At 40.4% G+C, this 144,179-nt stretch overlaps 1 long non-coding RNA gene across 1 annotated transcript; it reads right to left on the reverse strand.

Annotated features, from left to right (window-relative positions):
* Positions 1-15,228: 15,228 nt before the first annotated feature.
* On the reverse strand, positions 15,229-73,569 carry LOC116583566. Its single transcript, XR_004282784.1, has 3 exons — positions 73,492-73,569; positions 44,657-44,769; positions 15,229-15,930 (listed from the first exon to the last, which is right to left on the reverse strand). It is a non-coding gene; the product is annotated as an uncharacterized LOC116583566 (long non-coding RNA).
* Between the last annotated feature and the right edge of the window lie 70,610 nt (positions 73,570-144,179).

Below are 144,179 nucleotides of genomic sequence, written 5' to 3' on the forward strand. Positions count from 1 at the left end.
CTATATACTTGTATAACTACCACCCAAATAAAGATACAGAATAATTCCATCACCCTGGAAAATCCCTTCATGCTCCCAAACAAGCGATACCCTCTCCCAGAGGTAACCACTATTCTGATTTCCTACACCACACATTAGTTTCACCTGTTCCTGAAATCCATCCAATTAGACGGATTCTTTTTTTCTGGTCTGGCTTCTTTTGCTACGCATAATACATCTGAGAAGGCTGTAGAACACATCAACCCTTCATTCTGTTGTATTGCTAGGGATACCTGATCGCATGGGCACAGTTTGTTTACCCAAACACTTTTTGCCTACTATGAGAAAAGCTGATATAAACATTCTTATATAGGTATTTTTGAGGACAACGTACAACAAAGGAGCTATTTTGGGCACTTTTTGAATATATACCTTTTGAATATATACCTAAGGGTAGCACTGCTGGGTCTGTCTTCAGAATTTACCAAAAAAATCACACACACACCCCAATCAGAAGAGTGCAGAGAAAGTGACTATTTGCCTAATATCTGTTCTCAGCACAGTGAGGTCACAACCTTGTACTGTCTGATGGCATTATTTCAGCAATTAGGCTTAGAACACTTCAAGTGATTGCTTAGCTATAGGGAATTGGAGAAAAAGAACTCAGATTCTTTCTTGGTGAGATGAATACAGGTCCTGTGTGTCTGAATAGATTGAATTGCAAAGGATTGCTTAGCACCTTGGAAATTGGGTTAAGTTGGGACTCACTGCCTGGAAACAAGATAGTTTCCTTCACCTTGGAATCATCCATGGCTGTAGATAATCAAACTATGTTGGGGGAAGGAATCCAAGCAGGTTGGATTATGAGACCTCAGTAGAGACAAAGGGCTATGGGGCTACCAGAATTGTTCTGGTTGCTCCCCATGGAATCACATTTGAGAGTTATTCTTTGCTACCAATCCTCTGATAATGGAACTGGGTTGTAGACCAGCCTGACCACAGGAGAGGGCTGGTAGGCCTGTGAAGGGGTTATGGCGCCCCCCTGAGGGACACTGAAATGTTCCTCCTTACAGGACATAACTTCCCCCGCTGAGGTCAAGTTCATGTTGTGTTGAATAACGTCTCAGACATCACTACCTCAGTAATCCTCTTTGTAGGTTTTGAAATAAATGTAAAGTATATTGGGGATTTATTGGGAGCAATGCAATTCAGAGAAGGCTTAAGAGGAACATATATAATGTTTAAGCTCTCATGAAGGTGAGAACAAATCCTCTCTGGTTTTTCTTTCTTGTTTCTGGTAGAAGGGCGCCACGTGATTGGATGAGTTCTAATTTTTGCTTTGTTAATGAAGGTGGTAAGGTAAGATGACAACTTCATCTTCAAAATTCTGTAGGCAAAATGCCTCTACAAGATGGCTGTGAGCCTTTTGTGTCTTGCTGGCTCAGGGTGTAAAATGAGCGATTCTGAACCCACGCCAGTACCACGCTTCCAGCGAGCATTTGGAAGTGTGTGGGAGCATTTTTGATTGTCACAATGACTGGGGGGCGTGCTACTTCCATTTGCTGAAGTGGGGGAGAGAACGAAAATGTCTAGCACGAGGAAGAGTTGTCCCATCCAACATGCCACTAGGGCCCCTGCTGAGAAATACTTTTTCTTTTCCCCCTCAGGCGATCTGGAGCCGTTTATGTGCAATTTATATTCAGAAGGTTTAACAACACAAACAAAATATGTCAAGTAAGTGAAAGTTAGCAGACTTAAGGAGCTTATGGAGACAGAAGGACTGGAACTGTCTGGTTTTGGACATTCTGACTGTATGACCACTTTATCCAAAGCAGAAGAGGAGCAGTAGTGAGCAATGACCTGAAGTGGGATATGGAGGTGGAGAGATTGGTTTTCCAGTCTCCCCAACATTTTTTCTTTACTCTCCTCCAGACTTTCACTGATCCCGCCCTTCTTCTTCCATGCTTCTTGGGATAAGGGAAGCAGCTGATAAATTCATTAAGTTGTGAGAGTTTTCTCTTGCTCCTCCTAGCAGGATACCAGGAAGGGAAGAATCGCAAATGCTGGAATTTCAGATGTGGGGGAGGTAGGTAGGTGTTTTTGGCTGTGAGGTATTTCTAGAACTTCTTAAATTATTCCTGGGCAAGTAATAACTTATTTTCCTGTGAGGCTGGCTTTAGATGTGGAATCTGAAGTGTTAGAATTTGCTGTAACCATGGCAAAGAGAGTGAAGGGGGGACTGGATACCTTTGTGAGTTCACTGGCATATCACTGGGCTGAACAAGACTCTTGAAGTGTCAAGTTTAGAATGCACCATGCACGTGGTCAACTTTAACACTCTATGCAATTTTGCTCTATGCAATTTTGACGTATTATTATTATACCGAAACTTCCTAGTACTTTTCATAGCACTTATTTCAGAACCTTACACAAAATATCCATTCAATAAACATGTCCCAAATGAAACAAATGATTAGACATGAGAATTGCAGTGGGGATTATAGAATAAGATTTCAGGCTGCCATATGTATTGATGGGCTGGTGTGTTTCAAGTCAGACTGAGAAGGAAATCCTGTTGTAGTATTCTTTTTGTTTCCATTAAGCATTTCCTGAGCGGGAGTTATTTTCCTTTGTAAACAGGATTGATGAGCACTGTCCTCCAGGCTACCGAATGACATGTAATTATTCAATGGCTTTTCAATTTCTAAAGGAAGGGTTTGGGGGACCACCATGAACATCATTGTTATCCAGTGACTGACCCAACTGTTGATCATGGGAATCTAATTATAAGAGCCTCTGCGATCACCAGACCAAGACTTTAGGATCAGAATGTTAGGGATATCCTGATCATTTCCTTTCTGAGTTAGGAGAGAATCAGAAATGACAAGATCTTAAATCCCTACCTACACGTATTGAGCAAGTCTCGTGCCAGCCACCGTGCTATGCACCCAGGTCATGAGAGCGAGGAAGACACAGTCACTGCCTTCATAGTGTTCACAGTCTAGGGAAGGAGTCTGCCCAACGGTCTGAACCTTGGTTTCAGATTACAGTCACCAGAAGAGCTTTAAAAAATGCCCACGTTGCACCAAGGTCAGCAAAATCGGGATGTCTGGGAGGTAGAATTCAAACTTCAGATCTTTAAAAACTCCCAAGTTGATCCCAAAGTATAGCCAAAGCTAAGAAATACTAGAGAAGGGGGAGAGAGGCTAATCTGTAAAGAAAATTTTAGATGAAAACAGGACAGGTGTTCTGGAGAGATACAAACAGAGTGCAGCTGGAAGAACACAGAGGAGAAGAAGCTACTTCTCACACCCAAGAGTTGCTCTTCACGTCGTCAGAGCTAGAAGAGCACACACAAATGGAGAACTCTGGAGATAAGAATGAGGGCGATGGGTATTAAGGAGGGCACGTGTTGCATGGAGCATTGGGTGTTATACGCAAACAGTGAATCATAGAACACTACATCAAAAACTAATCATGTACTGTATGGTGACTAACGTAACATAATAAAAGAAAAAAAAGTATGAGGGTGGCCTCTGAAATGTTTTCTGATGGAACAAATTCTCCTCTTCAGATTAATCTGGATTAATCTCGATTACAGATTAATCTGACTCTGGGGGTTTGAAAATGAGAGTTGACCATTTGTGCAGTACACTCCCTACTCCTCCTTCTGGCCTCCTTGTCCTTTCTTTATACACATACAGAGAATGCTGAATGCTACAGACAGGTTAGCGGTTGCTAACTTAATAAAATAAAAAAGGAAAATGAAAGCTTGTTGTTTCTCTCTGCTTGTGAGAAGCAAAACAAAACAAACCCCTTATTACAGTATGTGTTGTGGTCTTGTGGCTAAGCCTACCTGAAAATAACAATATAAAGGAACCACTTAATGTATTCAGTTTCTACCTCTAAATACATTAACCGTGATCCTTGTAACACCCTCTAAGGAAGTATGATTATCCTCAGGAAACAAACTGAGGGCTGCTGGAGGGGAGAGGGGGTTAGGAGGGATGGGGTGCTGGGGGATAGACACTGGGGAGAGGATGTGCTATGGTGAGTGCTGTGAAGTGTGTAAGACTGATGATTCACAGACCTGTACCCCTGAAACAAATAATACATTATATGTTAATTAAGAAAAGAAAAAAGAAGAAAGTATGATTATCACTGGTTAACAGCTGAGGAAACCTGCTCAGAGAGCAGGACTAACTTGCCAAAGCAGTATGTCTTTTTGACGACAGAGGTGGGATCCAAATCCATATTCATCTGAGTGGAAAGTGCCTCTTTCTGTGTTGCCTTCTAGCTTGTTATACCTGCTAAATGACTTCGCTGAGGTGAGAATGTTGATGTATTTATGGGATTCATCTCAATATCAAACTGACCGGTGGAGCTGGCAACGAATTCAGTATTGTTACCACCGCGTCATCACTGGGTGTACGGATCTGGGGGATGAAGTCTTGAACGAGCCTCAGTGGAAGGGGCAGATGGCTTGCAGGGACAAGTCATTTGATAATCAATGGGCGTGAGATTATAAAAATAATGAGAACTATAAAGTATCTAACTGGATTTTTAATTAAAAAAACATAGGACAGGATTTAATTGTGCATTCCTAGAGGTCCGAGCTTCCAGAATGTGCAAAAATGTGCCTACAGAGTAAGTGTACTAACCTCCACGGAGAGACTCATTGCCACACCACTGCTATGGTGATCTGAGCTTCTGGGAGAAAAAAAAAGAATAAAAAACAACCCGAACTCTAAAAAAACCAAACTGCCACCACTACTGCCACCAGTACTAACAACAACAGAAGCCAAATGCTATGGGCTGGATGTTTATGTCCCGCCCCCGGCATTCCTACCTTGGAATCCTAACACCTAATGTCATGGTATTAGGAGATGAGACCTCTGGGAAGGCCTTGGGTCATGTCGGTGGCATCCTTACGAATGGGATTTATGCTCTTATGACAGAGACCCAGACAGCTCCCTCACCCTTTCATCCATGTGATGATACAGCAAGAGGATCCCCTTGTATGACCCAGGAAACGGGTCCTTACCAGACACAGAGTCTATTGGTGCCTTGACCTTAGACTTCCCAGCTTCCAGAGCTGTGAGAAATAAGTGTGTGCTGTTTTTAAGCCTCCCAAGCTATGGTATTCCGTTCTAGAAGTCTGAACTAACACACCTAGGTGTTACCCCATTTCCCCTTTTCTCTTGAAGAAAACTAGTGACTGGTTTTTAAGACTGCTTTATATCCTTATAGTGAAGTATTATTTACATAGGAACCTCTGTGCTATTCTTCCACAGGAACGCCCATTTCCCTCTCTGTATCTCCCACCATTCAGGCAGCAGTGAACCCTTCCTATACAGATTGACACAAGGGAGGATGGGTATAGCAGGAAAAGAGAGAGAAAGACATGCATGTCACAGATTTTGAGTTTCTAAACAGACTCCGAGAAAAGGCTTTGAGGTTCACCAGCATAGCTTTTAACAGTAGTAGAGCCAAAAGTTAGGCTGTAAACTAGTAGTTCTCAAACTCCTCCTTGTATGACCACCACCTTGGGGTGTTTTAAAACCTACCAGTGCCTGGACTTTCCCTGCGAAGACTCGGTTTTAGTTGATTTTTGGTGGCATTCATTTATTTTACATACACACACACGTATGTCTACACACAAACTTCTAATAACACTAACGTGTAAGCAGGTGGAGAACAAAAGCATTAAAATAGTCGTTCCCAAACTTTTCTGCCTGTGAAAATTACCTAGGGAGCTTTTAAAATCCCCGATGCCAAGGGCGCACTCATACCAATGAAATTACAATGTGTGGGGGTGGGAATTTGGTGCCTTCCACAGCAGATTTGGGAAGAATTCCTGTTGAGAGTTCTAGTGCATTTTACCTGGAAGTTTACACAGACTGGCAAGTGAGAAGGGAGGTGAAGAGGAGACAGAGAGGAGCTGAGCCGGTGGTGTGTCCTTAACAAGGGGCTCTGTGACATGTGTGCCCTACACCCCCCTTCCCGTCAAAGTGCAAAGTGTAATGGCCAGTGATGTGCTGCTAAATGTTGAACATGGCTCTCCAAGAAAAGAAGCCCCGATTCTTAATGTCTGCCACTTTCTGTGGTACCAATACTCCCACCAAACATGGCCAAGTTCAAGTCACCAACACACACAGCATCACTGCTGGTAGAGCTGGAAAGAGATATATACTCCTGGCTCTAGCGAGTGTATGTGAGCTGACTTCAGCATGTTAGCCAAGAGGCGAGGAGTGTGAGAAATCCTTCACATAAGTTTGGGGATCTGAGGGCAGAGAGTCGTGTGCTTTATTTCTAGACTCGAACCAGAAATGAGGAGAAAGAGCCTAAGGTTTCCCCAGAATATGTCATCTAGAGTAGAAAACAGGAGCATACCCAGGAGGGTCTAGGTAGTAAGAACAGAAGACCAGCTCCCATGTTTCCCGTCACCTCCTGGTGGCAAGAGAGAACCAGACTTTCCTATACCTCTGAGAGTCTTATGGAAGTGGCTGGACATAGGCTGGAAGAGCTCAAGGGGCCTTGAGGTTAGGATGAGAAAGTCATGGAGAGCTTTGAATGACTGATTGTTGTTGCGGACAGAGAAACGGGCTACAGAAGCAAATGCAGAGGGTGCCAACAAAGACAAAAGCCAGGAACAGTTGACAATCACTTACCTCCTCTTAACGCCACAAGGCTGCTAACCTCTAGGACCCGTAATCGAGAACTAACAGAAAGACCTGAGGTAACTGAAAAATTGGCAGCTGTTAATCACAACGGTAATTAAAGGTTATTACAGGGACTACAGCCAGGATCCCTCTCTTCCTTTTTTATTTCTTGGCACAAGACAAAAAGGAAAACCAAAACCCGATTTTAGATTCGTCTTGTTAGAGCTATTGAAATGATGCAGTAGGGTATTTTTCTTCTTTCTTGCTTCTGGAAGACATAACTGGCAGTATTTTGCAAATTTCCTCTGACAAAGAACAGCATGCCCCAAGTTCACCGCAGTAACCTTACTGAAGGTTGATGTAAGTAGGACAAGACGGAACACCTTAGAAAAGCCCACAAGCAAACATACCACTTAGAGCAGGGATGTAACGTGAGCCTCTGTCCCCTCCCCAGGATGTGCATTGCCAAACCTCTCCGCAGCCCTTGGCAGATGCCCTGGGGATGGCACTCACTGAGTGCCTGGTGGCACTGAAGCTAATGGTGGCCTCACATACTGTCAACAGTAGGAGGAATTGTATTAGGAGAGGCTAATTCTCATCCTGGCTCCCTATCAGCAATGTGAACATGAGCAAATCTGGTTTTCTAAATAAAGTTTTATAGGAACACAGGCATGCCCCATTCGTTTACTTATTATTGATAGCTGCTTTTGCATGCCACCAGCAGAGCTGAGTGGTTTTAAGAGTTGAAGTTGAAGATATTTTATCATTTGGCCCTTTACATAAAAAGTTTACTGGCCCCTGATCTCAGTTAATGGGATGACAGTCCACTCAATTATTCAGGCCCCAAACCAGAGCCATCCCTGACTCCTCTCTCCCTCTCTCTCTCTCTCTCTCTCTCTCACACTCTCTCACACACACACACACACACACACACACACACACACACACCCCACCATCCTCGCGGCTCTCTCCTAGGGAAAGATTCTGGTGTCTTCTCATCATCACCACTCGTCCAAGTCACCATCAGCTCTCATTTTCACCTTCATCCCTTGCCTGGATCAGTAGGTCAGCTTTTAGTTTTGCCTTGTTTCCAGTCTGTTCTCACCACAGCAGGTAGAGTGAACCTTTAAAAATGCCAGACTGTGTCACTGTCTTGTCTAAAGCCTAAGATGGCTGCTCACTGAATTCAGAATGAGATGGAGAGAATTCGTAGCGTGGCCTCCAAGGCCCTACATTGTTTGCCCGGTCTCCAGCCTGCCCATTAATGTGACTCATCTCCTTCCACTCTTCCCTTCTCTCTGCTCAGCCATCCAGCCTCCCTGCTGCCTACCTCTGCTAGTGCCAGTGAGTTCCTGCCTCAGAGCCTTTGCACTTGCGGCTCCCTCTAACTGGATTATATTTTCCCAGCGTATCCATGAGCTAACTCCCTCCCCACCTCCTGGGCTAGCTGAAGGCATCCTACAGATGTCTTCCTTCACTGCTAAAACAGCGCCCCATCCCTCCCTATCCCCTTCCTCTGTTTTTTCTTCAGAGCAGTTACATGGTTATTGTCTAATTCCTCATTAGAATGCAACTCTCGATACTGCACTGCAAGCACAGTGTTCAATAAATATTTGAGTGAAGGGACTCAGTTTCCTCATGTGTAAAATGAATGAGAGGGCCATCTGGCCGGAGCATCTGTTACTGAACTGGTTGCCAGGATTGTTTCCACTGATCTGACTGGCTAAGTGGGAGTCCCTTTCCTCCTTATGTCAGTCCCTCCCAAAGCCTGTGGGTGGAATGGCGTCTTCCTTTTCTTTGGTCAGGAGTATCTGAGTCCTGACGCATGCTTGCTGGAACCTCAAGCCAGCTCTCTTTCACGAGGGACCACCACAGGAATGCCCTTTCTGCCCACCTCTTGTAAATAAATACATAAATAAATAAATGCCCTTTCTGCCCACCTCACAAATAAAATACAGTCATAGACCTGACACTCGGCAGCTCTATGTAAGTGGAAAGAAATCAGAGAAAACAACGCAGGCCAGGACTCTCTTATCCCACAGGCTTCTGCCCTCACCACGACTGCTTTCATGGGCTACTTGAGATACAACGCAGGAATTGAAAACAAAATAGAGAAGTGGCAGGAACTTGAGGTTAATAAGATAGTTGTTAAAATGCTAAAAAGAAATGAATTAAAGAAAAGAAAACCCAAGTACTTCCACCTTCGTGTTCTGACTAATCTACCTCCCTCACTGGGCTTTAGCACGGCTGCCCCTCAAAGAAACCACTTGAATCATTTGAGGATTTCAGAGAATAAGTCAACTGGTTATTTTAAATAGCAACAATTCCAATGCCTAAACACCTCATAAGAGACTGAGACTCCTGAAATACTCAATTCACATTTAGGTTGCTAAGCACTCAGAGTTAACTCCCGACCTGTTTCTTTGCCATCTCTTTCCCCTGATGGACCGTGAGGGGATGTACGATGAAGGTTTTGGCTCTGAGTTTTGCGGGAGATCCAAAGAGACAATTGAGTAAAACTCCTTGACATACTTTCAAGCAAGCTTTCTGGCCTGCAGCTAGTACAGGTGGCTAATGACCATTTACCTCAGCCATTCTTCACCTGGGCAACAGTACTGTGTGTTTTGGATCATATTTTTTGGCCTTCTATCTGTCCTCATAAGGATGAAAGACTGAGTATTTTGAATATCTAATGGGATAGAGCTGACCCCAAGCTATTTTATGTTCTCCTGGGATGTGAGCTGTGTCCAGAGACAATGACAAGAAACCAGTGAGTGAGTTGTGGACTTCCAAGTGGTCCCGGCTTCTGCTGCCTTCTGGCTGGAATGATAGAAGTCCACGTGAGCAGTGACAGTGGGACATGCACCAGTGAAAATCCTGGTCAAAATATGATGCTACTTTCATCCTGAACTTTGTAGCATGGAGACTAAGTGCCTGGCTATGGAATCAGACAGAGGCATCTGTCCCGCTCTGCTACTTACTAACTTGATAAATTTATACAAGGTACATGTTGTTCCTGTGCTTCAGTTTTTGATCTGTAGAATGGGGGAGGGGATGAAGTTATCTAATTTAGAGGATTGCTTTAGGACTGGATTAAGCAATTGCTTGCAAATTCCTTGGTCCAGCGACTCACACGTAATACTCGAGAAATGTGAACTAATCATCATTATCATGTTATTCCTTTTGAATTAGGATGGGAGGGCTGCCCAGTAGAGTAGTTTCTCAGGACTGTTGTAACAAAGCTCCACAGACTTGGTATTTTAAAACAATAAAAATTTATTCTTGCATATTTCTGGAGATTAAAATTCTGAAATCAAGGTACTGGTGAGGCTCTGAAGGCTCTAAAGGAGAATCCCTCCTTATCTCTTCCTAGCTTTTGGCTTGTAGACACATCACTCCCATCTCTGCCTTCGTCTTCACGAGGCCTTCTCCCTGGGCCAGGTCTGCGTCCACAGTTCTCTGGCCTTACAGAGACACCAGTCCTAATGGGTTTGGGGTTTGCCCTATTCCAGCATGACTTCTATTTTTAACCTGATGGCATCCGCAAAGACCCTATTTCTAAATATGGTTGGATTTTGAGGTTCTGGGTGGACATGAACTTTGGAGGGACACTATCTACACCAGTATACCTGGTATGGGCAGGTACAAAGTCCTGCAAAAAATTAAGAGCTCACTCTGAACAAAGCAGAATCTTGTCAAGAAGGGATGCAGCTGGGATGGGTCCCAGGGGGCACTATCTATCTCTCTCCCCTCCAGGAGAACTGTGCATGTTTTGGTGGGGGGGGCTGTTCAACTCTGGAGTTGAAAATTGGGAACTGCCAGGAGCAGTTAGGAGAGTGATGATGGGAGATGGACTAAATAGAGGTTGCATCCTGTGGGCTCAGGGGTTAAGTCTCAATCCATTTGGGGGCACAATCAGGCACATCCCAGGGCACACAGGGAGCTAGAGGCAGAAGCAATTGACAACTTCGTTACAACATTCTTCAGTGTTTCCGTACGTAGCAAGATCCAGCCCTACAACCATGCTTCTCAAACCGCACGTACAGAGGAATCCCAAGGGGATCTCGTGGACATGCACACTGCGATTCAGTAGGTCTGGGGTGTTGATAGATTCTGTATTTCCAACACGTTCCCAGATGATGCTGACAAGAGTTGCTGGTCCATGGAGCACACTTAGTTCTAAGCTTGGCTTCTGCTGCACACCACTCAAAAGAAGCTACCAACTATGCACCTTTAAAAAAGGCCTTTGGCAAAATAACATTATCACACTTGAAGTTACAATTGTGCTTATTTAAGATAAGATCTAATATCCAGTTGGTATTCAGATTTCCCCAATTGTTTCCAAAATGCCCCTAATAAACCAGAAGGTGCTCTAGGACCATCTACTGCAGGTGGTTATTCCCCTCAAGTCCCTTTTCTTCCAAAAGAGTGTCTTTTTCATGACCCTGACTTACAGATAGGCAAATCATCCATAAAAAATTATTTCACTTTCTAGATTTGTGTGGTTGATTCCTTGTGGTGTCCCTTTGCTATATTTAGTTTGATTGCCTGTAAACTGGAAGTTGGCTCTAAAAGCTTGATGGGTACTCATTAAATATTTGCCACTAGAATTGGTCACAGATGTTGGATACATTATAATGCGTTACAACGGGTGACATGCGATATCTGCTTGTTCTACCATTAGTGATGCAAAGATTGAGCCCTGGATTAGGGTGGTAACAGCTTGACCTCTTTGCCATACACTTGAGTTTGAGTCTTTGAGACCACAGTTCTAAGACCGATTGGTTTTTCTTTGGACCCACTGTGAATGCCTCATTCTTCACCTACAATTCCCCTAGCAGTTGTATCCTTCTTTTTTCCCGTCCTTCTTCCCTTCCCTTTCTTTTATTTTCTTTCTTCACCGACTGATAATCCTGGCCTGCATCAATAATTTCTCTGGGGGTTGCAAAATGATGACTGTATAATTCTACCATTCTTTTTACAGTTACTAACTGGCATTGTTCTGGAATGAAGAGCTATTTGGTTACCTTTCCAGGATAAATATTTAACTCTTTTCCTTTAATCACCAACTTGCAAAGGAAGGGGTCACTTTAAGAGCTGCCCTGAATAGTGCCAAGTGAGTTTTCCCCGGCTTTTTTTTTAAATTTATGGATTTTCAGAGATGTAATACAGTTCAAAAACCTACATTGTTCTTTTTGATGTTCGTTTGTCACAATTTTGACCAGTAGGAGGGGCACTTTTAATCTGGCTCCTGTATCCTTTTGACATGACCCAATTAATCTTAAAAAGCTCCCTTATTTTCTAGCCCACAAGGTGTCTCTGACTGTAATTGTACCTTCTCTGCCCCAGGCCTGGAATCTGCCATTTTCCAAGGAGCCTTGGTTCCATGGAATGCAAAGTATCAGAGGAAAAAAAAAATTCAAGGTTATATATTATGATTGGGGTGACATTGTTTCTAGGGCATTTTAAATCAGAGCTAGAAAAAAATTTATATATATATATATTTGTATAAATATATATATATACTTTTCCAAATAAATGACTTCATATTGATATTGTCAATTAATTTTAACATCACTATTTTTACTTAATTTGTTTTGATTTTATAATTCTCTTTTATTCTCAAAATCTTAATTCTTAATATCATTACTTGTTTTATCTTACAATATTTAAAAATGGTTTCTAAATACGGATACCTCTATTTTGTATAACAATATTACGGATTTAAAATTTCTTTATCACTTAAGATAAAAATTTCTGCTTTAAACTGAGTTCAAGACTAAAAGCCACATCTTGGTTAGATATTATAAACTCTGAAAATGTTACTTGAAAGAATATCTTATTGAGTAAAAGAAAAAAGTTTCAATTCTTGTAATATTCCATACAATAGAACAAAATGTGGGAGGACACAGGTGAGTTATTAAGTGGACTTTTTATTTTTTTAACTAACATATAATGTATTATTTACCCCAAGGGTATGTGTCTGTGAATCATCAGGCTTACACATTTCACAGCACTCACCATAGCACATTCCCTCCCCAATGCCCATAACCCAGCCACCCTATCCCTACCCCAAGCCCCCAGCAATCCTCAGTTTGTTTCATGAGATTAAGAGTCTTTTATGGTTTTTCTCCCTCCCAATCTCATCTTTTTCATTTTTTCTTTCCCTACCCACCATGACCCCCAGCCCAGCATCTCAAATTCCTCATATCAGAGAGATCATATGATAATTGTCTTTCTCTGATTGACTTATTTTGCTCAGCATAATACACTCTGGTTCCATCCACGTTATTGCAAATGGCAAGATTTCATTTCTTTTGATAGCTGCATAGTATTCCATTAGGTATATGTATGTATGTGTACACACACACACACACACACACACACACACACACACACATCTTCTTTATCCATTCATCTGTTGATGGACATTTTGGCCTTTTCCGTAGTTTGGCTGTTGTGGACATTGCTAGTATAAACATTCAGGTGCACATGCCCCTTTGGATCCCTACATTTGTATCTTTAGGGTAAATACCCAGTAGTGTGATGGCTGGATCGTAGGGTAATTTTCAACTCTTTGAGGAACCTCCATGCTGTTTTCCAGAGTGGCTGCACCACCTTGCATTCCCACCAACAGTGTTAGGAGGGCTCCCCTTTCTCTGTATCCTCGCTAGCATCTGTCATTTCCTGACTTGTTAATTTTAGTGGTTCTGACTGGTGTGAGGTGGTATCTCACTGTGGATTTGATTTGTATTTCCCTGATGCCGAGTGATGTGGAGCACTTTTTCATGTGTCTGTTGGCCATCTGGATGTCTTCTTTGCTGAAATGCCTGTTCATGTTCTCTGCCCATTTCTTGACTGGATTATTTGTTCTTTGGGTGTTGAGTTTGAGAGGTTCTTTATAGATTTTGGATACTAGCCCTTTATCTGATATGTCATTTGCAATTATCTTCTCCCATTCTGTCAGTTGCCTTTTGGTTTTGCTGTTTCCTTTGCTGTGCAAAAGCTTTTGATCTTGATGAAGTCCTGATAGTTCATTTTTGCCCTTGCTTCCCTTGCCTTTGGCAATGTTTCTAGGAAGAAGTTGCTGTGGATGAGATAGAAGAGGTTGCTGCCTGTGTAGTCCTCAAGGATTCTGATGAATTCCTGTCTCACATTGAGGTCTTCCATCCATTTTGAGTCTATTTTTGTGTGTGGTGTAAGGAAATGGTCCAGTTTCATTCTTCTGCATGTGGCTGTCCCATTTTTCCGACACCACTTGTTGAAGAGACTGTCATTTTTCCATTGGACATTCTTTCCTGCTTTGTTGAAGATTAGTTGGCCGTAGAGTTGAGGGTCCCTTTCTGGGCTCTCCATTCTGTTCCATGGATCTATATGTCTGTTTTTGTGCCAGTATCATACTGTCTTGATGATTATGGCTTTGTAATAGAGGTTTTTTTTTCTTTAAGATTTTACTTATTTATTTGACACAGAGAGAGATCACAAGTAAGCAGAGAGGCAGGCAGAGAGAGAGAGGAAAACAGGCTCCCTGCTGAGCAGAGAGCCCAATGCGGGGCTCAATCCCAGGACCCTGAGATCATGACCTGAGCCGAAGGCAGTGGCTTAACCCACTGAGCCACGCAGGTGCCCCTGTAATAGAGTTTTTAAAGTCAAGTTCATTTGGTAAGTAATCAGTAACTATTTGAAATCCATGATCCTGTTTGCATAAAATTTGCATTTCCCATTTCAAATACATGGATGGAATTTAAGAAGATGGTTTATATAGAGTCCTGAATTTGGGCCGAATCCTCATTATTAGGATTTTTTTCTTCCTCTTTTCTGTTACCATTAAAAGTCAGGAGGAAAAGAGCAGGGAATCATGGGAGGTTGTGAAAGACTAGGGTGGGGTTTACCTCATCAAAGTATTAATGTTGTGAATGATGCCCAGCCTGCATATGCTTCAGTTATCCTTCTGTGACCTCAGAAATGAGTTCATTCTTGGGGCGCCTGGGTGGCTCAGTCATTAAGTGTGTGCCTTCAGCTCAGGTCGTGATCCCAGGATCCTGGGATGGAGCCCTGCATCTGGCTCCTTGCTCAGCAGACAGCCTGCTTCTCCTTCTCCCACACCCCCTGCTTATGTTCCCTCTCTCGCTCTGTCTCTGTCAAATAAATAAATGCAATCTTTTAAAAAAAATGAGTTCATTCTCATCTTCACCCTCCTCTCAAATGGATTTCAAGCATTTCATCAGTAGCCTTACACTGAAATATTGGCTTGCATGTGATAGACGAGAAGCAGAGAGAAATGGCCTTATGAGGAAAAAAAAAAAAATCTCCAGGAGCTCTTCTGATATTGCTGGGCTGTTAGGGATTTTTCTTCCTATCCTAGAAGGGGTCAGTAATCTAGAAATTTTTTTTTTTAAGATTTTATTTATTTGACAGACAGAGATCATGAGTAGGCAGAGAGGCAGGCAGAGAGAGAGAGAGCAGGGAACCAGGCTCCCGGCTGAGCAGAGAGCCCGATGCGGGGCTCGATCCCAGGACCCTTAGATCATGACCGGAGCTGAAAACAGAGGCTTAACCCACTGAGCCACTCAGGTGCCCCTAGAAATTGTTTTTTATTTTACTCTGTTCTGAGTCAGGGAAGACTTTCATAGTCATATCACACATGCTTCATTTGGCGATGAAGTTTGAGAAAGAAATGCCAATTGAAACATGTAATTTAACTCTGTTCCTGACACAATAACCAATGGGTGCAATTTATTCATCACACATCAGTACTCCTCACTTCTAACAACAGGAAGGTTACCGAAGACACTCATTTGGGAATTAAAGGAGTCTATACAGGCTAACAGGACAAGTGGCTTGAGGCATTTTTTTGTCAATTTATTATTGACCCGATGGTTCTTTTGAAAACCCTCCACACAGCAAGAGAAAATAGGGAGACACGAAAAAGAAATTGTTCATGGAGTCAATACAGAGGCTCTTTCACATTGGGATGTTTTTTGTGGATTTGTGGGCTTGAAGCATCCATTGCTCTGCAAAGTTCAACTCTCTTCGCCTCCTTTATGAGCATAACCTTGGGTCAGGAGCCATGTGGCTAATTGGAGAAGAAGAATTCATGTTACATATCCTGGCATAAATGTCAGAGACTGACAAGGATAAAAATACCCATTGCTTTTTTTTTTTTAAACAATGTCTTTATTACTTGTCAAAGGCATGAACTCTGTCCTCATGCTTTCTGAGTCCATAGTTTGCTGGCAGATGATGTAGTCCCCTTTCCCAGGTCCAAAGGCTCAAAAGTGACAGGCATCTGTCAAAATGTAAGGGTAGAAAAAGACTGAGTGCGACCCTGACTTCCTTCTTTCCTTGAGACAATTGTTCACTCAAGGTGGAATTCCTGATTTCCTGATCCACCCACGGTGGATTCCCGATTTCTTCAGGAAACCCATCATGCAGTGAGATTTGGACATGACCTACTGCTGAGACTCCATCCAGCACCTCGCTACGTATTGTGACCATATTTCCTCAATGAAAAATCAGCACCGGATCTGGCAAGATGATAAAAAAAAATGAAATTGGGACTACTCTAGAAATTGTCCACATATGGCTGCCATACCTTGATGTCTTCAGAAAAATCCACACTTGATTTATGTTTGATGTCATCTGGATATCGTATGATATCATATTCTTTGAATCATCCAAAAGGAAGTTGGGATTTTTATGTTTTGAGGGTTAACCACCATCATACAGAATTTGCTGTAAGTAGAATATGAACATCAGTAATGTCCATATTTAGTTTTGGTGGTTCTTTATTTTTTAAAATATATTTGTCTTGTATTTTCAGTTAAATCTTAAACTCCTTGAAGGCGGGTCATTTTGGACCTGCCATGAAATCTAGAATGGTAGATTAACTGTTTACTGATAGAATATGTATATTTTTCAGGCCCTACCCTCCATCCCCAAATCCTCAATGAGTGAAATTTCCAGCCAGATCTGTGTTTTAGGCAGTCACTGCCTCCTGATGAAACTTTGCTAGGACATATGAAAGCAGCGCACTGAGCTCATCAGAGTAAGGTGGCTATTAAGTGCAGGCTGAATTGTTACTCCTTTTACAGAAAAGAATCTCTGTGTAGAAAATTAGGCCTTTGGGGCAGGTGGTCTTTGAATAAATGTCCTTGTCATCCCCAGTGAATGTATTGCTTTCATAATAATGCGGAAATGGAAAAAATGGGTGAATGCTCTTAGTCATCCATTTAATGCTCTAGGCATTTTAGAAATGGCAACAAATTGCGTCTTGCTAGTGCACAGTTTTTCTATTAGGTGTTTGAAAATGTCAGACACGAGCTGGAAGGCAAGGTGTGGTACACCTGCCTCCTTTTATGTGTGACACCGCTCACTGCTTGCTTTCTTCACAAGAAGCTGAACAATGAACCAAGAAAGCACCATAATATACCTTTGTGCTGATGCTTTGAGCCTGGATGGGGCAGGAGATGAGAGACAGGAGTTGAATGTCTGAAAAACCCAAGTGTCTGTGATGTAAGAAAGAAGGTTCTGCATGTATAGGGAGAATTCATTTGAGCACAAATGCCAACTTAACGTTTCTATTAAACCTTCACTGAAAGAGATGTGACTTGGGCTTACTTGGCTTTCTATTCCTTGTGTCATAGAGTATGCAGGGAATTTGCTGGGGGTGGGGTGAGTACAGGTGGGGCTTGATGATCTAGATGGATCTGTTCAAATTCTGCTCTATAGAGAAAAAGTGAAAATTAATAGACTTTTCTGGCTATTACACTGAAAAGGAAAAAAAAAATCATGCTTTTTAAACATTGAGGAGGCATGCAAATACTCCTCATCTTAACCTGTCATTAGCCTTTGAAGCAAGAAGTCCTGTCCCTTCACAGAGATGGCACATTTGCTTTGCTTTGCCTCGAGCTGGGTGATGTTTCCATGGAGAACACTGATTGATCTTTGTGTGATCTTGAGAAAGCAGCGTGGGTTTTATTTGCCCCATAAAAAGTACCAAATGTGGAGAATGTACTTAGCATATGCGGATAAGCATGCCTGCCTTGCAGGGCCTTGGTTTTCCAGTCAGAGCAAACGTATCTGGTGATCGTATCCTGTGGTGATCGGCAGCTTCATTTGTGAAGTCAAGAAGCCCAACCAGACCCCAGCCACATCACACATTTGTTCGAAAAAAAAAACCTCGGATGAGTAAAAGTTATTTCAGGCAAAGGTGGTATGTAAATTAAGTAATGGAAAATTTCAAGTATTATTAGAACATTTGGAACAGGGTGTTTCAATCCTGGCACTTGTGACATTTGGGACTGGGTACTTCTTTGTTGTGGGGGGCTGTTCTGGGCGATGCAGGGTGTTTAGCAGCAACCTGGGCCTCCACACACGCTCCCCTGCCCCAGTTGTGACAATCCTGAGTTGTGACAACCAAAACTATCTCCAGTGTTCCATGGAGGGTATAACTGTCCCTGGTTGAGAACTACCGATTTAGAATTGATATGGAATAAATGTGTGCTCCCAAAGGCAATGAGTCAGCTGATAGACGTGGAGTTTAGAAGGCTTGTTAACCGATGATCACTTGTCTTTGCCAAAACCAGCTTCTTGCCAAAGCATCAGTAAATAGACGATTTTCTTTCAAGGGCTGAGAATTGACAAAATGCCGTATGGTTCGCAAGGGCTGGACGTCATTTGGTTACGCAGGTGATCAAACCCTTTAGGAGAGTGCAAACTCCCCTCTGCTCCAGGCTCCAGGCAGAAAGCTGAGTTCATCAGGGGGGAAGTACTTAGGGGAATAAAGTCTCTTTTCCATTTGTTCATCTCCCCCACCTCCCCTTTTCAGTCATTCTGTCTTCTTTTCAGCCTCTATCTCTCGAAGAACAAATATTGGGGGCTGTGCAATCAGATTTAAGAGGTTTCACCTTCCCTGCTCCACTTTTGGAATTGGTACTGTTGGGGTCTGAGTCCTAGGGACGTTCCGTGGTTTCCTACACTCCATGTTCTTTGTCCTTTACTCTTTCTTCTTTACCCGCTCCTTTCCTTCAGCACTCATTACATCCTGTGCCAATTCACCACAGGGTGCCCTAAATGCCTTCTTAATCTCCTTCCTTCCCCCTCTATAGACATCAGATCTGGGGTGGGGGAGTGGATTACCTTCCAAATTTTAGCTAAATATAACCTCGGTTTTTCATTTTGAGACTGGCATGCATGGTCTTCTTTTCTTTTCTTTTTTTTTTAAAATCGACTATAAATTTATTTGATACACTGTTCTGAGTTTTAACACAGGTATAGGTTTGTGTAACCACCACCTCAGTCAGGATATAGAACAGTTCCATCACTTAAAAAACAACCCCCCCCACCAACACAACAACAAAAACCACCTCTGAACTGTTCCTTTGCAAAACTCTGCCCTCACTCCTGAACCCTGGCAATCACAGATCTGTTATCCATCACTATACTTTTGCCTTTTCCAGAAGGTCACATAAATGGAATTATACATGATGTGACCTTTGAGAGCGACTACTTTCACTCAGGATAACGACCCTGAGATTCAGCCATGCTGTTGTTCACATTGTTAGTCATTTCTTTTTCTTGCTGGGTAGTATTCCATGGGGTAGATGAATTACAACCTGTTTATCCATTCACCTGTTGGAGGAAATTTGGGTTGAGCTCTTGGCAGTTATGAGTAGACCTGCTATAAACATTCCTATATAGGTCTTTGTGGGAATGTAAATTTTCATTTCTCTTAGAATGGCACTACTGGATCATATAGTAAATAGGTCTTTTTATTTTCTAGTGGAATTTTTACTTTAATTGGGCTCAGGAATGAATTCCACATTTAAATTGTAATAATTCTTTAAGAAAACAGATTTTTATTTAGTTGAAAGAGAGAGTGTGGGCAAGAGAAATCACAAAGGGCGAGGGAGAAGCAGACTTGCCGCTGAGCAGGGAGGCCAATGTGGGGCTAGATCCCAGGACCCTACGATCACGACCTGAGCCGAAGGCAGACGCTTAAACGACTGAGCCACCCAGGTGTCCCGCAATAATTCTTTCAGTGTGGGATTTCAGGCTGTGATTTTGAGATTTAGAGTAAGACTGTGTATGTGAATGAGTGAGTGTATATGAGTGTGTGAGTGCACATGCTGGGCATGTAAAAGGTTGGGAGCCCCAAAATCATGTTAGCTCAAATGGGTAGCCTCTTCTTGTCCACATTGTACTTGGGGGTCGACATGCCAATTTTGTTTCCAAATGCTTTAATCCTGACCTATGGTATCATACAGGAAGAGCTATTTAAATTGGATGACTGTTTGACAAACAACCGTCTGTTCCTGATGAGTGGATTTCCTTCCATCTCTAAATCCCGTGACTATGACTGCAACTCTTATGCTTGAATCATTCTCTAGCTACATCAATTTCATGGTTGTCAGCAATGCCTAATCCATCTTCCATAGTCTGGAGCTACTCAAGCGGCAGACTCCCTGGAGGTGGGAGTGCTCCTTGTGTTCACTAATGTACCTGCCATCCTTGGTGGGGGGGTACAGTTTGTATATCCTCGAGAGTTATTTAATTTTTGCTGCAAGAAATCTTTGCCGAAAGAAAAGCAATGCATCAAGCAATTCTTTATTTTTCTTTTTTTAAAAACAGCTTTCACTGCCAGCAGTTTTGTTGTAAAGCCCTAAAATTCAGATTTTTTTTAAAAAAAGTATTTATTTGATAGAGAGAGCACAAGCAGGGGGAGTGGCAGGCAGAGGGAGAGGAAGAAATAGGCTCCCTGCTGAGCAGAGAGCCAGATGTGGGACTCGATCCCAGGACTCTGGGATCATGATCTGAGCTGAAGGCAGATGCTTAACCAACTGAGCCACCCAGGTGCCCCTAAAATCCAGAATTTGCCATGAAACTATTCTTCATCTTAAATATAATCGCCACATGTGGCTTATGTTAACTGTTTGGTACTGTTTGGAATTGAATGAGAAAATAATTTGATGGGCAACAATAAGGTCTATATAGTAATTTTCTTCCTACTTTTATCACTATACTGTATCAAGCTTTTTTTTTTCTGAGCAAGAAAATTCGGCTTTAGATGTCAAAAAAATGCTTGTTGGCTATGTTTTTATATTGGAAACATCAGAACTCATTTGTCTAGGAATCAGTGACCCCTCTGAATTTTCAAAGATGGATTCACCAATTACTCTATAAGTTGGGATGTTAATTAACTACTCCAGTTACCAGAAAATGCATACTTATCCTTTCAACTCCAGATAAAATGCCACTTTCTCAATGACATTATCCCACACCACCCCATGCAAAATTGTTCTGTTAGCCACATGCCACAGTTCTATTGTCACTTTTGACATACTGGCAGATATATCTCTGCCAACAGTCTGTGAGCAACTTGAGAACAGGACCCATTTCTCATTCTTCTTTGCAATCTCAGCATTTAGCACAGTGTCTGGCACATTTGTGCTAAATAAGTATCTGTCACATTGAGTAAGATACCTGAGCCATATGATAACCATAGCTACCATTTCAGCTTTTTAAAAAAAGACTTTATTTATTTATTGGACAGACAGAGATCACAAGTAGGCAGAGAGGCAGGCAGAGAGAGAGGAGGAAGCAAGCTCCCTGCTGAGCAGAGAGCCCCATGCGGGGCTTGATCCCAGGACCCTGGGATCATGACCTGAGCTGAAGGCAGAGGCTTTAACCCACTGAGCCACCCAGGTTCCCCTCAACTTTTCTAAGATTTTATTTATTTACTTGACAGAGAGATACACACAGAGAGAGGGAACACAAGCAGGATGAGTGGGAAAGGGAGAAGCAGGCTCCCCCCAAAGCAGGGATCATTATCTGAGCTGGAGGCAGATGCTTAACTGACTGAGCCACCCAGGCACCCCTCCTTCAGGTTTTTCATGTATTTATATATGCATGTATGTATTTGTGATATATATATCACAAATGAGATATATAAGTGATATATATATCACAAATACATATATATGAATAAATACATATTCATATTCATATTCATAGGTGGTGTAACTGAACAAAAACAAAGATCTTTCCTGGAGTTGTACAGACTGGACAGGTGGATTTTTAATTTTTTATTGGGCTAATAAATCATCAGCAAGAGAAAAAGTTTTAGAATATTTTATTATAGAAGCGAAGCAGGTTTTTGATCAGTTTTTAAATACAAGGGCCCCAACTCACTGTTAACTCAATTTCAAGAGCTCTCTGACCATGCATTGAGCCAAATGTCTTCATAAAATAGCTTTTCAAATTGCAAAAATAATCTTGTTGCCATAACTTGAAACCACTCTGTAAAGTGATGGAGAAGCTCCCTACATGGGAAACACTGCGTGAAAACTACAGACCCTAGTGAGGCTAGCAATGCAAATCAAATTGCCTTCAGTTTTATTTTGCAGAACAAGTTCACAAAATTCCTAATGAGTTAAAAATGCTAAGGGCTATGTCAAATTATTTAAGCTGAAATGAGGTGGGAGCAGTAACCTTTTAGGCGGACACTGCGTGTTACTGCTTTCTATTCTAGGTGGAGATTTAGCTTTTAGCACAGTCTTCCCTGGGTGGCTTGCTACGATTCGGACATTGGTATGATAATGACCTTAGACGGTCGGTGAGGCTTCATGGGGAGCTAAGCCAGGCAGGTGGCCAAACTGTCCTGGAGAGAAGTGGTAGGCCACATGCAGAAAAGCAGCTTTTCTTATTGGAGGACGAGTCCAGGTGGCACGCCGTGACAGGCTGTTGGTACTCCGCTCGGATGCTTTTTGCCAGGCTGGGGTGGTGTACTGTGAGAAGTCGCTGCTTAATGGCTCAAAGCTGAGCTCTTCCTTGAAGAATTATCGTTGGTCAGCTGGAGCTGCTTTCCTGGGAACTGCCTGGGAGATTATGCCACTCCTCTGAGGGTTTACACAGTCTGCTTCAGGGGGAGGGTACAAAATTCTGTCCCCCGACTTGCCACAAACTGGGACAGCTATAGGAAACCATTTTCAAGTGGAGGCCAGACTTCAGCTGAAACTACACCTCTGCTTGGCTTTTTTTGTCCTTTCCTGTTTCCCTCTCCTCCTTACTCATGAGACTCCTTCTTCAGGAACTCACTTGTACAAAAATCTCCATTTCATGTTCTGTTTCTAGAGAAACCAACCTAAGCCCCACGCTTCTGACTAAATGAGCTGGCACGACAGGGTGGGAGAGCCATCATCCACGTGGATACTGAAACTTCCAAGAATTATGACAGGAGTCACGCTGGAGGGAAAGACAGTTACCTGGGTATTATAATCACTGAGGCTGAGGCCAAGAGACCTGAGGCTCAAAACAGGACTCTGTTGACTCCACATCTGCACTGAGAAGCTGAACACGGTTGGAAAGAAACCCAGTATCACCAATGATGTGCACTTTGAGTGAGTGAGCACAAAAGTTCTGTCAATTCTGCATGCAGCCTGGCCATCTCACTACATCGCCCGGCACACTCGCTATCTGAATTGACTAGCCTCATTTATGTTATTTCACCTATTGGAAAGATAACTCCTGACAGCACTGGCTTAATCCGTTAACAGTTTCTTTCTTTCTTCTGACCTGAACCCCGAATGAGTATTCCGGATCGGCAGGTGGCTCTAACTCTAGGTGATGGTTCAGGGATCACCCTCTTGTCACCTTGCCATCTTTGTCTCTTGCTTGTAAAGGCTGCAGCTTGGGGAAGGAGCAGGGAGGATCATGTGTTGGGGGATATCATTATCACATTTCACTGGGTCTATGATGACTGTACACCCGATCTTCCATGGGCCACGTGATAGTATGCAGGTCCCCCATGCTTTTCACTCAAATGTGGGGAAGAGGCTGTGTGGAACAGACAGGGATTTTCTGCCACTGACTGAACAGGGGCCTTAAAAAGGAAATTAAGTTTAACTATAGAAAATAAGTTAAATGCTTTTCAACTTGGGTTTGTGTCCTGAGATCCTACATACTTCATGTGTTTGGAATGCTATCTGGAGGAGGCGGTTTTGGAGTAGAAGTGGGTAACTGAAGTGAAAGAGCATGGAATTGAGAAACCTGATGAGAAAATTTAAAATTGCCTCCAGTGGGAGGACAGTGATACAGGTTTTGAAGATGGTGAATTGCTAACACGGCTCCACTAATCCCTGCAGCACTTCTGTTAAAAAAGGCTACAGCCCCATGGCAGGGTGCATGGCTGTGGGCAGCGCAGTGTGGGCTGGATTCTAGCCCCTACCACGCCTTTCACCACGTACCATTGTGCATGATACATCCGTGCATTGATTCGTGGCAGTCCTGATATCAGAGCAACTACATACGCTCCTTTCCTGTGGGAGACTGAATTAATGACCCTGTTGTTTATTTTCTTTAACTTCTTCCTGTACTCACACCCTTTGCCATATGACTTTTCAGTTCTTCCCACTAAAGAGGAGGACTCAATTTCTCTGATGCTTGACTTTGAGTTTGGCTATGTCATGACCTTTGGCCAACAGAATGTTAAAAAATGTGAGATGACCCAAAAGAAGAAGCACTTGCATGACTCGGCTTGCCCTCTTATACCTCTGGCAACACCTTGAGAATCATGTGCCCAGGCTAGCCCACTGGTCCCCAAAAGAGGATGAGAAACATGAGTGACTTGGCTCTGCTCCACAAGTCAAGCCCAGACTAGATCCACTGATCTTCAGTGAACCCTACAGATACATGAGTAAGCCCAGCAGAGATCACCAGAACCACTCAGCCAAAACCCTGCCTCTATCAGCTGGACTCTTGTTGACTCTTGGGCCCATAGGCTAAATAAATGCTTATTGTTGTTTACCACTGGGATTTTGTGATTGGTTGTTATACAGCATTACTGCAGCCATATTAAATGGCACATCCTCTTTCTTCCCAAGAAGCACTACGAGTATAGAGCATGCAGATTTTTGCTTCTGCCATGACTGCCCAATCCATCCCACAAAAATTTGCATTCCTTTTCAGAATCAATGCCTTCCCACCTTTTCATTAGAATCCATTAAAAACATACTTTAGAGGGGCACCTGGGTGGCTCAGTGGGTTAAAGCCTCTGCCTTCGGCTCGGGTCATGATCCCAGGATCCTGGGATCGAGCCCCACATCCGGCTCTCTGCTCAGCAGGGAGCCTGTTTTCCTTCCTCTCTCTCTGCCTGCCTCTCTGCCTACTTGTGATTTCCTTCTGTCAAAAAAATAAATTAAAAAAAAATACCTTAGAAAAGATTTAGGGATGCTTGATTTAAATGGTTCTGATGAGAAATCATCAAAGGTAGTGCTAGATCCTAGACCCAGAGGAGGAAAGCAATCAGAACTCACCATCAGAGAATTCTGATAAAAGAAGTGTGGATGGTACAGAGCAGATGGAAGAGAAAAGAGTTAACCTCTTTATTCTTGGTTAGAAAGATTTCTCAGCACAACAGCATTTCGATTCATAACTTTCCTTCTATTTATAATTCCTTTCATGTAGAATTTGGATATATAGTGTAATTTTAGCAGGCCATAATTTTCTATTTATAGATAGGAAAGATGTCATTTTTCACCTTGATAGAATATGGGAAATGAATATATCTGAAGTCCCTACACACAATGAGGAAAAATAAAGGGACTCAAAAATTCTTGACATGTGATGCATTACAGTGTTTTTATTTCCTGTCTATTCTCTTTGTTTGCCTCTCCTTGCAAATGAAACCACTGATGACACTTTTCCTGTCACTCTTCACATTAAAATATATCTCTATCATTATATCTAGTGAGTTGAATAATTTTAGCAGCTAAATAAACATTTTAGTCATCAGTAAAACTCTTCTAGCAGCAGATCAGCTAGATTGGATTATTAGGTCCAAAGACAGCACAGTGTGATAGCTGTCACCACTACGGAATATTTCAAATAATGACAATTTTTTCTTTTTCAGTCTTGAATGCTTTGGGGACCAAGTCACAAGTCCACCCACAGCTATTGTCAAGCATATTTCTTTTTTCATCAGTAATGAGAAATGATCCTTACTTTGCCTAAATTTATCATCTTGGAAAAAGATGTAGAGATTTGTGTTGCAATGAGTTCCTGGTATCTTATTCTCTTCTTCTTTTTGACATTTCCCAGTTTCTAATTTAGTCAGAACCTCTAATCTTAACATTAAATGGGAAGGTCTAGATTTTCTCAACCTAAATATGTTTACTACATTGACCATCCTTTCTTATAAGATTTGATTGCTAGGATTTTATGTTTGTTTGTTTGTTTTTAAATCCAGTTTTCCCATCTTTTTTGGTTATCAGACAGTGTAGCCCATGAGAAGAGATGGTTATAATCATAAAGGCCATTGTGCTTTTCTTGGCTAGTGGGTATTATGGATTAAATCTCCCTGAGCCTAAGGTCTGACTGTGCTCAGATGAAATCATACTTAAGCTGAATGGGCATAAACAGTTTTATTTCCTTATGTGAAGTGCTGTAATGCATAGCACCACTATTTCAGGTTGGGATTCCCAGGAAGCAGATCCTGAGATGGAGTTTAGGGGGCAAGATATTTATTAAGTAGTGTCCTTGTGATAATCTCATTATCACTCAACTTTTCTCTCTAACTCTGTTTCCTTCTCTCCCTAGGAATCACATCTCATTAGTTTGTGTAATATGTAAAATTAACTAACATACCTACAATTCCAACTGGAATAATCAGATTTGAGAACAAAAACCCAAATGATATTTTTAAAGCATACAACTTAAAAGAAGCTGAGTTGTGTGGGTGGACTGGAAGAGAGCCTGGTATCTGTAGGTATTCCAAGTGTCATGAACTTTGGTTGCCTTGTTTTACAGAGGAAACGATAGGGTCAAGAAGACTTGTAAGTGAACTTCTAATCTACCTTCACTTTGGAGGCAAACTGTGCCCTTAGCTGTATTCATGCTTGGATATAATATAAAGCAATTGTGATACAATTCTACATGTGTCAGAGCAATAATTCAAAAAACATTAAGAAACTGAAGATGACACATATGAATGGAAAGACATTCCATCCTTATGGAAATAATTAATATTGTTAAAATATCCATACTACCCAAAGCAATACACAGTTTCAATGCAATCCTTATCAAAATTCCAAAGGCATTTTCACAGAAACAGAACAAACAATCCTAAAATTTGTATAGAACCACAAAAGACTGAAGTTCTAAAGAATTCCTAAGAAAGAAGAACAAAGTTGGAAGTATCATGCTCCCTGATTTCAAACTATATTACAAACCTATTATAATCAAAACAGTATAGTATTGGCATAAAAACAGACATGTAGACCAATGAAACAGAGGACAGATCCCAGAAATGAACCCATGCATATATGGTCAATTAATTTCTGACAAAGGAGCCGTGAGTATACAATACATGGGGAGGGCAGTGTCTTCAATAAATGGTGTGGGGAAAACTGGACAGCCACATGCAGAAGAATGAAAATGGACATTGGGGGGGGTGTGTGCTTTGGTGAGTGCTGTGGGGTGTGTGGACCTGGCGATTCACGGACCTGTACCCCTGGGGATAAAAATATATGTTTATAAAAAATTAAAAATTAAAAAAAAACTCTTTAAACTAAAAAAACAAACAAACAAAAAAAACCCACTACCTTATGACCCAGCAATTCTACCTTTCAGTATCTGAAGAAAGAGAAAACACTAACTGGAACAGATATCCACGCCCCCATGTTCACTGCAGCGTTATCTATAAGAGTCAAGACATGGAAGCAACTTAAGGGCTGGAAAGACCTTGGTGGAGATGTAGGAGAGTGTTGTGTTTGGGCGTATGACTGGGGATGTGGTGTGGGGTAGGGGCAACTTTAATTTTTTAAATTAAGACAACTTTTAAGAGCAGTTTTTGGTTCACAGCCAAATTGAGGGACAAGTATCGAGATTTCCCATCCTGTCCCCACACATGCACAGCCTCCTCCATTACCAATATTCCCTATAAGAGTGGAATGTTGGTTATAACTGATGGACCTATACTGACACATTATCATCCAGAACCCAGAGTTTATAATAAGGTTCACTCTTGGTGTTGTACATATTATGGACTCAGAAAAATAAATAGTGACATGTATCCATCATTATGGTATCATAGGGAATTTTCACTGACCTATAAATCCTCTCTGCTCTGCCTAGTCACCCCTCCCCAATGCCTCCCACCCCAGCTGCAGCCCCTGGAAACCACTGACCTGTTTTATCGCCTTCAGACTTTTGCCTTTTCCATACTGTCATATAGTTGGAACCATATAGCGTGTGGCCTTATCAGATGTCTTCTTTCACTTAGTAGTGTACACTTAAGGTTCCCCCATGTCTTTTCATGGCTTGATAGCTCATTTGTTTTTAGTGCTGAATAATATTCCATTGTCTGGATAAACCACTATCTATTTATCCATTCACCTACATGTCTGTTGCATCCAAGTCCTGGCAGCTATAAATAAAGCTGCTATAAATGTACGTGGGCAGGGTTAGTTGTGGACCTCAGTTTTCAAACCCTTCTGGGTAAATACCAAGGAATGGACAATTTTAATTTTTATTTTCATTTACTTCTAAATTGTTTGAGACTTCTAGTAATGATCTACATTAATTTTATAACTGAAGTTAATGAAACACTTAGTAGTCCTATTTAATTAAATGGACTGAAAAATATACATGAACTTGTGAACCCAGCAGACCCACAGTGTGGGACAGAATGATTGCACTGGGTTTAGCATGGCAGTAATGGCTTAGGCAATTGCTCAGAAAGCACAGACTGTGCCTTACAATAGGTAATAAGGCACTCTGAGCACACTGATTTGATTTGTTAAATGTATTCTCTCAAACACACATTTAAATTAAATGATTATGAGCGGAATTGTTCTAGTACTGAGCTATTTATTATCTTACCGATCAGTTTTCACAGGAAACAAAACACCCAAGAAAGCAAACTTCCACTAAAAGAATTTCCCAAGATCATTGAGATCTTCACTTTTAATAGACAAGCAAATAGTTTTCCAAAGAAGAATCAGAAATAATGCAGAGACCAAACAGTCCCCTGGAAGTGCAGTGTGGTTCAGGTAATGATGTTTGACAGCAAAATAGGGAGGGAATGTGGCGCGGTGGCACTACCCATGGATGAGCCCACACTGCTCCGTTTTGCTGCCTTTTTTGATATTCTGAGAGAGTTGCTTTCAAACAGCACTGTTCCTCAGAGCTTTCCTTTTCACTTCATATCAATTTTGAGTCATCTTTTTTTTTTTTTCAGGTGGTAAAGCTAAATACCAGCATTGCCTTTTCTCTCTGCTTAGTGCAGGTGTATTTTTGCAGAGTTTATCCTTCTCTTCAGCAGAGTGAAGCAGGAGATGCATCAAAGGGAAAATAGCAAAGGTGCAAAGAGCAGGGGCAGAGGTGGGGTGAGGGGAACCAAGGCCCGGGCAGGAAACATGGAGGGGAAGTAAGATTACTGTGGGCTCAACTCTAGACACCAGGCATTATATTTCCTTTGCCCAGTTTAGTCTTCCCAAGACCCTGGCACCTAGGTATTATCTACATTTTACAGATGAGGGAAATGAGTTTCAGAGCACTTAAACACCTTGTCTAGGTCACACAGGAAGCATCAGGAGAATCTGCTGCAGATTCAAAATTCTAACCAAGGTGGACCTGGTCTCTAGTACACTGTCTTCCATTACGGCAGGCTGCTCTGGGGAAGAAGCTGAAGGCAGAGAGCTAGGTAAAGGAGATCTGCGGCTGGGCCTGTGCCAATGCCTCACCTAAAGGCATCTAAAGTCTGATGCTTTAAGAACACCATTGAGGTGAAACTGAACCAATCTGCAGAGCTGACCTGGCACCAAGGATGAGCATGCCACGTCTGCAAATAAAGGCAGAAGAAAACTCACACATACAGGTATATGCCACGTCCAATACTTCCTTTCTTAAATTCTTTTTTTTTTTAAAAAAGATTTTATTTATTTGACAGAGAGAGATCACAAGTAGGCAGAGAGGCAAGCAGAGAGAGAGAGAGAGAGGAGGAAGCAGGCTCCCTGCCGAGCAGAGAGCCCAATGCGGGACTCGATCCCAGAACCCTGAGATCATGACCTGAGCTGAAGGCAGAGGCTTAACCCACTGAGCCACCCAGGCGCCCCCCTTTCTTAAATTATTGATGCAACTAGATAGGGGCCGGTGGTTTAAGAAACATACGCAGGCAAATGGGAGAAGACAGCTTTCATTTCACAGAAGTTATTTAGTGCAGAATGACATGTCCGATTTTGAACACACCTTAGATGATATTGTACAGGTTAATGGAAAAGGGGTGGTGACTTCTAAGTCACTGCCAATGGCTCTCTTATTTCAAGGAACATTTGCCACAAAATTTAGATAAAAAATAATTTTGCCTATGGCATGTGCAGTGAATGTGACTTAGACCAACCATGGTTACTCATTGTGTGGTGCCTAGAGCATCCCGAGTCCACAAGCTGTCACCGGTCTGTGTTAAGTACAGGGATTGACAATAAGCACAGAGAAATGTCTGCAAAAATTTGACACTACTGTAATGTCATATGGTCAGTGGGCTTGCATTTTGTATGGTTTTACATTTTTTTCAAATAATTTATTTTCGTTGTATTTTATAAAGGTGCTGGTCTGTGGCAATAATAACTTGACAAGCAGTGATCTAGGTAACAGGTGAATTAAGAGGATATTAAGTTCATTTCTAGTGCATTTTAAACTGTAGGAACATGCTTGGCTTCTGTTTGAATTTTTTTCTTTCATTTTTCTTTTAATGGTTATTTTACTTTATTCTTTTAAGAAAAATGAGGGATCCTATACACTTTTTTGTTGATTGATTCAGTTTTCAGTGATATACAAGTACAGCCATGATGGGTAAATTGGTACTCTATGGGTGGCTCAGTGTGTTTCAGGAAAGGGAAGTAACAGCTCTGCACATATTCTAATGGACAGAGTCAGGATAGCTTTAATTTAAGAAATATAATAATACTTGCAAGGGAAACAAAATAAAAAAATAAACTATCAGGACTTCATCAAGATAAAAAGCTTCTGCACAGCAAAGGAAACAATCAACACAATGAAAAGGCAGCCCACAGAATGGGAGAAGATATTTGCAAATGACATATCTGATAAAGGGCTATATCCAAAATCTATTAAAAAAAACTTACCAAACCAACACCCAAAAACCAAATAACCCTAGTTAATAAATGGGCAGGAGACCTCAAGAGATATTTTTCCAAAGAAGACATACAGATGGAAAACAAACAAATGAAAAGAAACTCAACATCACTCACCATCAGGGAAATGCACATCAAAACTACAATGAGCTATCCCTTCACACCTGTCAGAATGGGTAAAATTAACCACACAGGAAACTACAGGCTGCAGAGAGAGGGGAACCCTCTTATACTGTTGGTGGGAATGCAAACTGCTGCAGCCACTCTGGAGAGCAACATGGAGGATCCTCAGAAAGTTAAAAATAGAGCTACCTTATGACCCAGCAATTTCACAACTCAGTATTTACCCAAAGGACACAAAAGTACAGATGACAAGGGAACACATGCACCCCGATGTTTACAGCAGCATTAATAATAGCCAAACTATGGAAAGACCCCCAAGTGTCCATCAACTGGTGAATGGATAAAGAAGTTGTGGTATGTACACACACACACACACACACACACACACACACACACACATACTGGAATACTGCTCAGGCATCAAAAAGAATGAAATCTTGCCATTCGCAACGATGTAGATGGAGCTAGAATGTATTATACTAAGTGAAATAAATCAATCAGAGAAAGACAAATACCATATGATTTCACTCATATGTGGAATTTAAGAAACAAAACAGATGAACATATGGGAAGGGAAAAAAAAGGAGAGGAAGCAAACCACAAGAGAGTTTTAACTATAGGGAACAAAGGGAACAAAGTGAGGGTAGCTTGAGGGGAGGTGGATGGGGGGATGGGCTAAATGAGTGACAGGGATTGAAGAGGGCACTTGTTGGGATGAGCCTTGGGTGTTATATGTAAATGATGAATTGCTAAATTCTACTCCTGAAACCAATATTATACTATACGTTAACTAACTCGAATTTAAATAAAAACTTGAAACAACAACAAAAAAACCTAAACAAAACACCCAACCCAGCCCAACCAAACCAACCAAAAAAAAAAGCTAAACTTTTCAACCCAGAAAATTCACAAGTTTTAAAAAGCTTTATTGTGGTGTAATGTGTATAGAATAAATTCAACTATTTTAAGGTTATAAAAAACAGAAAATAAAAATACTTTATAAAAGTAGAAAAAAAGGAAGTATAGTAATACTTGAATATTCTGACTCTTAAATATCTCTTTGTTAAATGCCTTGAATGTGTTAGTACATTTCCCTTAAATTTGTAAAATGATTTTTATTTTTATCTCAAGTCTGCCTATACATACTTCGTATTTACTTCTCTAATTTCTCATGTACCAATGAATGATCTCAGTTTCCACAAATTAGGCCCCTCTGCTGCTCAACTGTAATAGAGAATTTGATTTCAAATGTTTATTTCAACCCATAGCCAAGTGGTCCCTTATTAGGTTAAAAATCTTAGATGTTGTTCTAAAATATCTGCACCTCGAAGGGCCTAGCATCATCCATTTTTCTTTTCATAAAATTCTAGAATTCTTGGCTGCTGTGCCGTTCTGTCAGTGAGAGGGCCAATCCAGGGTGGAGGCTGAGGAAAATGGCTCACCCAAAGGCCACTGGGTCACAGCAAGCCCTGTGGTGGTTCTCCTCCAATTACGAAGATGCCTAGCAAGGCCATGGATCCTCTGCTAGTTCTACCTCTGGGCCATCTAAGGGACACGATACCCACTTCTTCTTTTAAAGGACTTTCTTTTATAAAGTTAGCAGCCTTTTGAGGAGGTCTCTCCCAAACTAGCTGAGGGGTTGAATGGGGTCTCTCTGGCTTTCTGTTTGTTATTACTGAAAGTAAGCAATCAGGTTCTCTGCATGGAGGAGTATTTCCTTTTTTTCTTTCTTTTCTTTTCTCTCTCTCTTTTTTAAAAAGATTTTATTTATTTATTTGAGAGAGGTAGAGAACATGCATGAGAAGGGGGAGGGGCAGAGGGAGAGACAGAGAATCTTAGGCAGACTCTGCACTGAGTGCAGAGTCCAACAGGGTGTTGGATCTCATGACCCTGAGGTCATGACCTGAACCAAAATCACGAGTTGGACACTTAACTGACTGAGCCACCCAGGCACCCCTGTAGGGGTATTTCTTGACCTGGAACCCATTGTAGGGCATTATCCAGAAGCCAGAGCCACCCCTTCTTAAATCCCCACTCACCTTTAATACTTGTCCCTGTCTGGTCTGAGGGGGGTGAGCCCTTCCCTTGTAAACCTATTAGTCTCTTCAGTGTTTTCTAACTAAACACCTGTGTTCCTGTCTTTTCTTTTCTTTCTTTCTTCCTAAGATTTATTTATTTATTTGACAGAGAGAGACAGTGAGAGAGGGAACACAAGCTGGGGGAGTGGGAGAGGGAGAAGCAGCCCTCCCGCTGAGCAGGGAGCCTGATGCAGGGCTGGATCCCAGGACCCTGGGATCATGATCTGACCTGAAGGCAGATGCTTAACGACTGAGCCAGCCAGGTGCCCCAACATGTATGTTTCTTAACTAAAAAAATTGATGATCAATTGACATGGAATCAACTTTTATCAGTGATAACAGCATTATTTCAAAATAGACATTTTTCTGAAAGTAGTATACGATTTATTTATTGTTTCTTATGAGTGATAACAGTCTAATTTTGCAGAGTATGTTTTCATTATAATCCTTTCTAACCAAATTTCTAGTCTCTATTAACCTTTTAATGATGCAATCATGGTAAATTTAAAGGACATGAGCAAATTAACTAATACTGTGGTACCTGTAGTGTTTTATAAATAGTTCAAACTGCTAAGAGTCCATGGACATATTTTTAAAAATTCTGGATAGGAACATATAAAACGTGATTATACAATGAACTCTCGTGACTCATCAGAATAAAGGACACAATTGTATAGAAGATGTATGTCAATCACTGGTCCCACTTTTAGTAGTCACAGCCCCCTAGTAAAACAGTTTCTGACCTTCAGCTTGTCATGTTTTATTTACAAGATCAGAGTGTGGCGTACTTAGCTAATATTGCTTCAGGGACTCTGGGATCTGAACACATGAAGCCACAGCACAAAGAATCTTTTCTTTTAACCAATGATCTCTGTACTTTCACTAAGTTTGCCTGGTGCTCAAAGCCATTGCGATTTCCATGGAATTTGTAAAACAAATCAATTCCATAATTTAAATCAGCAAAGAGGAAAAATGTGTGGTTAACATTGTGGGGATTCAAGTCAGATTAGAACATCTGTCTTTGTGAAAAAGCCCAGAGTAATGTTCCTTTCTTCTCATAATGAAAGGTCCAGCATATTAAAATCTAAATTCCTGAATTTCCTTGAACAATCCTTATATAGTGTGTAAATAATTGATTTCAAGGATTTATACAGTTAGACGATATATTTCTTGAGTTCAGCCAATATGCATCTAATAGTTCAGAGGTCTGAAAAACACTTAACATATAATGTGAAAATCATGTTTTGTTTAAGAGCAGAAAATATCAAAGCTGTCACCAAAGTATTTGTTAGCAGAAATAATTGGATATAAGGAGACTTTTTATCATGGCCTTTTCGAGGAGTTGCTTTCTGTGATCACTCTTAGAAGCTTCTACTGTGAGCATTGTTACTTTAAATGGGCTGCTTGCTATGTTTAGCTACAAGATGCCTGACAAAGAACAGTGTACACACTTCATAAACTCTTCATAAATTTATTATAAGCAATATCTACTTGCTGGTCTTTGAGCCATTACTTTCAAAATCAAGCTAAGACTCAAATGGAAGGTGAACATAGAGCCTCTGCAATTATTTTAAATGACTAATATATATCATGAGGAGCAGTTAATGAGAGTAAATGGAATAAACATTTGCTGGCAATATGATAGCTGCTTTTATCAAGGCAAGAAGTGGTTAAAATTTGAAGTTGCTTGGGATCTACTAAACCAGAGATGAGCAAGTGATGTCAAAATAAATCCACATTAAAAATTATTTTTACTATATTTTTTGTACGTATTATCTATCTTTTATACAAAATGTTATCAATGTTTTACAGTTGCTGTTAAGATGATATTCTAATAATAATAATAATAATAATAATATTCATTGACTACCCTTGTGCTGGGTACCACTGAGGATCTGATCTAATGCTTCACAAAGAGAATCTTTAACACATGACTGGGATCCCAGATTTAAGTGATCTAGGGAAGGGACTGGGTTCCTATTAAAATTAAAAATTCCATTAAGATTAATTTGGTAGTTCCAATAAATAACTTTACATATTATTGAGCTAATGTGGTCACAAATCACATATCATCTACCTCCACTGGTCTCTGCCCTTCAGGATCTTAAATATAATTGGGAAGACAAAATATACAGAACATGAAAAGTTAAATAATCATCCTAGACAGTGATCTAAGAGCCATCAAAAGGAAATACACGATTCAATATCAAATGATGCTTCCTGTTTCTGAACGGTGACATTTATTGCTGCATACAGAAGAGATCAAGCCAGGAAGCACACAGATGTTCAGAGGGGAGAGAGTGGGGAATGTGGCCTGAGGGGCATGGAGACAATGTCATGAGGGAGGCAAGGACTAGAGATGGCCCATTAGGGTGGGTGAACTTGGCAAAGATGGAAAGAAGAGCAAGTATGTCCAGCAGCTCTATGCTTTGAACCTGGGTTCTCAGTTCTATTTCTGCTTGATTTTACTCTGGTTATTGGTCTATCTATTCCTGTGGAATGGTCTGCTGACTGCTTAGCAAAATCTATATTCTTCTCTTCTTGATGGTCTAGAGTACATTTCCCACCATCCTTTGCATGTGGCTAATTTCTAGCTAACGAGAGGAAATGTATTCATAATCTGTAATTGCTTAACAAATTACCCTGAAACTTAGCAGCTATAAACAAGAGACATTTGCTATCTCGTAGTTCTTGAGGGTCAAGCAGTCAGGAGCATATTAATTAGGTGGTCTGACTCTGGCTTTCTTGCAAGGCTGCAGTGGAGTTATGGGTTGGGACTAAAGACATCTGAAGGCTTGCTCAAGGCTGGTTTCCAGTTCCAAGCTGGCTCACTCACATGGCTGTTGGTGGGAGGCCCATGGGCCTTTCCATGGGCATACACGAATGGCCTCTTAATATGGCAGCTAGCTTCCTTCAGAGTGAGTGAGTCAACAGAGTAAGACTCAGCTTTGGAAGTCACACACTGTTATTTCTGCAGTATCTTATTTGTTACATAGATCAACCCCCTTCAGTGTGGGAGGGGGCTACCCCTGATCATGACTACCAGGTAGCAGGGCTGGTCGGTGTTATCCTGGAGACTTGCTACCATGGAAACTGAGGCCTGCTACTTTCACACTGGGTACAGACAAGACTCCCAAGTGCCCCTTCAGTCTCTTTCCTCTTCTCTTCCCCTTCTGGCTGAAAGAGAATGACTTCCAGGGCAACCTGGGACTCACATGTTGAAGGCAGTAACGCCTCCATCAGCCTGGGTCTTGAATGACTGCATGGAGGACAACACCCTGTTGATCTGTTTACCTGCGGAGTACTAGTAAGTGAGCAAGAAATACAGTACCACTGTATTTGGGCCACTGTCCAGTTTCACATCTATCCGGTTTGGCAGTTAGTCCATCCTAACTAGTGAATTCCCATGGAGTGCATCTTTACAGTGTCGTCTACTGAAGCAAGGTCAAGCATCACAGCGTGGTGAGCCAGTGAGTCACTGTCTGTATTCTACCCATTTGTACTGTGGCACTTTTTCTTAGGCTTTTAAAATTTTTTCAGCGAGTATCTAACAAGTGTCTACCATGTGTCAGGGCTGGTTCTAGCTGCTAAGGGCACAGGTGTAACAAAGTATGTCTTTGCTTCATGGAGCTCTCATTCTAATGGATTTTCTAGTGAATGTCTCATGGCGAATGCACCAAACAAGTTTGCTAATGTCCTTCTGATTCAATGGGGGGCCTGCATCCTAGGGTTTGTGAGAATAAAATGGGATAATGACCATAAAGCAACTATCAATTTGCTGGCACTCAACCAATGTTAGCTACTGGGAACCCAGCTGGATTTAAGAAAAAAAGGATTCAGTAAAAATTTTCCCCCAGATAGATGAGACCTGGCATGTTGAAAATAGAAATGAAGAAATATCACTTCAGGTAGCAAAGGTCACGGATGGAAGCTGCAGGAGGGAGTCTGGAGTGATGGAAGGAACAAGGTTTCCACGTTCCATCTTAAAGCTAGCATCCTGAACGCACTATGAAAAAGATGACTTCTGAAGGAAGAGCCCACCTTAACTAAATAGCAGTTGTTTACCAAGAAGAAACAGTTATTGTTAAAATGTGTGTGTTCAGATTATTATGTAATAAAGTTTGTCAATTCCCGGCAGTTCAAACTTCCAGGTAAAGATTGCAATTTTCAAATATTAGCCATTTTTTGGTTTTGTACGTACAGGAAACCACTCAATTAATATCAAGACATTATCTTTGATAACGATCATTATATAGTAGTTGATTTATCTACTATAACTGAAACTCCCGGGCAAAGATTCAGTTTCAGTTTTCAAGTATTGACTTTATTCTCATGCTTGGGTATCTCAGCATCCCTGACTGGCCAGCAAAGAGAGAAAAAAGGATCTAATAAGGAGTTCTCAAGGGTGCATCTTTGTGGTAAAAGAAGCGATCTGGGTGCTGATGGTGGTGGAGGTAGCCCAACTGTGTTTCTCAAAAAGCAAAAACTGTACATGGAGAAAGGGTGAATTTTACTCGGTGAAAATGATACCTCCATAAACCCGATTTAAACAAAAGCCAAAACAAAGAACATCCCCTAGGACACAAAGTCTGAAGACGGTACAGAAGGAAATTAAAAAAACCCTTCATTTTATGAGTGAATCGGGAAAGAAAAGCTGCAGCATGGTAATCGAAATTCCCACAAAGCAGACTGCCCCCCCGCACCACACTTTAGCCCGTGCACACATGGCCCTGACTGGCGAGGCAACGCACAATACGAGGGCCCTCCGCTAGAACCTTCTGGGCGAGGGGAGACACACCACGGGGGCCGTGGTAAGGTCTGCTCAAACACCATCCCACAAAACACGATGTTTTCAAAATAGACATTTTGATTTCAAGACTCTTTTGGTCGTGACCGACAGAAATTCAGCTTCTGCCCGGGTCCTTGCCTTGCCCGCATCCTCAGGTCATTCAGGTCTCGACTCAAAGGTCCCCCGGCAGAAGGGCCTCCCTTGTCAGTCCTATTACTACAGACATCTCACTGCTTACTCAGATTTGCTTTTTTTTTTTTTTTTTAACCTTAGCATTTGTCCTTATGGGACAGTGCATTTTTTTTTTTTTTTTACATATATGTTAAAAATGGAGCATCCAGTCTAGGGCGAGGGGGATGAGGAATTCACAAATAGAGTTGGCGGTCGGCCCCGCGGGACTGTAAGGGGCGGAAGGGCAGAGGGCTTTGTCCTCTTAACTTCCACCACCTCAGCCCCCGAGCAGGAGGGCTTGGTATACAGTGGATGCTCCGGAAGTGTTTGTAGAATAAAGCCAAAAGGAAAATCAACTGGCGTCTGAATCTAAAATCATAGCAAAACAGAGGAGTAACTAGCATGAGGGACCCACGTCCCTTTCGTTCTCTCAATGTTGCCCATCATGGCGCCTTTGATGCTTCAGCTTACCTCGTCTCAACAGCACATCCAGAAGGTGAAGGGTTCCTCTCTCTCTCTCTCTGTCTCTGCTCCGGGCCGCAGCTGCGGTGCATCTCATTTGTCACTCTCTGATCCTGCTTGCTCTGCCCGTTGTGGAGCTGTCGCCCCAGTTTTAGTCATGACGCTTCCAGGCCCCGCAGCGCACGCTGTCGGAGCCGAGCCTCTGACCCGCCTGGGTCGCCTCAGCGTTGCTGCGCATGCCCACTCCCAGGGTGCACCTCCTCGCGGGCGGACCACCCAGCCTGCTGGCGCTTGCTTTGCTTGTGCAGAGAAAGAGCTGGAGGGACCCTCACGGGTAGCCCTTGACCAATGACTGACAGTCCAGGAGTAGCCAACTCTCCAGTCTCTGTGCTCCCGATGGGGACCACTCTGAGGTGTGTCCTGCACTCTCCCCAGAGCATCCTCAGGATGGAGGCCAAGTTACCCTCCCTGGGGCTCTGCTGGCTGCCGCACCCCTGCTTGCTCTTCTTTCCTTCCCAGGCCTCCTTCTGACCGGCCTGCTTGGGAATACCTCCTCGTAAAACACTTTCACGTGGATTCTCATCTCAGGGTTTACATCTGGGAAACCCAATCTACAGCAAGCTTCATCTGGGCCCTTAGCTCCTCACCATTTGTCGTAAATTGGTTTTTCTTCCTTTTATTTATTTTTTTAATGAAAGTAGGCATCTTTTCACAGATTCATGTCTTTCCTCCACACACGTGCACTACAGAAATGTTTACTTGTTTTTTTTTTTAAAGATTTTATTTATGTATTTGACAGAGATCACAAGTAGAAAGAGAGTCAGGCAGGGGTTGTGGGGGGGGGGCGTGAAGCATGCTCCCTGCCAAGCAGAGAACCCAACGTGGGGCTCGATCCCAGAATCCTGGGATCATGACTGGAGCCGAAAGCAGAGGCTTTAACCCACTGAGCCATCCAGGCGCCCCTAATTATTTGTTTTTAATATGTTCCTATTCATAAAGTTCCTTCCCATTGTCCCTATTTTAGCTCGGGATCCTTTCAGGGTTTCTCAAATATGCTGCTAATTTTCCCAAGTTGTTTACTGGTAGTGGCTTGTCTATCTACTTGTCTGTAATTCGGCATGTTAGAGAAACATCACTTGTTTTTTTCCATACTTTTTGTCTCTATCTCTTCTATAGAAGGGTGCTTGCTCAAGCTATCTCAAGGTCATGCTTGACTTGACCTTAATTTAACATATTATTAATCATACCACTTTTTCCCAGTTTACATCTCCAAAATACAGAAATGTAAAAGAGGGAATACAATGAAGCCACCAGAACACCCACCCAGTGGTGTATTTACTTCTTAACTATTTTCTAAAACATTATTTCATTCAGTTCAATTTGGTGAAACTTTTAGTAATTATCAGATGAATTTATATATACACCATGATGGACAGTAAAATAAGTCATGAGTATCTTTGATTTGATTCAGCCTCAGCTAACATAAACATGGAAACCAGAGGCTTGGAGCTGCAAATAGCTGTATGTGGAAAAACCTGGGGACAAAGGTTCCGACGCTGACACAAGCACTTTGACAATGTATTTCATTGGATTTACCATAACCCTTTGCTTAGACAGATAAGGAAGAAATTTAGCAAATATTTACTTACCAGTTTTCACAACCTTAAAGCTAAATCTTGACTTCTATATATTGTCAGTGTAAAGGTGAACTTCTAAGGCTATTTACTAAGAAAGACCAAAGAGCATTTCTATACTCTTGCAATGTTGGTTTTACTAACTCTAAAAACCGTTGACTTGTAACTCTGAGATGGAATGTTTATGACAGGAAACTGCCTGTTAGAACGTTTGGAGTAGAAAATTGTACTTGTTTGCTTCAACTTGTAAACTACATTTTCCCTAGATGGTTGATTTTACTCCTCAAATCTTTGATAATTGATCTGCCATTTTTGACCTCACCGATTCAGCTCTAATTAACTCGACAAGTAAAAAGGAGATTGTGCAATTAGCTTGAAGAAAGGCCTTAGCTGAAGGCATTCCTCGGGAAAAGTGATTCCGCCAACAAAATAAGTGACTTCACAGAAGAACGTTAAAATACGAATACAAATCACAGCACTCTACAAAAGCCCCAAACCGGAAACTATCCAAATAGTGCATGACGATGGTAGTTTGAATATACTGTGGCGTAATCACACAGTGGATTATTCCACGGAAATGAGAATGAATAAACTACAGAGACAATAGCATAGCTGGAGCTCATAAATAAAATGTTGAGAGAAAGAAGCCAGACAAAGACAACATATGATTTGCTTTCATTCATTTAAAGTTCAAAAACAGGCAAAAATAATTTATAGTGACAGGGGAGTGTTTATCTTGGGGCAGTCATGCCCGAGAGCGGGCACACCAAGCCTATTCTGGAGAGCTGCTATTTCTCTATTTCTTGAATTTTAGGTCTATTCGAGTATTTTTCTAAACACTACCCTACAATCAATATTTTTAAAACCCTGTGTAATATGAAATCTCTATTTTCAATAGCATTTTCTCTACTTCGCAAATGAATTTGGTTAGTTGTTCAGATCCAGGAAAAATGCTAGACACTGGGAACGTTAAGGTGAGAAAGAGACTGTCCTCAAGATCTCAAGATATGATGAGGGAGTGGCTCTGACACGGGGTGCATGACATAAGGAGAGGGTTCTCAGATGGTGGAGGTGGGTACCTCTCTCATTCTGGAGATGGGAGGGGTCATAGAAGGCTTCCAGTAAGAGGAGATGCTTGAGCCACCTCTTAAAGATTTTATAGGCATTAGCCAGGCAGGGAAGGGTGCAAAGAAGGATCTCAGAGGGAGGAATTCTCAATGGGTAAATCATAAAAGAACGTGCCCATAATTGGTATGGTGTGAGTGCAGCATACAAATAAAGTAGCAAAGAATAAGCAGGGGCCTGATCCCTGTGCTCTTGAGCTAGGGGAGTTTGGACTTTATTCTGGGATCAATAGGAAGTCATTGAAAGGTTTTAAGCAAGGGGATGCTGTGACTGTTGTGGTCCTGTTTGTATTTCGTCAGTTTTACAGAGATATAATTAACAGATACACTTGAAATACATTTAGGGTACAATGTGGTGATTTGATATATGTATACTATGTATACATTGTGAAAGAACTCCCACAATTGAGTTAACGAGCACATCTATCACCTCATGTATTTACCTTTTTTTTTTTTTTTTTGGTGAGAACACTCTATTTCGGCATATACTTCAAAATTGCTGAGACTAGATTTTAAATGTATGTTCTTTCCACAAAAAGAAAAAAAAGATAATTATGTGACATGATAGAGGTGGAAGCTAACGCTTTGGTGGTAATCTTATTGCAACATATAAATGTGTCACATCAATGCACTGTAGATCTTAAACTTACACAATGTTATGTGTCAATTACATCTCAATAAAAAATCCACACAATAAGGTATTATCAACTTTAGTCACCATTCTGTACATTAAACACTCAGACATTTTCCATCTTATAACCGAAAGTTTGTACACTTTTACCAACCTCACCTCATTTCTCCCCCAGCTCCCGGCCTCTGGCCACCACCATTCTACTCTTTGTTTCTATGAGTTTGACATTTTATTTTTACTTTTTTTTTTAGAATTCACTTATAAATGATACATGCAGTGTTTGACTTTTCTCTGACTGGCTTATTTCATTTTGCATAATGCCCTCTAGTTTCACCTGTGTTGCAAATTACAAGATATATGTATCACATCTTCTTTATCCATCGACAGACACTTTGGCTTTTTCTATACCTTGGCTATTATATATAATACTTCAATGAACATGGAGGGCAGATATCTCTTCAAGATAATGATTTATTTTTTTCTTTGAATATATACCCCAAAGTGGGCTTGCTGGATCACATGGTGGTTCTATTTTTAAATTCTTGAGGCATCTCCATAATGTTTTCCACAGTAGCTGCACCAATTTACCTTCCCACCAACAGAGTACAAGTATTCTTTTTTCTCCACAGTCTTGCCAACACTAATCTCTTGTCATTTTGATAATAGCCATCCTAACAGGTGTGAAGTTATAATTCATAATGATTTTGAGTTGCATTTCCCTAATGACTGGTGATGTTGAATACCTTTTCGTATACCTGTTGCCATCTGTATATCTTCTTTGGAAAAACGTCTATTCAGGTCCTTTGTCCATTTTTAAATTTGGATTATTTGTTGGCTTGTGGTTATTATTGTTTTGCTTTTGAGTTGTAGGAGCTTATTGTATATTTTTATATTAACCCTTTATTGGATATGTGGTTTGCAACTATGTTCTCACATTCCATAGGTTGCCTTTTTGTTTTGTTGATGGTTTCCTTTGCTGTGCAAAAGCTTTTTTGTTTGATGTAGTCCAACTTATTTTTGCTTTTGTTACCTTTGACATCGGATTCAAAAAATCATTGCCAAGACCAATGTCAAGGAGCTTTTCCCCTATGTTTTCTTATAGGAGTTTTAATGGTTTTAGGTCTTATGTCCAAGTCTGTAATCGATTTTGAGTTGATTTTTGTGTATGGTATAAGACAGGGGTCCAGTTTTCCCAGGATTATTTATTGAAGACACTATCCTTTCCATACTGTATGTTCTTGGCACTTTTGTTGAAAATTAATTGACCATATATGGGTATATTGCTCAGTCGGCTAAGCATTTGACTTAATTTCCACTCAGGTCATGATCTCAAAGTCATGAGATTCAGCTCCACATTGGGCTCCCTGCTCAGTGAGTAGTCTGCTTCTCTTCTTCTCCCTCTTCCTCTGCCCCTCTCCTTGCACATGCTCCCCCACCCTAAAATCAATCAATCAATCAATCAATCAACCAATCAATCTTAAAAAAGATTTTATGCATAGGTATACTTCTGGGCTCACAGTTCTGTTCCACTGATCTATGTGCCTGTCTTTAATGCCAATGTTGCTTCAGTTATTATAGCTTTGTAATATAGCTTGGAATTTGGAAATGTTATGGATGCCTCCAGCTTTGCCTTTCTAAGATTGCATTAGTTACTTGTGATCTTTTGTGGTTCTATACACATTTTCTATTTCTGTGAAAAATGCCACTGGAATTTTGATCATGATTGCATTGAATCTATAGATGGCTTTGGAGAGTATGGACATTTTAATAGAATTAATTCTTCCAGTTCATGAACACAGAATAGTCTTCCATTTATTTGTTTCCTTTTCAATTTCTTTCATCATTGTCTTATAGTTTTCAATGTACAGATCTTTTGTCTTGGTTAAATTTATCCCTAAATATTTTATTCCTTTTGATGCTACTGTAAATGGGATTGTTTTCTTAATTTCCCTTCAGTAGTTCATTGTTAGTGTATAGGAATGCAACACGTTTTTCTCTGTTGATCTTATATCCTGCAACTTTGCTAAATTCATTTATTAGTTCATGTGTTTTTTTTTTTTTGGTGTGGAATTTTTAGGATTTTCTATATATAAAATCATGTCATCTGCAAACAGAGACAATTTTACTTCTTCCTTTCCAATTTAGATGCTTTTTATTTCCTTTTCTTGTTTAATTGTTCTTGTTTGGACTTGAAGTACTATGTTGAATAAAAATGGTGAAAATAGGCATGCCTGTTTTGTTCTTGATCTTAGCGGAAAAACTTTCATCTTTCCACTATCATGTATGATGTTAGCTGTGGGCTTGTCATGTGTGGCTTTTATTATGTTGAGGTATGTTCCATCTAAACCTAATTTGTTGAGGTTTTTTTTTTTTTTTTTTTTTTGGATGTCACTCTAAGTTTTATTGGCTTTCATCCCCGTTGTTGGTTCTTTTTTTTTTTTTTAATTTTTTATTTTTTATAAACATATGTTTTTATCCCCAGAGGCAGACAAACCATAAGTGACTCTTAATCTCACAAAACAAACTGAGGTTTTTTTTTTTTTTTTATCAAGAAAGGGTGTTGAATTTTGTCAAATGCTTTTTCTGCATCTGTTGAGGCAGTCATAAGATTTTTATCTTTCATTTTGTTAATGTGACATATCATATTCACTGTGTGTATGTTGAACTGTCCTTGCATCCCAGGAATAAGCCTCATTTGATCATGGTGTATGAGCCTTGGAATGTACTGTCGCATTCAGTTTGCTAATATTTTGTTGAGGATTTTCATATCAATGTTCAATACGGATAGTGACCTATAATTTTATTTTCTTGTAGTGGCCTTGTATGACTTTGGTATCAGGGTACTGCTGACCTGGTAAGAGTCTGGAAGGGTTCCATCCTTTTCAATTTCGTGTTGGTATTTTTGAATGATCATCCTGGCTGGTGTGGGAAACCTGCTGGGTTCTCCCAGCTGGGTAGGCGAACCTGTACAGATAGAACAGTAACAACAAAAATAAACAAAAATATAAACACAAGATCTGGGGTGTAACAGGGTATCTAGGGTGAGGCAGGGAAAGATTGGAAGTGGATATTTAGAGTCCTGTATAATAGGAAAGCACCACTCCTGGACCCTATCAAAGATATTAGCAGTCCAAATAAGCCCACTGGTGGCCACTCAATACCACAGTGTTGCAACAGTCCTTTTGCTTTGCCTTAAACCCATAATCATTTACTGAAATGTATCCATGGGAGTTTTCATTGCACAATTCTCCCATAGATGTTTCCAAAAATTCTGGCCATTGGAGCTGTGAATAATTTTAGTTGTCTTCAGTGTCTTCAGTTTCAGGTTCCTAGCCCACGAAGCTGTGATTCAGTAGAGATGCGCTGAACACCTCAGGAGCCAACAAAAGCATGTCATCAAGGGTTTGCCCGCCTTCCAGTTCAGTGGGTGAAGTATCAACCCACAAAGCCAGGACTGTGAGTCCAGAAGGCTTGGAATCTGTCTAATTATCTTTGTTTCAACAGTACTTACTAAGTTGTTATCTGCCAATAAATATCTAGACGAAGGTGACTCCTGCTTCAAATAGGAGAGGAAGGGCAGAATAGGGAAAACTTCTTACCCAAAAGCAATGTTAGAATTTACAGTTGGGTGCTCTCCTCATCATATTTATCAAAGTGTTTTTTTGTTTTTTTTTTAACAGCAAAACAAAGACTAACCCGCAGGGTTTTAGCTAGGCACAATAAAGCAAAACAGAAATTATGGTTTTGAAATCCAAGGCAAATGATGTTTTGACTTTAAAGCTTTTGCTTACTTCTACAGGAAAAAAAAGTACTGAAAAATTAGAGGGGAAAGAAGCATTCCCTAGGTGTTAGAGGAGGCATAAAATAGCCCTTCTAAGATGCTTTGTTCCTCCGAACCCCAGACACTCCATATGCTTTATAAACGAAGAACTTCTGCTCATTTTTAGTATACCAAAAGTGAAACCTGCATGGAGAAGTGTGGCATGAATCAATGTCTGAGAAGATAGCCCATGAAGCCATTTTTAACCAAGCTTTGAATGTAAGTCAGTGCTTAGTATGCAGGATGAGAAACGCTCCATGACTTAAAGAAGTTGATTCACAGTGTGGAATTCTGGAGCTAGATGTTTATTGACAGATGACATCTGGCTAAGTACTACCGGAATGAAGAATGAGACTGATTCCAAGCCTCCTGGACTCACAACCCAGGCTTGGTGGGCTGACACTTGACCCACTGATCTGGAAGGCAGGCAAGTACTTGATGCCATGACAGTAGGATGTCATGTTCTCCCACCTCCTCTCCTCCACGTGTGTGCCCAGCCTGGATATATCCTGCCAATCTTGGGGTTAGAGCTTCAGTTGGTAACCCTGATTGGCAAAGTATTAACTATGTAACTGGAATTGCAACATCTGTGCAATTGTTTTGTCTTTCCCAAACTCATTTTCTAAATTAGTTTATCCTTGCAAAATGGAATATTTAATGTTTCTGAAGTCTTCAAAAGATGATGCTGTATATTTAATGTTTCTGAAGTGTTCAAAAGATGATGCTGGAGATTTAAAATTGACATTTTCTACAACTCCTTCATTGCAACACATTTTCTTCTTGATCATTACAAAATAAAGCCATGAGTGATCCAAACTATCTGAGCAGAATAACGTTTCCCTTGGATGCACGCGGACTAGAATTTAGGATTGTGCCACCTGGCACACAGTAGGCCCCCAAAATGTAAAGTATCCCAGACTTCCCAACACCCAAATGAGCATAGAGTACCTCATGAAAGAAGTTCAGTCTCCTGGTCTCACAGATCCACATGAGGCCATGGTAGTGTTGGGTGGCTGGCATGGCCCACACCTTTGGGTGAGCTAGCCAACAGGCCTGCCTCCAGAGGAATTAGGATGGGAAAGTTTTGTCCCCTCCTTCCAGTGGTGAGCCAGCTTATCATTCCATCTTTGACAAATGGAGTTGAAAAATGGAAGCAATCTGAGTGTTTAAAAGTAACAGAGGAGAATTTCTTCCCACCAGGATTAAGGGTGTGGACAGGGCAATAAGCAGTAATTTTCTGAGCATTTCAAGAAGCCAAGGGAACCGCTTAAGCTTGGAGTCATAAGTCTGGAGCCAAAAGATGTTGGTTCAAGGCAGAGGAATGCTGCAGGCAGGAAACTAGGGTGAGGGTGGGGTGGGGGAGGGGGTGTACAACAGATGGGAAAACTGTAAGAGGTGGAGGTATTTACAAGACTGGGGGTGAAGGGATCTGATCCTTGGACAACTTGCAGATTTAAAGTTTATGATATTTTTGTCTGTGAATTAACTCTCTCAGTAGCTTGGAAATGAAGAGGCATTTTCTGGGAGCTGGGCACCTGTCTGGAGAAAGTAAAGCATAAGCTAGACTCCTTCTCCCACAAAAATAACCCAGACCTCTGGGCGCCAGAGGATCAGCAAAGCCAGGGTTACACTGGTAAACAGTTTCAGCCCTTGAAAAGGAGTTCTGAATTTTGGTGTTTTTCTTAAAACAGATGCACTATTTCTAAGCCATTTGCCCCAGCTTTACTATTTGACCTAAATCAATCTTCTAGCTTTTGGGGATCTCAGCCATTCTCTTCATCTATAGAACAGACTTACTGGCTCATCTTGAAGAGATTCAGACGGGATGAATAATTGCCTTGAAAAAACAGAAGCAATGACTCATCATTCTAAAAATCCATACTGCTTGGCATTTACAGCACTCCTACTCTGTATCGTAGGAGATGAAAAAAGAATTTGCTGTTGGTGCCCTCTGAAGAATGAATCTTCTTCCCATCTCTGCAAGAGGAGGTGCATTATCAGTGGAGAGGCCACTTCAGACAAAAACCTCCAGTTCTTTCAAGGATGCCAGGAACAGGAAGTACACATCAATACAGGCTTGAAGTCTTGGGCCCATGGGAATCTGCCTTTGGGTACAATGCTAGGGATCACGAAAGGCTCTGGTAGCAGGACCGTGGGTAGGATCCACAGGGTTTGCTTTCTGTTCCTTATACTTGGCCTGTCTTCAGGTTCTTCCCAGAAGCCAGAGAGATTGGCAGAATTAAAAAAGCAAGAGAAAAGGCAAAGAGGTTAGAACTTGGGTCTTAAAGGGATCCATTTAGGACACAGTGCCTCAACCAGGTCACAGGGACTTCTCCATACTTTAGTTGTGGTGGAGAAAGGTCCGTAGAGAAAAGGAAAAGAGGTGGACCTCAAATGGGCGTTTGCAGCAGAAACCGACTAGCTGTGCAACAGATCTTCTTCTTCTTCTTCTCCTAGCCCCTTACTAGACTACATTTCCCAGCCTCCTCTGCAGTTAGGTCATGCCATGTGACTGAGTTCTGGCCAATGCAATGTGGGTAGAAAAGCCACATATGTCACTTCCACGTCTGGGCTTTTTGAAACCTCCTGTGTAAGCAATTTCTGTTACTCTCTTTTTCTCTCCTTCTATTTTACCCCTCCCCACCATCTGCTGATCAAATTGGTGCTCAGAGTAATCTTGGAAGCCACATTTTGAAGATTTTTAGAGTCTTTTCTGCTTCAGATCCTGAATGATGGTGAGGACAGAGGCCCCCACCCCGACTTCCTGTACTGACTGTACTTTTTATGATTAAGAAATAAACTTCTGTGTTTTAAAGCCATCCAGATCATGGGGTTGATCTAGTATAAGAACTAGCTTGAACTTAATGAGGGCAGAATTCAACACAATAGAAGAAACACTTCTGTATAGTTGTTGAAATTATTATTCACATTTCCTTGTACACCTGTTTAGATTTTTTCCCCTAGTTTTCCACTGTGATGACATCATTTTAAAGACTTATGGCTCCCCAGGAAGACGGGATTTCAGACACAGGCTAGGCCCAGAGCCTAAGCACCTGAAGAATGGGCAGAGTTCCTTTGAGCACAGAAACATGCCAGAAAGAAAGAAGACAAAAGGTGACCTCATTTCTCCTGATTACTGAGATGTGGGAAGAAAGGGTGGTAACTTCTTAAATTTTTTAAAAAGATCATTCCCCATTCCCAACTGAAGCGGCCTATGTTTAGAAAGTCTGAGAAACATATATTTTTAAAAAGGTCTTTTAAAAGGTACGTAATTAGAAACATATGATCTTGACGGATCTTCTCCAAAATTAGGCTGATATTTAGTACTGAGGCTTTGTATTGGATTCCCAGAGAGTTTTTGGAATATAGTATATTTCTACATCTCACACCACCTGTGACAAGCTGGAGTCCACAGCTCTGAACCGTGGGATTCAGACTCACTTGTCCATCCTGCTTCAGGGAGCCAGCAGGTCAAGGCCAGCTGCTATGAACGGCATCAGCAGCTACCCAAGGCATCTATAGCCCTTTTGGAACTTCTCCAGGCCACTGAGATTGGTCTGTCATACCTCCTCATCCGTTTTCTTGGTTTCTTGATCACTTTTAAATTTAATTTCTCAGTTACCACTCTCTCCCTAGACCTCTTGGGTTGGTCATTGACTATGCTCCTGGCCTCTGGCACGATCCTAAGATAATGCTCAATTGTCAGCTAATATTCAACTGTCCAAGCCAGAACATGGACTGGCTGGTAGGGATATTTCTACGTGGTCACAGCAGAACATATGGCAGCGATTCTGGTTACCATAAGCTTGAAGAGCATGGTCAGGCTGTGCGACCCGAGCTACACTGCAGTGCACAGGACGCTTGTTGTTTACAGATAGGCCCAGGTCTCAATTTTGGCCCCTAACTTTAGCCGGCAGCCATCACCCGCCTTTACCGATGCTATTACAGATGAGCAGAGCCGCAGTTCAAGTGTCCCGTGTGAAGCTTTACCATGCATTGCTGTAGCAGATGCCCCTGATGCCCTGCCCATATCACCTTGGTGCTGCTGCTTTTCACTGTGAACACCTGTGACTCCCTGCCCGAGGGCACGTTTTATGGTTGCAAGGCAAACACAGTCTGAAATGCTGAAGGGTTAATGAGCCCCAAAGTAGCCTGCAACCCACAACTATTGTGGACGTGGTGGTGAAGTGCCCCAGCTTCCTTAACCCTCAAGGGGACGGACTCTGAAGCATATTTTACATGGTTGTCTAGAGTTTCCCAGTAGGACTGAACTCCGGTTGCCCACAGTGGCAACTGGCTTGTTAACACACCATTAACTTGCTCTCTTCCCTTGTTTCTCTCACTTCCCTACCCTCCCAGTGGTGCTTCCTGGGATCCACCTTCCAAATAAACCCCTCACATCCAAATCCTTGTCTCAGGGTCTGCTTACAGAAGTACCCAAACTGAGAAATCTGTTCTTTTCGAATCATACGATGAAGCAGAGAAATTACCCCCAAAAAGTTAGCAAAAGAAGGAAGAAGTAATGACAGAGCCTACCTATGTCTTCCATTGGTCTTCCATGGACTAAACAGTGGAGCTCCATGACAGAGATGATTTATTATTCTAGACTTGTGCTGTCCAATATGGCAGCCCTTAGCCACACGTGGCCGCTGAGCACTTGAGATGTAGCTAGAGCAACTTAGGAAATAAATTTAAAATTTTATTTCATTTTAATTAGCTTACATTTAAACAGCCACACATGACTAGTGGCTACTTCCCTGGACAGTACAGATCATGGAACACTGTCATCATTGCAAGAAAGTTCTACTGGGCAGCACTGGTGTGGAAAACTTTTTCTGTAAAGGGCCAGATAGCATTTTAGACGTTGTTAGTTATAGGATCTCCAATACAACTACTCAACTCTGCTCTTGTAGTGTGAAAGTAGCCACAGACAACATGTAAATGAATGAGCACAGCTGTGTCCCAAAAGAACTTTATGGACCCTGAAATTTGAATTTCATGCAGTTTTCACACATCACGATATATATTATTCTTCCTTTGATTTTTTTTCTCCCCAACTGTTTAAATGTATAAAACCATTCTTATTTAATGGCACTGTGCAAAGGGTGGTGAGGCATTGTTTTCTGGCCCTTATTCTAGATAACAGGATTGTTAACCATTACGGAGGGAATTATTATTAAGATGCCCCAATAACACAATGCAGATGTGACATCATTGACCAAAACATCAAAGAAGCCGATCACTCTGAATTAAATCAGCCTTTGAAGACAAAGCTCAGTTCAGACTGTGTACCACTGTCGGCTGAAGTCAGCAAAGAGAAATTTTTTTCTAATATTTCCAAGGTTCCTTCCATGGTGCTCACAGAGTCATCAGGGCTGTTCTTGAGAAAGCCAAGGAAGCCCAGGGTTTCCTGTTTCACTCCCCTTGCCCATTTTGCTTCTCACAGCACTCTCCTCACACAGAGGAACACCGCGGTGTTCTCTGACCTCTTAGTTCCCATTCATTTGCCTTGTCTGCTCTATTTCTTTCTCTACCACCTGCCCTTGCCACAAAGATCAATACTTAGGCCTGGCAAAGATTCCCTCAAAGCTTTCAAATGGCTCCCAGCATGATAAAAGGTTACTTTTCAAAAGCACAGTGTTCTCAGAATATGAGGCCATCAAAACAGCTAATTTAATCTTGAGACACCAGGACTTAAAGAAATGTTATCTGTACACCACAGACAATTCTTTATTTTTGAGACCTGTTTCGGAGCCAGCTGAAAGCAAGCTGGGGAGGCGATGGGAGTGGGACCGGGAGTGTTTCCAGCTGGACAATTTAACACAACAGTTCTTCACTGTAACTCAGCAGAGAATTGGCCACATCAAGCTAAAGGATCAAAAATGAGGTACCTGGCAGGGATCAATAAAGCAGTAGGGGAGAACCGCTTCTGGAAAAGACCAAGCTATCTGCTCAGTCAGCTCTCAAGAGCTCCCAGAAGAAATGATGGGCACTGACATTTTGTCAGCTCTGCCAACAGAACCCAGAAACCCAGCTGGTGCCTCTGATGTTAGCTCTTGCTGCAGAGTCAAAGGTCTTGAGGCAAGGAGAAGCAGGCTTTTTTGCTTCCTTCTAAAAAATGATGCATGGTGTTCTAGCAAAAAAAAAAAAAAAAAAAAGAAAAAGAAAAAAGAAAAAGTAAAAGTAATATCCTCTTCAGCTGGGGTTTAAAGCAGCCCCTGAAAGCTCTTTGTAATCAATAATATAGATCTCATTACGGGGCCTGCATTAAAGAGGTAGGAGCTATGTTAACTTGACAACTTCCTTGTGGGAAGAACAAGCAGAACTTGGCCACGTGTGCGCTTGTCTCTCTCACGCCCAATACGCACACTCCAGCAGCCCGAGTGGGGAGCCCGGGCAGAGAGTACTTGACCCATCATGACGCTACCGCTCACGTCTCACAGCCATGCTGTGCTTCTTTGCGAGGTGGGGAAACAGGGCCTCAAGGAGGCCGATTTGGCCGAGTCTCTGTGTAAATGGGTGGGAGAAGCAGGCTGCGATCCGAGTCTTACTCCCGACTGCACACCAGCCCCGGGCTACTCTTCCACGCAGGGGGACAGATTCTACTGTGGGCAGTGCTGCAGAGCAGGCCTGATTTGGGCCATGGGCAGACCCAGAGAGCCCAGCCTGCGTGTTCCTCAACTCAAGATTCAAAACGTTACAGAGTCCATAAACTAAGGATGTTGCTTTCTTTGAAGCCCTTACCAAGGCCAGATGCCTGGAGTGGCTGCTCTCTTAGGGCTAGCCAATGGGTTTACCCCGTCCACGTGCAAATGAGACCCCCTAGTCCCAGACCAGCCACAGTTTTTTTCCTCCTCTCCCTCCAATCTCTCTCTCTCTCTTTTTTTAAGATTTTATTCATTCATTTGACAGAGAGAGAGATCACAAGTAGGCAGAAAGGCAGGCAGGGAGAGAGGGTGGAAGCAGGCTCCCTGCTGAGCAGAGAGCCCGATGCGGGACTCGATCCCAGGACCCTGAGATCATGACCCGAGCCGAAGGCAGCGGCTTAACCCACTGAGTCACCCAGGCGCCCCTCCCTCCAATTTCTTATAAATCCTGTCGAGGACTTCTCGGCTCTGTCCACCAACAGATTTCCTCACACGTAAGAAAATAATCTGCATGCAAAAGAATGAAATATCTCTGGGTTTTTCTTCAATATAGGTAAACCATGCCATATACAGTGGGACACTACATGCTCTAGAAGTAGGTAGTGTTTAAATTTTTTTTACCCTGAACACATTTTTTTTTTTTTTTTTGGAAATTGAATTTATTGGAGTACCTGGGTGGCTCAGTCATTGGGCGTCTGCCTTCGGCTCAGGTCAGGATTCTGGGGTCCTGGGATCGAGCTCCACATTGGGCTCCCTGCCCAGCGGGAGCCTGCATCTCCCTCTCCCATTCCCTCTGCTTGTGTTCCCTCTCTCGTTGTGTCTCTCTCTGTCAAATAAATAAAATCTTAAAAAAAATTGAACTTATTATTTTGAGATAATTGCTGATTCAAATGCATTGCATGAAATAATACAGAAATCCTGTGTGCCCTTCACCTAATTTCCTTGATGGTGTTTCTTCCAAAACTACAGTACAGTTGTGTGCACCTTTTAAAAATAATTTTCTTTTTTTCACATGGTGTTGATTGGATATACCTGAACATAGTGGAAGGATTCCCTTCATCTTGTTAAGTATCACATCCATCACCTCACGTATTTATCTTTTTTCTTTCTTGGTGAGGGCATGTACGTTCTCCTCTTTTGGTGAATCGCAGTTGTAGGATACAGTGTTGTCAGTGACAGTTACCGTGTCTCACATTTGATCCTCAGATTTCATTTTATAGCTGAAAGTTTGTATCCTTTGACCAACCTCTCCCTATTTCCCTCATCCCCCAGCCCCTGGAAACCACTTTTCTATTCCATTCCTATGAGTTTGATGTTTCTTAGACTGCACACATAAGTGATGTCAAGTAGTATCTATCTCTCTCTGCCTGACTTCACCTGATACCCTGGAGGTCCATCCATGTTGTCATAAATGGCAGGATTTCCTTCTTTCTGTATTAACTTTTATAGTAAATGAAAAAAGGGTTTCATCATCAGGGGAGGAAAGAGACAAGGGGGCAACTGGGGGTGAAGAGGAGGTGGCAAGGATGGGACTGCTTCCTTCCGGAAAGAAGAAGAGAGCCCGGAAGTAAGGAGAGTTGAGAAAAGATGGAGACCGTGGGTCAGTCACTGCGCTCTGCCCCACAGCTTCCTGCCACTGTGCACCAGGCGCATGCTCTGCTCCAGGAGCAGGGAAGAGAGGGGTATTTTATTTCATTCCCATTGGGGAAATGAGAGTCTTCCCCCCCGCCGGACAGAAACATGAATGGGATTGTACTTCTGGTGCACTATCTTTGCCAACTTTCTTTTCTGGTCTTCCCTCCACATCCTAGCTCATGGATGAGTTCATGTAACCATATCAAGCCCAGCAGGGAGACACGTGGCTGACTAACTTTATGCCACTAAGCTGTTTATTACTCTCAGTTATCTTCTAAACTATATCTCAAAAAGAAAGAAAGAAAGAAAGAAAGAAGAAAGAAAGAAGAAAAGAAAGGCCTACTTTCTGTGATTTCCTTTTCTTCTTCATCTTCAAACGGAATATTTCATTAACTTCCTTTATCATTGCAATATAAGAGGAACCAAAGATAATGCAGCAGCAATTTCTATTTTAATTTTCAAAGAAGACATGCTTCTCTGTATCATTTGCTCATCTTTAGTCCTAAAGCAAGAAAACATTTTAAAAGACCATAATGGATAACTTTCCTTTCAGATACAACTTCATGTATTACTCATCTCTGATAGCATTTTCTTAGAGTTTATAAGGCATGTAAATATCCCCTCTTGGTACATAAATATGCTGAATAAATATTCCCTCTTATAGGAGGGTCACACTGGATAAGAGTATGTCAAGAAGCTTTATTCTGATCTATTTTTGTGGATTTATTCTACATATTCTACATTCATTTTAATGTGATCATTCCCCTGTGGTTGAAAATAGGATATGCTTGCTCTTCCTAGAATGGAGGGACACTAAAATAAATTTGACTTAAATAGATCCACCTGAAAAAATGCACTAAGCTATCCAGGGTTAGCACCATAAGAATGAGATTTTGGAACAAATCATACTACATACCTTTTTTCTACTAAAATCTAATACAGATGAGATAATAGGAGACATCAGGGCATTCCACCCCAGGTTCCAGAAATATCACTCTTGCTCAATAATCACGAGTACAGGAACCCATCCTCATCTTCACTCATCCCAATTTGCCTTTCTCCAGCTCAGGCACATGGTCACCCACAGCACTGGGGTGGTGGGAGGCACAATTTCATTTTGGATTGAGGGGGTAAAGGGAAAGCACAAGACTCAGGGCAACTATCTTACTTTGTATTATCTTGTGAGTAACTCTGTTGTGAATGCCCAAATTAAGGTTTTGAATCCACCCTTTTTAAAAAAAGTATTATTATGTTCAATTAGCCAGTGAATGCACTCTTCTTAACCATGGCCTGGAGCTTATAGACAAATTAAAGGGAAATAAGGAGAAAATAGTTATATCATTAGGACTACATTGGACTGTACATAATAGTAACTTTTTATAATGTAAGAAAAATAGTAACTCTAGAAGCAGCAGAGCAAGGTATCTCCAGGGACACAGGTTTCTTTTATCTCTCCATTCTGCCCTCCTTGGTCTGTAGCTGCCATCTTGAAGGCTGCAAGATGGCTGCTCCACCTGCAGACATCATGTCCCCATTCCAGGGAGGAAGAATGTGAAGGGTGAAGGGAAAGGCACTGAGTTCGCCCCTTTCCATCAGAAGAGCAAGAGCTTTTGGAGAAGACTCACTCAGTTGACATCTGCTTACATTTCCCTGGACAAAACTGGGATACATAGACACTAGCTATAAGGAGTCTAGGGAGGTATTTTTAATGGGACACATTATAGCCCTGAACAACAACAGACTCCCACCAGTAAAAAAACACACAGAGTGGAACGACAGCTATCAGCATCTGGCAAAAAAGTTAAGACAGTATCTGTCCTATGTCTACAAATTAGGAGGGTCAAAAGAGAGACCTTGGACACATTCGCTACAACTCTGGGGAGACAAGCAGAGCAGTATAATGCATAATGTCTAGAACTAAGGCTTTAGACTATGGAACATGTATATTTGAATCTTAGCTTGGCTTGTTATCAACTGTGACCTTGAATAGATCATTTTGTTTCTGTTTTCTCTGGAGTACATTTCTCATGCCTACAGGAGAGGGCTATTTAAGGATCAAATGAAATCATGTTTTCACAATGCCTTTCCTCCATTCCGCTACATTACAAATCCCAGCACACAGACCCCAGCAGGCACACTCTCAGGCTTTTAAAGTGGAGAGCAAATTTATCAGCAGCCCATAAACAAGAGACAATTTAGATAAAGCAAAGCAATTCACCTCTTAGTTTACATTTCCATGTCGTGTGAAGTCAATTAAGTAATGAGACATAACGAAATGGCAATAGCATCTATCCTGCAATGTCTAGTCTCTGTGTGTTTTGATAACATGTAGAAAATGTTCACCTGATGCTGACGAATGTGCTGACCCCAAACGGGCTCAGAGACTGCGAAGTTCAGAAATTTCCAGCAAATAATATAGACCTCAGTTTCTAACAAAACTGGGTCTAACAAATATGACAAAATATAGTACCCAAGTTAAGGCAACAAACAATCCTGAGCAGCTTCTATGCAATTTTTGAGAATGACGATGAATGGATTGACAGAACACTGTCTAGGCAAACCAAAAAATTAACATGAGCTTTGAAATGGCCCCAAAGGCTTTGATCCTCAGCAATGTGTTCTATACTTAAATGCACATGAAAACTTACCTAGACTGCTTAGTAAGATACTCGACCATTTCTAAGTTCCATGTATTTTTACATTTCCACTAATCTTTTAAAAAGATTTATTCATCTGAGAGAGAGAGCACACACAAGCAAGGGGGAGGGGGAGAAGAAGAGGGAGAAGCACTCCCCTCAGTAGGGAACCCGACGCAGGGCTCCATCCCAGGCCCCTGGGATCGAGACCCCACCCAAAGGCAGATGCTTAATGGGCTGAGCCACCAAGGCGCCCCTCTATTAATGTAATCTTATTCCCTATCACAGTTCAGGAGATAAGCTTGTTATGCATTTTAAGGGACAAATATTCACTGATGATGTTGTTGTTAAATGATTAAAATAGATTTATAATTTTGAACAGTCTTGACAAAGTTTCCCATGGCTAAAGAATTGCATCTCTGGGCTGTGAACTACATAATCCTTCCACGGTAAAGAACAAGTATGCCAGAGCTGCTATCTGTGGTCAGCCACAAGCTAAACACCGTTAAGCTGCTCTAATGGAAGTGTCATTAGAGTGCGTGTTCTGTTCCATGTGTCTGTCACGCCAATAAATTACACTGTGTTTGAGGGTTGGGTGGGTCATTTTGAATGTATCCAGAGCAGGATCCAAAAACTGCATCAAGAAGCAGTGTTTGAAGAAAGTAGGGATATTTAAACTAGGGAAGCAGAAACTAACAGGAAATATGATCACTGTCTTCAGAGAGTTAAATGGCTCTCAGGCTCAAAAGAAATGGTTTTACTCTACATTGCTTCAAAGGTCAGAAGTAAGACCAATGAATACAAGTTGCCCAGGGAGGGCATTCAGTTCAGAGTAAGAAGAAACTGTTCCAACAAGGAAATGAGCAGCCTCATAAGAAATGAATTCCTGTGTATTAAATATCCATCTCGAGGCATGGTGATCATCTGTCAGGGATATTGCATTAGGTGGGAGGATAGAATAGATTAATCTAAACATCTCTTCCAGCCCTGGATTGATTCTAACACTCACAGTGCTTGGTGAGTCTGACTTTCCAAATTCAGAAAGAAAACATCTCTAAATCTAAATCCGAGCTAGAAGCCATAATGATATGCCTTTGTTTTTTGTACATTTCAGGCTTTGAGGATTTAGAGGATTACTGTCAGGGTTATTGTATTCTAGTAGCACAAATAAGCTCTCTTACTGAAGTACCCCGAGCCCTTTAAGAAGGGCTACTCTGTTTTGATGAGTTTTTGGTAAGTGTTCCTCTTTATTATGAGATCCAAAGACATCAAGGTCAAAGTCACAGTTCCAAAGGCGTGCATGCCAAGAAACCCAGGATTTCTTCCATCCACCACTCACTTTGCCATGTGCACTTTTCTGCCTGCTGCTCTGTGCTCTGAAGAGGGTTCCCCTATCTTACTGCCTGGCTCATAGCTCCCTGTCACAGATGTATGGCATTCCCTTCTGATCTAGAACTTGATCTACAATGGGCCAGGAAGGACTGGATGAAACAGGGGCCAGAGGCTGTCAGCTCAGGATCCAGACTGAGGCCTGACTCTCCCTTCTCCTCCAGGCTCCAAATGTTTTTGCAGAAACAGAAAGTTTACATCTTATCTGTAACATTTACATAGAATGCCAAGCACAACAGGTCTTTGATGTGTAATTGTTGCGTGTGAGTATATGGAATCAGCACAATATCAAAGGCCTAAGTAACCTTGTCTCCTGCCACCCAAGAAGTGAAGGAGGCTAAAAATCCTTTAGTGGTCTGAGACAGATCAATACTGAACTCTTAGGCAGGAAATCGTGGCACTCTCACACAGAAAGCTCCTCAGACCTCGCCCGCACCAGACTTGGAGCCAGACATCCTGACACAGGCTAACATAATGGCTCATAAGCAGTGAACGGCTCCTTAAATTGTAGCCTAAATTCTCCCACAATATCTCCAGCTCAGAAGCCCCTTTGCAGAGGAAGCCTGAGATGAAGGAACACTCAATATTTCCAAACAAGTTTTAAATTCCCTGATTTGGGTGAATTACATTCCCGAGAACTAAAAGCATGCAAATGAGATGAGAGAATCATTGTTTATTTCTTTGGGGAATTGGCAACATAAAAAGTCACAGAAAACTAAGACAGGAATGAAGAATTCCCATTTTCAAAGGACGGAAGAGGATTGCTTTCACACAGTATGGTTGGGTGAACTTGATACTGATTTGCAGAAACGTTCTAGAACACATTATTAAAAGGATAATCTGTATGTACTTAGAAAATGATGTAACAATCCCTAGGACCGAGCAGGGGGTCATGAAGAAGTCGAGTGAGACAAATTTCTTTCTTTCTTTAATCAAGTCATCATGATAAAGCAAGGAATGAGATAAGCAAAATCATATTTTTAAAAACACATTTCTATGGAGATATAATTTACATAAAATAAACCACACCCTTTTCAAGTATATAGCCTGTTAAATTCCACATGAGTGAAATTATATGGTATTTGTCTTTCTCTGCTGACTTATTTTGCTTGGCATTATATTTTCTAGCTCCATCCATGTCATTGCAAATAGCAAGATTTCATTCTTTTTTTTTTTTTTTTAGTTTTTTTTATTTCGTTCTTTTTTAATGGCTGAATAATATTCCTGTGTGTGTGTGTATAACACATCTTCTTTATCCATTCATCATCCATTGATTCATCATCCATTGATGGATGATTGGGCTGCTTCTGTATCTTGGCTCTTGTAAATAACGTTGTTATTAGTATAAGGGTGCATGACAAACAAGCAAAGGCAAAAAATAAGGGGGGGAGATTAACCAAGAAACAGACTCCTAACTCTAGAGAACAAACTGCTGGTTACCAGATGGGAGGTGGGTTGGGGGATGGGTGAAAAAGGTGATGGGGACTAAGGAGGGCCCTTGTCAGATTGGGTGATGTGTGGAAGTATTGAATCACTAGAGTGTACACCTGAAACTAATATAATGCTGTATACTAACTAACTGGAATTAAAATAAAAACAAAATGAAAAAATAATAAAGTATATAGTCTGATGAATTTTGACAAATGTGTATCCCCTTGTAGCCATCACCATGATCACGATATAGAACACTCTATCCTCCAAAGGTTCCTTTGTGTCTCTTTGCAGTCAAATATCCCCTAACTCTTGGTCCCAGGCAAGCATTAATCTGCTTTTCATCACTACAGATTGGTTTCATTTTTTTCTAGAATTACATATAAACATAACTCCATGGTATATAAATTTTTGTGTCAGGCTTCCATCACTCACCCTATTGTTTTTGAGATTTGTCCACGCTTTTGGAAGTTACTTTTATTTCAAGTCATTGTCCATTGTGTGGATACACCAACATCTATTCACCTGTTGATGGACATTTGAGATTGTTTTTCATTTTGAGGTATTATGAATAAAGCTATCAAGAACATTCATGTGTAAGTTTTGCGTGGATGTATGTTTTAATTTCTCTTAGTAAGCAATGATCTCAATGCCAAAGACATTTTAACAGGTCTTATATGCAACTGTGAACAAGACAGAGATATGTGAGCCAAGTACAAGAATTGTGTGTGTGTGTGTGTGTGTGTGTGTGTGTGTGTGTACTCACTTTGCAAGTGACTATACTTAGAGAGTGCTAATTAATGGATCAATGCCCACACAATGAGAGGTTTCTGCTATGGCACAGGGTTCTATCCTCAGCATTCTTGTATTCAGTATTCTCATCATGACTTACAGGTCCAGGATCATAAAATTTATATAATGCTGTGAAGCTAGAAGGATTAGCTCATCAATAGCAGATTCAGTCTCCAGAAAAATCTTATGATGAGTAAGTAATGCTTTTAAACAACTAAAATTAAATTTGACAGGGGTAAATGGGAGGTAGTGGTTATGATTGCCAAGAAAAAACTGTCCAAATTCAGAGTGAAGGAAACGTGACTCAGTAGCATATGTGTAAAAAAAAAATTGAAGTTTTCAGTGGGTAATAGCTTCAATGTCAGTTGACAGTCATACTACCAAAGAAACCAAGCTGATATAGGACTATAGTAATAAATGTAATGTCCAAATGAAAAAGTAGTATTTCTTCTCTAGCCTGTTTTGCTTAGAGCACATGTAGAGTATTGGATGGAATTCTGAAGCAACACAAACTGAAGAAAATACAGAGGAAAGGGTTTGCAATGGTGGTTGTTCAGGTCTGTGTTATATGAAGACAGTTTGAAAGAACTAGAGATTCTTGTCTGGGTTGAAAGGACTTATAGTGGGTTTGGGAGGGTATGGTTACAGAGGTCTTCAAAACTCTGAGGGACTATCTCACATAAAAGGAATCAGACTTACTGTATGGCTTTGAGGGTTAGAATTATGGTTTGGGAGAAGCTACTAGAAGACATAAGAAACAGCACTCCAGCTATTAAACTGGTTTGAAGATAAACACTCATTTTTTTTGAGAGATTTTATTTACTTATTTATTAGAGAGACGGTGAGTAAGAGTATGAGCCGGGAGGTGGAGGGGAGAGAGAGGGAGCAGGGAGCCCAGTGTGGGGCTCAAACCCAGGACCCCAAAGCAGACATTTAACCCACTGAGCAACCCAGGTACCCAGCATCTGACTCTTGATCTCAGCTCAGGTCTCGATCTCAGGGTCATGAGTTCAAGCCCTGCACTGGGCTCCATGCTGGGCATAGAGCCTACCTAAAAAAAAAACAAATTCTTGCCATATGGCTTTTCTGGTGAGTTCTTTCTATCTAGCAAGAAACAGATCATTTTCATGTTATATAAACTGTTCAGGAATAGAAAACAAAAGAGGAAATATTTCCCATTTATTATTATCAAATTTATTTTATGAAGTTAGCATTAAACTGATACTAAAACCTGACAAAAACTCAAAAACAAAAATTATAGCCTCACCCCAGTATGAATATAATGCAACAAAATAATAAAGTAGTAAACCAAATTTAATAGCATAATAAAAGAATAATTTGTCAGGTAACATTATCTCAGGGATATAAGGGTAATATGATATTAGCAAATATATTAATATAATGCATCATATCAGGATGACAAATAAGGAAATCACTTGATTATTATAATAGATGCTGGAAAAAGGAGTTGATAATTCAATAGCTATCTCTGATTTAAAAAACACTTGAAAGAAAAACTAACATAGTGTTCATAACAATGCGATCTCAAAATAGTAGTAAATATCTTGTTAATTGTGGTACCAAAAGAGTTATTATTTAACATTGTTTTAGTAATTTGGAAAACCAAAACCAAAACCCCCAAAACAACAAATACAAAAGAAAGGTAGTAGAAATCGATGTGAAAGAAAGGAAGAACCCCAATGAATCAACTAAAAATTACTAGAATCAGCATAATGGTTAGATAAAAGCACAAATGTGCAAAAATAAATAGATCTACTCTCTAACAGAAATAACCAGTCAGAAGAGATTATGGAACAAAAGAATTCACTTGAAATAGGAAGAATAGGGACGCCTGGGTGGCTCAGTGGGTTAAGCCTCTGCCTTCAGCTCAGGTCATGATCTCAGGGTCCTGGGATCGAGCCCTGCATCGGGCTCTCTGCTCAACAGGGAGTCTGCTTCCTCCTCTCTCTCTGCCTGCTTCTCTGCCTGCTTGTGGTCTCCCTCTCTGTGTAAAATAAATAAATAAAAAATCTTAAAAAAAAAGAAATAGGAAGAATATAAATACTAGCATAAACTTAAGAAAAGTTTAGGAGATTTTGTAGGCTATAAAAGAAGAGATTAATGAATTGAGAGACCATCATCTTAAACACTAAATATTTTAAACATATCTTTTCTTTTCTAATTAATATTTAAATTTGATATAAACACAATAAACACACATTGGAATTTTTTTTTAATCTGATAAGGTGATTCTAAAGCTCACACAAATGATGAGAAGAGCTGAGAAAATATTCGGGGCGGGGGAGGATTATAGTACAATTCCCATGACAGTGTTAAAACCTATTGCAAAGCTTCAATTACTTAAAACATTGTGATCCATTACAAACAAGACATCATATGACAATGGGGAAAGGAACTCCATAAATAAAGTTGGCTAACAGAGACTGCATTTGGGGAAGTGGGGACATCAGTTTCATGTCATACTTTACTGGATTGAGGACATTAGGAGAAGGAAAGGAAAAGTGAATTGGGGGAAATTGGAGGGGGAGATGAGCCATGAGAGACTGTGGACTCTGAGAAACAAACTGAGGGTCTTGGAGGGGTGAGAGGTTGGGTGAGCCTGCTGGTGGGTACTAAGGAGGGCATGTATTGCATGGAGCACCGGTTGTGGAGCATAAATAATAAATCTTGGAACACCGCATCAAAAACTAATGATGTGTATGGTTTCACTTATTTGTGGAGCATAAGGAATAACACAGAGGACACTGCGAGATGGAGAGGAGAAGTCAGTTGGGGGAAATTGGAGGGGTAGATGAACCATAAGAGACTATAGACTCTGAGAAACAAACTGAGGGTTTTGGAAGGAGTGAGATGGGGGATTGTGTGAGCCTGGTGGTTGGTGTTAAGGAGGGCACATATTGCATGGAGCACTGCGTGAGGTGCATAAACAACGAATTTTGGAACACTGAAAAAAGAATAAAATTAAAAAAAAAATACCAAAAAACCCCTAATGATGTGTTTTATGGTGACTAATATAGCACAATAAAAAAAAAGAAATGTAATGCAGAAATACAAACCATAAGATACTAGAAGAAAATTGAGAGATTTTATTATTTTTTTTAATTTGCCGTGGAAGAAAATTTAGATGGGGAAATACCTAATCCCTAGATGGGGAAAGGCTCAACTGTAACAGGAATAATCTCAAAGGGAGAAAGTTTAGATTTGATTTCAGAAAACATGGAAACTGTTTTTTTTTCTTTTCTCATTTTTTAAAACCCTTGTGTGGGGAGCTGACATTCAATAGCTCACAGCAAGGGAGCTGCTCTACTACATCATTTAAGCTGTTTTAGGTCAAAAATTGAAAAGACAAATGGCAGGATGAGAATTTTTCTCATAAATATAAGAGACTTATCAGATTTATTAATTTATTAAAGTGATAAGAAATACCACAAGAACCGGAAGAAAAAGTGGTAAATAGTGTGGACAGTTTACAAAAAGGCAAGAGAAGTGGTCAGCAAAGAGGTAGAAAAAGTTAACCTCGCTGGAAATTGAGGGTAATGAAAATGGAACCAGTAAGTGCAATTTTCTCTAGGGATTTAACAAGTTTCTAAAAGGATGAAAATACTCGTTGTCAGCAAGGGTGTAGTGGAAGGGTGTAGAGTGTCTTCCGACACTCTTGCATTCTCCTGCTATGAGTATGTAGAACCTTTCTGGAAGCAAGAGATATTAAAACCCTAAAAATGTTGTTGTCCCTTGAAAAAGTGATTCTTCTTCTAGAAATAATCCAAAATGCAGATAAAGAGTTAGCTACAGAAGTATTTTTTAAAAGATTTTATTTATTTATTTGAGAGAGAGAGAAAGAGAGCAAATGAGAGAGCACAATCCGGGGAGGGGCAGAAGTAGAGGGAGAAGCAGACTCCCCACTGAGCAGGGATCCCACAACCCTGAGATCATGACCTGTGCTGAAGGAAGAAGCTTAACCGACTGAGGCACCCAGGTGCCCCAGACTTAGGTAAAGAAGTATTGATTTCAGCATCCATCCTAAGGGTAAAGAAAGGAAGCAATAATTCCCTTGTTCAATAACAAGGGATGAGTTAAGCAAATTTTGGTACATCCATATGACAAGAACATTATGTAGCCTTTAAAATGTGTTTATAAAGGGTTTTTTTAACGGTGTAGGGAAATGCTTATAATGTAAAAGAAAAGCGAGATGCAAATTAATATATATATACACACAGAGTATATTTTCAAACATCTTAAAATGACATAGACAATGAGGCCAAAGATGCCCACAGTGTCAACTCTGTGTAGCAAAACTATTGAGTATTTTGCTGCAATCTTTATATTTCCACATTTTTTCCAAAACCCTTACAATTCATATATCTATTTCTTATTATCAGAAAAATATTTTTAGATAAATATTATTTTCAATGATTTAAAAAGCTGTCAAAAGGAAAATGATAAGAATCATAATGTATCAAGGTTTTTCACACTTTCTGACAGGTTCATTTGAACATGTTGCATTTGAGATGCTAGTAGAAGCTTGGGGAGCACAGCCAGCTGGCAAATAGAAATACTAGTTAGAGCTTAGAGGAGCAATATGGATTGTAAATAAGGGCAGAGACAGCATATACATGTAACCTTAAACAATTCAGCTCCTCTGATTCTGTTTCCTCTTCAATAAAATGTAGACAATAATGGGGTTGTTGTAAGGATGAAATGAGCTAATAGAGGTACACCACCTAACCTGGGACATAAATGTTTGTTATAATCAATGCTAATTTTATTCTCACTGATGAGAGTAACCCTGAGATAATGGGTAAGCTGAGGAAAGAAGGTAGCAGCTGCTGTCCCTGTCCTGCCCATATTCCTCAGCCTTTCACATCCTACGCATACCAGCCTGACTTCCCCCTATTGGCACCTGCAACTCTTTGCTGGCAGGCACTCGAGAGGTGCCATGGAATTAGTATGGCCCTCAACCAATAAATGATGGGATAGGTAGATAGAGCTTTAGCTCTCTCACTCTACAAACAGGGCATGTGTTCCACAGTGGGATTATGCCCCTGTTGCCCACGGTGGTAACTGACTTGATAGGGTTCTCTTTGTTGGCAGTCTTCCCTTACTCGTTCATATCACCTCCCTACTCCCCTACTGGGATCATCTCCCTAATGAATTATTTGCATGTAAATCCTTGTCTCAGGGTCTGCTTCTGGGAGAACTAAAATCAGGACAGCCAAGGATGAAACCTGGTCTACAAAAACACTGAAGGGATGATCAGCAGAAGAGAAGCCCATGACAAAACTAGAGAAGGAATAGGTTGGGAGTGGCACTGGAAAACTTTGGAAAGTATGGTCTAAAAACCCAAAGTAAAGGAGAATCTCCCAAGTGAGGTAGGAGGAAAGCATCAAACGCTATGGAGATGAGATGTAAAAAGAACTGGAAACTGTCCATCTGAGTTGGCATCTATGAGGTGCTAGGTGACCTCTGCCAGGAGATTTTTGGTATAGTGGTGGAAGAAACCAGATGGCAGTGGGTTGAGGAAGTGAATGGGAGGTGAAAAGCAGAGGCAGCAAGTGTAGGCTATTCATTTAGGCTGTGAAGGGGGGTGGGGGAGAAAGAGATGGGGTAGATAACTAGAGGCACAGAAAGAAATCTCCCATCTTTAAGATGGAGAACTTGGGTATACTCTAGTTTGATGGTGAGAGAAAAAGAATCAACTGAAATGTAGTTGAAAAACCGTATCATTCTTGGTATAATGCTTTAACCATCACCGTATTCCAAGAGTTTCCCAATATTGTCATCTTCCGGGCATTTGGGTGGCTCAGTTGGTTAAGTGTCTGCCTTCGGCTCAGGTCAGATCCTGGGATTCTGGGATCAAGCTCCACAACAGGCTCTCTGCTTAGTGGGGAGCCTGCTTCTCCTTCTCCCTCTCCCTCTTCCATTCCCTCTGCTTGTGTGCTCTCTGTGTCAAATAAATAAATAAAATCTTAAAAAATATATATACTCTTCGGGCACCTGGGTGGCTCAGTGGGTTAAAGCCTCTGCCTTTGGCTCAGGTCGTGATCCCAGGCTCCTGCGATCGAGCCCCTCATTGGGCTCTCTGCTCTGCGGGGAGCCTGCTTCCCCTCTCTCTCTGTCTGCCTTTCTGCCTACTTGTGATCTCTGTCTGTCAAATAAATAAATAAAATCTTTAAATAAATATATATATATTCTCATCTTCATCAGCACCCTTTTTATTGAGCACCTACTGTTTGAACAGCTCTGCTCAGTACTGAAAACAAAGAAGTATAAAACAAAATTCTTGACCTCAAATAAATGAGACTCTAGTAGGGGAAGTGACATATCAACATATGAAAAGGTTATTAAAAATATAAGGCCATGATGATGATAATACAAGAGGGGTAGTTGATCATTTTAGTGATTCAGAGGAAGATATGACAGGCGGGGAAAGCTTCTTGGGTCTGTGGTATGGATGATTTGGCAGAAAAACTCACTGGGGAGAAGGGTTCAAAGGGGGAAACTTAAGAGAGAGGTAGACATTGGTAACAACAGATCTGGAAGGGGTTTGAATGTTAACTAAATTTAAAAACTTGGAGTTCACTTAGTATGAAAAAAAGGAGCCATTTTGAGTTTGTGAACAGAGTGAAAAGCAGTATCTTGGATAAAGTAATTTGAAAATGGTGTGCAGCATGTTTTGGAAAAGAAAACGAAGGGAGAAGGGCTAGCTGAGTGGGGATGAGAATCAAGCTCAGACCAGGTTAGGGGAGAATGGAGGGAAGGGGCAGACAAAGGACTTTTTATATTTTGTATATTAGGTTTCCCCTTATTACATCTTTTAGTATAGGCCTCCTATACTGTGCCTGGGTCATCACTGGAGCCACTGGAGCCCATATCATGCCTCAAAAAAGGGCTATTACATGCAAATGCCTGAATAATTGACTACATGAAGTCATAGATGAATACAAGCACATCAAAAGAACTTAACAAGAGATCACTACCAAGTGGATTCTGGAGGAAAAAGAAATCAAAGAAGAACTGAGGTTTTCCAAAAGTGATAGGGAGCAGGGTGGGGGGTCGTGGGAGGGGAGGCCTGGGGGGTCAAGGAGGAGGTTCCCCACAGAGCAAAGAAACAATAGGGTCATTGATTAAGCTGACTGATACCTAGTGAGTGTCAGTGAGTATAACCTTATATATTTATAAATTGTAGTCCTTTCTATTTATGATATATATCATGCTTAATTATAGATTTATGTTCATTATATAGTTAAGATATTTATCTTATATATTTATATTATTGAAAGGAGACAAATCCAGAAACCCTTCACCCTTTTGGTAGTTTAGCAGAGAGCTAGCCCAGCATGTCTGAGTCAACAAATGTTAGTTGTTAAGTTCCGGAGGCTCTACCTTTCTAACTAGGCCACTTCCCTGGAATCAACCTTCTGTTGTTGCCTAGTTCCTGAGATTTCCCAACTCCCCATGTTTTACAGATGCATACAGTATAATGGGAGATGGAATCCTGTCTGTCCAACCCTGAAATGGCCAACCCATGAGTCTCTCTACGGGGTAATGAGAGCTTTAGGAATTGTGTGTACTCTCTACTTCTCTGATGTAAGTTTTCCTTCGAAAACCCTCATGATATATTTATGTCATATGGTCTTTGTGTGAGACAACAAACAATTAAACATACCATGAATAATACGTAACAGATACATCTAGTTGGGATTTTAGAGGGAAAACGTTTTTGAGGGAGATTTTAATTTTAGACATGATCCAGGTTTATAATTGTAAAAATAAACATAAACCCAATAGAAATAACGAAATTCTATTTAAAACCATTTGTAAATACTTAACTTTTTTAAGAGAGAAATTTCATAAAACTTTTTTTTTAAAAAGATTTTATTTATTTATTTGACAGCGGAAATCACAAGTAGGCAGAGGGGCAGGCAGAGAGAGAGAGGTGGAAGCAGGCTCCCCGCTGAGCAGAGAGCCCCCATGCGGGGCTAGATCCCAGGACTCTGGGATCATGACCTGAGCTGAAGGCAGAGGCTTTAACCCACTGAGCCACCCAGGTGCCCCTCATAAAACTTTTTGATGAAAATTAGTCATTAAATATGAACTCCAGATCAAATCAGCTACCCCTTTATTGAGTGCAAGTTTATGCTGCACTGTTTCATAGATGATAAATGCAGAAAGAACAGAATGAGAAAGTTACCAATTTTCAAATTCAAATGAAAAAACAGATCTAGAAAAAATGACAATCAATGGATGCTGAAATCTTTAGGCCCGAGGTTCTCAGCTTTGGTTGCTCACTGGAATTACTTAGAAGATTAAAAAAAAAAATGAAGGTCCATATCACACTCCCAGTGATTCTGATTTAAATATGATGGGTATGGGTGTGGCACCACGGTTTTGTAAAGCTCCACGGGTGGCCCAAACTCAATGATCCTGAGATCAAGAGTCACATGCTCGGGGCACCTGGCTGGCTCAGTGGGATAAGCCTCTGCCTTCGGCTCAGGTCGTGATCTCAGGGTCCTGGGATCGAGCCCCATATTGGGCTCTCTGCTCAGTGGGGAGCCTGCTTCCCCCTCTCTCTCTGCCTGCCTCTCTGCCTACTTGTGACTTCTGTCTGTCAAATAAATAAATAAAATCTTAATAAAAACAGAGTCATATGCTCTCCTGACTAAACTGGCCAGGTGTCCCACCCACATATGATTCTAATGTATAGTGTAGCCAAGGTTAGGTAAATAGGTTGTATGTTAGATTATATGTCTCACAAAGTGGTGCAGTGGAATGTTTCCAGCACCACATAGGAAGTCTTCCTGATGAAACATTATTGAGCCTAAATCTAATCAAGTCTCTAGCTAGAACTCCCATTTTACCAGAAATAGCAGTCTAATAGAAATCACAAATAGCATTTAAAAGCATCTGTAGATATGTGAATCATTGTTATACATAAATTATATAGCGGGCAAAGGAACAACTGAAATGGCACCAAAATAATCAACCAAATCCCAAATGTGTGACATTCTACAAGCCCGAAAATTCTGTTTCTCCATTAATGTCATATAAAGACACAAAAAAATAAAGGTGGGGACTGTTATACACTCGAAGAACCTTAAGAAACATAACAATCAAATTCAATGTGTAGACCTTGTTGGATCATAGGCCAGAGGTCTTTTCTTTTCTCCTCCAGATGGCTCTACCCTTCTTTCTGGCCTGGGAAGTTGACCTGTATGGGTTGTGACTTTAGGCTCCCTTGGGCTCTGGCTTCTGGCAGGATTTGGCCAATGGGAAGCCCCAGTAGGAGATCAGAGTCGGGGAAGAAAGGGTGTCTGGGGCTGTATTCCATTGGCTTTCTGTCTGTGAGGTCACCTGGGCTGGCTGGATCCTTCCACAGGACACTGTTGCTCTCAAGGAGGTGTTCTCTACAGCCTCTTTCCTTCCAGGTTCAGTCAACTTGACCTTGTCCCCTTTACTCCTTCACACCTAGTAGTGGTAACAGCTCTGCCATTACAAAGATGACTGCACTATCCTCTGTGATCCCTCCACACCCCACAGTACTTTTATAAATAAACCCTCCAGAGTCATCCTAATCTGAGAGTGCTGTGTCTTGATGGGATCCATACAGATCCTCATTGGAGCAAATCACTTACTTTGGAGACAATGGAGAAATTTTGAATAGGAAGTAAATACTAAAAGCTATTAATGAAACTGTATTTGCTGAAGTTTTTAGTTAATGAATAAACTGTTGATCTGGAGACATTTATATTTTTGTTTTTTATAGTTCCCAGGAAAAGGTAGACTTGTGATTAATCACTTGGGATATGTTTGCTTATCACTTACATATTTTTTAAATTTTTTTTTATTTTTCAGCGTAACAGCATTACTGATATATTTATGCCGAATGTCATATATTCCTTTCTAGATTATCAGCTCCCTGAAAATAAAACCTGGTAAATTTTATAAGGTGTGTTAATGGCATAGTGGTTATGTAACAACAACAAAAAAAACCTTACTACTTATACACACTGAAGAATTAATTGAGGAAGTAATATGCCTGGGAATTGTTTTAAACATACTGCACTGGAGAGTGGGTCAGTGGGGAGGGAGGAGGGAAGAAAAAAGAAAAAAGGTGGGTAGACGTAGACGAAACAAGGTTATCAAAATGTTGATGATTGGAGCAGGGTGATGTGTACATGAAGGTCAATTATACTAGTTTCTTGATTGTCAGAACAACTGAAAATTTCTATAACAGAATGTTAAACCAGAGCAACCAATATCTCTTATTTCTTTCTTAGATGAGATCTAGTTTGTGATTTTTCATTTGAGAGACAGATGCATAAAATCTGGATTTGCAGCAAATGAGGACTTTAAGGGTATGTTGAAAGCATGGCAAAATAACGATGTTCCTACACTTTATTCTTTTCCTGTGGAGAAGAATTGATGAGAAAGCTGCATACATACATACAAGAATTGATGAGAAAGCGCCTGGGTGGCTCAGTGGATTAAGCCGCTGCCTTCGGCTCAGGTCATGATCTCAGTGTCCTGGGATCAAGCCCCGCATCAGGCTCTTTGCTCAGCGGGGAGCCTGCTTCTCTCTCTCTCTCTGCCTGACTCTCTGCCTACTTGTGATCTCTCTCTGTGTCAAATAAATAAATAAAATCTTAAAAAAAATCTGCATACATTTATTGGATATGATTTTTTTTTTCCTCTTTAGGTGTTCAGAGAGTCGCCACATTCTGTCAATCGACCCATGAGCATCTGCAGAGGGAGGGGCAGTGAAGAGGGTCTGGGGAGAATGGAGGGCCCTGAGGGGCCACAAGGCCTAAGCTCGAGTTCCTGCAGCCTGTGTCTTGTGTGCTCTCTGGAACGGAGCTACAATCTCAGCGACAGAATCTCTTATTGCTCGGAGCTTCCTCTTTGTTTTGTTTTGACTTTCTCTGGCAACAGGTATTACTAATGGAGCAAATTTATATATAAAAATGGTCATTGTTCAGGGCGCCTGGGTGGCTCAGTGGGTTAAGCCGCTGCCTTCGGCTCAGGTCATGTTCTCAGGGTCCTGGGATCGAGTCCCGCATCGGGCTCTCTGCTTGGCAGGGAGCCTGCTTCTCTCTCTCTCTCTCTCTCTCTGCCTGCCTCTCCATCTACTTGTGATTTCTCTCTGTCAAATAAAAAAAAAATGGTCATTGTTCATAATCCTTTCAGAGGATTTTGTTGCTCTGGAGGTAGCTCAGGAAGCAAATATAATTTGTTCTGCAACAGATTTTGCCCTAACCAAAGGAAGCCAGGAGCCAGATTGGTTCTACTTCAGTAGACTTTCTGCTTCTCAAACATCACGGATAAGAGAATTTTGCAGATATTTGAGAAGAATGAATGAATACAAATGGAAAGACATACATTATCTCGCCACTAAAATAAACTTCCTTTTATATGAACCAAGCAGCAGCACACAACAATAAGGAAAACCAAGGGCAGAGAATGCTACTGCATGCTCAAAAGTAACACAAAAATAGAAGCCAAAGTATAATGTCTGTTGGGTTAATAAAGTTGCTTTGTTTTCTTATAATAATAAAAATTGGCAGGACTCCACTTACATTAAAGTATTTCCTGGCATAATGTTCTTCATTCTGCTTCCCCCACCATCCCTTTGCTAAGCTTATTTTATTGACATTACTGTTAATTGATGGTTACTATATATAACCATGAGGCAGACAGATCAGAAGGAAAAGTTGAAGCTTGTTTATAGAACAGGAAAATGCCGCTTTTAAATTGTAGAGTTAATATGGGAACCTTAATTCTCCAAGATAAATATAGTATTAACACAAGAACCTCAATTCACCAAGGATAAAAGCTGTACTTACTACAACTACAATGTAAGTTGTAGTAAATATTGACAATAAGGATGATTACTGGGGAAAATAAGTTGATTCAAAGGTGTTTGAAAACAACCCTTCTGGAATATATCTGAAAGAAAGACTCTATCTCCATATTTTTATTCGAAGAGCAAGGACTTTGGAGTCAGTCTGCCCAGGTTCAAATCCTGACTCTACAACTTTATATCACAGCTGAGTTACTGGATCTCTCTGAAATGCTGACTTAAATTCCTCATAGGAGAATAAATGCAAGAATTAAATGAAATAAATAGATGATATGACTTTAGATCTTTATGAAGGGACACAATCCAGCAAGGAAAGAGCTCAAACAAAGTAAGTTAAAGAGCTGGCCACTTTGTTGTTCACAGGATAAAATGATTATTTTGTCATCTGAAATAATTTATGGAACAAGTTGAGGAGTAGGCAAATCGCTGACAAACTAGCAGAACAAGAGAGATCAATCAGAATGATCAATATGTTGAAACTAGCAGTAACTTTAGAGGCTGATCCCATGAGTAGATCTGCTCCTCTCTCTAAAAGAAAATGGTCAATAGCACTGATTTTGAAGACTTTTTGGCATCAAGAATTATGGAATCTCATTAATTCGGTTAGTCATCATTTGGGATCAGCAGCTAATTTGAAATTAATGTTCAATATAAAAAATGCTGGGTATTCAGGCTGATTCTGAATCAGGAATGAAGTCATCAGAGCAGCTTTGAATGTCCTGCCATCATTATTTCATTAAACTCAAAGGAGGGTTAACACTGAATCAAATTACACTAATATTTAAGTACAAATCCCACACGAATCCTAATTCGCATTAATTTTCAAGTGCTGCATTCACTCTGCCCTTCCACATCACGACCAAGCCATGATTCAGAGGCAGGCCACTGATGACTCAGCCTCTGCCGCTGTCTGGATGGGCCAGAACACCCTGCAGGGGTTGATAAGGAGGAGGCAGAGAGGCCAAGGGCTTCCTCTGGTGCAACAGGGCAGCACCTAAGGGCCAAGATCTGCAACCCAGGGTCCAGGAGAAGGACCCAGAAAGCAACATCCCTGGTTTGCAGAGAACTCAACTTCCATTTGTCCCCTGAATGAGGTTCCCATGTGTCCAAAGGATGTATGAGTCTTTTGACAAACATGAAGACTTCGTGGGCAGAAAAAGATATCACTTCTAATCTAGAGGCTCAGTATTCTCCCCAAATGGCTCTGGTCCCTGATGTCAGAGAAAGGGAACTGCAGAACTAAGAACATCCAAGACGCCAGAGGTGAAAGTCCCCACAAGATAATGTCTCCCACTTGGGGGCTAAAATACAGCCAAACAAACAAACATATAAAGGTCCTGTGAGAAACAGTCCTGGTTGTAGTCTCCATTCCAGCTTGGGTTCCACCTTTCCTCCTCCTTTCCCCTTGATCTCCTCTTTGTCACAGGTGCCCAGGGGCCCTGTTCGCTGGGATCATACCTCTGTCCATTCTGATGGTGAGTGCTTGCTTCCAAGTTCTACTCCCAGCCTACCACCTGACTACACGCTAGTCCAGTCTCTCTCTCACATTTATACATACGGAGAGGCTTATGGCCTGTGGGAATTCCCCAATTCCTCCATGGGTCACACACCTTGGTTAAACAAGTTACCTCCATAGCAATCAGGACAAGAGGTACTTCCTGGACTTCCAGTGAATCGGGCCAGAGAGAGCACTTGCCACATCAGGTTCAGTGTTCAAACAAAGGCCCAGATGTTACAATACCTGGCTATAGGAAAGTGAACCCTGAAAAGGGAAAATTTTATAGCCTCCAGTTTGACTGGCCTTTGGAGTTGTGGTTCTGGTTTTTCATTTACTAGAAGGCATATACCAATGTCTGGGATGTAGGGGACTATGTCTCTGTATTCCGTCTTACATATCAGCACCCAGCAGTCTTGAGCCCACTACAGATAGTTGGTAAACTATTTTTTTGATCATCTGTCATTCAGGTAATAGTTGGATAAGAACTTCCTCATCTTAGAAACTAGACCAGCTCTCTATTTTATGTATTTACAGATGACAGCCCAGAGCAGCTTACGTCAGTAGCTTGTCACGGTATTAACGTGACTTAACTACAGCTACTTAACTACCACTGTGCTTTAAACAGCAAGTATTTATTATTGTGCACAAGTCCGCAGCTGCCTGGGGGCTGACTGATTTGGGCTGGGTTCTGCTTGGCAGGCTCAGCTCCCAAAGTCTCTCATCCTCAGGCACGTTCTTATGGAATGGCAGACCCACAAGCGGGCAAGCAGAAACATGCAAGTCTCTTAAGGCTGAGGTTTTGACGGCTACCCTGACACTTCTGTCCACACCCTTTGACCAAAGGATGTTACATGGCCTAGCTCAAACACAAGGGGGTGGCTTTATATATACTCCACCTTTATGAAGGAACTCCAAAGTCACATGACAAAAGGTATGCTACAGGGAGGAATGAAAACTTAGAGCTAATAATGCACTTCATCAGAATTACAATTTCTGACAACGTGGAAAATTTGACCACAGAGAAATAACTCTGTTGATGTTAAAGTGAGAACGACTTTTTGAATGATGTCAGTTGCAATGTACTCATTTTCTCCAAATGCTCATTCATGAAGTCCTTACAATTTCTGGGAGGATCATAATGGTGGACACTAAAATTTGCTATGTTCAAGTAAATGCGTCTTAAGAGAGATCAAAGAGGGACCATTCCTCCCACTCCCTCCTCCCCCACACTGGGTATTGCAAAAGAAATTAACTTACTTGTGCAGAGAAATGGGTATAGCTTGAAATCCCAAACCTTGCAAAAGTCCTAATTGGTAAATTAACTGGATTAGCTTTTCTACAGACTTCAGAATTTGTTCAGTCAGAAACACATGATAACCAAAATCTTTGAAATATTTTAACTGATCTTTTCCTTGTTAAAGTCAGTTTCCCTCATGGTCATTCAAATTAGTGAGTTTATATTTCTTAAATCAATAATTCTATTGAATCTATAATTTTGGTTTACAAGAATCTTTACCAAAGCATGTAACAAAACATGAAGAAAGCTTATCCACAGAGAGTTTTCAGGGTTGGTATTTTCACTTTCATAAGAAACATTGTGAAACAAACTCTAATTAACACAACTTCAGGAACATCTTGTTTTGGCACTGGCAATTACAGAACTACCTTGCTTCTGGTGGCAATTACAATTTTTATATATTCAAAAGACAAATTTTTCTCCTACTGCTCAAATTTGAAAGCTCTGTGTTCTACAGGAAACAAGTGAAAGATGGCCTATAGTGTTTAATTAAGGGTTAGGATATTTAGAAATGCTACAAAACAAATCGCGAGGGCAACGTCTCTTTGAGAAGAAAGTTTATAAACCTCTTGTCTCTTTCAGAACATGACAAAGCCAGTACTTGAGTCCCGGCAGTGCCCATGTTCTTCCCCTGAGAAGAGCACTTTCTGCAATAGCACCCAGATTTCAAATAATAGTAAAGGAACATCAAAGCCGTCCTTTCCCAGAAAAACAAGTCAAATATCCACCCACTCAGCCCTTCCCGGAGCTCTTTACTTCAGGAAGATACACACGACTGCAGTAAGAAATTGCTGCGCTCAAGATCCTACTTATGTTACATTTCCAGCCAAGCCCAGGGAGACAGCTAATGGTGCTCTAAAAATGGTCATTTTGTCAGAGCTTTGGTGTCGATTACTGATTACACACAGGAAACAGTGACATCAAAACCCCAGAGACAGCGCAGAAGCACCTGGCCAGGGCCGATGCGTGAGCACGGGGGTTTGGTACACAGTTATATTTGGTTCCTGTGATTAAAACTCCAGGCAGCTCTTTAATTTTTTTTTCCAGTTCAATATCTAAAAATCTATTCCCGTGAGCGTAGCTATGAGGGATGAGGCAAACAATGATTAAAATTCACGAGAGGTTTATACGATCTGGCAGAGATATGAAATGAATGCTGATCTGAGAGTCAGAGCATAGCTAATAACAATAGCTAGAATGTAATTAATCCTGGTGAATATTTACTGTATGCCAAGTGCTTTCTGGACAGCATCTTGTTTGAGTCTCTCAACAGTAGCTGGAGACCTCATTACAAAAATGAGGAATGTCTAGTTTCATGGAGGAAAAATTGAGGTTCACGAAGTTTGGAAACTTGCCTCCATTGTAAAGGTTGTAGGTGGCAGATAGATCTGGGCTCAACATTTCTCACTACCAATCCTGAGCTTTGGGTCCTGGAATGAATTACTCTTCCTTTGTTGGTTGGGGACGTTCTCCCCGATTCTAGGCTCATCCCCTTCTCATCTATCCTTCCCATTGTTTTGCAAATGCTCTACTCCTACCTTGCAATCTGACATGATGTCTTCAGAGTCTTTTGGATATTTTGATCTCCTTACTGCAGTGCACCAGGCACTTCAGGATCTGGTTAGTTCTCTGGTCTTACTTCCTGCCAGTGACCCGCCCCCCTACTTTGTTCAGGCAAAGTGTGTCATACGGTTCCTCACATCTGCGTCTTCACATATGTTGTTGTTTCATCCCAGAATGTCCTTTTCCTCTTTTATTTTTTCCTCTGCTGGCTTAATTCCTACTCCTAAGCTCAGTGCAAGCATCTCTTCTTTCTCGAAGTCTCCTCTGGCCACAGTGGGGACCGAGTTAGGCCACCCTTGTTTGACCCCGTGGCACCCAGGGCTCTCTTTAAGGTAGTTGATTTGAAAGTCATTTCCTTCTGAAGCATCTTCTAACCCTTCGATATGTAATTGACCCGTGTGTCTGATAGAAGCAGAAGCCAGGGAGATGGAAAGGAAGCAGGACCACGTGATTTGCCCAGGGCTCCCTGCCTCTGCCTAGCATAGGCTGGTCCCAGCCCCATCAATTTACCCCTAGATCACAGCGATCACCTCCTGACTGCTCTCTCGGCTTCCATCCTACAGGCCCTTCCCAACAGACAGGCCACAGCAATACTTTTAAACATAAGGTAGATCAGGGGACTCCTCTGCTCAAAATCCTGTGTTGACTCCCATCTCCCTGGCAGTCAAAATCCAAGGGCTCGTAAGAGCCTTTAAAGCTTGACCTCACTACTTCTCAAATCTTTCTTGTGCACATGAATTACCCTGGGGATCTTGTTTAAATGCAAACCATGACCCAACGAGTTGGGGATTGGGACTAAGATTTTCCATTTCTACCCAACGTGCCAGTGAAGCTGGTGCTGCTGGTCCTTGGGTTCCTCTCTGAGTAGTGAGGCTCTCCTTGGCCTGGGTTCCCATTACCTGTTCCTGTTCTCCTTGCTTTTCCAACTCCAGCCCTACTGGCCACTCTTCTGCTCAAAGAACATGCCAGAAATGTTCTCTTGCCTTAGGGCCTGTGCATTAGCTCTTCCTTTTGCCTGGAATGCTTTTGCCCTAGATACCCACTTGTCGGACTCTCACTTTCTTCACATCTTCACTCCATTCTTACCTTTTCAGTGGGCTTCACCCTGAACACCAGATTTAATATTGCAACCTGTCCTCTGTCGTTTCCAACCCTGGGTCCTGTACTCCTGAAACCTTTATCTCACTCTTCTGTCCTTTGTTTTGTCTTTTACATAGATCTTATGACCTTTTAACACACTTTAAAAATTTACTCATGTATTGTATTCATTATTTTGTTATTTAGCTTCCCCCAACCACCTAAAGCCAATTCTTAAGGAGCCCCCTCTTTGTGTGTTGTGTTCACTGATGTCCCCCAAGAGTCTAAAACAGCTGCCAACAAATACTATTTGAATTTTGAATTTGAATGTGGTGGGCGAGGGAGAAGAAGAAATTAAGATAATGTGGCATGACTGTACAGCCCCACTTTCCCCCAAGTGCATTTTGCTTAGGGTGTGGCATACGCACATGAGATATTGCTTGGCACATTCCAAAGACTTTTCTTGGTCAAGATGCAGCAAAGCGTGTTGGGCTTGAGACATTTCGTGTTTCCCTTTATTTCCAGATGGGCTGAAATAAAATGTTATCTTTTTCTAATAAACTTGCCATTGTCTTCAGAGGCAAGTTTCAGGAAGGAAATAAAAAATTGTATTTGCAATTACTGTCTTCCATGTCACCCATGACTCAGACAGGTAAGTGCTTCCTCTGTACTTCATTGTCTTCAAATTTAGTAAAGCAGTTAGGTGTGTCTTTTATGATGGCAGTTGATTCCCTGTTAATTCTATCAGTCACTTCATCCTCCTTCTCCCTTCATTGTTCTCAGTCCTCCTACGTTACCAACCTTTAACCAGGCATTGTTTGACTGACATTAGAGTCAGCATTTTTATATAACTAGAATTATACCATTGAATAATGACACAAGCTAACTTCTTCACTGATTTAGGTCTTGAATTGATCTTGGGCAATATGCATAAAGATCAATAGATTGCCTTGAATATTTATTGGATTTTCTATTCCTCTATCCTCAAAAAACGAATCGCTTTCTTAAATATTAAGCCAAATATTCGTTCAACCAGTTTGACTTACAAAACAGAAATTTCTTTTTTTGCTAGTAAATTGAATATTTTTCTTTTTAAATTATTTATTATCTTTTTAACTATTTTTATTATGTTTATTATATTTCATATTCAAATTAAATATAATTAGTTTCTTCCTCCCTTCAGAAAACAATCAATTCCTTTAAAAAGAAGCAAGGTTTATGGGTTCCAAAACAAACATATTTCTGGAAAATAAGGCACTTAGCCTTGGTGAAAGGAGCTTGCTCTTGTTCTTGTCCCCATCCATACATAGTCTTCATCCTGACCATTATGGGTCCTCTGAGTAAGCTCTGGGATGGAAAGGAAGTATAGCAGACAACAACGAATAAGGCTGTGGGGGGGGATGGTCTTCCAGTGTCCATTCACCCTCGATAGAAATACTCTTAATCTCTTAGTTCCCTCAGAGAAATTCATCCATATATCATTTCCCCAAACCTTGTCACCAATCTTCTGATTTTAATTTCCGTTAGGTCATGTTTACCCACTCAGATCTTTAGCCACTGCCAAGGAATTTGGGTAGACGCCGACCTCCCTTTCCACATAAAGCAGACAAAGAGAAGATGCTTGATATTCTACTGTGAGAAAATTTCTCTTTTTCACCATCTTTTTGGGCTATAATTGAGTGAGGCAGTGTTCTGGTTATCTATTGATGTGTAACAAATAATCCCAAACAGTGGTGTCAAACGACTACATTATCCTGCTTATGGATTTTATGGGTCAGGAATTCAGATGGGGACAGCCGAGATGGCACCGCAATGTCTGGGGCCTCACTTAGAATACTCAAAGGTTGGAGTTGACTCCACAGTTGGGGTCTATAATCTTTTGAGGCCATCTTCACTTATGTGTCTCATGGTTTCTGGTGGCTATTGGTGGGATCACATCCAGGCAATTGGCTAGAACATCTACACATGGCCTCTCCACGTGGTCTCTCAGAGTACAGTGGTCTGTTTCCTCACAACATGAGCAACTCAAGAGAACTAGGTAGAAGCTCTTTTATGTCCTAGCCTCAGAGGTCACAAAGTATCACTTATGCTGTAGAAACAAGCTGTCCCAGATTCAAGGGAAGGAACACAGATTCCCCACTTCTCAATGAGAGGAGTGTCAAGGGCACATCATAAAAGGAGTATGTGGGATGGGCAATATTATTGTTACTCATAAACACTAGTTATCAATAGGAAGTCCTACGGGCACCTGTGTGGCTCAGTCAGTTATGTGTCTGCCTTCGGCTCAGGTCATGATCCCAAGGTCCTGGGGTCCAGCCCTGTCTCAGGCTCCCTGCTCAGCAGGAAATCTGCTTGTCTCTCTGCTTGTTGTTCCCCCTGCTTGTGCTCACTGTCTGTCTCTTTCAATCTAATAAATAAAATCTTTTAAAAAAGGAAGTCCTAGACTGTTTTGTAAAATGCAAATTGTTGAAATAATTATTCCCAATGATTGATTTTTCACTTTTTGAACATTTTTAAGCACCATGGGATTTTTTTCAACTTTTATATGCCTTTAAGCATTTTTGTTCACTTTCCAGAATTAGAGTGATTTTTACTCTATTTTTAAAATTTCTAATTATTTGAGGGTCTCAGCTGTCAGCTAAAAAGGTGGCCTTCTATCAAAGACATTAAGGTTTATTTTTCATTGAACTCAAAATACAACTACCTACATTGATTCCTGGTGGTCCAAAGCCCATGAAAATTATATGAGGATCAATGTTTAGATAGAGGTGTGTTTTTTTTTTTTTCCAATCTTCCTTCAAATCCGGGAAAAGATTTCTGTCTTTTGTGCAACAGCAAGGCAAATGTCAGATCAATCTGCCTTCAGGCCAGCAGTGTAAGCAACCTTAAGTTTGTCCTTGCATTCACATTGTGGTTGAATGTGCTTTGTCTTACAGTTTCCACCCTGACAGCAAGCACTGTACAAATGCTGGCCACATAATGTCAAATCCAGTGAATAAAATTTAAAATTTAAAATATAAAATAAAATGTTTATGCAAAGAAAGCAAAAACTAAGTGAACAGAGGTGGTTGAAAATGGAAAGGATGAAAAGGCAAAGAAGAAGGTAGACAAAATTACTTTTATAAGTGTGTTTAAGATTTGTGCAATTATCCTAGGTGGCAGAGAAATTATAAAAACATGAACTGGATATTGCAAATATTAACTCTCACATGAATTTGCTTGGACAATTCATTTAGAGCTAGAGGCAAACATAACAATTTATTAAAGTATTTACAAACCAGCCGAGCAGGAATAAGTGGAGGAGAATGATTTATAAATAAAAAACCAAAATGTAGTGTTTGCATGAGGATTCAAACTTCTGGAAAGAAAGTGGATAAATATACTTAAAACACTTAAAGAGCTGTAAACCCACCCCATGCTGTCTTGTTCAATGTTCAATCTCTACGTGATAAGCATTTCTGTAATTATTAATGGTGTACCTAAATTATCAATATTTAAAGAAACAAACTTGGAATATTCAGTTTAATTTTAAATCATTTTGTTTCTTTGACTAATTGTGCTCAATGCAGACATTTTCAACCAATTTACTATCAAATAACTAGGCAACATAGTATCATAAATGAAAAGGACCTTAAAATATAATTCCTAGCTTCATTTTTTGTAATTTATTTGAGGAGAAAACATATGAAAAAATTTCTTAAGATTTAAATAATACATCAAGACACCAATAGGGAACTTGTGACAAGGCTCTCTATGATTAATTATTGAATCATTTGTAAACTTCTGTTTCTTATGTGATGTATAGGTGTTAGTACCATGATGATACAAAACACTAAGAAATAATGAGTAAAACATAATAAATATCCTTTTTTTAATACTAGCTGAGATAACAGGAAACTAAGAGAATTCTCCCCAAGAATTGAAAGAATTGAAACTGAAGATGAAAACTGAAAAAGCAAAGTTATATGGGGGCTTGAAGCACTTGCTGCTCAGGGCTTGGCGGGCAGTTTGCTGGTTTCCGTAACTAAGGGGATTAGGTTTTAACTACCAGGTGGGACACTTCAGGCTAGAACAAACCAGAAAGGAATGACCACATTAAGCTATAATTCTCAAAGGGCTATGCCACAGTGAAAGGATAGAGCAGAAGCAAAATCTATGCACGGTCATCAAGACAACCATCTCGTTCTCCAGGTCCCCTCACATCTCAAAAGGTGGGAACTTAGGTTTTCTCTCAGTTAAATTTCTGGTTCAAATCCATATTTCCTTTGTAGTTCAGTCAACCCAGACCCATAAAATGAAAGGAAAAAGTGGTGCCCATCCAGTCATTCCCTCTTAGAAATAAATGCCAATCATGTCTTGACAGTCACACCCTCTACCCAGACCACAAGGGACTCCTGAAGATAAAGCCCCACTAAACATGAGCTCACCTCCAAGGGCAAAATAAAAAGGCATTAAGATACATTGGCATCCAACACAATCAACACTTTGATTAGACCCTCACGTCCTTCAAATGATGAGATTATTAAACATGTGCTTTGAGGTATGACCAAACATATTTTAAAAAGGAGAAAAATGTAACAAAATATCAAGATAATACCAAAATGACCAGGAACCCTTAAAAATAAATCCAAAGATCTGCTTTGAAATGAAAAATGTAGTCCTAAAATACACAGTGGATAGATTAAATCACAGATTAGACAGAACTAAATAGTAAATTAGTGAAATGAAAGATAGAGCTGAAGAATTTACTCAGAATATAACATGTTCTGGGAGTGTGGGAGCAATCACTTTAGAGTGGCACAATCAGAGGGAGCATTGTGAAAGAGATAGAATTTTAGCTGAATCTCAAAGGCCGTGTAGGGTCAGGCAAATGAAGGTATTAAGGGAGTGGCATGGCATGAGCTACATTTCAGAGACTACATTTCAAACTTATTTAGGTCACAGTGAGTTGGCCACTTTGGCTGAAAGGGAGAGTTTGTATAGGGAGGTAGAAAGAGATAAGGGCTGACTTGGAAAGTTAGGGCCCATCTCTAAAACCACACAGAAAATATGGCAATAATTACATAATATTAATTTGTTTAAGACCAAAGCAGACATGTAATATATGCTATGCTGACATCGTGGTCCTTTTGACATGAAACATGCCAGCTTAGCTAGCCTCCCTCCATTGAGCATGTGTTGTGCATATCAACGTAAAATGGAGGGGTCCTGAACTCACCTTCCTCCTTGCCTTCCCTCACTCCACACACAGGTACATTTCAAAAGCTTTCAAGGTTTCAATCTGAATGAAAAGAGAAAGTCCATGAAAACTGTAGCTGTGCCAGGCTGAGAATGGTGCTAAGCAGTCTATAACACTTTCTTTCTTAAAAAAAAAAAAAAAAAGGCTTTATGTTATCTCCTTAAATTAATCCTCTGAAGTATAGAAGGCTTTGTTATCTTTAAATCCCTTTCAAATGTGATGGTAAAGAGGATCCCAGCACTGGAAATTTAATAAGGCCTCAGAGGAAAAAGCAAATTTCAGATTCCCTCGCAAAGGAGAATCTCCGTTCCAGGTGAATTATCTCCACTGCCCTCTTCACCAGGCTTCCACCTATACAACAGAAGGCATCACCTAGCCCTGCAACAGGGAGAAAGAGATTCACCCTGCATGAAGTGGGTAACATGTCAATTAAAATTTACCCACACAACTTCTGAGCAGACAGATTTGCAAAAAGCTACTCACATTCAGCATTAGCAAGATGAAATTAAATGGCAGGGAAATAATGCAATCATATTATAGCTAAGTAAGTGGGTGGATACATAAATAATAGAAGGAAGGTAACTAGAAACAAAGCAACACAGTAACAAATGAATGAATGAATAAAAGGCAGAAGACTCCTTAAATCTGGAAAAACAAGGAAGATAATTTTTAAGTGTACTAAAAGTTATAAAAGACTAAAGAATATAAATTCAACAAAACAAGTAGGAGACAAGATGATAAGACGACAGAGAAGGGAGATGGTAGAGGCTAAGAAATTTGCTTATCCTTGTTCTTTAAATAAATCAATTTGAGACAGCAAAGAGAAGAATACTTAGGGCTAAAAATAAGCATAGAAAAATATTTGAGAGATTCTCAGAATATGCAGAGGTAAAAAGATGAATAAGAGAGATGATAGATATGGAAGACAGACAAGATAATTAAACATGCTAGACAACTGTGTTCCTGAAGTGTAGAGTTAGAATAAGGGAAATGTATTTTAAAATGAAGGTAAATGAGGGTAAAAGGAAATTTTAAGATCTAAAGGAATTCCTTTGCACCATGGGAAAAAGACACAGAACTAATATCCAATCTTAAATTTCAAGTTTGAAGAAGAAATTTCAGGTATGCAGATAATTTTTTTAAAAAGTCAGTCTTCTACACAGTGAGGAGAGGGGAAAGTAATCAGATTTTCCTTCAACTTTTCTATAGCTTCATTAGGGTTGCCCAAATGCAGCAAAAAAACAAAAAACAAAAAAACAAACCACCACCAACAAAATAAAACAACAACAAAAAAAACCCCAAACAAACAAAAAACAAAACAAAACAAAAAACCCCCAAAACAAAAAACAGAATGCCCAGTTAAATTTTAAAGTTTAGATTCAACATTTGGAACAGACTTCTAAAAAATTCATTGCTCATCTAAAATTCAAATTATACTGGGCATCCTGTAATTTTATCTGATAGTCATAAGCCGTGTTTAATGTCAGAAAGCAATGAAACAATGTCTGCAAATTTCTGCAGGAAAGAAAATGGTTCTCAAGACTATTATACCCAGCTAGCTGATCATTCAATTAAATAGGCAACAGGCAGATTTGAGACAATCAGGGAATAGAACTTTTCAATGAGGAAATTCTCTTAACCATGTGGATGATCAAAATAAAGAGCTTGGGAATAGAGAAGCCACAGTAAAAAGAATGCTGAATCTGGAAAGTTCTAAGGCAGTTTGATTTAGCAGATCACACATTGCCATCCACTTTCAAAGTCTCTTCCTCTCTCAGTCTACCTTCCACTGGTAGCATCGACCTCAGGACAATTTCTTCACATTGTGACCTCCAGAAGCTCTAGACTGACCTTCTACTAGCTTGGCAACCTCTGTGGCAAGAAGGTGCTTTTTCTGCAAAGCATTTCAGAAAAACACCAGGCCTGATCCTCATTTGCTTTTGTTGGTTGGACTAATAAATGAGCCCATTCATCACTGGATCAATTATCATCACCATATAAGCAGGCTACTATTCTTACTGGCTAGACCGTATCACATGGCACCAGGGGTGGGGTCAGCCCCACAACAAATCCCTGAAAGTGGAAGAGAAGTGACCCCCCCAAAAGAAATTCAGGGTGCTGTGGCCAAAAGAAGTGGAATGGATCCTGAGCAGACCAGTGGAGCCCCTATTTTGTTGTTTCCCCAACTAAAGTGTAAATACCTTGAGAATAAGAGTTTTGTGTTGCACGTCTTTTTATCTCACACAATGACTACTTCAGTTCCTTATTATAGTGAAGGTGCTCAAAAATATTTATTAATTTCTCTGAATATAAATTTATTTGTGAAATGAGAAGCTGGGAATACTTGAATTCAAGGTGTGTCCAGCTTTAATAATGTTTTATGAAAACTTCCATGGGAACATATCATGTGGGGTGCTATAGGAAGTGGTCTTTTTTATTTACTCTATAGTAAAACATTTGAATAGTTATGTGTAGGTATAGTTCACAATAGAGGTTTTCAATTGCAGAAATGCCAAAAGTTTTACAAGGTCATATTGGATGACTGTATTCCTGTATGTTTTTTTCAGGTCAGTGATTCACGATATGAAGGAATAATTTTCCTAATTATGCACAGGTCTTTTCTTAAAGTTCATTTTTTTTTGGTTGAAATATGTTTGCTTCACATCACTTCTAAGGTTCTAAATAATAAATGAGAGTCTTAACTTGATCCCTTCTCCTCCCACTTATGTCTACTTCAAAATTCAGTTTTGATGAATTACTATCTCCCATTCTGCTTAGCCAGAAACTCTACTACCTTCCTTCCTTCTCTCCTCCCCATCCAATTGTCCACCACATCCATTAGTTCTACTCCCTAGACACATTTTAGATTTCTCCCCTGCTCTCAATTCTTACTCCCATCTTCAGTGTCATGGCTCAATTCCTATAGTTACTTAACTGCTATCTTTTCTATTGTGCTTGTCATGTGAACATATGATGGTAAGAGAATGGGCAGCAGCCAGTTGGCCTCATTCAAAACCTAGCTCCCACACTTACTCTGTGTGACTCTGTGGGAGTTATGTGACCTCTCTGAGCCTCAGCTCCCTCTTCTATAAAATGAGGTTAAAAAGAGCACCTCATAGGGTTATTGGGAACATTATGTGAGATAAAACATGTAAAGCACTTAGATCAATATCTAGTAGTGAGCAACCAGAAGAATTTTTAACTACTATTATTTTCATTGGTATTGCTTTTGTTTACAGCACCTTAAGTGGCTGATTCCTCCACTATGCTGGGCGCTCATCAACAGCGGAGTCCTATCACCATTAGCAGTGTTTTTAGTATTTTAATTACTAGCTCCCTGCACAGAATAGGGGCATTTCGAAATCTAGTTCAATTCATTTCACTTGTCAGAATAAGACAGTTGTACACAATAACCACTAGATGGAAGCAAAACCTTTTATAAAATCAGTTCTTAACCAGAAATTGCTGCAGTGTAGGAAGATCTACCCCTTTTGTCTCCTTATTTGCACGACCTCGTTGTCGCCAACAACAAAATAACATCCTCTTCCTCCTGGATAACAAGAGCTACAACAAGTGTGGCTCATAAAAAGGTCCAAAACTTTGTAAAGTGAACTCAACTTAGCATTAAGATTTTGGAGAACCTTTGCTGCAGAATTTAGAAATTATTGGTCAAAAAATGCTGGAGATATCACCACTGAACCAAAGCCAGCTTCCATCCAGCCACACTTACATAGTAAGACTCTCTGAAGGCTCATCAGGGGAAAGAAGTAGACACCCACCTCTGTGCCCAGTGACAGCCACATAAGGACCAACCGTCCCTGTGAATGACACGGTGCTCTGGATGAACAAAGAGCTGTTGTCTTACTATCTAGTTTGGGATGGAGGGATTGCCGGTATTCAACAGCAATTACTGGATTTACTTTCCTCTTTGAGGGTTTCTGTATTTCATCTTCACATAAGGATCTGCTGTCTTTCATTTGCAGTGAAGGGATTTCAGTTCTTTCTCCCTTGCTTATTTCCAGGGGTCCTCAGCCTTTTCTCTTCCCACACGATTCTCATGTATGACATCGTCACATCAGTGACACCTCCCGTTACATCAGTCATTACTGTCAGCTCAGATTTTCAGTGGAGGAGGGGGCTGTGCATAGAAGAAATGGCCCTAACCTCAGATTCTGTTGAGATCCCATGAGCCCTTAGCTTTCCCTAATTAGCCCTGTCTCACTGCCCATTAGCAGCAACGAACTGATACTCTCTTAGAGAAGGATTTGCTCTCCTTCATACTTGTAAATATTCCTGGACTCTTTCACTTTCCTACTTTTCTCCCCCCCCTTTTCTTTTCCTCCCTTCCCCATCTCCCATTCTCTCTCATCCCTGTTTCCTCTCCGCCTTAAAATTCAAATTATGTCTGTGCTACGATGCAGTACTATCTTAAACATCTAACGAGAGAACATCCTTAGAATATAAATTGATCTCAAAAGTGAGAGAAGGGAGTTTTGTTGCATACTAAATGTGTGATATCTTTGTAGGAAAATATTATTTCCACTTAAAAGCAAAGCTCTGTTATTGCTATCACCCGCCCCAAATTGAATGAGCATCAGCTGACTGCACAGCAGAGACAAAGAGCAAAGACCCACTTAGGATCCGCTCAGATCACAGGGATGAAAAAACGGCTTCGGTTCTGGTCTCTGTTTTTCTTATCACAGTCTCCTTCCAAGTGCAAAGAGGTTGCACCGGCCTGCTCATTTCTCAAACCGAATCTCTGTCCGAGATTAGACTTCCCTAAATGTAGCGCAGAGCCTTAGCAGCTAGGATTCAGGTTATCGCAGAGGAATTCCATTTCTCGCGATGCCCTCTTTTCTTCCCACAGAGCGGCCAACCGAGAAACGCTCAGGCAAGGAGCAGAAAGAACGAATTTGGGTTACCCTCCTGTGATCACAGCTGTTCTGTTCGCCCCAGTCACTGAACAAACACGCGCTGACCAGGTAGTAAGACAAATGAGCTAAAGCCATCCCCAGCACACGGTTATCCTTAAGAAAGAGTTTAATGAATCTCAAAGGAGGGCAAAGCACGGTTCTGTATTCCCCTGAGGCAACATGAATTCTGCGAAGTATTTCGGTTTTAGAATACAGAGATGGAGAGACAGATTCTATTCCCTAGCCGTGTTCTCACCGCCTGGCTCAAAATGTACGCACAGCTACAGACGGCTGCCTTTGCTTCTCCCAAGGGGCTGGTGGAGATTCTCCAGGGACGTGGGTGAAGTGGTGGTGTGATCTTCCTTCCTGGTCTCATTGCTGGCCTGGCTGCTGCCTTATGTAATATGGTCTGTTTGCTGATGGGCTCCTGCTGGATTGGCTCGGAGTGGGAACTGCAAAACCTGGGTGCAGCCCCGTGAGCGCTAGACTCAGGCAGCTGATCTGATTTTGTATTTCTCCTGCACCAAGAGGTTAAACTGAGCATCGCTAAGGAAATAAACGTGGGTGCTTGTGCACAGCGTGGTGAGGAATGATTTGCATGAATAATAGAGGCAGTTGAGGTGGTCTGAATTAGGAGTGGGTGGGTCGGTGGGGAGAGTGAATAAGGAAGAAAGGGAATTGTGAGGGAAAATTCTCTTGCTACCAGCAGCTAGTCATAGATCATTGGAATTCGTTCCTTATCAAATGCAAGCAGGAGCCAGGGGACAGAATATTGCTGAGTGGAATGCCTAATAAAGGAGTTGGCTTTCTCTCCTGCCCTTTCAATCTAAATACCGAAGGAAAGATATGCACCAGATTGCAGGCTTTTACAAGGAGGCAAAAAGGTAGAAAGACAAGACTCTTCAATGGAGGATTTTCCACAGTAAGGCATAGCTTATTGTGCTGTCTTTAAAGAAAAAAATTCCTCATTCGTATTTAGTCAAATCACTTTTTAAAAGTATCTCTATTTGCTCTGGAATTCTTGTCCATTTTTCCAAATTAAAGGGACCTCACGCTACTTTTGACTATTTTGGTAAGAGTTTAACATACATAGCCCCAATCTTTACACTGCTGCCCTGTGGAGTTGCCTTATTTTCGCCTCTCCATAAATATGCCCAGCAACAAGGTATTTGGAGAGCTCCCCAAGTAACAGAAGTATTTCCAATCTCTCTTGTGCAAATCTCCATAAGAACATAAGTAACATCTCTCAGTGGGTCCTCCATATCCACTAACTTATGACTATAAAGTTGAACATTAATGAGTTATCTATAGACCTACTCTCCCTCCAATAAAAAATTCTTTTTGGTATGATAATTTTGTTTACTTCCCCTGAGAGCCCATCTTTACCTAACTTTATCACCAGAGGGCGCACTTTCACAGAAAATACACCAGTCCCCTGCCCTGACTTCTCCCTTCCCCTCCCATTTGCAGGACGAAGAAGCAGGTTTTATATTCGGAGGTTTTTTCAGTTCAAATTCAAGTTCTAGAACTTTGGTTTATTATTAGACTGTTCTCTTACTTGGATGGAAGGGAAGAGAGAAAAACAGGTCTGTCTGCAACCATTGTGTTCCACCCCAATTCGGGGATAGCCTCAGAAACGGTGAGTTTTCAAAGATAATCAAAATGAGCCTGACTGGTTATGGATCTGAGAGCATAGGCGCTGGCCTCACTAAAATGACAAATCGCCTCATGTTACTCAAGAAGCCACAGAAGATTCACACCCACCCTCGCCTCCCCCAGGCCTTGTCCTTTTGCAAGTGATTTGCCATCCCAGACAAGTATTATGTAATGATGAAGCAGAGCCTGGAGCTTTGGCTTGTTATTTCTTTCGGAGAAAGACATTAAAAAAAAAAACTGTTATTATAGCACTCTCCTAAATGCCTGTGAGAAAAACATTTCTGAGAATTGTCAGAAATGCAGAGCAGTGGAACTGATCAAAATCTGCATCAGTGCTAAACACTGTGACCAGCTGTGATTGCCCAAGGGGGCAGTTTGAATGAAAAGACGCAGTCTGGTGGGGTGAGTGAAAAAGCTACGGATCTAAAGTCAGAGAAACCAGGGTCTCATCATAGCTGGTGGCTAACCAGTGAGCCGAGTGTCCTTAAGTTAGTTACTGCACTTCTCTGGACCCCAGTTCTGCAAGCTGGTGATTAGACGATCTCAGATTTCCTCCCATTCTAACCAGATATCCTTCTAAGAACAAGTATAGATGACAGTATCAGTTTGCCTTCTCATGGTAAATACAGCAGCACCCACTAAAAAAATCAACCATTTTTCATGGTATTTTCATATTTCAGGCCTTCTGAAGTACCCTCTATTTCACATTTATGAAAGTAGCCCATTATTTACCAAGAATTTCTTTACTGTTTATATGGCAGTGGGTCCTGGGCCATTGGGAATGCTAGAAAGGCACCAGGGAATGCTAGAAAGGCATCAGACTGAGGTTTGGGTCCTGGGTTGGCTTTTTATTTGCTATGTGACCTTGGACAAGTTGTTTAACCACGTAGGCTTTTGATTTTTTTTCTTATTTTTGGGGGAGGCAAAGGAATGGAAGGAGGAAAAACGTTGGAACGCAATTTTGAAGAAAATGATGAAAGCTGATGTGACAATAACTTGGGAATTACAGGAAAGAGAAGAGAACTAATTTGAATCTCCCCTACCTGTCTCAGCCTGTCTAGAACCCTCTTTCCCAGACCTGGCTATTGTTAATCTGAGCCACTTGTCATTCCATCTGTGTGAGTGGTGTCTAAAGCCTATAAAACTTGGGACATGTAAGAATGGGTGCTTCTGCTGTGCTGATGGACATACGCACGGGCTTTTAATTTTTAATCTGCAAAACTCTCCTAGGGTTATAGTGAGAAATACTGAGATAGCCTGATGGCTGGGTACACTGTGTTCCATGAACATACTGGAACTCTTGACTATTATTACTATTTATCATCCCTACTAAAACATCCAACCTATAACATTATTTAGAGCGTTATTAACCCCAAAGAAGGGGTTTTTAGCAGTCTTGGTTTTGTTTTTTCATTAAGGAATTTAGAATTGTAAAATCTTGAATGACTATTCAAAATCTTAGCTTTCAAAGAAATATTGTCAACCACTATTATTGTTCTTATTTTCCCTCCTCAAGGGTTTTTTTTGTTTGTTTGTTTGTTTGTTTCTTTTCAGACACAGGATCCTGCCTTTGAAAATGACCTCATGTTGGTCTCCAAAAGTTGGAATCTGGAGACTGAGTATCTAGTTTTTGAACTCCTAGGGAGATAGTATGAAAAATCTTTTATCTTGGGGGAGGGTACAGATTTCCATAGTGTGGGGTAGTGCTGGCAGGTAGAAAGTTCTGGTGTGCCATGGTGGGTCCCATTGTTGCTGGAAGTAGTGGCCCCAAAGGGGTCATTTCTGTATCTCCTTGAAAGTTCATATTGCTCAGCTGGAGACAGAAAAGAGAGAATTACTGAGGAAAAAAAATGGTGAAAACCAGGGCTGAGAAATCCCAGTTGGTTAAGCTAGGTCTGGAGGATGGTGAAAGCAGTGTAACTAAAATAATGGGTTCAGGGAATGGGGTTTTTGCTCTTTCCCCCTTCTTTTGGCCCCAGGGCCATATGCATGTAGGCTCTTGGTGTCCTGCCCACATCCTTCGGTGCTCTCCTCTGCTTGCTATAGGCTGCTTTCTGTTGAACATCTGTGACTCTGTCTGAAGGCTTTTTCTGACTGGGGAGCATACCTTGTGCTCAGAGCAAGCTACGAGTGCTGCCAACAGCAGCTCTTAACCAATAACTAACGTAAGAGTTTGTGCAGAAATGTCTCAGTTGCCTTGCCTACTGGTTGGATTAAGTCTGAGGCATGCTCTAGGCTGCCTCCTAGAGTTCCTTGGAGGATGCACATCTCTCATTGGCTTCCTTCCCTTCCCTGTATACAGAGCACTGACACTCTAATCCTTGTTTCTGGGTCTGCTTGTGAGAGAACCCAACCTACTATACCAGGTATGGGCTTCTATTTCAAAATTTATATGGGATTTTCTGCATACAGAACATGCGTTATGGTGCCATGCACCTTTAGCTCTGAAAGTGGGTGCTTTTGCTGATTTTGTTACCTCAGTTCAAGTTCTTTAGCCCCTTCAAGTTTTGATTTGCTTGTCTGAAAAATGAGGAGTGTAAGAATGCCTAGTTGGTGGAGTGATCTGATGATGGATTTGATTATGCACATGAAGTGCCTGGCACAGTGCCTGGCACACAGCAAGTCTTAGTTTTCAAAGAAATATTGTCAACCACTTACTGTTATGGTTCTCATTTTCCTTCCTTGTGTACATAGGAGAGCTCTTACGCTGGCTGCCAAAGATGTCTCCTAAGGCTACTGTGGAAATCAGAGGAGAAAAATGATTTGTAGCCTTTTCATTCTCATGGCAGAAAAGAATTTCCTCAGGACCATTAAGCTTCATTTTAAAAAAATGCTACAGGAGCAGGAAGAAATGGAGACCCCCACACACAGTGCCAGTGAAAATGATATGTCCCAGTCGGGCTCTGAACATGATAGGTGTTCAGGTGGGAACTAGAACAGTGAACAAAGCAGCATCTGAGGTGTTATTTTTAGAAGCTGGAGAAATGCTGGGGAAGGAGTAAGAGGGGAAATAGGCAGCATTTCCGTAACACATTTCCAAGTAGCTCTGAAAGGAAGTCTTATATTTAATAGAGTTGTTAACAATTGGGATTGAAAGCCTAAAATAGAAATAAGAACACTTAGCCAACTTGGGATGATTTTGTTGGGTCTGCTGTAGAATATTAGGTTTAGAGAAGCCGTATGCAAGGATAGGTAATATACATGGAAATTAACATAGCATTGTTATTAAATTCATGTTTAATTTAGTTTTAACTCCTACTAATGATTTTTCTCCATCTTATGGATTGAACCTGTCACCCCCTTACATGACAATACTGGCCTTCCTTGCATCTCTTCTTTGGCTTCCCTTTAATAGAGTAGCATTTTTGCTGCTTACTACCTTACTTACTACCTTACTACCTCCTGCAGAAGTTCTATCTTTCTTCATATTTCTTCTTCTATTGGAAGCCCCAGAAACTCTTTACTTTGACTTCTGGGGCTAGAAAGAGAAATTGGGTCCACATCACCAAGCGCTTTTGATGTTACTGTCTTTACAGCCTGTAGAAGAAGTCAGTGGGAGTCTTTCAGGAGGAAGTCATATTACGTACTGTGTGTCTCAGGAAGATATTAATAATGGTGGCGTCACTGTGAATGACAGATTCAGAGGAGGAGAAACTGGCCCAAGATCAGGAGGCTGCTGTGATGGCTTGGGTGCAAGTAGGCCAGAATATAAACTAGGCAGAGTAGAGCCACAGGGGCAGAAGGGATGACTCAGAGATGCCTGCAGTACTAACTTGAGAGAACCCGATGACCAACTGGATGTGGGGAATGGGAAGAAGAGAGGGTAAGTGTTACCCTGAGGGGCTTGAGATGGCCACAGGTTACAGAGGGCAGAAATAGAAAGCAAGGAGTGGGGGTGGGAGAGGTAATAATTCTATCTGGATGTGTGCCACTTGGCCATTTTTTGAAGCTATCCCAGTGTACAAGCAGAGATGTGAGTCTGAACTTCCAGACAAGGACAGAGGAAGTGCTGTAGATCTGGTAGTCTTCCCCCTAGATTTGGTAATGAAATTGTTGGGAAAGGGAGTGAGTAAGAAAAGGAGAGGTTTTGGCAAAATCAATAGGGAAATCCAGTATTTAAAAGGCTGCAGATGAGACTGAGAAGCACTCTGAGAGGTTGAAAGAGAATGGGTGTAGACTCAGAGAAGAGGTGTTTTAAAAGGAGGGAGCTGCTGAACAGCATGAGAATGGCAAAACCATCATGTGAGATAAGAATCAGTCGTGAAATCCTACTTGAGGTGACGCGTTGGTTACCAGCAAGAGTGGCTGGGTAGGGGTCAGTGTGGAAATCGGATTGCAGAAGGCTAAAAAGGGGATGAGATGGGAGAAGGGAGAGAGAATGAAGCTGAACAACCTCTCAGAGGACTTTGATAATGAGGGGTCACAGCTGAACCCAAGCTAGAAACAAACCAGGATTGCTTCTGTGTGTAGAACCAGCTTCTATTTTGACCTTTGCTAAATGCTGATTTGGTCCTTTTGTCTAAATCTGGCAAGATCCAGAGAGAGGCTGGAGTATGGCAAAAATAGGATCAAGAACCCCCCAGACATGAGTCCTGCCAGGTACCGTTACAATGAATTGTTAAAAAAAGTAGAACAAGAGAATCCAATCTACATTGTGTGAACCACATTTCCTTTTTTTTTTTTTCTCATCACAGAGGGGAAGAAAATATAATCTTGTCCAAAATGCTCAATTGTGTAAGCAGGGATGTCATTTGCATACACAGTCCAGGTAATGCTGTTGGGAAAATTACACCTGAAGCCTTAATGAGGAAATTTAAGCAGATGTGATGAAAGAATTGAAACTCATGCTAGCCTTTTGCAGTCACTCAGTTGCAGGTGTGGCAATTTCTTCTTTTATATATGTGAAGAGAATTTAATGACTAAATTTTGACAAACAGGCGGGTTAGGTGTTGGGGTAGTGGGGAAGTCTTTGACTCTTTAAGAGCTAATGAGGAGAGTAGAAAAGTACATACTTCTTTGGGTACACATTACATTCTAGAGGAAATATTGGTTAATATATATATATATATATATATATATATATATATACTTATATATATATAATATATATTTAATTTGACCCACAGTTTTAGGGTGCCTGTGATGTCACCATGCTATTAGCACCAGGGGCATAAAGAAGAATAAGATACAGTCTCTTTTCTAAATTGGATAGATCCTTGCCCTTGATGTCTAGGTCCTAATCAAGTCAAATCTAGTTTCTAAAAAGTCTTGGAATAAATCATAGTAAAATCTTGTCTTAAAAAAATTGCACCTGGACAATGATAATCAATGGCTAGCACAGCAAAAAGAGCAGCAACTGGCTATATGCCACCCCTGATGAGAGTACAAAATACCATCTATGCAGTTTCCTTGTCAAATATCAAACCAGAATCTGATCAAGCCTCTAGATTTAACTACCAATTTACAGGGGACAGAGAAACACATTAAATGATACCATAGGGATGCAATTAGCAAAATCCAGAATATCAAAACTCTAAGGACAAGCAACAGGCTTTCTTCAACAACAGAAGTGCATTGAAAAATGTGTGTGTGTGTGTGCACGTGTGTGTGTGTGTGTGTGTGTGAGAGAGAGAGAGAGGGAGAGAGGAAGAGAGAGACAGAATTAGAAGCTAGAAATTATGTCTCAAAAGACCTATCTATTGTTAAAATAAAAAAGAAATGGAGACCAGCCTTGAGAATTCCCTGAGCGGACAAAAGTAGTTCATTCATATAAACAAAGCTTAATTTAGCTTATTTTGCAAGGTGAACTTGACCCCACTCATTTCTTGCTTATGCCTCTGGAAACCATAAGCAAAGCTTAAACTATTTCCCAAGTTGGTATAAGGTAACCACTGACCAGTTCCCCTATCATTCAAGAAAATTCTAGTCTCATAAGTAATCACTGTGAAGAATAGTCTGCTTTCTCACTATATAAGCTGCTTTGTAACAAGATACCCCAGAAGCTCATTCCATGTTCTGGTTTGAGTGCTCCCAGTGTACAAACTTTTTGGTGTGTATATGATAATCTTTTACTAATTGCTACCTCAGTGATTTACTGCTTTTGCTTTTGCTATTTTTGAACTTTTGACACTACTAATTACAAAGTATGGACCTTATTTTGATACTAACAAAAATTGTAAAAAAGTACAAGATGGGGGAATTTGAATATTTATTGGATATTTGACCATATTAAGGAATAATTATTAATTTTTTAGTGTTATTTATTTCAAAATAATCTAAAAGGAGAGGGGATATGAATAGGGGTATGAAACATGTGAGTTGGTAACTTTTTAAACTAGGTTATAGGTGCAGGGGGGTACCTTTTAACTTCTGTTTGTTTAAAAATTTTCCATAATAAAAAGTTTTTAAAACTTGGCAAGAAAAATAGGTCTAGCATCATTCAAGATGATTAAATTAAATTTAGACCATTTTCCCAATCAACATACTAGTTATAGAGCTACTATGTGGCAGGGAGAAGGCACATTTCCTCACATGGGGTGGGAAGGATGACAAACTTAAGCGCATTTCCCATGGCTTGAATTGAGACATCACTGGCATCCTTTTATCTGTTTTTCCTTTCATCTTGAAGATGTTACTTCAGATGGTGATGTGAATTTTGGCATTGAGTGGGCTGAGAGCAGTGTTACTGTATGACAAAACAAACTCAGACGCAGGGAGTATGAGGCAAAGGGGGGATGCTCTTCCTTCCCATTATCCAGAGCTGTCCTCTCATCCCCTTTTCCTGGGAGACCGTTAGATCCTTTAAATACAGTGAGAAGGGACATTCCAGCCACTTAATCTTGGGCTGAAGATGTTTACAAAATAATAGTAATGATGATCATTTATTAAGCGATTTCCCACACACTAGAATGTGCTAAATATTTTACACATAGAGTCTAGTTCATTCCTCCCCAAACTCTGTAGATATTATAGAAGTTATTATTATTCACCTCTAATACACGTGAAGAGGACACGTGTTCTGTGCAGGGTCATACTGCTGGTGGCAGAGCCAGGTTTCTAACTCCAAAGCTTTTGCTCTTTACTACAACACCATATGCCTCTTACCCTTTCTTTTCTATATCTTAGGAGTTCTGATGACGACAATCCAACAGATTTAGAAGGTCACCGTTGCTCTCATTTTTCTACTTTATATTATTTACGAGTTCTCCAAATGCTATTTCAGTAGGGACCCTGGCTCTTTAACCAGAAGCCTCCAGAAGTTCGGTATGGTGCTTAGCCATTAGGCACACATAGCTTGCCCTTCGGATGTGAATTTTCCAATCTTGTCCTTAGCCCAGCACGGGGCTCACTCCTCTAGAGAAACCTGTGAGTTGGTGGTCCGCTCACAGTGTCCAGGCTTTGGAAATCTGGCCAGATCTAAATGGGTACCGAATTATCAAGACTGGGTACCTCTGTTGTGCAAAATTGTCCCCCATCACCTGCATTTGAATCTTTGACAACATTTTACATACTTGTGTTTATAGAATAAATCTAGTATGTTCTCATTAGAGTGATCCTGTATATGTGCCTGGTGGCAATGATAGAGTTTAGAATGGGGGCTTTGGAATTAGACAGGTCTGGTTAATACAGACAACTTAATAATAGGTCTATGGTCTTAAGCAAAGTATTAAATTTTTCTGGGGTTTAGTCAGTTTATCTGTATAATGGAGACAACAGTCTAGTGCATTATTGTTGTGAGGCTGAATGGGCACAGCATGGCACCAAACACATAGTATGAACTCAATAAATGGCTGCCCTTGTTGGCTTTAGTGTTACTCTTCAGTATTCTGTTTGTTATTTCCTTGGCTTCTGGCCAATGACTTTAAGTTTGAGAACTCTCTCTGTGTAAAGAGCCAAATGGCCAGATGTCAGGTCTGGGGATGGAGGACAGGGTTGGGGGAAGTGAAGAGGAGAAAGGATGAAGATAAATTTAAGAGAAATGTTAAATTTTAAAAAGTGTAGTTCAGTAACATTGTGGATTTGGATTTAGCCAAAGAGAGCCAATTCAGACGTGAAGTTCTCTCCCTTCTTTCTAAGCTATTCCTTAGGAAAGTAGGAACTGCCACCCTCTATGTGAGTATTTTTTTAAAGATTTTATTTATTTATTAGAGACAGAGAGAGCACAAGCAGGAGGAGCAGCAGGCAAAGGGAGAAGGAGAAGCAGACTCCCCACTGAGCAGATACAAATGCAGGGATCCAAAGGGGCACCTGCACCCCAATATTTATAGCAGCAATGTCCACAATTGCCAAAAAAGAGCCAGATTTCCACTGACAGACAAATGGATAAAGAAGTTGTGGTATATATATATACACATATACATATGTATATATATGTATACACACACACACGCACACATACACACAATGGAATACTACTCAGCCATCAAAAAATGAAATCTTGACATTTGTAACGATGTGGCTGGAACTGGAGGGTATTATGCTGAGTGAGGCAGGTCAATCAGAGAAAAGCAATTATCATATGATCTCACTTATATGTAGAATTTAAGAAACAAAACAGAGGATCATAGGGGAAGGGAAGGAAAAACAGGCAAAATGAGAGAGGGAGGCAAACCTTAAGAGACTCTTAATCATAGGAAACAAACTGAGGGTTGCTGGAGGGGAGGGAGGGGGGTGATGGGGTAATTGGTTGATGGACATTAGGGAGGGTACGGGATGTAATGAGCACTGGGTGTTATATACAACTGAAGAATAACTGGACTTTACCTCTGAAACTAACAATATGCTATATATTAATTAACTGAATTTAAATAAAATAAATAAATAAAAGTAAAAAAAAAATAACTACAGTGACAGTGCAGACACTAAGGTACAGCTAAATGAGCCTGTCCAAGAGAAATAATTTCCTGACTCATGAGTTCAGAAAAAAACCACTATTTTAACAATACATTATTTTATTTAATTTGTTATGTTAAATGTGTGTGTGAAATTAGAAAAGTACAGTATTATAAGTAGACAATCTGATTACTTCATCTACGGGGCTACAAGTTCGTTATTTAGATAGGCTCCAATCTGTGGGAGACAGAATTTTCTCTTTGGAATACTAAGGAGTTGCTTTACATTTGGGCATATGAAGTAAGGAAACATCTTGGTATATTAAGGGGAAGATATAAAGGAACACAGGACACTAGTTGAGATGAGCAGTTATTCAAGGCCTGAGTATTCTAGAAAAACAAAGGCAGCATAATGTGAGGTCAAGAGCATGGACCTCAGGACAGGCTTGGTTGGGTTGGAATCTCTGCTTTGTCACTTACCAGCTCTATGAGGTTGGGTATCTTACTCAATTTCCTCATGCCTCAATGTCCTCACCTGTAAAATAATAATAATAATAATGTTTATCTCAAATGTTGTTGTAAGAGGGCCTGGTATATTGTCAGAACTTATGTATCAGATAGATCAGTAGATAAATTGAGAGATAAACCCTGTGTCTTTCCCTGATACAACTGGCCTCACCCAGGAAGAATTTGTGCTTCTGTTACCTGGTCTCTGTGTTCAAGGATATCTGTGTTTCTTTGTTGGCTTATTTGTTTCTTTGCTTTAGGACAAAAGTAATTTCTTTTGCAATGGAGAAGATTGCGGATGTGTACGCTGCTGATAAGTTCATGCAAGATGGGGCCTGGGGATAAGGAGGGGAGTTGTGTTTCTGGAGTCAGACTTGAGCCCCCACAGTTCCAGTGGGCTCTCTTTAAAGGAAGCGATCTCTCCGCCATCTGGAGGCTGCAGTCACAAATCTCTGTTAGCCTCTGCTCTAGACACGCTCTTCTTTATCAGTGTGTTGTCAGAGGGTTGTCCTGTGGAAAATACGGAAAGCTGGCCAAAGTGTGGGCTGGCTGGAACACTCATATACTGCTGGGGGTGGGGGGAGGGTCAAATGGTACAACCACTTTGTAAACCTGTCTGGTAGTCTCTGCTAAAGCTGAGCAGATGCCCATCCTGTAGGCCAGCAATCCCATTCACGGGTGTCTATGCTTCCGACAGAAATGTGTACACGGGGTCACTAAAAGGCATGAACTTGAATGTTCATGACAATACTGCTCATTATACCCAGATGCCTGTGAACTGGGAAGTGGATAAATGCATTTTATAATATTCATACAAGGGAATACCGCAGAGTGATGAGAATGAACTACAACTCGGCACCACAGTATCTGTAACAAACATTATGTTGAGCAAAAGAAGACAGACACGCAAGAATACATCCTGCATTATTCCGTTTAGATGAAGTATAAAAAGAGGCAAATGAATCTATCATGCTGTGAGTCAGGATAAAGGTTACGCTCAGAGGAGACTAGTGACTGACAGGAACAAAAGGAAAGGCTTCCAGAATGCTGGTAATATCCTTGTCCTTGACCTAGGTGTTGGTTCCTGGGGTGTGTTCAGTTTGTGAAAATTCTTGGAGCAATATACATATGATATGTGTACTTTTCTATGTGTATATTAGACTTCGACAAATGTTTCATTTTTTAAAAAATTATTCATTCATCTGACAGACAGAGATCGCAAGTAGGCAGAGAGAGGGGGGAGCAGGCTCCCCGCTGAGCAGAGAGCCTGACTCGGGGCTCGATCCCAGGACCCTGGGATCATGACCTGAGCCGAAGGCAGAGGCTTTAACCCACTGAGCCACCCAGGTGCCCTTGACAAATGTTTTAAAGAAGGAACATAGTTAACTTTTCGCATTTTGCAAACTGGACATTGAGTGTGTGGAATAATTAAAGCAGCCACAATCTAAGCCTTATATTCTACTTTCTAAATGGGTTTAATTTTATGTGCTTATGTCTTGTTTCTCTAATTAAATTTTAAGGTCTTTGATAGGGATGACCATGTCCTGTTTTTCTCTGTATTCCTGCAGTGGAGGAATAGTGTGTGTACTTATTAAATATTTGTTCATGTATCAAGAGGAAATGCAGTCTTGCCTAGCTACCTCGTGGAAGGGTCTGGTTTTCATGTCCAATGGTAGCAGAATCTTTTAATAATTTTGTTCCTTAATTTAAGATAGTCTTGGAATAGTGTGGCTATTTTGAGCTCTTAACCTTGTGTTTTAGACAGTCTGATGTGCCAAATGCTTTGACTAAATTCTCCTGAGGTAAAGTGCCAGTTTTGGAATAGATTTTCTGAGAAGCCAACTTTGAGCACTGGCAGAATGGAGTGGCCGACCGCCAGCTGAGAGTGGGAAAACTTGCTCTGAACTTTGGTTGACTACCGTGTTAACTTATTGTGCTATGGGTGAATTCTCCCTGGTTCTCCAGGGCTAGGAGAGAAAGGAAGAGAGAAAAGGGGCAGCTTATTTGGGGATTAAGTCACTGTTGGTGAAATGAGTCAGCATGTCAGCTCAGCCATAGGACAAAGTCTCCATAAGTGAGCTATAATTGGAGAGAAAATTTACATTAAACTGAAAGCAAGCACTCATCCTCCCCCTTAAAGTAAAAACAGATCTTGGTGGAAAAATTTTATACCATAAATAACGCACATGAAGTTTTTCTTGTTAAACTGTGAGGAATCTATAGGTAGGAATTTTTTTTCAAATTAATTTTTTATTTTTTATAAACATATATTTTTATCCCCAGGGGTACAGGTCTGTGAATCACCAGGTTTACACACTTCACAGCACTCACCAAAGCACATACCCTCCCCAATGTCCATAACCCCACCCCCCTTCTCCCAACCCCCCTCCCCCCAGCAACCCTCAGTTTGTTTTGTGAGATTAAGAGTCACTTACGTTTTGTCTCCCTCCCAATTCCATCTTGTTTCATTTATTCTTCTCCTACCCCCTTAAGCCCCCATGTTGCATCTCCACTGATATGAGGAAGTGTAGGAATTTTTTTTTAATTGTTATTTCCTTTTTTTTTTTTCAGATTTTGCTCTGAAAATAAAATGGCTGGTTCTTTTTATTTATTTATTTTTTAAAGATTTTATTTATTTTTTGACAGAGAGAGATTACAGGTAGGCAGAGAGGCAGGCAGAGAGAGGAAGGGAAGCAGGCTCCCTGCAGAGCAGAGCCTGATGCGGGACTCAATCCCAGGATCCCGAGATCATGACCTGAGCCGAAGGCAGCAGCTTAACCCACTGAGCCACCCAGGCGCCTGGCTGGTTCTTTTTAAAACAACATGTAGAAGAATCTTTCCAGACCGTAGGTTACTAAATATTTATGCTAAAAAAATGCAGACAAACACGAATTTTTCTGACATCTGTAATTCTTTTAACTGATTCTAATTTGAGATGCTAATGTGATTCTCTAGTATAATAATTCTCCAGTTGGAAACTCAGAGCTGACTGCCTGCTTTTGAACTCAGATTATAGGAACGGCAGAAGGAAAAAGAATGGTGTCCTGAGTGACTCTGTGGAATTCTGCCCTGATTTCTTAGTTTGACTGACATTACTTTGGGGGATATGGAGCTTCCCTCACAATTTACTATTCTTTGTCTCTTTCTTGAAAACACACACACACACCCCCCTTGAAGTCAGAATTAGTTTCATCAAAAATTCAGCTGAAGTTAGATTTCCTTTTCTGGGATCTGGGATAAATTTGTAGAGTGCCAAAATCTTGAACGAACTTCTAGGAGTCTGGAAAGTTCCGGAAGCCATTAGAGAAGGCAGAGGAGCCTTGCAAGTGTAGAGTCAATTTGCAAGTGTGCATGCCTTCTCTTTTCCTTCCGGTTCTTCCACACCCAGAAAGCTCGAACCCTATAGTTCTTAGGTCAAGGACTCAACACTGATGGAAGGCAACTGTTCCTCCATTCAGAAAAGGAAAGCTGCAGCTGATTTAAAAACACTTATTAAACTCACATTGATTTATTCATTTTAGGTAAAGTAGGAGAGACTTCAATTATTTTTTACTCTTTCCTGAAATTTCCAAAGCTTACCAGACTTGTGCCCCAAAATATGGCTTTGGATTTTGTTGTAGTCACAAGCATATATTTAAGGAGCTATAATTTTGTAAGTTGTCTTTCAAGACAGCCTATTGTCACCTCTGTAGTCCCAAATGCTAATGAATGAGGTGGTTGTATGTTCTGGTGAATACTTACTGAATACTTATAAAGCAAGAATCTGACAAATGCACCAATTTAGACAGTTCAGGGCTCTGAATGTTCACCAGTTAGTAATGAACTTCTGGTTTTGTGGGTTTCATAGTAGGTGAAAGTAGGGTGTGGGGACCCAGTGTTCCTAAAATTATCAGGGTAAGGAATTGGGAGCAACAAGATATCTAACGCACCTTAAGGAACAATCTATAGTCTACTGGTGTCATGTTTGCCTTTAAGTCCCTACCCTGTGATGTCAGAAGGAACCCAGCCCCAGGTCCCTGGAATGCGCTCACTGTTTTTGTTTCCTGCCATGCCTCTCTTCTACAGCCCTCTCTCTTCTTTCTCTTTAGTCCTAGTCTTTTCTCAAACTTCCTTGACCCACATTCTCTCTCTTTTTTTTTTTTTTAAAGATTTTATTTATTTGACAAGAGAGATCACAAGTAGGTAGAGAGGCGGGCTGAGAGAGAGAGGGAAGCAGGCTCCCTACTGAGCAAGAGCCCGATGCGGGGCTTGATCCCAGGACTCTGAGATCATGACCTGAGCCGAAGGCAGAGGCTTTAACCCACTGAGCCACCCAGGCGCCCCCCCCCACAACATTCTCTTAATAGAGTATGCAAGTATCAAGCAGCTTCAGAATCATTCAGATAGCTTCATAATCTAGGTTCCTTAATTATGAAATCAGATGCCACAGAAATGTTTCCCAAAATAATTACCAGATTAGATGGAGTTTCCCTGCTACCTTTCAGATTTAGATGAGATTGACACCCATTCCCTGCCATGAGCATTTCCAAAGCAGGTGACCCTCACAGTCCTAGGAGTTTCAGGATTGCTATGGACCAGTAAATGCCATGTATTTGTCATTCTTCCTCTTTCTGAATGAGAATGTCCATTATGGTGATCCTGTCTCATTCCACCAGTTAGGGTGTTAATTCCTACGTAGTCAGAGAAGATCAGCAAACTTTTCTGCAAAAGGTCAGATAGTGAATATTGAAGTTTTGTGGGCCATGTGGTTTCTGTAGCAACTACTCAATATGCCACGATAGCATGAAAGCAGCCATAGACCACATGTAAAGGGTGTGGCTATTTGCCAATAAACTTTATTTAAAAAACGGGCTCAATTTTTCCTACAAGCTGTAGTTTGCTGCCTCCACACACATTTTGCTTTCCATCCTGAGACTCCTGTTATCAGGATTCTGTCACTTTAAGTCTCAATATCACTTGACTTTTATTTCACATTTTTTCCCCTTGTCCTTTCCTGTTGTTTTATGGCAAAGTACTCCAATCTGATTTCTAGCTTAGTAATTTGGTCTTTGGCTGGGTCCATCCTGTTACATATCCTAGCTATTAAGATCTTTATTGCTATGATTATATTTTTGACACTTAACATTTTCACTTGGTTCTTTCTAAAGTCTTCTTTTATTGCTTCATAATTCAAATAACCTTCCTTATCTATTCGAAGATATTTAATAAGCTGTCTGTTCCAGTAGTCCTGGTTCATATGGTATACATTGTTTAATTTGCTCTTTCTTTTGTAAATGTTGTATTACTCAGAGATAAAATTATTTTGACCAATATGTTCATGTTCCTTTGGTACCAGCTACTGTGTCTAGTAATGTATATTTGGAATAGATGAAGCCCAGGCTCGAGGTTTATGTCCCTTGTGATCACCATAAAGAGAGAAAAGTAGATGAGCCCAAGTCTGGAAAACCTCAGAAACCACAGAACTAATGCTGATCACCTCCATTTGCTACCACTCTACAAGGCAACTCTTTTAATCCTTCTAAATCCTTTAAGAAATACTTAAGGAAGCCACACTGGGAGGTGATGGTCTCCTAAACTACCAGGCCTGGGGATTTAGGGTGGAAGAGGAGAGGAGTAACTGCCTGTGTGGCCCTGGACAATCCGTACCTGTTTATCGACTCCTGATTGCAAGAACGCTTTTGGGCTACCTCGAGAGAACCCCACTGACATTGGCATTCTAGGCTGTTTCTACCTTTTCTGTGTAAAGGGACATGATCATATTGGGAAAATGTGGAAAGAGGTTAGGATAACTTAAAGGCTCTTCCTCAATCTAATTCCTGCTGTCCACTGACCCAGGCTGCCACCATTCCTGAGGCACAGATTCACGACTGTTTCTAGCCTCCCAAAGCAGTGCAAAGAGGATTTTGTTGTTGTTAAGTCCTTAGTTACATCCTTTCCTATCATGTGTGAGGTTTCTCAGTGGTTGACTCTCAGGGCATGGGGCCAGCAGACTGTTAGCTGTTCACCTTGTCAATGACCAAAACCTCTCTGAAGCTAACTTTTATACCCACTTAAAGACCTGTTTGGCTAAATAATTAATTAAGGGATGTGTAATAGCTACATTAGGGTAGCTATTCTGTCCTCCAGAAGAAAACTTGACCTATCGTTGGTAACTAGGAAGGAAAAAATAGGGAAAAGGAAAGAAAGGTCCTAGGGGGATAACCTAAGATATGATATCAGAAGTAAGTCTTAATACAAGAGTAATTGTAATCAATGTAAGTGTTCTACAGTCACTATTAAAAACTAAAGAACATTGTTTTTTTTCAAAACAACATTTTCATTTTTTTTCCAGAAAGAATGAGAGATCTTGCCATTTGCAAAACGTGGATGGAGCTGGAGGATATTATGCTAAGTCAAATAAGCCAGGCAAAGAAAGACAAATTCCTATGATTTCACTTATATGTGGAATCTAAAACAAAACAAAACAAATCAGAAACAGACTCATAAATCCAAAGAACAAACTGGTGGTTGCCAGAGGGGAGAGGGTAGGGGATGGGCAAAATAGATAAAGGGGATTAAGAGTTATAAACTTTCAGTTACAAAATAAATAAGTCACAGAGATGAAAACTGTGGTCAATAATATTGTAATAACATTGTATTGACAGATGGTGACTACACTTACCATAGTGAGTGCTGAGACATGTAGGGATTTGTTTGAATCACTCTGTTGTACACCTGAAACTAATGTAACATTGAGTGTCAACTATACTTGAATTAAAAAACCCCAGAGTACATTAAATTGAATTTAAAAATAAGATTAAACAATATAGGACCTACCTAAAAAAAAAACAAAAACAAAAGGGTACAGAAAGACTGAAAATTTTAAAAATGGAAAGACATATCAAGTAGCTGTGAGCCAACAGAATCTGGGAAACCATTCTCAATATTTATAAAACAGAATTAAGCAAAAAGTCTAGGGGATAAAAAGTCTTTGTATAGATGGAAAAATTAAAACAAAATCAGAAGGAAAAAGGAATCATGAATATATTTGTATCTAAGAACATAGCCACAAACTACTCATAACATTATGGTGGAAAATAAGTTATTCAGCAATAATTTGTTTAAGTACACCCTTTTCTAAAATTTATAGACCAAGCAATAAAAACAACCTGAGACATGGGAGGTCTAAATATACAAACTAATAATCTTCAGCCATTAGATAGTAATTAAATTCAACTCGACACATTCTTTTTTTTTAAACATTTTTTTAAAGATTTTATTTATTTATTTGACAGAGAGAAATCACAAGTAGATGGAGAGGCAAGCAGAGAGAGAGAGGGAAGCAGGCTCCCTGCTGAGCAGAGAGCCCGATGCAGGACTCGATCCCAGGACCCTGAGATCATGACCTGAGCTGAAGCAGCGGCTTAACCCACTGAGCCACCCAGATGCCCCGACACATTCTTTTTGAGCACATTTTAAAAAACTGACATTGTAGTAGGCCACAAAGGAAGCTTCAATAAATTTCAAAGTATCAATATTAAAAACCTATGTTCACCTACAATAATATAATAAAATGAGAATATAAAATAAAATAATTGCTTAAAATTCCTGTGAGACTAGAGTCTGAATAGCATACTAAAACCCCCTTGGTTAATAAGTAAAGGATTGAAATGAAATTCAAATGAATTACAATGAAAACACTACTTGTCAAATTTCGTGGGACACAGAGCAATGTCCTTACTTAGAGGGAAATTTATAGCTTTCAAAGCATTTATCAAGAAACAAGAAATGTTGAAGTGAAATGAGCTACACTGTTAAGTCAAGAAGGTTTAGAACTATGGATAAAATAGAGGCTAAAAATGAAAGAGCATAATGAATAACTCTTAGTAATTAAATTTGAAAACCTAAATGACTAGATTATTTTCTGAAAAAAATTTTTAAAATGCTAAAATTCACCTAAGAGATTGGTGAAAAAGAACAGGAAACATTAAAAAACCTTATGGCAGGGGCACCTGGGTGACTCAGAGGGTTAAGCCTCTGCCTTTTGCTCAGGTCATGATCTCTGGGTCCTGGGATGGAGCACCGCATTGGGTTCTCTGCTTGGCAGGGAGCCTGCTTCTCCCTCTCTCTGCCTGCTTCTCTGTCTACCTGTGATCTCTGTGAAACAAATAAATAAAATCTTAAAAAAAAATTAAAAAAACTTATGGCAATTAAAACTCCCTATACCTTTCCAGGACTATATGTTTTTTAGGTAATTTCTACCAAAGTCTTAAAGGAATAGTTCATTTTTATTTAGATAAGTTGTTCTGGAAGGTAAAAAACATGTCCATTTTATATTATGAGGCTAATGAACCCTGGTTCCCAAAACTGGACATGGGAAACAGAGGAAAATAAAATTGTTTACAGGCTCGCTTATGAATGTTGATGCCAAAATTCTAATGGAGGAAAATAATACTCTTTTCTCAACTGATGCAGAAAATGCATTTGATAATTCAGAAATCTTTTACAAGTCCCCACGAACCAGGAATAAAAAAGAATTTTCCCTATTATGGGAAAGGTTATATGCCAAATCCCTAAAGCACATACTATATTTAATTGAGAAATCTTGGAGAAACCTTAAAAATCAAGAACAAGGCAAAGATGCCTCCATCCAACAACTTTGGACCCACAAAGTTGTAAGAAAGAAAAAAATCAGTTTATCAAAATTGGAACGTAAGCCATAAAAGTACCAGTATCTGCAGATGATAGAAACATCTACCTAGAAAATCCAATAGAATCAGGAAACAAGCTTGCTAAACACAAGGTCAACTTATGAAATCAATAGCGTTTCTCTACAGTAGCAGTAACTGTCTCAAAATAACTTTCATAAAAAGATACCACTTAGAACAGCAAAACCAAAACACACTCAAAAACAAAATACCAAAAATGCACAACACAACAAAACAAGAACCCAGGAAACACCTCTAAACTATGGCTTATGGGCTACTCCAGCCAACCACCTGTTTTTATAAATAAAATTTTGTTGGAACAGAGACACACACATTAAATATTCTCTATGGCTGCTTTCATGCAACGGTGGGAGGGTTGTGTGGTTTTCAACAAAACTATATGGCCCACAAAGCCTAAAGTATTTGCTATCTGGTCCTTTACAAATTTGCTGACCCCTGCTCCAGTGTATCCAGGAATTAAAATAACCAAAGGTATACAACACCTATATGGGAAAAAAGTTTAAGCTCTATTAAAGGACAGAAAAGATCATAATAAACAGAGAAACATTCTGTGCTCTTAAAATAGATGACTAAATTTTATTAAAATGTCATTACCTCTAAGTTAGTTTAAATCAATCATTTAATTGATGTGAGACAATTGTTTAAAATAATTACAAAATGTAACCCAAATCCAAAATCAATTTGGATTTCTTTTTGATTATTTTATTTTTATTATGTTAGTCACCATACAGTATGTCATTAGTTTTTGATGCAGTGTTCCAAGATTTTTTACCTATAACACCCACTGCTCCATGCAATTCTTGCCCCGCTTAATACCCATCACCTGGCTCACCCATCCCCCCCAGGCCCCTCCTCTCTGAAACCCTCAATTTGCTTCTCAGAGTCCACAGTCTCTCATGGTTCATCTCCCCCTCCGATTCCCCCCTTCATTTTTCCCTTCATTCTTATAATGTCCTCCATGCTATTCCTTATGTTTCACAAATAAGTGAAACCATATGATGATTGACTTCCTCTGCTACCTTACACCAGTTAGAATGGCAAAAAACCAAGACAAGAAACAACAAATGTTGGAGAGGATGTGGAGAAAGGGGAACCCTCTTGCACTGTTGGTGGGAATGCAGGTTGGTCTAGCCACTTTGGAAAACAGTGTGGAGGTTCCTCAAAAAGTAGAAAATAGAACTAACCTATGACCTGGGAATTGTACTACTGGGCATTTACCCTAAAGATCCAGATGTAGGGAAAAGAAAGGCCTTATGTATCCCAATGTTCATAGCAGCAATGTCCACAATCGCCAAACTATGGAAAGAGCCAAGATGGCCTTCAACAGATGAATGGATAAAGATATGGTCCGTATAAACAATTTGGATTTTTTGAGATACTCAATAATTTTACTCTAAAATCAATAAGGAAGAAATTTCTGTAAATATCTAAATTTTGAAAAGGAGAAACAAAGAAGAGAGTTACCCATTTAGATAATAAGGCAGATTACAAAGTCATCGCAAGGAAAATATATGTGATACTGGTGTAAGAACAAATTAATGGAATGGAATAGAGAATTCAGGGACAGACATTGTGTATAAGGGAATTTAATACATGATCAAAGTGGCCCCAGAAATCAATGGGAAAAGGAGATAGGGTACTGGGAAAACAAGCTCACTGTATGGAGAAAAAGAGAACCCTACATAGTACCAAGTTCAAAAGTGGACTGCAGGTGCTTAAAACAACTAAAGGTGAAAGATAAAGCTATAAAATTAAACTACGATAATGTTGGAGATTTGTCTCCACAGGGAATGGGACTTCTTAAATAAATCTCCAAATCAAAAACAAAAGTAGAGGGGGAGAAAAGGGAGAAATTTGATTTTATAAAAGTTAAGGATTTCTGTCCAAGGAAGAAAATGTGGACAAAGTAAACAGTCAGATGACAAAGCGGGTGAAAATATTTGCAGTGTCAAACTACAAGAAACTCCTGCAAATAAGAAAATGATACTTGAGTAGAAACAAAAAAAAGGGGGGGGGTGGCTGGAGAACTAGCAATTCACAGAAGAAAGCAAATGAATATAAGGGATATGAACATTTGCTCTAAATCATTAGTAATTAGTAATTAGAGAAATGCATATTAAAACAAGAACTATCATTTTGCACCTATCAGTTTGGCAAACATCAGAAGAGTGGGTAACAGCCTATGGGAAAATAAGAACCATTATACATCGCTGGAGGGAGAACGGGGTATAGATTGCCGCAGCTCTTCTAGGGAGAAATATGGCAGCTCTTAACCAAATTAGAAATCTGTATACCTTACAACCAGAAGTTCCACTTTTTTGGTTTCATGTCCCAGAGAGTTCTCGTAGAGGTCTGTCAGGTGGTTGCATTGAGACGTGCTCATCACAGTGTTATTTGCGGGAGTGGGGAGTCAGGCGTCATCCAGATGCGCACCACTGGAAAGCCCTTAATCACACGTCTAAGGTGCAGCTCATGGAACCCCCGGGGCAGTAATCAGAAGCATCTGACCAGTTGTACACAGGCACACGGATAACTTAAAAACATAGCGCTGAGTGAGGAAAAACACTGAGGGCATGTAAATGAGAATGAGGGACGGGACTGAAAGAATCAATCAATAAAATACAACAAGAGCAAGACCCTGCATGGACCAATGAAGACAACATGTCACAAGAGGATAATTAACTCAATCTTCCGCCACCCAGCGTGCTTTGCTGAACGCCCACTGCCATCTTCTCTCAGCCTCACTGACGGTGCAATGCTGAGCTTTTGCTGGGAAAAAGTCTCTTTGAAATGTCCTTGCTTTTGCCTGTATTGTGAAAGGGTAGGATTTCCTTCAATTCTCAGCTCTTTTGGGTGTCACTGTTAGGCTGATACGACTGAATTTACAGCTACCAGATATTTCTTTCTTTTCTGGTCTGTTGCTGACACTGATCACAGACTCCCAATAGACTGTGGAATGATTATTTTTACACATTTTCGTCAATGGTTTTTGTAAGAAGGAGAGGTAAATGTCTGTGTTCACTCAATTATTTTGAATCATAAGTCTGAAAGATTTATTATTTACTTTTTAATTTTGTGCTTCACCACTCCTAATCTAAATTTCAAACCCAGGGTTGTTGGAATAGCTATCTTAAATATTTTAAGTTGGGCTTCTGAGAAAATTGCTTTAAACTCAGAACTCCAACAAGTTTAGACAGATCTACTGTTTGTGGGTTTTTAATATGCCCTCACGCTCAACATCCTGAGTACAAATTTGAGAACACTAAGCTATCTTTAAATTGCTTTAGTACTTGAAGTGAAATTAAATTCATAAATCAATAAAGAAAAGAAAGCAAAAATGCATAAAAGTGGTGATTTATTTATGCATTAACTGCTAATATTGACACATCTACTTTTCTAAATTCTGAGAATTTTCTAAACTTGTTGATTATTTTAATCTTATTGCTACTGTGCTTTTAAATGTAGTTTTTCAGAATTAATTTTTAATGAAAATAGAACATTTTTAAAAGTGCAAAATTCATAAGCACATAGCTTGATGAATTTTCAGAGTAAATAGATCCATGAGTAATCACCCAGTAGATCATGAAATAGGCTTTACTAACACCATAAAATGGTCCCCCACATGACACCCCCTTCCCCCCGTTCACTTTGTCCTCTTGTCAAGGTGGCCAGTATCCCAACCAATTTTTTAAACCTTGGATTCGTTTTGCCCATTTCTGAACTTCAAATAAATGGGACCAAACAATACAGACTCTTCTTTTCTGTCTGGTTTCTTTCATTAGACATTATGTTTGTGAGATTTATCTATGTCACTTGGGTAGATGTAGTTTACTAATTTCCTATTACTGTATTGGATTCCACTGTATGAGCACAGTACAGTTTATCCTTCTAAAGCTGATGAATATTTGGGTTATTTCCAGTTTTTGGTGATTAAAAAACAGCTATTATAACTATTCTTGAGATGTCTTTTGATGCACATACATGCACATTTCCGTTGGTTATATACCTAAAGGTGAGAGCTCTGGGTTATAGGAATACATATATTTAGCAACAGTAGATACCAAATAGTTTCCCAAAGTCACTGTTCCAATTGATATTTTTGCCAGCAATGTATGAGAGTTTCAGTTACTCACATTTTTGCCAATACTTGATATTGTTAGTCTTTTAAACTTCAGCCCTTTTATTAGGTATGTAGCTGTATCTCACTGGGGTTTTAACTTGTATTTTCCTGACCAGTACAACTGAGTACATTTTTATGTTTATTGCCTATTTGAATATCTACTTCTTAGAAATGCTAATTTAAATCTTTTGGCCCATTTTTCATTGGATCATTTTTCTCTATTTCTCTTTCTTTCTTTCTCCCCTTCACCCTTCCTTGGAGTTTCTTCTTCCTTTAACAATATACTCTGGGTATAAATCCTTCCCATTTATACATGTTGAAAATATTTTCCCCTGTTATGTGGGATTTCTCTTCTCTTTTTTAATACCACACAAGCTCTTCATTGTAATGTAGTCCAATTTATGCAGAGTGTAGTATATAGTTTCTTTTCTCTAGTTTCCAGTTTTCTGCCCAAATTTTCCATTTGTAATTTGATTTCTTAAACATGTTATCTGGGTCATTTCAAAATCTGTGTCTTAGAACTCTGGATTCCCTGTGGGTCTTTTTCTGTCTTTGTTAAAAATCATGATTTTCAGTTATATCTTATCTCCTTAAATGTCTGATTATTTTTTTCAAATTTTCTTTTTTTAATGATTTTCTTTATTTATTTGAGAGAGAACAAGAGTGAGAGGGATCACAGAGGGAGGGGGAGAAGCAGACTCCCTGCCAAGGAGAGAACCCAACACGGGGCTCGATCCCAGGACCCCGGGATCATGACCTGAGCCAAAGGCAGACACGCAACGGACAGAGCCACCTAGACACCCCTGTCTGATTATTTCTGATAGAGAGCCACATATCTGCACTAAAAATGTTCTGGATGTTTTGATGCTGTACATCATACAAACTGGCTCCAGAAAGGATTTATTTTCACATTTGTTAGGTAACTAGGTTTGAGGATGATCACCTTTTCCCAGTTAGGAATCGAAGTGACTTAAAGCCGTGTTTTAATCTTTTCGAGCGCTGTTTTATTTCCAGTTCATCCTTCCTCCTACGGTGTAGCCCTTTGTGGTCCTGACTGGCAGTTGAGATATTTGCTGGGCCCCTTTTTCTGGGCCAAATTCTGCCCCCTTACGCTCTGGTATGCTTGGCTTTTCAGCCTCTCGGTTGCTGCTTTCAGGACTGTAATTGACAATCGCCTTGGGTAGAGGGGAACGTATTCCCAAATGCCCTTCTCAAGTCTCTTGGCTTCCACCATCTTCTGGATCCTGACTCCGCAGATCCTCGCTGCCTTAGTAGTCCTTTTGACTCATTCAAGCTTAGGTTTGTTTGTTCGTTTGTTTTTCAAATCATTCCCCACTGCCCACCTGCCAAGCTTTTCTAATTGTTTTCAGCGGGATTGTTGGTGCAAAACGATCTAGTCAGCTATTGCTCCAGAGGAAACTTTAAAGAGTAGAAGCCTGATTGTACCTTGTCTCTCCCCAGAAACCTTTATTATATCCTAATCTCTACCTACTCCCCACTCCTTCCTTTATTTTCGCTTTTTCTCCCTGTACCTGTTTTATGCTTCCATGAGTTTCCTATATTTTGCCCTCTGCCTGCTGTTCTCTTCTGTCCCTGCCCCCTTCGCCACCCCTCCCACCTCAAAAACAGTCTCTTTCCTTCATAACCTGAGTTCTATTTTATCTCCATCCTCAGACTCTCTTTGTGTTTGGCCTCTTATTTCATACACACTATTTTTTTTTCTTTTTTTTTTTTAATATTTAATTTATTATTATTTTTTTATTTCCAGCATAACAGTATTCATTATTTTTGCACCACACCCCGTGCTCCATGCAATCCGTGCCCTCTATAATACCCACCACCTGGTACCCCAACCTCCCACCCCCCGTCCCTTCAAAACCCTCAGATTGTTTTTCAGAGTCCATAGTCTCTCATGGTTCACCTCCCCTTCCAATTTCCCCCAACTCCCTTCTCCACTCTAAGTCCCCATGTCCTCCATGCTATTTGTTATGCTCCACAAATAAGTGAAACCATATGATAATTGACTCTCTCTGCTTGACTTATTTCACTCAGCATAATCTCTTCCAGTCCGGTCCATGTTGCTACAAAAGTTGGGTATTCATCCTTTCTGATGGAGGCATAATACTCTATCCCCAGGGGTACAGGTCTGTGAATCACCAGGTTTACACACTTCACAGCACTCACCAAAGCACATACCCTCCCCAATGTTCATAATCCCACCCCCTTCTCCCAAACCCCCTCCCCCCAGCAAACCTCAGTTTGTTTTGTGAGATTAAAAGTCACTTATGGTTTGTCTCCCTCCCAATCCCATCTTGTTTCCTTTATTCTTCTCCTACCCACTTAAGCTCCTACACTGTTGGTGGGAATGCAAGCTGGTGCAGCCACTCTGGAAAACAGCATGGAGGTTCCTCAAAATGTTGAAAATAGAACTGCCCTATGACCCAGCAATTGCACTATTGGGTATTTACCCTAAGGATACAAACGTAGTGATCCAAAGGGGCACATGCACCCGAATGTTTATAGCAGCAATGTCCACAATAGCCAAACTATGGAAAGAACCTAGATGTCCATCAACAGATGAATGGATCAAGAAGATGTGGTATATATACACAATGGAATACTATGCAGCCATCAAAAGAAATGAAATCTTGCCATTTGCGACAACATGGATGGAACTAGAGCGTATCATGCTTAGCGAAATAAGTCAAGCAGAGAAAGACAACTATCATATGATCTCATACACACTATTTTAACTGTAACTCTCATGCAACCTTATAATTATTTGTTCCTATGTCTGTTTGCTTTGCTAGAATGCAAGACTGTTGTGGGCCCAGACCATGTATCATTCATCTTTTTTTTTTAATTTTTTATTTTTTATAAACATATATTTTTATCCCCAGGGGTACAGGTCTGTGAATCGCCAGGTTTACACACTTCACAGCACTCACCAAAGCACATACCCTCCCCAATGTCAATCATTCATCTTTTTTATTTCCAGGTGCCTACGGCAGTATTTAGCACCAAAGAGGCATCAGAGAAATGTTTCTTGGGCCAAAATGAGTTGGGGCTACAAGAACAAGGGTGACTGAAAGAGTGATTCGCGGCTGAGGTTCCTGCCTGGGCTGTCTCATCTCAGGAGACTCAGTGAGGCCCTCATGTATGAATGGCCACTTGAAATGTCTCAGATTTCTGTGTGTTTGGTTGCCTCCTTTTATACAACTGGCTAATTACTATCCCTCACTGTCTGTCCTGTAATGACATTACAGACTGGTCAGTGCCTCCTACCCGACCTGATGTTAAAACTCTGGAGATCTCTCAGCTCCTGGCTGAATTGATCAAAGTCCAAACTTTAAGGGACAGAATCCTTGATTTTGTTTCAAGCATTTGTTCTTATGAGATCTCCATGGTTCTTCCCAAATATTTTTCAACCTGTCCTGCTCTGCAGCAGAAAATGGACATCTTCTGGGTTGAGTGTTACCTGAAAAAGTCTTTCGTACTGTGTAGAAGTCATCTTCTCCGTGCTTAGCCCCAGGATTTTGAACAGCAAATGGTCCCCTCTGCAGGTGTGTAGGGGTTTGCTAGTTGATCGTTGCACAGCATTTTGCAAGCATGTCTCCTGAAACCCTTATGTTCATCAGGACAGTAATAAATACTAAAGGTAGAACGTGGCTCAACATATTATTTGTGGATTCATGTTCATTATTCCAACTTTCAAAACTGCTTTGAGGCAGCGCAGGTGATATTATAAACCAAGGACCACAAAATAAAAATAATTTTCAAATGGAGAAAAACTCAAGCCAGAGCTCCTCACTCTAAGAAGCCACAGATTCTACCTACTTGGCAGCTAGGGGGAAAAGATTGAGAGAAACTGAACAGTCTTTGTAACTTGCATTTTCTCCGGTTATAATCGACGCAGCTTCTCTAGAGAAACCAACAACATCTTTATGAGGACACCCTAGAGAGACTGTTGACTGAGTTCTTTGTGTTAGGGGTTTTTAGTAACATTGGAAACATTTGTTTAAGTGCTTTACCAGAAAAAGTACTAGGATTTCTGGAGTTCTCTCTTCTTGGCCCTCAGTGAAAGCCAATGTTTAGTGTTAAAATACTGTTTGGTAAAGACAGTTCTCGAGTGAGGGGAAAGTAGGCTAAACACCTAGGTTTTCTGATGAGTTAGCTTAACCGAAGGACGGAACTGGAAGAGATTTGAGAAAGGCCTGCTAACATCTTGGAATCTATCAGTTTCTAATCCCAGCTAAATCATCTGACTTTTGAGTGCTCGCTTCGGCAGCACATATACTAAATCATCTGACTTTTGAAAAATAAAAGATGTTACGAATCTCCAGTTTCGGAAAAAGTGGTAGAAGTACTTACATAGGTGATTAAAGAAAACAGCTTAATTGATTCGAGTAATAATAGTTCAATTTCTTCTTTTGTCATGAAAATGAATGATGTCAGATATGGTTTGAATTACTGTTATGCTTTCTGTGGGATTTAAATTATCATTAATAACCACTACAAACAACAGGCACTGTGGCGGATGCTGAAGATGTGGAAGCAAACATGACACATACCATACTTAAACATAACAGCACTTGTAGATGTTTAAAGGGTATACAATATACCAGCTCTGTATTGCTGCTATAAAAACTTACTACAGACTTGGCGGCTTCAGACACACAGTTCTGGATGTCAGAAGTCTAGAATGGGTCTCAGTGAATAATATTAAGTTGTTGGCAGGGTTGCATTCTTTCTGGAAGCTCTAGGGGAGAATCTGTTTCCTTGCCTTTTTCAGATTCTAGAGGTTTCCTTCTTTCTTTGGCTGTGGCCCCCCTTTGGCCATTATATCACAGCGATCTTTCCTCCCATCATCACATCTCTTACTCCGATGGTCTTCCCTGCCTCTCTTTTATATAAGGGCCCTTAGGGTTATACTGGACCCACTTGGATAGTCTAGAATATTCTTTAATCAGTCACATCTGGAAAGTCTCTTTTACCATTCAGGCAACACATTCAGAGGTTCCAGGGATTAAGATGTGGGCATTTTAGGGGGGTCATTATTCTGCCTGCCACATATGATAAGCACACGACAACTGTCATGGTCTTTATTTTTATTTATTTGTCTATCTGTCGCTGGCCACGGTCCTTACAAACATGGTCAAGTTAAAGTCTAATTCACAAACTTTCCATCTCTAAAATGGGACAATCTCTCACTGGGATGATGGTTATGAAGATTAAATAATGAGTGAGTGTGCAAGCATTTACCACTCTACCTGGCACATAGTAGGTACTTCATAAATGTCAGCTGAATGAAAATTTATAGTGTGTCAACTTGGTTTGATCAATTTTAACTTTAACCAATATACCTTGCTCATGCAACATGTTAACAATAGGGGAAAGAGGGAGGCGGGCCATGTTGGGGTAGAAGGAAGAGGTACTTGGGAACTCCGTACTATTTGCTCTTCACTTTCTATGTAAACCTAAAACTTCTCTAAAAAATCAATCTGGTATTAAAGAAAACTTAAATCTAATATCTGAAACCTGTACACTGAAGAGAGCTTGAATCCAACTTGTCAGACTTTGGACAAAGGGAAATTAAAAAAAAAAATTAACCTATAATGCATTATTTGTTTCAGGGGTACAGGTCTGTGGATCATCAGGCTTACACAATTCACAGCACTCCCCATAGCACAGACCCTCCCCAATGCCCACCGCCCAGTCACCCCATCCCTCTCACCCTCTCCCCTCCAGCAGCCCCCAGTTTGTTAAGAGTCTCTTATGGTTTGTCTCCTCTGGTTTCATCTTGTTTCATTTCCCCCTCCCTTCCCCTGTGATCCTCTCTTGTTTCTCAAATTCCAGAGGGTAAATTTTTATTCTTCTTTTAGGCTGGTGCATATTTTAAAGAGAAAATAGGAAATGTGGCTTCAGCTAATACTAGCTTTGTGTCCCTTATTTGAGAACTAATCATATGGTGAAATATCACATGCTTTGGCATTATCTTCGGTAAAACATAAGGGTGAAGACTTAAAAATAGAAAAATGGAAAGTCTCAACAATAATTCTGGTAGAAACGACTTGTAACTATTTAACACCTTATTTTTATTTCTGGAATGCTTTCCATTTGAAAAGCTCAAATTACTTGGGACATGTTAGCTAATTCTTAATGGTAGCAGATGTATCTGGCATGGTGAGGGGAATAGGTAGTAGCAAGGAAGGAAAAAGGGGGAAATGGGGCAGGTGTGACAAGCTAAGGTTTGTGTTTGGAAGCAGTTCTTGGCAAAGGTGAAAATATTTTTAGGTAATCTTTTTTTTTCCCCCGTGAAAGTCTGTAATACTCTAAAATTTGCTCTATTCTTACAGCTTAGAAATAGAAACCTGGAAATAGAATGACTGTACTTTGGTAGTTATTGTGGGCTGGAAAGTGAAAGCCAAGAGTGGTGGTTCTGAAACTTTTACCTTGTGATTTCCATGCCTCACCCCCTCTGGCTTCCCTGAGCCCCAGAGGCACATAACAACAATTTTCTGCTTCCTTCCAGTTCCCCTCCCATACCCCCTCCCCACACCAAAACAGCTGTATTTAAACTTTTATTTGCATCACCACTGCATAACAGCGATTCAGAATTCTATTGTGCTATTTTCCCTGATCACATCTCAGCAGATTTCAAACCTTGGTCAGAAGATGGTACTGGTGGAAGATTCAGGTGGCAAAGGAGACACATTTCTTCCTTTAATTCATTCATTTAACGATTTTTTTTTAACCAAGGACCATTTCTGTAAGCTATTGGTGCTAGACATTAAAGATAGAGCAATGAACAACCAAGATATAGCTTCTGCCTTTTGAATCTTATGGTTTAGAGAAAGAGACAAATAATAAATAAGGAAACTAATATGTAAATTAGATAATTAAGTTTACCATAAGTACTAAGAATGAAATAAACAGGATACCAAGGCAGAGTGTAATAAAAGCTAGTTTAGAAGAGGTGGGGACTTGGTGTGGTTGAGGAATACAAGAAGGCTAGTGTGACAGGAACATGGCAAAGTGGGGCAGGGTTTCATTAAATGACTTTACGGAGGTAGATACTTTTCAGTGATACTTAGGACTTTAGAGTTTAAGAACAATGGGAAATCATGAGAGGGCTTTTAATGATAGCAATACATTGTTTGATTTATGGTTTAAAGATTACTCTGACTTCTGAATTTTTAGAAGAGGCCCAGAATGTTAGAAGGGAGATCTTTTAGGAAATGTTCATCATAAGAGGTGATGATGGCATGGACCATGGGGAGCAATGTTGATGGAGAGATTTGGGATGTTTTAGAGGTAGGGTTGGAAGTAGAAGTTGTCAGATTGGCTGGGGGGTTTGAAGGAGAGAAAAGAAACTTAGGTGATCCTAAGGTTTGGCATGACTGATGGTGCCATCTACCAAAATGAGAAAGACAGATGGAGAAAGGGATTTTGTAGAGGGAGAATCTTAGGGATTTTTGGTCTAAGTCAGTAATTTAGAGGACCTTTTAGAGCAGCCTATCTGATTTCCAAGGGGATATTGGAACGTTAGCAGGAGATACACTTTAGGAGTATTAAAATATCAATGATATTTAAAGCTATTGGACCGAATGAGCCCACTGATGTAAGACAGAGAAGAGGATTCTGGGGCTTATAAACTTCCAGAGATTAGTTGGTGAAGGAGGAACCAGTTCGGTCGCTGAAACCACAAAAAAATTATTCAAAAAGGAGGGAGTGATCAACTGTGTTCAGTGTAGCTGGGAGGACATTAGATTTGAGGACAGAGAGGGGACCATTGGCTCTGGTAAGATGGAGCCGGTTGTTGAATTTGGCTGGAGTGGTTCCAGTGATGTGGTGGGGAAAGAAACCACTTTGTGAAACAGTGAATGGGAGAGGAAGAAATGAGGTAAACAGATATAGACACCAGTTTTGGCTTTTGTAGCCTTAGTGTCATTATCTATTTGAAGTTTGTTGGATTGCCTCAGAGCAATCCTGGGGATGGGCAACAGTATGGAGGAATGGAAGAATTTGCATTCTCCATTTGAGCAGTATTTTTCGTAAAACACTAATTCAAGTGTCTTTGTCAGTATATTTGTATTAGGTGGTCTCTTGACTTTGTTTTTAGGGTGACAGGTGAATCTTGTCTTTAACCCTTGTCTCTCTTCTTTCCTAATTTTTCCCATTTCTCCCTCGAATGAAATATTTGTTTGCATGTTCACTCCATATGTGCTCCATACACATCTAGCATATTGTCTTTTAGTTCTTCCATTCTCCTCTCCTTTCATAAACCTAAATGACATTCTCTTTTTTGTAGTTATATCCCATGTGCCCATTACTTTTTCTTTTCCTGCCTTTTTTTTCTCTTGGGTGTTGTGCATAGTTACTTTGGCTAGGTAATTTTTGTGTGTCCATTATATTGCTAAAATTGTCACATTTTCTCCAAATGAGAACACAGTCCTGGAAGAAGGTAGATATTCATGGAACAGATTGTAGGTGGTTGCTAACTCTAGAGTGAGTATTATGTTTGATTGGTTTCCTTTCAGTTAACTCTTATTGTTATGGTCAGTGATAAATGACATCTAAGACTAGATCAGACTGTAAGAAGTGAATAGAGCATTCTGTGGGACATGGAGGAAAGTCCAGTTTGCATAATGTAGTTGAGATTGCTACGCCTTCTCATCTTCCCAGGAATACTTCTCCTAAGTCTCCCTTGCAGCTGTATGTGGCCATGGCATTGAATTTAGGCCAGCGGAATAAGAGTAGAAGTGATGAATGGATAAAGAAGATGTGGGACACACACACACACACATACACACACACTGGAATATTACTCAGCCATAAAAAAGAACGAAATCTTGCCATTTGCATGGATGGAACAAGAGAGTATTATCCTAGGCAAAATAAGTCAGTCATAGAAAGGCAAATACCATATGATTTCTACTTATATGTGGAATTTAGGAAATAAAGCAAATTATCAAAGGGGAAAAAAAGAGAGGCAAACCAAGAAACAGACTCTCAACCCTAGAAAACAAACTGATGGTTACCAGAGGGGAGGGGGCGGGGATGGGTTAAATAGATGATGGGGATTAAGGAGGGCACTTATGAGGAGTGGGTGTTGTATGGCAATGTTGAAGTACCAAATTATATACCTGAAACTAATATTACATTGTCTGTTACCTAATTAGAATTTAAATAAAAACTTAAAAAAATAGAAGTCAAATGAGCAACTTCCAGGCTTGACCTCTAAAAACTTCTAGAATGCTTCTCTATGTTCTCTTTTTCCTTGCATTCCAGAAAGGTGCTCAGGATCCAACAGTACCTGCCAAGATTTTGGAGCTGGTATACCCATGAGATGAAAGGAGTCTGGGTTTCTGAAGACAATGTGGAAGGAAATCTTATTCCTAAAAACGCACTCTTTAGACTTCACATGAGCAAGAAATCAACTTAATAAGTCATTAAGCTTTTGGGGTTTGTTACAGTTGCTGATGTTACTGACTCTAATACATATTCATTGTGTGATTTTTCATTCTGCCTCACTCACTCTCTTGGAGTGTCCTCTTCTCACTTTATCAAGTTTGACAGGTACTTTGATGACCTGTTTTCTATTTTTTTCTGACCATCTGAGCTTGAGGCAATCTCTGTCTCCAAATTTCTGAAGTGACTATTAGCTTTATGGTCTACTGGGTGAATAATGAAAAGACCCTAAGCTCTTAATACCTGTGTTACTTTGGACAGATTACTTAGCCTCCCTGAGGTTACTTTGCTTTTCCTGAAAAAAGGGGCATAACAATAGCCCATGCCTCATAAAACTGTCATGAGATTTAGATGGAGCAAGAAATGCAGAGTACTTAGAACTTTATCTGGCATATAGTAAACACTATTAGTAGGGTCAGTCTCCTACCAGTTTGGTTTAATTCTGTACACTGAATGCCTAACTGTATCAAGCACTGGGCTAGTGCAGTAGGTATCACAGGGAAGGATATGCTATTCTCACAGTTTCCTTAAAGGTAACATTTGTTAATGCATGATGCAACTTGTCTTCAGTGGCATTTATTGAGCATCTAATATATAATCACAGATTTGGCAATTTAATTTTGGGTATATGAATATGCCCCCAAAGAAGTCAATTACTTTCCATGCCCCTATAAGTCAGCAGATTAAATCATTTAACACCAGTTCGAAGAATTGTTTAAGAATGTGTTGGTTTCTTCTCCAGAGCTGAATTACCATAGGTTTCAGGGGTTAAAAAAATCCCTTACCTCACAGGGCTACTGTGCAGATCAAATGCAGCATGTAGAATTGTTATGTACATTTGAAAGTATAGAGCAAATGTTCATGAAGATGTCAACTTTCTTTTTTTTTTTAATAAGATTTTATTTATTTATTTATTTGACAGAGAGAGAGAGAGAGAGAGAGAGAGAGACAGAGATCACAAGCAGGTAGAGAGGCAGAGAGAGAAGCAGGCTCTGCACTGAGCAGAGAGCCTGATGTGGGACTCGATCCCAGGACGCTGAGATCATGACCCGAGCCGAAGGCAGCGGCCCAACCCACTGAACCACCCAGGCGCCCCTCAAATCTCAAATTTCTTAAATGAAGTTTTAAATTTTGTATGGTTTTCTCTTCTCTCCAAATTGAGTATAAGGTTTTTGTAGCTGAGGTGTGTGTTATTTACCATAAACTTTTATGGTTTAAATTTTTGCATGATGTTCACCATGAAAGCTGTTGACTCTTTCCCTCTCTGCTGGTTTTCTGCAAAGTAGTACCCATATATGGGGGATTTGGTTACACTGGTTTCTAGAGGAGAAACCTGTTTAAGGCATATTGCTAGGTGGAACATATACTTTAAAAACATATTCTTAATTATCTGAGCAAAACTATCTTAAATTTTAAGCACCAGTTTTCAATGAAGAATCTGACAGGCAGGGAATGATTACTGAGCTCTTGGTCTGCTCTGTGCATCTGTACACACAGTGTTGAATAAGCTGTTAATCCTTCCAATTTTACATGATATTTTAGGGATGCTCAGGGTGAGGTCATACATATCCATTTCTGTAGTGTTCTCCCACTCTACCCACTCACCATGTGTTCTGGTGCTGTGATATTTTTGTCCACTCTCATAGTACTCTCTCCTTCTTACCTTATCTCCCTCCCCCAAACCCTCGAAAAAGAAAGTCAATTCTTCATTTTTTTTTTCACAAATTGAAAATGTGACTGAGATTAGGAAGGAGGGCATTGCTATTTTTTCTTCTCTACTTCAGGTTGGTGTCAAAATGACTCAGAGTAAACAGCCTGATATTCTGTAAAAACAATTCCTCAATTAAAGAAAAAACTGTATCAATGATAAGAAACAGTGTTTGTTTTTCTGGAAGAGATTTTTTTTTTATATTCCCAACTTTCACTTTCTGCTGTTACTGGCTTTTATGCAATTTAGGTCTGTAGGATTTTCTACAGGAAAAAAAATGATCAATTCATGCTTTTCACAATGATGTAAGGTGTGATTTAAACTAAGATATATTTGTATTGGATTGAAATAAAGTTTTCTTTATTGTTAATTTAGCACCATGGACAGAGAAATGACTTCTTTCTCTCTCCCTACTTTCTCAGTTAGCTAGCAGTGGCACATTCACCTGTAAATAACAGCTTCTTAAGCCCACAGTTCATCTTACCTTTATGTTAAATAATTTCATGTCAGGTCTTACCCTGGGACTAGTGTCTCTTTGTATTTACTCTTTAAAAAAATATTCTAGGTATCATTTTTTTCAGCTATAGGTAGTTTGAGAGATGTAGATTTCCATTTCATGAATTAACTATTTCTCAAAATCTATTCTCTAAATTAAAAAAAAATTGAAATCTTTATAGATTCACAGGAGTTGCAAAAGTGGTGCAGAGAAATCCTGCATATCCTTTACCCAGATTCCCCCAATGTTGGTAGGTTGCAAGATAAATAAACAGGATGCCCAGTTACATTGGAAATTCAGAAAAACAATGATTATTTACATTAGTATAAGTATTTTTAGTGTATGTATGTTCGATCCAATATTTGGGACAGATTCTACAAATGATATGTTGCTTATCTGAAATTTGAATTTAACTAGTTTTTTTGGGGGGGGGCATTAAGCTCTATCTAGCTAAGGATGTAGAATCAGATTATTGTGCCTTAAATTTACTTGAAATAGTTTTTTTTTGTTGTTCAGTTATAATACCAATTCGGTACATAGTTATGTTCATTCATGTCATTTTACTTTTGAAAATTTTAAAAGAATTGCTTTTAAATTTAATTTTGTTTTATAGAATATATATATACATGGTTCTAAAGTCAAACTTTTTAAAAAAGATTTTATTTATTTATTTGTTGGAGAGAGAGCGCACAAGCAGGGGGAATGGCAGGCAGAAGGAGAAGCTTACTCTCTGCTGAGCAGGGAGCCCGATGTGGGAGTTGATCCCAGGACCCTGGGACCATGACCTGAGCCAAAGGCAGATGCTTAACTGACTGAGCCACCTAGGTGTCCCCCTAAAGTCAAACTTAAGCAAATATAATTTCAATGCATTTGTTCTCCAAACTAATTGAAATCAGTTTGCTCATTCTCATATTTTTAAAAACAGATGCAATATTGTTTCCTTAGATACCACCCTTTTATGATTGTTTTATAAAATATCTTTTGGAAATAGAATGACAGAAATATAGGACAGAATGTCTGATAAAGACAGCCTGCATAACACTGGATGACCTTCTTTTGAATTGCTTTAGATCAAGTCACCTTGTATTCAACCTAGAGACAAACTGGAATTTCATGCTAATTACCCTCCTAGTTCTTTTCATTTTGTACATGACTAAAAATATTTTCACAAAGTTCTTAAATGGAAAACTAACAAGGGAGTTTTGCAAATGTAAACCTAATTAAGGTGTCTGGATTTTATTTTATTCTTTTCCATACAGGTGTTTTAAAATTAAAATCTTACGAGACCCTGGCTGCTGCTGAGATGACAGGGCAATCTCCCTAGTGACTTTGGCAAAAGCCAGAAAAACAACATGGGAAGACCTGAGGAGCAGCTTCTCGAACACATCCTACTGGGCTGCTGTTATCTTCAACAACTTTATGTAGTTTTTATGTTTTGGAATTGTGAAAACAATCAGTGAATTGATATTTATTAAAAACAACTATTTGGGGTGGTGGGAATGAACTGTTTTTTTCACTGTTAATTCAATTAAAATTTAAACACGAGTTGTTAATACAAGTCCTTTAGATATTCATGAATTTTTGAATTTTAATAAGACAAAGAGGACAGTTTAGGTCTAGCCAGTACTTATTATTATTACTTCAGGGGTACTTTTGTGTCTGTCTATCCTCTTGCCTTCCATATTTGCTGCTCTATCCTTTCTGAAAAGATAAACCTTAACTTTTGAAATGCAAGTATCATTAAAATAATATATGCTCACTGTAGATTGTTCTTAACAGGAATTATTGAACTGTGACAGGGATGGTTCTTTATACAATTTATATAGAAAGGAAGTGAGGGAAGCAGGCTAGGAAAAAGGGGAGAAAACAACGAAGCAAGGATTGAGTGTGTATATATATTCTGTCTTCACAGATGTTTTCATGGGAGCCTGGAGAATGCTGTCTCTAGAGAGGATTGTTAGCTAGTTGTCATTTAAAAATGGGTAGCTCAAATAGCTTTTAAAATAATTTTAATTTATTATTAAAGCACATAAAAGAATGAATTCTGGCAGGTAGGCATAAATGGCTGTAAAATTATATTCTTTTGACTTATCACAAACAAATCTCCAAGGAGCTTAATTCACCACAGAATAATTGTGGTTAAATTGCTTGGACCTGGGTTCACCTGAAGCTTTTGTAGGACTGTAACAAAATATTTTGGAAGTATGGTCTAAAAGTTTATGATTATATAATAACACCAAAAGGTGGGGAGTATATGAACATGATTTTGCTGTACCTTTACTCATACTTTTAATTGACAGCAACTTGTAGCTTGAGTCATTCTTACACAGTCCCTATCCTGGCTTCTTGTTCAGTTTTTTGCAATTGCTGTGGGCATGGCTGTGCAGGTAGCCAATACAGATTTATTGAAAACCTATAGGGTAGTCAATACTGTGCATAGAGGTTGACCAAAACAGGAGGTGTAAGCTTTTTGAAGGTGATGATTTGCCAGAAATATAACCCCATAATTCCTGTGTGGACATGTGACAGAATGTTTCCAGTTTGAGTGCCTCCCCTGGTTCTATTCCTATCATTTATTTAGTCATACCACTAAGTTAACTGCATGGTTGTCAGGAATGAGGCTGCCAAAAATAATTATAAATATGTATTCATTTACTAGGGCTGCTATAACAATGTACCACAAACTGGGTGGCTTCAACAGGAATTTATTGTCTGAAGACTGCAAGTCTAAGATCAAGGTGTTGGCAGAGCCATGCTTCCTGGGACAGTGCTAGGGAAGGATTTGTTCTAGGGCTTCTCTCCTAGCTTCTGGTAGTTCCTTAGCTTCTGGCAGCATAACTCTTAGTTTTTTTGAGGTATAATTGCCACGTAACAGGGAAGATGACAGAGTAGGATCACCCTAAGTTTGCCTCATCCCATAGATACAACTAGATAACATTCATACCAGCATAAATAAACCAGGAATGGTCCCAAAACTGGCGGAACAAACTTCACAACTAAAGACGGGGAAGAGGCCACACTGAAGAAGGTAGGAAGGGTGAAGATGGAGCCTGGGAGCAGAACAGACTATGGCTATCCATGGTGGGTGGGAGACTGTGGTGTAGAAAAGGTGGAAAACAGAATTTCATACTGGGTAGCCCATGAATGAGGAGGATGATTCTCTATAATATTTGCCTTTCAAAGTGAGGGGGCTGAATTCCATGAGTTCTTAAAACCAGGAGGACGAAAACCCTGGAATTTTAAAAATCAGTCAGCTCTGCTCTGGGAGAGCCTGGAAGGCCTTAGGAAGCAGAGTCCATGCCCTTAAGAGACAACTGAAAAACAGCCCATGTAGATACAGTGTCGAACCAGTAGTTTGGAAAACACCAGGGGGCAGACAGGACGGAGAGTGATTTGCTCATCCCAGAACCTGGCCAGGAGAGACAGGCATCATGAGAAGACTCCTCTAGGAACAAAGGAGCGGACAGGTACCATTTCCCTCCCTGTTCCAGCGAAAGAAAAGGCCACCTGTGGGAACCAGTGGGGCAGCCACACTCCTTTCTTAACTTGCTTATACCAAGCCCTGCCCCTGTGATTCGGTGAATCTGCCCTTCTTAGTCATGCTGTCCTGAGTCCCAGCTCTTTGGGCCCTTTCCCCAGAAGGGGTGCAAACCTTGCCAACACCACATCTCCTGACTTGTGCATTTTGTGAGACCTCAGTTCCAAAAGCTATGGGGGCAGGTCTCCATTCACAAGCTGACCACCCTACACCTTGCTGCCCACAATAGGCAAAGAGAGACTCTGCAAACAACTGGACCAAAGGAAGAAGAGGCCAAGACTCAACAGTAGAGCACATGCAACACACTCTCTAGAAGACACTCCCTGAAGCAACAGATCCTGGGAAATAAGGGACACTGTAATGCAGGGCACTACAGGAGCTCCTCTTCATAAGCCTATTAATCTTAAGAGCAAGAGAAGTAGCTGACTTTTCTAACACAGAGAAACAGATATACAAGGTCAGACAAAATGAAGAGACAGAGAAACATCTCCTGAATGAAGGAATAGGACCAAACCACAGCAAGAGACCAAAGCAAAACAGATATAAGTAATATGTCTGATGGAGAATTTTAAGTAATGATCATGAAGATACTCACTGGACTGGATAAAAGAGTGGAGGACACCAGGGAATCTTTTAACACAGAGATAAAAAAAAGAACTAATCAGAGATCAAGAACACAATAAATGAAATAAAAAATACACTTGATGGAATAAATAGCATGCTAGATACAGAAGAGGAATGAATTAATGACCTGGAAGACAGAGTAATGGAAAGTAAACAAGCTGAGAAAAGGAGAGGAAAGAAAAGTATGCAGATTTAGGATAGTCTTAGGGAACTCAGTGACTTCATCAAATATATTAACATCCACATTATAGGGATCTCAGAAGAAGGAGAGATAAAGGGCCCAAAAATTTATTTGAAGAAATAGTTCAAAATTTCTCTAACCTGGGGAAAGAAACAAATATCTAGATCCAGGAGGCAAAGAGAACCCACCCCCCCCCCCCGCCCCGATCAATTCAGCCCAAGGATATCCACACCAAGTCACATAATAATTAAAATGGCAAAAAGTAGCAACAAAGAAAATTTCAAAAGTAGCAAAGGTAAATAAGATAGGCACATACAAGGGAAATCCCACTCCCCCATAAGGCTATTAGCTGATTTTTCAGCAGAAACTTTGCAGGCCACAAGAGACTGGCATGACATATTCAAAGTGCTGAGAGGGAAGAATCTACAGGCAAAATTATTCTAGCCAGCATGGCTATTGTTCATTCAGAATAGGAGGAAAGATAAAGAGTTTCTCAGACAAATAAAAGTTAAAGAATTCATGGCCATTAAATCAGCCTCAGAAGAAATATTAAAGGGGACTGGAAAGGAAGGCCATAAAGAGTATGAAAAGTAAAAAACACAAAAGCAAAAATAAAGGATCAGAGACAATCTATAGAAACAACCACAAAACAAGTAACAAAATGGGGCAGGGGAGTGCCTGGGTGGCTCAGTAGGTAAAGTGTCTGCCTTTGGCTCAGGTCATGATCCCAGGGTCCAGGGATGGAGCCCCGCATCAGGGTCCTTGCCCAGAGGGGAGTCTGCTTCTCCTCTGCCTGCTGTTCCCCCTCCTTGTGCTTGCTTTCTCCCTCTTTCTCTCTCTCTCTGTGTGAAATAAATAAATAAAATCTTAAAAAAAGGAGACAAAGTGGGAATAAATACATACCTATCAATAATTAATTTGAATGTAAATGGATTAATTGTTTCACTCAAAAGACAAAAGTGACCGAGTGGATAAAAAATAAGTCCTATCTATATGCTGCCTACAAGAGTTTTATTTCAGGCCAAAAGACACCTACAGATTGAAAGTGAGGGGTTGGAGAAGCATCTATCATGTAAATGGATGCTAAAAGAAAGCCAGGGTAACAATACCATTGAACAAAATGCACTTTAAAACAAAGACTGTAACAAGGGAAAAGAAGGACACTATGTAATAATAAATGGGACAATCCCACAAGAGGATACAACAGTTGTAAATATTTGTGCACCCTGTGTGGGAGCACCCAAATACACAGAACAGTTAATAACAAACATAAATAATTCAGAGGAATACAATAATAGTAGGGGACTTGATCACCCCACTTACATTGATGGACAGAGCATCCAAACAGAAAGTCAACAAGGAAACAGTGGCTTTGAATGACACACTGGACCAGATGGATTTAACAGACGTAATCAGAACTTTCCATCCTAAAACAGCAGAACACACATTCCTTTCAAGTGCACATGGAACAATTTCCAGAATAGATCACGTTAGGACACAAAACAAGTCTCAACAAATTAAAAAACCAAAGTCATACCATGCGCCTTTTTCCGACCACAACGCTATGAAACTAGGACTTAGCCATAAGAAAAAATCTGGAAAGAGCACAAATACATGGAAGCTAAATAACATGGTATTAAATGATGAATGGGTCAACTAAGAAGTTAAAGAAGAAATAAAAACTTACTTGGAAACAAATGAAAATAAAAACACAACTATCCAAAATCTTTGGGAAGAAGCAAATGCAATTCTGAGACAGAAGTTTAGAAGAGCACATGCCTTCCTCAAGAAACAAGAAAAACTTCAAATAAACAACTTAACCTTTTACCTAAGGAGCTAAAAAAAGAAGAAAACCCAAAACCCAAACCTAGAAAAAGGAATGAAATAATAAAGATTAGAACAGAAATAAATGATAGAGAAACTAAAAACCAATAGAACAGATCAATGAAACCTGGAGCTGGTTCTTTGAAAAGCTCAAGAACATTGATAAACCTCTATCAAGACTCATAAAAAAGAAAGAGGGCTCAAACAAAATTACTAATGAAAGAGGAGAAATAACAACAAATACCGCAGAAATACAAATGATCGTCACAGAATATTATGAAAACCTTTATGCCAACAAACTGGACAACCTAGAAGAAATGGATAAATTTCTAGAACCATATAGCCTACCAAAATTAAAGCAGGAAGAGACAGAGAATTTGAACAGACCAGTCATTAGCAATGAAATTGAATCAGTAAATAAAAATTCCTAGAAAACAAAAGTCCAGGACCAGAGGGTTTCACAAGTGAATTCTACCAGACATTTGAAGAAGAGTTAATACATAGTCTTCTCAAAGGATTCCAAAAAATAGAAGAGGAAGGAAATTCATTCTGTGAGGCCAGTATTACCTTGAGACCAAAAGCAGATAAAGATACAACAACAACAGAAAAGAACTACAGGCCAATATCTCTCATGAATATAGATGCACTGTTGGTGGGAATGCAAACTGGTGCAGCCCACTGTGGAAAACAGTATGGAGGTTCCCTACGATACAGCAATCTTCCACTGAGTATTTATCCAAAGAATACAAAAAACACTTATTCAAAGGGATACATGCTCTGCTATGTTTACTGCAGCATTATTTATAATAGCCAAACTATGGAAGCAGCCCAAGTGTCCATCAATAGGTGAATGGATGAATAAGAAGTGGCTTATATACAGTTAGAATATTATTCAGCCATAAAAAGAAGGAAATCAACAACTTGGATAGAGGTAAGGAATATAATGCTGTGTGAAGTCAGTCAGTCATAAATAGACAAATACCATAGGGTCTCATTTATATGTGGAATTTAAGAAACAAAACAAATGAGCAAAGAAAAAAAAAAAAGAGACAAACCAAAAGAGAGATTCTTAACTGTAGAAAACAAACTGAGGATGGGTATTAAAAAGTACACTTATGGGCGCTTGGGTGGCTCAGTGGGTTAAAGACTCTGCCTTCAGCTCAGGTCATGATCCCAGGGTCCTGGGATCAAGCCCTGCATCAGGCTCTCTGCTCAGCGGGGAGCCTGCTTCCTCCTCTCTCTCTGCCTGCCTCTCTGCCTACTTGTGATCTCTGTCAAATAAATTAAAAAAATATAGAAAAAAATAAAGAAAAAAAAAGAGTGAATACATTTAAAAAAAAGTACACTTACCATGATGAAAAAAAATTAAATATAAAAAATTTTCATACAACATTTTATTAGTTTCAGGTATACAATATAATGATTTGATATTTGTGTACACAGTGAAATGATCACCACAATGAATCTAGTCACCATCCCTTACCATACAATTTTTTTCTTGTGATGAGATCTTTAAAGATTTACTCTCTTGGCAAGTCTGAATGTGCACAACGATATTACTGACTGTAGTCACCTTGCGGTACATTACGTCTCCATTACTTAGGTATTTTATGATGGGAACTTTGCACCTCTTAACCCCTTTGCCCATTCAGCTCACCCCTCAATAACCCTCCTCTCTGGCAACTATCGTACTATTCTCTGTATCCATGAGTTTCATTTTGTTTGTTTATTTATTTTGTTTTTTTAGATCCCAGATATAAGGAAAATCATGTTATTTGTCTTTCTCTGTTTGACTTATTTCTGTAAGCGTAATGCCCTCTAGGTCCATCCATGTTGTCCCAAAATGAAAGATTTCTTTTTTATGGCTGACTGTGTGTGTGTGTGTGTGTCTGTGTGTGTCTGTGTGTGTGTCTGTGTGTTATAATATATATTTCTAGAAGGGAAGAAACAGGGGATTTCTGGGTAGAGCCAGTAAGACAGTTTTTTTGTCTCTATCTACTGAAGGAGCATGAAGCAATAATGTGCAGGGACACAGGTTCATGTCATACCCATGTGGCTGCTTAAGGAAAAGCACTTTAATTTTTAATTGTGAATTTAATTAACATACTTATGAGGCCAATATTTTATGGGAAGAAAGAGAAGAGAGGGAGGAAGAGGGAGGGACGGGGTGGACAAAGACAGACCTTGAAACAGGCCCTGCTTCTTCACCTACATATCCCATCAGCAGCTTTTAAAACTGACTATCAGAGACAACTGGGGAGCTTTTTTTTTTAAAAGATTTTATTTATTTACTTGACAGCAATCACAAGTAGGCAGAGAGGCAGGCAGAGAGAGAGGTGGAAGCAGGCTCCCTGCAGAGCAGAGAGCCCGATGTGGGGCTGGATCCTAGGAGCTGGGATAATGACCTGAGCCCAAGGCAGAGGCTTTAACCCACTGAGCCACCCAGGCACCCCAACTGGGGAGCTTTTTAAAACACAAGGTGGAGGCACCGCTCCGTTCCACTCCCAAAGGCTGCTTTAATTAGTTTAGGGTGGGGCCCGGATAGCTAACCTTTGAGAACCTCCCTAGGTAATTCAAATGCACAGCTGGAAGTGATATTCACTGTTCTAGATCTTTCTTTCTTTCTTTCTTTCTGCTTTTTCTTTCTTCTTTTTTTTTTTTTTTGCTTTTTCTTTTTTTTAATCTGTGTTTCTTAAACATCCACGAACATATGAATCACCTAGGGACTTTGGTAAAATGCAGATTCTGATTCATCGGGTATGGGGTAGGGCCTAGAGTGTACATTGCTAACGAGCTCCCTAGGGATGCCCATGCTAATATAAAATGATTGCATTATTGTGTTGCTATAAAGATTCATAGTAACTGCTGAGTACCTACCTAGGTGATGGGGCTAGTCAGAAGTATTGCTTTCTCAGATAAGTTTAAATGGATGGGTTATCAGTGGTAGCTCCAGTGTGGTGTCTACTCTCCCTTGGATTCTTGCATATACAAAGTTGATTTTGCTCTTGATCCTTGTGAAACTCACTGCCCACACTGCTGGGATTCAGTATGTCGGCCTCCTGTTTGACAATTGTCTCAGAGGCAGCCTTTTCCTCTTGGCTATTACTGAGATACTTAAGAACCTGGAATGAGTTGTGTTAACTATCCTGTGATTGGATCTTGGGTATAAGAATTGGTATACTTGGCCCAGAAGGAGGCCTCTGCAGAAGACCAAACAGGGTGTATCCAGTTGTGTAGACATCTCCTTCCCAGCTCCTGGTTCTGTAGAGGACTTTGGCTACCCCTTGCTCCTTAATGGGGTCTTTTAGACAAAAGCTACTGGGGGGATGATTCAGAGCAGTCCTCTTCCTTTTCACCCCTCACCAGTCCATATGGGTAATGGGCTGTAATTCTGAATATGTCCAAACAGAGAGGGAGTGAATGGGAGCGCATTATAATGGAGGTGCAGTTTAGACGTTTGGAAACCCTTCAATTCTGACTGCTCAGCACGAAACAAAGGAATTACATTAAATAATATTTAATCATTATTTAAGTAAGGTCACTACCATTTTCTGCTTTGGTTCTTGTTTTAGTATCCTTTGTGGTATTTAGTGTTAGAAGCGTTTGCTAACTTGCCCACTGATACACATAAAATTTCAAATTTGGGTTAATTTCCATCTCTATAATGCTATTCTTTTGTGTCACACCCCCTACCAACTCCTCGAACTCATACACTTTGCTTTCCATAGGGCACAGGGCCCATTCTCCTCAAATCTATCTATCTATCTATCTTTCTTTCTTTCTTTCTTTTTTTTTTAAAAAAGATTTTATTTACTTATTTGACAGACAGAGATCACAAGTAGGCAGAGAAGCAGGCAGAGAAAGAGGAGGAAGCAAGCTCCCCACTGAGCAGAGAGCCCGATGAGGGGCTCGATCCCAGGACCTTGGGATCACGACCTGAGCCAAAGGCAGAGGCTTAACCCACTGAGCCACCCAGGTGCCCTCTTTCTTTTTAAAGTAACAGAGCTCCTGGATAACTTTCATATCGGTTCCAGTTCCTAAACTCTGCTGGCCATTTCCAGGAAGCACACAGACCAGTGACAACCCTCCTCAGTGTCTGTTTCCCTCTTGGTTGATTCATAGCCAGATGTATATCTGCAGCTGACATTTAATAATACCAGAATGTTCTTATGAGGAGGAGGAGGAGTAGGTATCTGCTTCTGGGGACATGACTCAGAGGACTGGGGAAACCCTCCTTTCACCAAAATGCTTTTCTACCTTTTGGCTGATGCCTGAAATTCTTGCAGGAGAATTCTTTTGGTTAAGAGTCTAGTTTCTTGTGAAATGCTCTGGGAGAGGGTAACACTCCAAACCAGAGCTTCTCAAACTTTAACATGTGCATGAATTACCTGGGATCTTGTGAAACTGCAGATTTGGTTTCAAGAGGCCTAGAGTGGGGCCCATGGGTCTGAATTCTTAAAATTTTGTTTATAGTAAGAGAGAGAGAGAGAGAGAGAGAAAGAGCAAGCTTGAGCAGGGGAAGGAGCAGAGGGAGAGGACAAGCATGGAGCCCAATGCAGGGCTGGATCCTACAACCCTGAGACCATGACCTGAGCCAAAATCAAGAGCCTCTGAGCTCAGCTGACTGAGCAACCCAGGCACCCCCACATGGGTCAACATTCTAGTTAGATTCCAGGTAGAGTGGCTGGTGGGTAGTGGCAAGGTCAGATCAGTGGTTCTCAAACTTGGCTGCACATTAGAATCTCCTGGAGAGTTTTTGTTTTGTTTTGTTTTACCAATCCAGAAGTCCATACCATGCCCAAGACCAGTTAAATAAGAGTCTCTGGGGGTGGGACCCAGATACAGTTTTTAACCCTTCCCAGTGATTCCAATGTACAGCCACATTTGAGAACACCTGTTTCAAACCAGTGGTTCTGGACCCTAGCTGCTGATTAGAGTCATCAAGGGAACTTTAAAAAAATACCAATGCCTGGATCTGCCCAAGATCAATTAAATCTATATTTTACTTGGTAGGAGTCAGGCATTAGTGCTTTCAAAAAACACCCTGAATGTTTTTAATCTGTGGTGAAGTTTGACAGCCACTGCTCTGTTAATCAGTCTTTGTAACTTCCTGTGGATGAAATCTCTTGTGGGCAAGATTGGTGGTAGCAGGGGGCAAGGAGGCAGCAGGTGGAAGGCTCAGAGAGCTGGGGGCCACTTGAAGGGCAGCAATGTGAGGAAAGCTATAAAATGGGGATGCTGGGGAGGCTGAATATTTTATACCCTATACAGTTTTTTCCAGGGATACCCTGGATGGTGTTGGCATTAGAGGACTGAGGAAGTCTTACCATGGTATTGTCTTTTTGGATAGTTGGCCTGAGTAGTGGGGAGAGTATGATGTGAAAGTTGTGCCTACTAACTGTAATTGTTCTCTGACTTAGATGCCTCAGCTAAGGTGACCCGGAATTGTCCAGTTTCAGCACTAAAAGGCCTGCACCCCAGAAAAGCACTCATGCCTGGGCAGACTGGGGTGTTTAGTCACCCTAGCCTCACCAGTGCAGCCATGATTCAGACACTGGTGTGTGTGGTCACGACACAGGAGCTGGCTATTTCTTCTGGCTTGTCAGTTGGAAGATAATTTGCCTCATTGACTTCTTAAGTGTATTTCATTCATTGTTGATGATGAGGGCTGGGCACTGTGAAGATGGTAGGGAATTTGGAGCAACTTGATCCTAAATGCATGCCTTAAGGACAGTTTGGATAGTTTATCTTCATTCTTTTTCTTTCCTTTTTTAAGACTTGTAGTGCCAACACACACACACACACACACACACACACACACACACACACATCACTGTTTGGTTGGCATAGCATTGACCTACATAGGCAGGGAGACCAAATAAATTCCAAGGAGATGAGACAAAATCATAGTCTGTGCCCATGAGCTCTCGCCTGACAGATGGATGTAACCTACTCAGAGAGATTTTCAAAGCATGTGGCTTGAATGAAGAATAATGCCATGCAAAACAGATATGCAAATCTTAAAAGGAGATCAAGTAAAAGTAAAATGTCACATCAAAGCAGAATGGGGTTAATCAGGAAAGACCTTTTTGAAGATGTGAATGTCACTTTATGAAATGAGAATAATGTCAGTTTTCTAAAATATAAAAAAGGCCCCCCAAAACAGCAAAACTCAAAACAAAACAACTTGAAGTGCTTGCTAAAAGGAGTAGGTAAAAACTGGATGATTCAATATCCATGTTCTAGTTCACAGACTTTAATATATAATCTCTGAGATAATCTACCCTCTCCACAATGGAAGGCTGGTTTTATATGATCAAGCTGCTGGTACCTGTTTTCCTTGACTTAGAAGCTATGGAATTCCTAACTGGAATTAGGATTTGGGGGTAGACTCTAAAGCAGTGGTTCTCACACTTGAGTGTGTCTTAGAATCATCTGGAAGACTTGTTAAAGAGAGGCTGAGCCTCACCGCCAAAGCTTCCAAATTTGTAGGTCTCGGGTGGGACCTGTGGATCTCCCTCCAGGTGATGCTGATGTTGCTGGTTCAGATACCACACTTGGAGAAAGAATGAACTAGAAGACCAATATCCTCCAGTAATTTTATAGATGCAGTCATGAAGCTCTTCCCAGACAACTTGCTATTTAGAACACCTCGACTAAACCTGAAGATTGTAAAAGGGTTGAAAACTGGAAGTTGAGAAAGGTAGATGTCTTCTGGGGAAACAAACTGAAAGCATCCTTATTTTTGTTGTGGCTACAACTATAGCTAAAAACATGGTGTTTCTGGATTTTACATAGGTGCAATTTAAGTGAACCTACCACTGTGGCTCAAAAATAAAGAACATCCTACCGTATAGAATGAGTAAATAAATCTTTTCTCTTGAGGGATGGCAGGGTCACTGAATTCTATTCTGAACATATAAAATAGAATATGTCATAAAGTCTACTCTCTTCCCTGACAGGGTCCTCTCACTGGGTAATGATTGGGACAAATGAATTCCCTCACAAATTTATGCCAATGAGGTAATTTAATCAGTTGCTCAGGCAACACTGGAAGATGCATTTCAATTAAAACTGTGTATTTTGAATTAATGCAAGATGGTTCTGTTTGCTTTCTTAGGATAGCTCAACTATAATACCTAAAGTAAATGCTTCTAACACCTGAAGGAGAAATTTAAGTAAGGCTTAGTGGGTTCTGTTGGTGATGGATCCATCATCCATTTTCTCTTTTCTTCCTTCCCAGTAGCATTCCAATTTTGTTCAGGTATCTGCGAATCATTTATTTGGAAGGCAATCTCAGAAAACAGTGTTAGAGAGTGGAGAAATTAGAAGAGGGAAGGAAGCCAATCAAGGGAACATTATCAAGCTCCACTATGGAGCTCAGTCCTCCTGGAGAAGTGTGATGATCTAGAGCATGATGTTGGGACAATTCTCCATGATTTTCTACACATCTTGTAACAACTTTTGTCCTGTTCTAGGTCTTCAAGGATGCTTGCATTTTAAACAGCCTTGGAATATAGAGATAATGTCTTAGTCCAGGGATACAGGACAAATTTTTTTCCTGACTGGATAACAAAGAAAATGTCTTTCTCTTGGACAAAGTTGGGCAGGCTGGCTAGCAACCCCTTACAAGATTGGGGGTTCCTAAGCTTGGGGGTCCTTCAGCTACAACACAGACCCATTTTGTGCATAGCATCTACCTAGAACACTCCACATCACCCCCATGGGATTTGGGTATCAAGGGAAACCAATGGAAACATGAAGCTCAAGCTGCCTGCTGTGCTGTCATTAAGTCATTTGTCTCTGGCCCAATAGACTCACGTCTTCTGTTAGCATCCAGGGAACTGTGGCAGGTTAACCTGCTACCTTGCAGGCAGGATAAAATCTCAGAACCTTCACAGTCCTTGACAGGTGTCTCAGACTAGTTGCTCCTAAGGGATGATGAAGCTGGGGTATTTAACAACCTTCAGTCACTGGTTGAAGACTGCTCCAAGGAGGCAATAAATCTTCATTTCCAGCTTTTTGCATGAATGGGCTGAGTGACTTGCAACTTTGGAGAAAGTACCCAAAGAGGGGTAGACACTGCCTTTTAGAATTGGCTAGTGAACACTAAAGTAGTAAGGTCTGAAGGATACAGGTAGGCCACAAAAACGGTCTATTATATCTCCCCTGGTGTATGTGTACCTTCCTTTGGAGACCACTGGTAAAGTATATAAAAGGGACTTGTTATAAGATAAAGCCATCAGATATAAGAGGCACCAGATCATGAAAGATCTTTGGAGCCATGCTAATTAATTTGAGTGCAATGGGGAGCCATGGTTTTGTTCAAGCAGGGAAGCTGCTGTTTATTGAGCATCTACTATGTTTTAGGCATCATGCCAGAAACTTTATATATATTAACATAAATATTAAACTTCACAGATTTTACATATAAAAAATTTAAAGATAATATAAAGAAACTTGCTCAAAATTAAATGCAAGATTAATTTGTCCATTTATTTAACAAATGAATGTGCCAGCCCTCAAGTCCAGCTATGTTGGCTCTGAAGCCAATGATCTTTTCACTATGCCACAGCTACCACTTTTCTTCAAACATTCTCTACATATGAAAAAATAAGATATAATTTACCCAATGTGAAATGATTCACCTTATGTACTGGATTGGTTTGTGACTTTTCATTTTATTTTTGAACAAAAGGAGACTCACATCTTCATCAAGCTGGTATATATAATGTGATAATAAAACAGTAATTTATTCCTTACTTAAAATAAATATTCTTAAGCTAAAGCCAAAATCAGTTTGTAGTTGATCAATAAGTTCCTTTCATTCAAGTTCAAATATTAAGCTATTATATTTTTGAGAATCGTTCCAATCCAAGTTACCTTCTTATATTACAAGTCTAGAAATTAATGTAATGTATACTTATACAGAAAAACTCCAAATATGTTGACGTTTTCATGCTTATCTAAGTGAATCCTGTGTAGGTGATTGTATCCCAAGAGCAATCTCCATTTATGTTGATAATGATTCATAAATAAGTCTCCTCACCACTTCTAAATGCCAGAAGAACCCTTTGAGATTAAATCTGCCTTGATTTATCTTAGCTCCCATGTAAGAGTATTGAGAAATGTTGGCAAAAAATAATCCAGTTATTTTAGAGCTAAGTATGGAGATGAAAGTAAATAATGTCTACCATTTGAAAGCTAGCTAGGTGTTGAATTTTTAAAAACATTTTCTCTAGATGTTTAAAAACAATGTAGAAATTCAAATGGAAAAATTCTTTATATAAATATGCTTAGTGAGAGGATTTTGGATTTTTAAATGAAAGCCTTCTACATTACAAAGCATTTCTTAGAGTATTTTTCCCTTTATGCTTTTCTTTGGTTGACCTAATGTCAGTGCTACACTGAAAAGGAGCATTAAGGATAAAACTCAAGATTTACAGTGAAACCATTATTGAACTTATATACTTTTGCAAACTCACATTTTTATTCAGTCTAACAAATGATAATGTGTCTGGACTCTATTAGTTTAGGAAAATTGATCAATTTTATATGTAAGTATAACAGCATCAATTTATGACAGTTTCCAGAAGTCTTTTGATGAATATATTTAGAGTAAGCAGGCACTAAAGCTTGCCTTAAAAATCCATTCTCAAAATGTCTGTGTTTGGTTTATAATTTCTTATTCGGTTGAGGTAGGGGCCTGGAGGTGATAGACCCGACAGGAATTAAGCGTATTAGTATGCTACTTCATTTGAAAATGACTTGAAATGTCTCTGGAATTTGGTTGAAATCTACATCTGTGAATAAATGTTAATAACCTGTTGTGAACTGAAGGAAGTTGGTAAAGGTCAAAGCTTCCTCAGGAAACTGAAATGTCATGGTCAGCCTCCAAGAGACGTTTTCCTTAGATTCCCTAGGTCCTAGAAAGGAAACAGCTTAGGTACTTGGGAGATGGAGGTTAATGCTCCAGACAGTGGAGTTATCATATTCCTCGCTTGAAGAAGGGAGACTAAAGTTGCCTTCCCTCTGTTGCGCCAGGTGTGAAAATTCACCCGAGTGGGGCGAGAGTTGAAAAATAAATGTGTGACTCCATGACCCAAGCTTGTATTTGGGGAAGGAGGGTCATCAACTAAGGAGACAAGCTGGGACACATGAATAGCATTCCAGGTGACATCTTAAGACCCTTTGCTTGAAGTCCTGACAGAGAGAGAGAGATAAATCCAGAAGAGGTGGAATCGCCTAGAGCCTGTTGGCCAGAGCAGCCCTGCCTTCAGAGGAGGTGTCTTTCTACTCGAGGCATAAGGCATTATGAGCGTGGGTAAAAACTGACAGAATAGGGGCTGAGCAACAGAGACTGCCTCATCTAGGAGCAGAGAATAGATTTGGCCAGCAGCGCCTAGACAGAGCTCACTTAAGTGAATGCAGCTGTGGAGATTCCCAGATCTGTCTGGGCCTCATGCCGATGCTCCACATCCATATATATGAATGCCTAATCTCTCAGAATTCTGAAATTCAACATTTCCAGAAATGAACTTGTTGCCCAAATTAACTTTTCTTTCTGTATTCTCCAGCTCTGTCGGAGGCTAGCTCAGCCATCTGCCCAGTCAACCTGTCTATCAATTCTTGCATCCAATCGGACCAACTCCTTCCTCTTTCCATTCCCCAGACTCCATGTCTGTTACTGCTGCCTAGGGTCAGGCCCTTTTCCTTCTCTAAAGTCTACAGAGCTATACAAATCTGACTATATTACTCAACCCTTAAACAGTCAGTGGCCTCCCCATTACTGCCTATGTAGTAAAAAACAGTCTCCTTTGCATAGCAGAGTAGTGTGTTGGTAAACCAGTTCTATTTAAAAACAAACAAACAAACAAAATCACCCTGGTGCCTCGATGGCTCAGTCCAGTTAAGCATCTGCCTCTTGATTTTGGCTCAGGGTCATGAGCTCAAGCCCTGCCATTGAGCTCTGTGGTGGGTGTGGAGCCTGATTAAGATTCTCTCTCTCCCTCTTGCTCTCCCCTTCCCTACGCCTCTAAAATAAATAAATAAACAAATAAATAAACAAGCCATGATTCATAGTGATTGCAATTTCTTTAGTGTAAATACTCCTATCACGGCCACTTTCAAGTTATCAGAGTTCAACACCCTGATCAGAAAATTTCTGAATATTTGATAAGTGGTTGCTAGTTGGCTCTACCACCCCCAGGGCATCAGACCCTTGAATATGTGATGCTTGCCAACTTGCTACTGCCCTGTCCTTTGCTAAAACTTTATGCTCTGGGTTGTGGATGTAGTTCCCTGTGTATTCCAGGCTGTTTTCCATGTGCATTCTTTCACTCATGTTGTCTTCAAAGTCCTTCCATGGTGCCACCTTTTTACCCTCTCTTGGGGGTGAAACGCTTATCTCTTTCATCTTGCTAAATTCTTCCATTCCTTCAGAACCTGGTTTACACGGACCCTCAAGGAGGACTTCTCTACTCTTTCTGTCTTAATCTAGGCATCCCAGGTATAGGCCAAGAGATGAAGTGTCGTGATCATTTATTAGTAGGTTCCCTGGAAAAACTAATAGAGGGATAGGGAAGGGGGATTGGGAAGGGAAGGAGGACCAAGAAGTCTGCAAAATCACCACGGAGATGAACTTTGGCTCCATCCCACAGGGGACTTTTGGAGACAAGTTAGGGTACACATCAGAGTTATCTTGATCAGGCGCAAGGGGCTGGTATACTTGTATCCCCACACCTGCTGGTCACAGGGCTGCCTCTGGGGAATTAAATTCCCAGACAGTTCAGCTCCCTGTGCATGCACACAGGCAATATGGGCTCTGACAGCCTCAGAACTGTCCTTCAACAAAGAGACACAGTGCTGGCTGCTGGGAGTGAAAGCAGCCTGAAACTGATGTGCACGAAAATGGCAAAGGTGTTCCAGGAGATATGGGTGGGGGCACTGGCAGGGCCTGTCATCTCCCCCACAGTGCGGAACACACATACACATATATAAGGGGATACATGCATGGGTGTGTGCGCACACACATATGCGCACACACATCACAAAACACACACCCTTCATGCTGGTTTGGGTTCCCCTCTTCAGATTTCTATATGGGCTTTATCAACATCAGTGCTGTTACCCCAGGTTTTAGAATCATTTCTTCACGTATCAGGGTCTTTCCTTTTGCTGTGATCACCTTGAGGATAGGAATCATTCGTCCTTGCAGTACAGTTCCAGGCACACAACAGATGCTCAATAAACATGTATATGTTAAAAGCTTAAAAGAGGAGACAGGTGAGGACGACACAAAGGGAAGTAGTTGGGATTGGGAAGGGGAGTGGCTGAAACGGAGTCTCAGAAAGGCTGGATGGAAAGCTGAGGTACATGGATTTTTGAAGATAGCTTAGGTTTTGTCTAAATTTTGTCTAACTACACACCCCCCACCCCACCATGTTTGGTGTGGCCTGCACAGACACCAGTAACATAAAATAAACTTGGCAATACTGGAAAATTGTTTTCCAGACCTCCTGTGGATTAGCTTTCTGCTATTTTTCCTTCAAGAAGCATTCTAAACTATCAGGGGCAATTAGAAATTATGGGTAAAATGTTGGCATTATAAAAGCACCTATGCCTGGCATCCAAGCCGGAGGCTAGAGGAGGCTTGAATGCATGGTTCGCAGGGATTCCCTGAAGTCTGATTAGCATTTCAGTACACTTCAAACTACAACTCAGCTGCTTGCAACATGTAATTATGGATGTTACTAGCATGTTTAATTTGACAACTAACGTAGAGGGCCCACATGAAACGGGAGTTGTACCGTTTGGCCAGTACGTCCCCTGCTGCAGAGTTCAGTTTCGCACTGCCACCAAGACCATCTGTGTGTGCCAAACAAAACCTTATGAAGATGACAGATTTTCAGAAAACAATGAGAGAGTAGTATTTCTTGCCGCCTCCCATCAAATTAATAGTTCGGTATAATTGGTTAAAGTACAGTATCCACAAGGAGAATGGAATTCTAATTACCATTATTTAAAAAAACAACCTTCACCCTCTGATCTCAAATATCGGGGATGTCTGTTTCTGGCCAATTCTGTTCTCTTGGAATTCAAGGCATTCGAACCAACTGGGGGTAACCGGTGGGCATCTGAATGGCATGAATTTCAAGGAGAATGAAAGGAGGTGTGATAATTATCTGGGAAAAATTATAAATATCTTAATAAGGAAGACTAAGAAGTTTGAAAGAGAAATATAAGACTAGACCTAAAATAAATTAAAATATTGTTAAAGAATTTTGATAAAACAACACTACATTTAGGAAAAATCCATTATCTCCTTTGCCCCCAGTCTCTTAGTGACCTTGTCCATTTCTCAAGAACTCAGGGTTGAAATTTTGAAGTTATCCATCTCTTTTAACCCCTCTATCTAGTTATGGAGGTCCTCTTTCTTATTCCTTCAAAATGTCATGTAAACAGATCTGGCCTTTGGAAAGATATCTATTAACATGGCTTTAAGGAGTTCAGGGGACATAATTTTGGGTTTGGGAGGTGGTTTGATCTTCACTAATGCACAGTTCAATCTCCTTGAAAGAGGATGCCAAATCTATTGCTTGACACCTCCAGGCTTAAAGGAATTGCTTGGACAGATACTAAAACAGAAGTTTGAATGTAGGCTGGTGGAGGGAACAGAAAGAAGAAAGTTAGGAGCAGAGAGAGGATATTGGTAGCAAAATCTCTATTTCACTCTTTTGATGAGGTCTAGTTCTTTGTGTAACCTTCCACCCTGACTTCTCCTTTTCAAGGTCACATCCTTCTATCCTTTCAAATAAGTCCATCAACCTGTCCAGAGATGCTGGACTGGTTTATCTCCATACTTCTTTCAAACCTTTTCATCAGTTCTTTCCCATGTTAACTGTGATGTTCCCCCGGTTCTTTAGCTGGGCCCATCGATACAGCACTGGCTAATAAAAACAAAAATAGTGGCTTTAATCCAGAGCAGCTACCCACCCCACCCCACTCTCAGTTTCTTATCAAGTCCCCACCACTTCTTGCCTCTGGTCCCAGATAGCTGGCAATGCATCACTGTCCTCCCCCACTTGTAGTTTCGTGCCTTTGTGTTCCCAGTGGCATTGATTTCCTGGCACCCCTTTTCCAGTTTCTGTTTTGCTTACTATTGCCCTCCAAAATGCTTCCTGTTGCCTGCTCTAGCCCCCAACCCTGCATCTCGAAGGAAAGAAAGGAGAAGATGTTCTTGTCTAGTTCCCACTGCAAATCTGGGAGCTAATTCTGCCAAAAGAGCCATGTGGCATTTTAGTGAAAGATTGGCAGCATGAGAGGAAGGGGGTAGTGTGTATGACTGGCCATGTTGAAACACCCAGTTTCATAATTCCAGCCACTCTCCTGTAGCACCTGCCTTTTGACCTCTCAGTGAGGGTCGATTAGCTTTTATAAACTGGCATTGCTGGCTTGCTTTCAATATTGGCTAAAAACTTTTTTTTGCCTTGTTAGTATTTGTAGCTCTGCTGAACATTTACTTCTCAACCTGTTTCCTATTAGGACCTGGTGAATATTACCTCAAGAGAGAACCTTTAGTAGTGCTTCTCACACTTAGCAACCCACATAAAGCTCCTGAGGGTTTTGTTAAAATGCAGATTCTGGGAGCCTGGGTGGCTCAGTGGGTTAAGCTTCTGCCTTCAGCTCAGGTCATGATCCCAGGGTCCTGAGATCGAGTCCCACATCAGACTCTGCTCAGCAGGGAGCCTGCTTTCTCCTCTCTCTCTCTCTCTGTCTTCCTCTCTGCCTACTTGTGATCTCTGTCAAATAAATAAATAATTTTAAAAATGCAGATTCTGATTTAGTAGGTCTGGGATGGGGCCTGAGATGGCATTTCCATTTAGACCCTGGATG

The sequence above is a fragment of the Mustela erminea genome, chromosome X (genome assembly GCF_009829155.1).
Source record: "Mustela erminea isolate mMusErm1 chromosome X, mMusErm1.Pri, whole genome shotgun sequence".
NCBI classification, from domain to species: domain Eukaryota; kingdom Metazoa; phylum Chordata; class Mammalia; order Carnivora; family Mustelidae; genus Mustela; species Mustela erminea.